Genomic DNA, 120730 nt, shown 5'->3' on the forward strand with positions numbered 1-120730 from the left:
AGTCTACTGTTGGCCAAATGAGTTGCTGTATGCACAAACCAGAATCCCGACCAACACAAATTGGTTAAGAACGGTTTTTACTTTAATTTCTATTTAAAGATAACCAAATGAGGTACCAACTAATTCTGTCAATTACAATATAGGCCGCAATAAAAAAAGCCCAATAACACATAACATAAAAAAACTATCCCACATCCTTACCCAAATCTATTCTTATCTAGTTTCACTTTCACATACAGTAAAATTCAAAAAATAATTGCACACCCTCTCTCCTTCCTCGTCCACTCTCATTCCCATTGTCACTGTGGTTCATGCGGTTGCATTGCCGCTTCCCAATCAGTGCCAACAACTCTTTTGCCGCAGCAGCAGGACCGCATGTCATATTGCCGGTAACGACAACCACAACCCCACGAAGCTCCTGTGCAACCTGATTGTCCGCTCTCGATCTGGTGACAATCGTTATTCCAACGAAGCAACTACTTGTGTCTCCTCCCTGTCAAAGACGACATCAACAATCATGCCCACCCGCGTCTCCTCCTAGTAGTCTATTGTTGCGTCGCGCCAAACCACGCCCTACATCAGTCCTAACCCGGCCCCTCCCCCGTCAGTCGATTGACGTGAAAGGTCGACAAAGAACCCCTCACAACCGATTGCACTGAATACATTCAAAGGTAATAGTAGGATGTTTCTTTTGTTATAATTCATTTATTTCTTTTATTAAATTTGGGGTGTTTCTTTTCTTAAACATGAGATGTTTCTTTTGTAAAACTTGAAATGTTTTATAGAACTTGGGACATTTCTTTTGTTAAATTTTGAATGTTGCTTTTGTTCGATGCAGGTCAACCCGATGTGGCGCACAAAAAATAGTAGCAGAGAGCACAACAGCAACACAACAGAAGGTTGAAGACGAGGTACCAACAATGCGTTGAGTGAATACTTTACGTTGACAAACCAGTTACGCGATGATAGTCAGCGAAAAATTACGTTTCGCTAATCTTAATTTGGTGGCGCTAACCCTAATTATTTAAAATTCTAATTTTTAAAAATTCAAAATCTAATTTTTAATAAGTTGTTCAAATTGATTGATGGTATAGTTGGTCCTTATACTTTCTCTTTAAAAAAATCTTCATGAGACCAACATCTCTTGATAAAAATTGGGTTAAGACTCAATATAGTGAATAACAATGATAGGGTGCACATGATCTGGCCTGGCCTGGACCCGAATAGTTTGGGGCTAATTTGGTATGATTTCATGTAACACCCTAACTACCAAAACTCACGCTTCCGGCTGCGTGACTTTGAAAGTTCGGACATTACGACAACACTTATACTATTTAGTACTAAAATATGAGCCTGTTTAAAACTTTAAACCGCAATACCACTCAAAAAATACTTTTGTTCGACAACGTACATCCATAAATACCATACAACTTACAAAAACTCATAAAGAGTACATCCATGTATATATATATATATATATATATATATATATATATATATATATATATATATATATATATATATATATATAAAATATTACAAGTATTAGCCAATACAATTTTTATTTCTCTTACAGAATATATCAAGATAAAGGCGATGGTACAATAAATAATAACTAAAACAATATAGAGCATCTCAACAACAATTAAATAAACTCTGCGTGACTTCTGCGCCCATATCCTGAAAGGGAAAAAATGTAGGGGTGAGAACATCATCCTCGAAAGGGTTCTCAGTAGAGGATTTTTGGAAATTACTGCAATAGGATACGTGAAGATAAACCGTACCAGTGATTAATAACCGTATTATGCCTCTTTTAAAAAATTAACAGTTTTCGGTAAAAGTAAAGTTGGAAATATTTTCTAAAAGAGGAACCGTTCAATTCTCAAAAACATCAAAAGCCTTTAAAAATGTTTATCTATGCTGAATCAAAATAGCCTTTCATATTTTTCCAAACCAGAAACACAAAACCGAAAGCAACCATCGGTCCATCTCATTCAACCACGGCCCTAGGCCCAAATAATCCAATCACAACCAATCCACCACAATCTAACAGAGTTTCAGTTGCAAACACAAGTAGGAAGGTTCAAACACAAACAAACAGTTACAGCAAGTAGGACAATTAGCAGTTAATCACAAGTAATCACATAGGCAAACCAAGTACAATATGCACACCCAAAAAATGTCACATAGATGCATATGATGCATACCTGTTCCTAGTGGCTGATGATATCATCTGTCAGTTATAGAGCCAACCCGACAAGTCCTGGTAGCTAACCATTGGACTGTTCCTCTGTCGTGCATCCCCAACTCGAGTTATACTCATCATAAACTTGATCATAATCATGATCCTTATCCATCACCCTCACTGGTGAATATTTACGGTGGCGAGCTCATCCAGGGTTTTCATAGTGCCCGGCCACCCTTACGACATAGGGTCAACAAAGTCTCGAGTCTCCACCTGGAGCACGTGGTGGGTAGCCATTGCTTCCTTCCAGGGAACTCGTGTCTCAGATAGTGAAAGTGCAAATCACAAATATCAATAATTCAGCATATATGCATTCATTATCAGCCATGGATCAACATCCATCTCAGTCATCTGACTCACGGTTCAATCCAGAACCAACCAATATTCATATCATACACAGCCAGGAACAAATTTACTTACAAGTATGTGGGGGCAATTGCCCCCATTAAATTTTTATAAACAAATAATAAGTATACAGATAAGTATCAAATGCCCCCCTTAAAATAATAAGTTCCCCCCTATTTAATTTTTTTAAAAATATATGTGTAAAAAATTTAGGTTATTAACTAATAACACAATCATAAAAATTATTGAATTATATAAATTTAATTTTTTATATTAGAAAAATAAATATACTTGATTAAATAGTAATAATAATTTAATTAATTAATTATCCAAAATCAAATTTAGTTTCTCAAATAAAAATGAGACTGTTAGTATTTAATAATTTTTTAATTAATTTGAGATAATATATATTATATATCATTTAATTATTTTGACTATTTATTTAATTTAGTTTTGGTATTATGTATAATAATTATTTTCATCAAAAAAATTTTTACCATAAATATTATAGAGTGTCAATTGTGCAATTAAATGGAAAAAAATATTTGAATAATTACTTAATAGAAAAAAAGACATTATTTATATTTATATGAAAAAAATGTGATTGTTTGAGCTAAATTTTTATTTTTTTTAATTATTTTTGTGTTTTTTCTTTAATTTTATATATTTTTTTATAGATTCTTTAATTATTGAGCTATAATTTTTTTTGTATTATATAAAAAAGAATCAATAAAATGTGAGTTGATGGATATAGAGGATATTTGACGAAAAATACTTTTAAATTAACATATTTTTGATGTGTTAATTAAATTATTTAAAGTTTGACTAATATATTTTAAATTTTTAATATCTAAATATATTAATGTAAAATTTTTATTATTTTTATATATTATTTTTGCCCTGACTACTAAAATTTTCTGGATCCGTCACTATACATAGCCATTCCGGCTCACGGTTCAATCCAGAACCATCCAATATTCATAATCATACACAGCCATTCCGGCCCATAACAAAACAGCACTTCCACCATTCAACATCATCAAGTTCATAAAATCGGCATTTAAGCCATAAATCACTTTTTCTCAATTCATTTCACTTTGAAATCAAGTTTCAACTCTTTTCAGCCTTGGCTTTAAAGATCTCATTTCTCAAATCATCTCAAACTCATAAGCCACTTTTACTCAAGGTAAATTCCCCTTTTAAAAATAATGCCACTCTCGGCATCCTCTTTTCAAAATTTCAATAACCACGGAAAGTTAAAGATTCATTTTGAAACATTCAAAATCATCCATCCAACAATGGGATTTTATAACAAAGTTTCTCAGCAGAGTCCCAAGTCTTTAGGGGAGAATAACATAGCTCATTTCGCCAAATTCATTTAAAATCATTAAAACCTTGGCTTCCTGATTTGAGTAACAAAATAGAATCTAAGTCAATCCGAGTCATGTAATCAATTACTCTTTTCAAAGCCATATCCTTTACTTAAACAAAACCGGCTTCAATTCCATAATTAAATCTGAAGCATTTCAAACTCCAAAGAGAATCATTTTTGTTGTGTTAAACTAGAGTTCAAAGGATACTCTAAATCTTATTCAAAATAATGAGGTTCATCAATCGAAATCCAATTCCTTTTAAAATCACGAAAACTCTTCCAAGGGACAATCTTTATGTTTAACAGAGAAAAACATAAACCCGTTTTACCTTTTAAAACAGCCTCAAAGCAAAATTCTCTTTCAAATAACTTGTACCCAAAGACATACTATTCTTCTTGAAAAATAAGGAGAAATCATGATTCTCTTTTCAATAATCCTTTCAAAGCGTAGCTTCATCGCTTTCATAATTGTTCTAAGTAAAGATAATAAAACAAGCCCTAAATTCACAATCCTCCAAGTAAATAGGAAAGGCATTAAACTCAAAATTTTTCAAATAACATTTCAAATAAAGCCTTGGATTTTATAAAAATTTCGGCAGCATCTCTCCTAAAACTTGGACTTTGCCACCCGGTTTGGGTCCCAACTAAACCGTTTCTCAATCCCTTTCAGCAGTCCAGAATCCAAAAATCAATTCAAAATCACGCTAAATCCAACAGTCGCCTCAGTGACATATCTCAAGGAAACCATTTCAAAATCAAATCAATATCAACCGATTTAACTCATTTCCAAAGCTTTAAAAAAATGGCTCAGTAACAAATCATTTGTCCAAAACCAAGTCAATTAAAGAGAACCAGGCTGAATTCAAAAGTGCATTCGACTTTTCACATCATCAAAATAATTGACTCAATTCAAACCAATCCTCAACGGATTAAACTCAGATTTAAAATCTTTAAAGAATCAACTTCAAAACATTACATTTTATAAAGCCGCACAATAATTCAGCCAAACAAACATCCATAATCATTCGAGACAATCAAATAATACATAAAGCAGATACAATCATCAAATACACAATGTCTCACATCAGTATCCATATGTAATAATTCCAATACATAAAACATAGTTTTTGGAAAGCGTCCCTACCTCAAAAGGCAATTCCATAACCCAAACGCCTCATAAGTTCTTTTTGCCTCAACTCCAAATCACCGGCAATCAAAACCTCGGCTCCAACCCACTTTCGCAACAGTCTCAACAACTCTAATCGCAACATACAACAATCGAAACTCAATCTTATAGCAATTAACGCCACAAACCTCAGCGTATGATAACAGAACGGTAACTAAAGGGCTTTCAAATTGAAACGCTTACGAAACCAAAGAAAGAGTGACTGAACTGAAACAGCAATGGTCTCTAAACCAATTCGGCGGCAGCCCGGCAGCCACCTTAAGTGACAGTGGTGACCTGAATAACATGCAGTGACAATGAGGTTCCCAGGAACTCAACGGAAAGGAGAACCAGCTTAAAACCCTTACGGACAAAATTTTACGGCGGTCAGGCACGGCGGCGCGATTCCCTCCTTCGCCGACAGCGACACCTGCGGCGACAACCTCCCTATTTTCTCTCTCCCACATTGGTTCCTCTTCCCGGCAACCCTAACAACGACAGCGGCACTGGAATAGTGATCTTGGCATCCACTGAAACAAAGCAGAATCAGATCGGCAGTTCTAACTAACTCCGGTGACCTTCTAGTGGCAGCGCCGAAGGCATCTGCGGTGGGAAAATGGAGGCAGCAGCGATGGCCTCTCGGCAGCAGTGACCGGCGACTGGGTGGCACGACTCTTTCCCCCCATCGCGGTCTTCTCCCTCGTCTCAGATCTACTTTGCGATGGCGCAGAGACGATCGCGCGACTGAAACTGGGTGCGGCTCCACCAACCTCGCGTCTTCTCCCTCAGCGGCGTCCATGGCTCGCGCCTCCAACATGACAGGCAGATCGACAAGGAGGCCTGGCGGCGCTAGCTTTCCCCTGGCAATGACAAGGACACGTGGACTGCTGCGGCGGCGCGACGCGGTGAGGGCGATGGCGGCACGGTGAACTCTCTTTCGATCTCCACCCTTGGATGTGTGAGGGCGTTCCTTTCTCTCCCTCTGTTAGAGACGGCGGCGACGGTGGCAGTGGCACCCATTGCGCCGCCTCCCTCTTCTCCCCTCTTCCCTAATTCTGTCTTTTCTTTACTTTGCTTTCGTTTGTTTCTTTCTTTTCAGGGAAATGGGAAAGGAGACCGTGTGCTACTATTTTGGGGAGTAAGGATTTCGGCGGCTGCTGCTGGGTGTGGGAGAGAAGGAAACCGGATCGGGTAACGGGTCGTTGGGTTAGGTTTCATTTTCAAAAAAAATTAGGGTTAGGGGCATTACTGTAATTTCGCATAAAATTGGGAATAATATAGTAATTGAAACTCAATTAAATCCAACCCTAATTATATATAGAAAATACTATTTGTTCATCACTTTTGCAAATTATTTTCAATAAAATGTCCAAATCTAAAAATTAGAAATAATATAATTAATTTCTCTATTTTTTAAAATAGCAGTATTAATATTTAAAATATTAATTATTTAATCCAAATCATATAGAAATCCTTATTTTTTCACCATTACCAACTTTATAATTTGAATATAGAAAATAATTCAATTATTGTAAAATTGGATAATAATCTCAATTTATTTCAAATTCAATAATTCAAAACTTGCTTTAATTTTCTTTAATAGAGAAATTTTTGAAATTAAAACTACAGAAACACAAAATTTGAAATTAGCTAATGATAGCCCTTTTTCAAAGGTTTTGGATCTTACATTTCACCAGGTCTAGAACCGAGAAAGGGTCTCAAAAATAGATCCGGTCATTATTTAGGGTTGGATTCGGGTCAAGGTGAACCCAGCTTCACCTAATTCATGTGCACCCTAAGGGACTAAAAAAGGTATATTTGTTTTAAATTAATTCCAATATTATGTTATATTAATTATAAGTTTATTATTTTATTTTTAATCATATTAGTTGAATTATGAAATAGATAAAAGAAGTATGAAATTAGAATTTATGGACAAATTTAAGTTTAAATATGGTTATCAACTTCTCTGTGACAAGTATGTTTTTTTCTTCTTTATAAATAAGTGCATCATAATTTTTTGACATAAATTTATCAAGACTCGGACTTTACCCACTTGAGACACGATTTTAGTGTATCCCGAAAGTAGTGTGATTTCACTGGGTCTAGCGCCGGGTAAGGGTCTAATAAATAGATTCGGTCATTATTTACGGTCAAGTCCGGATTAAGATGAACCCGATTTCACCTGACCCCATGTGCACCCCTAACGATGAGAATAATATGATTATGAGAAAGTATAGGGGGCAACACACCCACCAGCTAACATAAATGATGGTAATCAATGGCTAAGTGAAGAGGGGTTGAATCTTAGCCTCCTTTTTTGTTGAATATTACTTTCTAACTTTTAAAGGAACTTCAGAAGATATTTTCACTTTTTGTCTCATAACAAGTTAAAAGATATTTTTGTTTTGTCTCGTAACAAGTTGAGAGACATTTTTCATTTTGTCTCCTGCAAATCAGAAACAGAGAAGAAGTAAAGAAGAGAGAATCACACTAAGAAGTATCCTGGTTCAGCTGCTAAGTACTATGCAGCCTACATCCAGTCTCCATCACAACAATGATTTAATTTCACTATCTTTTACAATATTACAAACACCAATTCTTTTCCTAGGATCTACCTAATGCTATCAGGGACAAACCCAGATTCTACACCCAATCTGAATTCGAGTAGGACTCAAAACCTAGCTTTCAACCGCAAAGTACTAACCCAACTTGTAAGGGATTCCCCATAGGATCATGAAACACAACATACAGATGTACAAAGAAACTCTGAGACATATATGGCTTTTTCTCTAATATTGATCACTGCCTTTTTTCTCTCACTGGCTTTTTCTTACAAACCTCACCATCTTTACCCTTTTCACCATGAGACTCAGACAGATAATACTAAGAAAAAGAAAACAAAATGAACATCATTGAAGGAGAAGAACTCAAGAAGCTCGGGTAGCTATGAGAACTCTATGCTTTACACTTTTCTCTCCTTGATCTCAACACTTGGCCGTTCACCCTTAATATAGAAGGGGAAGCTTCTAAGGTTGAAACCGGTTCAACCAAGCAACTTCTTCTCCAATCAAAAGCAGCTTCGGTTCAAACAAAGAGAAGAGAGAAAAAACCAAAAATCAACATGAATGTACCTCTCTCAACCCTTTTCATCAAGCTCCTTCAATCTGAACCATTGATCTTGTCTTTAGCTCTAAGAAAGGATTCAAACTCTTGATGATCTTCTGACCCAAGACAGCTTCTTGCTTTCCATTTCTGCTTCTTCCTATGCGTAGCTCGGTGGCTACCTTCTTTCTTTGATGAACAAAAATGGAAGTAAACTTTTGCAACTGAGATCTTCCTCTTTGACAGAGGCGGATTCTTTCTTTTCTTGGTATGGAGGATCTTGAAACTCTTCTTCAAAATCTTGCCTTCAATGGCAAAGATCTTACCATGCCTTACTTTAGATCTTCCTTCTGAGATGAACTTCTTTAGTATTTCTTCATCCTAGCCTTTTCTTCCATTAGGCTGCTGATGATTTCCTCTGATAACTTGCTTCTATCTTCTTTTCTGATTGACATGATATGACCGAAAGTAAGAGAGAGGAGAGAGAAGAGACAAAACTTTCAATGCAATATTAAACCCAATTTAATTTTGAGTTTCGATTACCTATGCATGCATTTAACGAAATTGAATTTTATCTTTTCAATTACCAAAGCATGAACTTAATTGAGTTAAAATTTGAAATCCATTAGTCCATAGAAGTAGGTAACCAAAGCATGCATGCTCCATTTCTCTCTTCTTCTAATTCGGACCACTAATATTGGACCAAGTTAAGAGTTTGCTTGGGCTTGTGATTCGGGCCAATTTGATTTTCTTTTATTTCAATGCACAGCCACTTATATTAATTTTGCACAAGACTTGATTAATAACAAGTGGGGCTCATATTGCCTTTTGACCCAATAGAAAACTCATTTGATTTCCTACACACTAACACACACATTAACCAAACAATTGGAGGCAAATAATAATTTAATAATTGTTTAATAATGTTTGATCATCAAATTTGATACAAGTTTTTCAAACTCAACAATAAACAACATCTAAAAAAATTAATTTTAAATTAATTATAAAAATCTTATTTTAAACTAATTTGAAATAATCAGGTTTTGAATTTGAATAATTAGGATTAGGCAACGTAATCTCCTCTAAACACACCTTCACACCACATTCGATTCCCTCTCATCGCGTCAAACCTTTGTCGCTCAGACCGCCGTCACCGCTGGTGGAAGTTCTCGCGCATCCTGCTCTCTCTATTGTCCAAGTTGCTATTGCAGAAAGAAGTCGTACGAGTGACGCAATCACACGATCCTTGTGGCGCCATTGTTGCTGTCTCGTGATCCCATCGGTCGCACCAGGAAGCACAGAATCCGCACCCCATGCCTCTCCATCCATCGCGATGCAGCCATTTGTGACGGACGATCAACCACTCCACGGTGACTCCTCCACTTGTGACGGGCAACCTCGTGGCTTCGTCCCATGACGCGTCACCGCTAAATGCCACTGCGAGTCTCCCATCGTCTACTCAGCACCAACGAAGTCGTCATCGCCAACCACCCTTCTTAGTTTTGGATGATTCTATTAACTAGTTTCAGATTTTTTTTCTAAATTTCGAATGATTCTTTTTATTATTTTTGAATGATTTTTTCCTGTGTTTTGGACGTTTCTTCTTTTTTGGGATTTGGATGATTTTCTTAATAGTTTTAGATATTTTTTCTTAGTTTTTGGATATGTTCTTTATTCAATATTTTTTTGAATGTCTTGTTTTGTTAGGTTTTCTTGGTTTTGAATAATTCTTTTAATTGATTTTGAATTTTTTTTTTATTTCAGATAATTCGTTTATTAGTTTTGACTAATTTTTTTTCTTATGTTTTAAATGTTTCTTTTTTTGACGGTTTGAATGATTTTTTTAATTGTCTTAAATATTTTTTTAGTTTTTTATATTTTTTTCAATATTTTTTTAAATGTCTTGTTTCAGGTTTTGGAATTTTTAAAATTATTAGATATCTCTTTTTTATTAAGTTTTGAATTTTTTTTGGTTACGTTTCTCAAGTTTTAGAATTGTTAGAAATGGTTTTCGATTTTTTAAAATAAATTTTGAAATTTTAAATATAATTTTAGATTTTTTTTATTTTAGATGTTTATTTTCCGTCGCCAGTGAGAAACTGCCGTGATTAAAGACGATGCGCATCATGATGGAGTGATCCAGGTGGTTGGTGGGAATCTAGAGAGAGAGAGAGAGAGAGAGATTAGGATTGGTCAGTTAAATGTGAAAAGAGAAATTTAGATTTGTGTAGTAAATAATAAAAGATGAAAGATAAACTAGGATAAAAGAAATTAAATAAATTAAAATATTTTTTTATATTTAGTGAACTTTAGAATGCAACCCAATAAGATATATTGACTATATATCTCTGTTAATTATCTAAAGGAATTGTGTAATTATACATATAGTTAATTATATATTTAAATCCGGAGCCTAACTCCTTAAAAATCAACATTAAGTAATAAGACCTGTCAACGTACGGCTCCAACAATACGCGTGATTTGCATTAAAGATTTTTAAGTCCATTGCGCAACTACTTCACTGCAATTGGCAGAATTTGCATTTTTTCTTTGCAGGAGAAAGATTTATTAGTTGGGAAGATAGACACATTATTTAATTTGTAATTGGAGTCTTTTTTTTTTTTTTTATCAACCTTGTTTTTTTAGAAGAGCTTGATTCAGAAATAGTATAGTAAGAAAAAGAAAAACTGAATTCTTGCTTGCTCAATCACCCAATGTGTTTTTCCAAATTAAAATGCTCTTGCAAATGTATGCCCTGTGATATTGCAAACTAAAAATGCACTTTTGTTCTCTGATTTCCGTGTGATTAAAGAAGATTGTGAAAGTAAACCCTTTGATCCTTGACTTAATTGCACCTTCTTGGTTTAGCAGCAGACAAATACTCCTAAATAATAGTATTTAGAAAAATGTATACACAACTTCAAACCAATTGATTGATTGATCTGAAAGCTATTAATATTGAGACAACCACGGTGAACAGAAAATTCAATCACGTAGTACAGGGTGGGGCTCGACAATAATATAATCAACATGAATGCTGGGACATGCATGAATTTAATAAACAAGTAGATAGACACATAAGTTTATGGCTGATATAAATAATTAAGGGTTACTCTCACACTTATTGAATTGTAACGACATAAGCAAGCTCAATGAATTAGACAGTATTGACTAATAATATATTTTTAGATTGCACTACTAGTACTTCAAATATATAATTAAGTGGTTTCTGTGTTCATAATATTTTTAAAAGTTGGAACACTTAAGATGAATGGCAACAACACTGGTGGAGAAAGTAATCGTCAGTGATTACAGAGACACGAATATAACATGGCCAATCAAATTGTTGTGACATCAACTAGGTGTATGATAAAGTAATGTCTATCTTCCTATTAATTTGCACCTCTTTATTCGTCATCAAGGTATGAACATGGAACATAGTTGTTGCAAATGAATACATTCAACTTTTCATATATGTCGTTAGGCCTCCCCCGACTTTAATTTAGCTTACCAGAGCAATGATGCATGTTATTACTTGAAATTTTTTTTGTAACCACTTAGGTTTTATATATTTTGTTTGTTTATTACTAAAGAGTGAAAAAAAAGTTATAAGGAATTTCAATGGATAATATGTATGAAGACCTTCCACACAAGATATATTCAAGTAAAATTATTGTTACTAGCCGTTTAGAAGATGTAAGATATAAAATGTGTTAAATAAAGATATATGTGCAAATGACAAAAAAAAAAAGAAAAGAAAAAAGATATATGTGTAAGATACTAAGATAGTATATTTTCGAAAAATATAGTGAAATTCACCTATAGAAATGCAATGTCCAATGGGTCATCTGAACAGGGTTTCTTATTGATGATTAGTTTCATATTTTTGCAGTTGTAAAAAGTTGGTTTAATTATTCTACAAGTCTTTATAATTTTACCAAATTTTTAATTAAATCTCTATATTTTTTTTTAATTGGATTCCTATACCATATAATTTTTTCAATTTAATTTATACCGTAACAAAAATGTTTGAAATAAGAGAATATTCTGTAAAAAAAAAAAAACGAATATTCTCGTCACTAAGGTAAAAGAGCTAATTGAGGACACCTCTATATTTTAAAAATTTCAAAAAAACTCGTCATTTTATCCAACACTCACACAATCCTAACCCTAAGTTCGTCGTTGAGCTCCCGCCGATCTACCGCACGGTCCCATCTCACGTATCTCCTCCGTTCGGCATCCCTCGTGTGCTCGTCTTCCATCTTAAAATTTTTGTTTCTTTATAAAAGGAAAAAGGGACTTTATGTATTTAAAGGATTCTCGGCCCTATGCGGTGACCTGATGGAACCCTCAGAAAACCTAGTCGCATCAGAGTTGGCTATACTCCTCAAGAAGAAGTCGTTATTTATCAACCCAAAGCTGGTCTAGTACCTTAATCGTTCTCTCTTTCCAAAGCTCAATTTTTTTCCCTTTTACTAAACCCCATTATTCCGTTTCTAATTTTCTATGATAACTCGACTTATTTGAAACATTTTTTTATCGCCCTTAGAATCCGAAGCAATTTCACTTAATAAAGATTGGATCTTTATCAGCACGCTTCACTAGAAGTATGTTTTTGTTCTATTAACGATGGAAAATGTTTAACTTTCTAGCCTCTGGATAATGTTGCAGTTGAAGAAAGAGATGGCATCACACAGTGGACCTCAAGGTTATGATCCTACATTAGATGATTCAAAATCAAAGACGAAATCAGTAAAGAGGAACGAAAGGAAAAAGGAAAAGTGACTTCAGGCTACTCGTGAAAAAGAAAAGAAAAGCTAAATTATTCTTGATTTTAATCTTGATACATATACTCTATTACTTTATCATTGATAGAAAGGAAAAGTTTCATTTTTTATCATTTGATAGCTGCTAATTTAGGTGGTAATCACTACAAGAAAAACATTGAGTACCATCAAAATTACCGTCGAATTTAACGTCGCGTTATACTGGCGGATATACTATCAAATTTTCCAACAAAAAAGAAGAGAAATTCGTCGCCATAAAAGATTACCATTGGAAGAGATTTTTCGTTGCTAAAATCGAGGGTAATTGTTGGCACAAAAATATAACTCAAGGACGCCAATGTTTCCGTCGAATTTTTCGTCGGTATAGCGGTTTATTGAAACGCATCGTTTTGGTGAGCTACCATTGGAAAAATCCGACGATAAATCTGACGATAAGTGTGGGTTAAAATTCAAATCCGGAACCCTTCTCCCTCAGTTGTCTGAACTCTCTCTCTCTCTCTCTCTCTCTCTCTCTCTCTCTTATTTTTCTCTCTTCTCGTGCTCTCTCTGTCGCCGTCGAGAGGGCATCGTCGCCACCGCTGGGAGCTCGCCGGGACCCCATCGTCGTTGTTGCAACCGCCTAGAGTACCCACTGAAGCTGCCGAAGCCACCGTTGCACGTTGTCATCGATTGTACTATTGTTGCTATCCCCGCAGCATCTTTCATTGTGGTTGCCGTTCACGTCGCCGTCACTGCCGCCTCTATCACCACCATGTTAAAGAGACCCTACAACCACTATCATCGGATTTATTGTTAGTATGGTTATTTTATTTTTACATATTAATTTATGACTCTAGCATTTTGTTAGAGTTTAGTTTAAATCAGTGGTTAAATTCATTTAATGAAGTATGTGGTTAGGATTTGTTGTGTTAATTTAATGGATGTAAAAATGAAATAATGTTAGAGTAGATTAAATAAGGTAAGGTTAAGAGTGCTTGAATTGTTGCAAGATTTTAGTTGAGTTTAGTGGATAAGTTTCTTTTAATTGCATCATCGCTTATTTTTTGTCATGCCTCTTGTTAGTTTGGTGAAATTAGAATTAGATTTTAAATAATTGGAAGAATGAGTTTTACTTATTCTTTCAAATAAGTTTCTGATTTAGTTTCAACTTGTGAATTTAATACGTTGTCATTTTTAATAGGACGGTGCTATTTTCTCTGACATCAGTTGGAGTTTGCTTTTTTTGTTGTTTGTGCAGTAATATTCCAGCTTGATTTTCTATCTCTGAATATAATGAATTGTTTAATTTTTATGTTGGACTTACTTTTTCTAGGATAGAGTTTTAGGACGGAAATAGGAGAAGGTCACATAGTGGCGCCTTCTCGAAACCCTTGTTTATTGGAAAATTGTGGAGTTATAAGGAGTTACGCACTAGAACGGTTAGGATTTGATGTTTTATTGAATGCGTGTATGTTATAATTTATGCCTACAACAGTTTCCTATGTGAAAACTGTTATATTTATTTGATGGATGTCTCTGAATTAAGGAGAAGTTCTACCGAACTATCGTTTAAATTATTTAACACATGTTTCGTTTGTTAGAAAATGATAATTGTATTCGACGGGAGATTCTAATTACAGGGTACACTCTGTCGAATTTTCTAAAAAATTTAATAATTTGTGTTATTTGTTGAATTCTAGGTGTGTGTTTCAATATGATTCCAATTCATTGTCTGTGGATATACGAGAGGGATAACGGTGGCCGGGAGGTTTAAAATTTGAATTCTTTGAGGGGATTGACGGTTTGTCGCGCATGTCTTCAACATGGAACCGTTTAGGTCTGAAGGGGTATCTAGGTGTCCGTGTCAAAAGTGTCGGTTGACTAAATGGTTAGAACCTATAATGTAAATCTTTGCCTCTACCGTAATGGGTTCAAGGATGGATATTAGATGTGGACGGAACACGAAAAAGTGGAGGAGCAAGGAATTAACCGGTCTGCCTCTAATTTGAATAGGTTTGATTGTCAATCAACGAAGGTTCGAGTGATAAGAGACTTATATATGGATGAAATGACTTGGAAGGCTAACTAAGAGAGATACAATGAGATGGTGTATGATGCAACAGGTGTTACGGAATTGGAAGAGACTGAAGAAGAGCCTAACTCAAAGGCGAAAAGATTTTATCATCTATTAGAATCTGCTGCGAAATCTTTGTACGAGAAGTGCGTTCATTCGGAGTTGTCTGCATGTATTAGAATGATGAGTATTAAGTCGAAGTCAAATCATACCCAAGAGTCTTTTGATAAGTGGGCCATCCTTTGCAACAAACTGGTGCTTGTTGAATCCAATGGCATCCACCGAAACCACTACGAAGCAAAGAAGCTAGTTTCGAAATTAGGTCTAAATGCAGTGAAAATTGATTGTTGTTTGAATGGTTGTATAATGTACTACAAGAAATTACAATCGAGTGTTCAATTATTGGTTATGAGTTTCACGGGGTGGGTTGATAAAGAAGCAAGAAATTTAAATGACAATAAAGTAAATCAACACCTAAAGATAACAATTAATAAAAAGAGGCATTCATGACAAGGATTGAGAATCAAGGCTTTCTATCCTAGTTATTAATTATAATACAATAGTTACCAAGTCCTAATCCTATTTTATTATCTCCAACATTGGGAGAAAGTCAAAGAAGCCTAATTAATCCCAATCCATAAGTAATGTTAATGGATACAAGACCAACTAATCATTCTAGATTACCAACATAAATTGGGTATTAATAACTCAAGATCACCTAATTTTTCTTTCTAAGCTAAGAATGCTCAAAATCTACTCTAAACCTAACCTAAGCATTTTATCAAATACTTATTGTGCATAAAAATAAAAGCATAATAAATTGCATGAATAATAAAATCTACTACTACCAAATGCAAGAAAATAACAACAATGACTCAAACAACAACAAGAAACATAAAAAGACATCAATTATATTAAAGGAAATAAAAATTAACAAGAGTTCATAAAACTAAAAGTGACATAAAAAAGGGAAATTAACAAGAAGAACTAAGAGAACAAAGATGTAATAACAAGAAATTGTAAGGAAAACTAATTGAAAACAAGAAATTAAATCTAAATTAAAGGGAGTTTAACCTAAATCTACCCTAATTCTAGAGAGAAGAGGGAGCTTCTCTCTTAAGAAAACTACCTAAAGCATGTTTCTAACCTACACTAATTGCTCCCCGTTGTTTCCTCTTGAATTTTGCCTCAAATACTTCAGAATTGAGTTGGATTTGGGCATCAGTGAGCTCAGAAATCGCCCCCAGCGTATTACCTTTAAGTTGGTCACGTGTCGCTTGTCACGCGTATGCATCACCTGGCAACTCTCCTCATCACGCGCACGTGTCAGTCACGCGTATGCGTTGCCTTGACGGATTTCTTCTTCAGGCGTACGCGTTGCCTTGAATCTTCCAAATCCTTATTTTCCATGAATTCTCCATCTTGCATGCTTTCCTCTTCACTTTCTTTATCCATTCCTTGCCCTTTTAATCCTGAAATTACTAACAAACATATCAAGGCATCGAGTGGAATCAAAAGTGAATTAAATTTGACTAATTAAAGGCCTAAAAAGTATATTTTTAACCATTAAGTACAATTAGGAGAAATTCATGAAACCATGCTATTTTAGTGAATAAATGGGAGAAAATTTGACAAAATCTACCAAATTCAATACAAAATAAACCATAAAATTGTGGTTTATCAGTGGGCTAAACCAAAGGTGGTGTTCGAAGAAGCAGAGACAAAATATTTGTAAGTGGATTAGAGGATTAAGGTTTTCTGATGGCTACGCCTCTAACTTGAGCAAGTGTGCAAACGTGTCATAGGGTAGGCTTTCTGGGTTAAAGAATTATGATTGTCACGTCTTCATAGAGTCTTTGCTTTTTGTCGCGTTTAGAAAACTTCCAACCAACATCTGGAAAACCATCACAGAAATAAGTGAGTTCTTTAAGGACTTATGTGCTACGAAACTTAGCATTAATGATCTCGCAGTCATGGACAATAACATTCCCATCATACTTTGTAAGCTAGAGAGGATATTTCCTCCATCCTTTTTTGACAATATGGAACACTTAGCATTCCACCTACTGTACGAAGCAATACTATGTGGGCCGATCCAATTTTGGTGGATATACCCATTTGAGAGGATGATTAGTTCATTCAAGCGCACTGTGAAGAAGAAAGCTCGGATTGAGAGCAGCATCTGCGAAACATTCTTAACTAAGAAAACATCAGCATTTTGCTCATTCTATTTTTAGTCTCATATTGAATCACGTAGAATAAGGGTTGCAAGGAACGAAGAGAGAGGAGAATCCTCGTCAAGTGAAAAAACATACCTAATCTTTTTGCCAAAAGGAGCTGCAATAGGTGCGGGTGGTGGCTACTGGTTAGAGCAGAAGGAAATCGATGTCGCACATCTGTATATGTTGCTTAACTGTGACCAAATTTCATCTTAACTCATGTGATTTTTTTAAGTCTTTGTAAATATTGCAATCAGTAAGATAATAACTTCTTTATCTTATGGTGAATCATATAGGTTATTCTAAGAGGCAAATCTTGATACCTCATTGAACAATTTTTTATGTTAGTTTAGAGAATACATCAGCATACAGCTAACTGACAGAATAGATTCGAAACTAGTTACACATAGTTAGGGCCCAATGAATAATGACACTAGCTACCTGATATACAATGTTAATGTTAATGGATATTGGTTCCATACCTTACAATGGTCGATTGGAAAGAAAATAGATTACCCCAGAGTTCGGGTTCGTGGGGATTCAAGTGGAGGTCATTCTGATTGGTTTGATGTGCTGCACAACATAATTGAATTAGAGTATTTCTGTCGCACTACGTATAAGGTGTGTGTATTTAAATGTGAATAGTATGATCCAAGTTGGCAACAAGGAACACGAAAGCACAAGGACTATGATATTACTGAAGCTAATATAACCATAAAATATTGGCATTACGATCCTTTTATTCTACTTCAAAATGCATGACAAGTATACTATTTGCCTTATCCGAATTCATGCAAGTCTAGTTAGGTGGTTGTAGTTAAGACTAAATCAAGAGGCCGCAGCTAGTCTGATAATAGGACGAGGGTCAAGAACCTTACTAGATTGACAACCCTACTCCTTCAAAATTGGTGGTTGATACCGGTGATCTAATCACCCTCAGGTTCTCTGTTATGGATGATGACATCATTGATCTTGGAGTAGATGCCGACGCACTTCCACTAGAGGACGACGATCTTCAAGAAGAAGATGAGGCTGATGGTGACGAAGAAGAGGAAGACGAGTTTGATAATAAATCAGAAAACTACCTCGGAAAAGGAGGATGGTGAACGAGAGAAAGAAGATGATGAATCTGAATAGGTTTAATGTAAACATAGTTCTGTGATATGTATTTCTTTAAGAAACTTTGCAAAGAATGTAATACAATTAGCATTGTTTTAGATATTTCAATTCCAAGTCACTCCATATTTTTAATTTATATTTTTAATATTTCACATTAGGTTTAAAGTACTATTTCAATTATTAATTATCAGGGATACATTATAAACGGAGGGAAAAAGATTATTAAAATAAAAAAAGACTACTGTCGGAGCCCAACCATTTTTTTAAAAATAATTAAAAACATTTTTGTTGGCATTACCACCAAATTAATCTGGCGATAAATTGGCGGGGAGACGTACGACATGGCACCAATTTTACCGTCGAAAAATTTTTCTGGTAACATTTAACATATTTCGATTTGTACTAACTATATTTTGTCACTAAATCTGATAGAAATTACCATCGGACGCAAGAAATTTGCCAGTATTATGTTACTGGAAAAGTTTATACCATCTGATTGATTGTGACGATAACTTAATTACCGTCAATTTTTTCTCGTTTTTCCAATAAAAAAATCTGACGGTACTTAGCGTTTTTGTTGTAGTGAATGGTTTGAATGTGTGATGAATTTTGTGCATATTTGTATTCTTTTTCACAAATAACTGATAAGTTCCATTGCTATCGGTGTTCAGGATGTGATGAATTTTCTGCTAAAACTTACATACAATTATTTCATGTTATGCCCTGTTGGTTTTAGTTAGTGTTTTGATTTTGTTTATTGAGGTTGTGATGGATTTTTCTTTTGAAACTACATTTGTGATTATACATATGTGAATTATGCATATATCATATTTTCATGTAGGTGATATTCAGGTTGTGATGAAATTTCTTATGAAGTTTCATATTAGTGATGTCGAGAGCATTGTGATAAATTTAGTTCTTTTCTGTTTGGAAATTGCAGATACCTAATAGAGTGTATTGTTGAAACATCCATTGGCTTGTATTTGATAACGGCCTCTAAACAAAAAGTATGAAAATTTTTTCTTAGAATAGAATTCTTATGTGTGTGTCTCAGAGAAAATAGAAGAGAAAAAATAAGAAAGGGAGAAATCTCAGTTCATATGAATCTATTATAAGTGAAATGCAATGGTATATAAGTAAATTTACAATTTACTAATATTTTTTAGACATTTAACGTTAATTGGGACTAAATTAAAAAAATTATATGGTAAAAGAATCTAATTAAAAAAAATATATAAGAACCTAATCAAAAATTTGGTAAAATCGGACATTAGAACCTATAAAATAATTAAACCTAAAAGATTTTACAATTTTTTTTGGACGGGTATATTTTTTTTTAAGTTCAGTGAACCGTGGCTAAAATTATACCCATATAATCTCTATTTTATGGGCATCAGGGCCCATCCATATACATAGACCCAAAAAGGGAAAAAAGGTCCTGACCCAAAACAAAACAAAAAAACTAAGATAGAAGGGGCATAAAATGAAAATTCACACGTTGACAAAATTTAAAAAAAAAATCACACAAAATATAAACAGGAAAAAAAAAACTGGCTGATACGTTAAACAGGGGGGAGGGGGTTTATAGGAAGAGCAAGAGGGTCTGAGAGGTGCCGCCGTATACCCTCTGCGACGCACTCACCATGGAAAACGACGACGTTGATATGCTCGGCGCCGAACACACCGAAGCTGTATGCAATGCTTTCCATCCTTTCCTCTTCCTTTAATTTTTCATTCGTATTTATTTTGCGCATTTAGTTTCCTCATGCCTTTTTCTCCAATTCCCCCTTTCCACGCTGCTGCTGTTCAATTCCATAAACCCTAATTGCTTCGCGCTTCAATGCGGATTGCAATGGTTGCAGGACTTGGACGACATGAAGAGGCGCTTGAAGGAGATGGAAGATGAAGCTGCTGCTTTGAAGGAGATGCAAGCCAAGGTCGAGAAGGAGATGGGATCTATGCAAGGTTCTTCCTTTTTCCCACTCCTTTTTTAATGTTTATTTTTTTTTGTTTGCAGTTTTGGTGCTTTTCTATATGGCGTAAATTGCACCTTTTTCTGGCGGAAAATTTATGGGGTTTCGTGATACTGTATTTTGTTTTCCGGGAAATGATCTGCATTTGGCTTGAGCTAGGTTGAATGGGCTATGCTGTGCTCAATGCCGACTGAAATTAGCACTAGTTGTTTTGTTTTGGCGGGGACTAACTTCTCCAGTTAATGATTTCTTAGTTAGTAAACTAGCTAATTAGGATTTGGCTTGTTGCTTGGTATTGCATTGTGTAATCCATACATTTCTTGACTGTGACTGAAAAGTTTCAGTTAGAGGTTGGGAAAGGATTTTCTAAGCTGGTTATGAATGAGGAGATATTTTCTTACATTCCACTTAGATAATTTTCTGTTATGATTTTTGCCAGTTGTTTAAATAAAATGAAATTTGAATGAGGTTTGGTTAATGATTGACTTACTTGATTGGGGAAAATGTCAAAGGGGTTCTTCAGTGCCTCATCGCTTAAAGCTTTTAAACATTCCAATATGGAGAAGGATATGTTATGATGCTGATTTTCCCCTCTTGTCTCTATCATCCTCTCCTAGCAATTGCATGTGGTGCTTATTAATGTGCAAGAGTTTCTATTACGATTTTTTCCCCCCTTGAACGTATTGTCTTTGTTATTGATTCTTACCTCCAAATAGATCCTGCTACTGCTGGTGCAAGTCAGAGCAATAGAGAGGAAGTAGATGCTCGGTCAGTCTTTGTAGGCAATGTGAGCAGTCTCTTCCCCTGTTTACATCAAAAGCTTTCTTTCCTGCTTACTTGTCTCATTCTCGTGATAAATAATATGGTTAAGTATGTTAATGAAATTAAATGTTTTTATCCTTTTTTATAAAGTGAATGTGAAATGTATGTAAAAAGCCAGACGATATATGTCAATTAGGAACTTATGATATTAGCATCGGCATAATGTTCTTGTTGCACTGCACTACTATCTTTATGGCCAAGGCCAAATAACTTGAAATTTAATTTGCAGGGCAAGTGAAAATTCATGGTGAAGTCTGATGTGCATTATGTGTGGTTTATTTTCTAGATGAAATTATCACTACAAAGTTGGTATTAGTAATCGCATGCAAACATTAAAAGGCCATCTTATGGAGTTTTTGAATTAAAGCTATACTATCATATAATCTATATGATTTTGTATGTTCCACAGGTGGACTATTCATGTACTCCCGAAGAAGTGCAGCAACATTTTCAATCATGTGGAACAGTAAACCGTGTCACCATTCGCACTGATAAGTTTGGCCAACCCAAGGGTTATGCATATGTAGAGTTTCTTGAAGTTGAGGCTGTTCAAGAGGCTCTTCTGCTGAATGAATCTGAACTACATGGGCGCCAATTGAAGGTTAAATTAAGAGGCTTTATGACATTTGTTCGGTCTTCAAAAGCATCTTGCTTTCTTTTATGTAATCATAATATATATTGACTTTGTACCAGGTGACTGCAAAGAGGACCAACATACCAGGGATGAAGCAGTATCGACCCCGCCGTTCCAATCCTTACATGGGGTTTCGAGGCAGAGCTCCATTTGCTCCTCCATTTGCCTTTTCCCCATATGGATACGGGTATGTTGTACTGAGTTCTATCTTTTTTGTTCCATTCTCTTCTTGATGTAACAATAGTCTTATTGCACCTTTTTCCTTCAATTACAGAAAGGTTCCAAGGTTCAGGATGGCAATGCGCTACAGCCCCTATTATTAAATGCGCAGCTATACAGATATGGATCCTTGATTGACAAATGAATGGACATATTGATCATCTGCTCCCTCGTATGGCATCATGGCCTATGCTTTGGGCATAAGTATGAGGGAACTATCTGCCCCACCTAGACTGATGTGGTTGGTTCTGAGCACAGCAAACATTGTAAACTTTTAATGTTTCTTTCGCGGCCTTTGGTATTTGAATATCTGGTATATCCAAATGTTCTTTGTAAAAGTATCCATCGTTCAAGTGGTTAATATATGGGTTTCTGTGTTACTTATTACATCTATACTTTCATCTTTGCACCGTTTTGCTTCTTTTTTTTTCTCTTTTTTGTCAGGTTGGGATATACAGCTCTTCACTCTAGACATTATATCACAATATTTGGCTAAGTCTCAAATCCGGATACACCTATTTTTTTTTTTTGTTTACCCAAACGGTATCCCCCAACCCGACAGGTTAAGGACTAATCCGTCGCGGATCTGAGCTCCATTTAAGGGTCTGTCGCTGGCCAATGGATTGCTGCATGCACAAGGCAGGATTCGAACTCCTGACACTTGCTTAAGCGGACGAGTAAGCTGACCACTCGACCAACCCAAGTTGGCTAAATCCGGATACACCTATTACAAGGCAAAGAGTTTCACCCCTAAACCAAAGCCTTGTGTGCACCGTTTTGGGTTTTTTTTCGGTCTTGGCCACCGTTTTGGTTTAAGTAAGCCTCAATTCTCATGTGATAGCCGGGCTTAGTTTAAAAGAACCAATTATGATTGTCCAATAAGGTGACAACCACTTCATGGAAAAATCAAATTTGTGTACGTACAATCTTGAACAATAGGTCACCTCAGAAATGACACCTTGTCAGTGAAGTATTATTCGGTAAAAAAAATTTACTAAAGATGACATAACCACTGATGAACAGGAGTAAGTGTGAAGTATGCACGTTCAAGTTTCTAATCAATAAATGTTAAGTGTATGAATCTAGAAGTGGATGCTGCATTAGATTATTTGCTTTGTTTGAATGGGAAACAGAAAGAGACATGAGATGTAGCTCCATCCTCCCATCAGACGCAGAGTTGTCTGCCAGATTTGAAGATTAGGTGAAGAAAGCCCTTGCCATCATCAAATAAATTACAATCAACTTTCTGTATTAGGGTAACAGTGACAATAAGGTTTTCATTCTTTCTCAAACAGTAAAGGAATGGCGAAAGCCATCTCTATCGCACCCTGAATAGTACACAACGGGGGAGGGTACATTACATCATCCAAAGAAAGAGCAAAGCTTATCCGATGCATGATTGCAGAGAAAGGGGACCCCACCAAACCGATCAGAAAGAACAAAGACATGCATTTTCTATGACATACATGAGAATTAGATTCACTTCACCTCGTCCCTTGTCAATATCATCATCACTGCTCCCTCCCAGTCCCCATGATGATCTCCCACGGCCCCAACAGTCCAACACCACTCCGTTTTCCCTCTGTTCTACAAACCAACAAAATCACCGCCACAAAACTAGCTTTAATACAGCAGAAAAATATTATTTATTTAGTACAAGTTATAACTTGTAACAGTACTAACATATTTTTCATTTATTATACAATTTTAGAAAGAGAGTAATATCAGCAATAATATGCCTCGTTTCTTCTTTATGCTAGGTCTAAAACTTATTTCCTCGTTTTCCATATTTATAACATTAATATTTAATATTCATTCATCCGCTTTAGTATATAGGAACAGAATTTACACGTCATACTAAACGACAAAAGCAGCTAAAAGCCAACACACTTCCATCCCCCACTTCTCCTTACAAACTTAATATTTCCATATCTACAAAGCCATTAGCGCACACCAGATTGTGCCACGTAAGCCCGAGTCCATACAGCAAACTTCGGTGCACCTCCCCTCACACGAGCGTCCTGCACTTTGAAGTCTGAGGGTCCCACATCGCCGGCAACAGGTACCTCCTCCCGCTCAGCCCGTACGCATTGAAGCTCGCACCGCTCGCCTTGTCCACCAACACCTGACCCGGGTAACCCGGATATGACCCGCTCCCGAACGCCCCCGTGCACGCCGTCACAGCCTCCAACGGCGCCGTCGCCGGACCCTGGAAGTATCCGTTGTTAAACGGGTTTGTCACAGTTCCGGCGAGCAAAGTGGCAAGGTTAATGATCATCCCGTCGATGCCAACGTCGCCGTTAGGCGCCACTAGCGGCGGGGTCTGTGGACCGTAGATCGGCTGGTGGAACGGCCACGCGCATTGACCAGGACACTGAGTCTCGGAGTTCCCGACCCAAACGTAAGCGGTTCGTGGCTTCCCGTTTACGGGTCGGGTCGAACCGTGAGTTCCGCACCTCATACAGAATCCCTCGACGGCAACGTCCTTGGCGGTGAGAACCACCGTGATGGCGGAGAGTTCGTTACTCTGAGCGTTGAACTTGGAAGCCAAGGCCATTAGGTCCTTATTCTTGAGACTCTTCCCGAGTGTGTATGCAGAGTGTAGGAACTGCTTCCCTACGACGAGCGCAGAGGATCCACCTTTGTAGTTCTCGGTGGTCTTCCACCACGATGCGGCGGAGGGAAGCTTGGCACTCGGTGAGCTAAGCGAGTTTATGAAATCGACGATTATGGAGCGTTGGATTGGAGTGAAGGAACCGTACCAGACGAGATTAACGGTGATGCGTCCCTTGAGGAGCTGGCCATTGTGGTACTGGAGAACCAGCGGCTGCTGCTCCACCAGCGCCGCTGAAGTTAGCGCGGGAAGAAGCAGCACTGCAATCACAGAGAACAAAATGGCAAAATTGTAATTACGAGTCATGTTGAGGGTCAGTGTTTTAAGGAAAGGGATCAGAACGAAACGAGAGAAGATTGTATAGTGTGAGAGAGTTTGGATTGGATGAAGGACACCAGTACGTTTGAGTGATATTTATATGCCGAGGCTGAGAAGACAGCTGTAATGGAAGAGGTGTCACCATCTAGCCTGGACACGTGGTCGCTTTTCATTCGGTATACTGTCTGCCAGCCTGTAAGGGGTGAGAATCCGTGTGACGTGGCGGTCCACGGTGACGACGACGTCGATGTTGGCGTTCGGGGACTCGGTTCTCTCTTGAAGGGGTATTTTTATTTTATTTTTGGGGATTTTACTGATTTACCCTCACTCTTATGATGGGTATTTGAAATTGTGGGTGGCCTCAATCCCCAGAATGCTATAATACCATGCTTTTCAGCGCAGGTTTCAACCGAGTCGCGTGGGTCCCTGTGGGAAATTCCACGCGCGATATTAACCTTCGGATGGGAATCCAACGGTGCGACTAAACCATATAATTGGAACTCGCTCAGAATAGTTGGGGCCCGCAAGGGAGAGTCTGAGAGATTGACGTCAGATGCAGAGTTCGAGGGAGTGTTTCAACGAATTTATCATAGCCGCGCATGCCCATGGGACTTTATTTTTATATTTCTTTACTTATATAGTGTAGGGTTTTCTGATTTTTCAATATAAAATCTGTAGGGTCCACATGGCTCTGGATTTTCGAAACTATGCCCGTGAGGTTTGGTGGGGGTTGGGTCCAAGGAGGAAGCAGGTTCGATGACTCATGAATCTATGGAGGTCCGCTTAATGTAGCTCCAAAACAGGTGTTGGGCTTGCCAAGCCCAGGTGGGCTTAGCCTCTCAAAAAGTGTGTCTAACCTTTTCCCTCCCTTGAGTTTAGCTATAGCCTTTTTCTTTTCTTCAATATCACATTACTTTTACTTTTTTATTTTTTGAAAACTATAAAATAGTAAGTAAATAGTACTACTACTACTATACTATGCTTTTCACCTAGCAACGTTATGAAGTTTGAAATTTTCAAAGAACATGTTGGGACGATGTCGGCTCTAGGAATTTTCCCATGCTTATCACAAGCAGCTTAAATGGGGCCTTGAAAGTTTTGAGGTGGCATGTTGTGATAATTCGAATTCAAGCAAAGATGCAAATATTCCACTAATTTTCAAATCCTTTACACGTTATAGCAAAATTAAATTTTTAACAAAAATTTTTAATTAATTATTGTTTTATTTATATTTGACTTAAATTTAAATCAATATTAACTGATTTTTTTTTAATTAAAATGCTAGTCCGTTAGTTTTTAAAATTATAAATTATGAAAGATGAAGCTGCATTATTGGCGACCATAACTATATGTACAGCATCAATGCGTTCCACGCCTTTATATTTGTGGTTGAAGAATTTAAGTCGGTTTTTGAGTTAGATTTTTTATACATTCATAATAAGCCAAATTCAATTAAAGCTAGCAAACATGCAAAAAGTTAACGAGGTCAATAAAAATCAAAAAGAGAAAAAGAAGATGATTCGCGATTATTGTACTACTATAATACCGTACCCTTTGATTTGGCCTTTTTAATTTTGTGAAAAAGAGACACAACAAGTTTGGCACGGATCAGATGAGAGAAGAGTAGGGAAAAGGAAAAGAAACATAACACTGGAATTTGGAGCGGATAAAAAGGAGGATGCAAGTTGGAAGGACAGAAGGTGAAGTAGAAGGCAATGCATCACGTGCGAAATTGGGATTTGCAAAACAAACTAAGATAGTATTTCTTAATTTTGATGTTAAAGAAAAAAAAAATAGTATTTGTTAACGAGTAATGTTAAAGAATCAAATGAAGAAATTTTGTCTTAGAAAAATTGTGAAAATTCAGGGAAAGTTGATTTTATGTGGAGTTAATAGTTGAAAATTGTTAGATAAAAATTTAATCAAATCAGTCAAATCATCTAAAAACTCTCAGATATCAACTTCACATAAAACTAACTGCACTTGAATTTCTATCTAAAAAAAATATTCTAAAAATACCTAATTAATAATTACAAATCACAATTATTTTTCCCTAGTAATAATTTGAACAGAGTTTGAACAGAGTGTTCATTATCATTGCTAGCAAAATCAAAACTTTTAATTTTATAATAAAAGTAAATTTAAAAAAAAAAAGGTGAAAAGGAGAGGGTGCAGGCATAGGTGGCGTCGGTAGCAGACATGGACAAAGGGTTTGGGAAAGTGTGGTTGGGACATAGCATACTGTTTCAGCAATGAACCAATTAAATGACATTACTACCCTCTAATGGATAACTCTAACTTCGTCAATGTACTTAATTAGTACTAAATACTAATACGCACGCACATAATTAAGCATGCCTCTGATCTGGACCGGTTCATTTAATCAAAGTGCATGAATGGTACAGTTACCATGTCCAAGTCCTATTTAAAGTTGTGACGTTGATATCAATCAACCTAGCTACTAATTAAAAGTCCTCTTAATTAATTTATGCATGGTAGGTTTGTACTTCATTCTAAAACAAGAACAAAATTATTGTACATGCATGGTAATGTTTTCTTACCCATCTATATTAATGCAAAGCTGTATAGTACTGAAGAAACAGAGATTAATAAGTGATAAGATGTCCAAATTGAGAAGAATGATAACATCTTTCCATGTAAAAATATATATATATTTTTTTTTATGGAACACAATCTATGAAAATCAGAGAATCTTGAAATCACTCCTTTTTGTAGTTTTGCATATTATAATAAAGTATAATGACTAATTAGCTGGCATCGTATATAAATACTCTAAGCTACGTTGATGTCAGAGAACATGCAATTTAATTAAAAGAAAATGAGATGTGTATTAGGCATATGTAGTAATTTATATATATGAGTAGGTCTGACCTAGAAATAATTTTCACATGCATACGTAGTAATTAAAATTTTAGTGCAGATAAGATGTGTATGATTTTGAAGAGACCAAAAGCAATTATAAAAGTTAGGTCCTCCTTATATACAGTACGTGTAGACTACTATTCAAATGATCATAATACATAGCTAGCTTAGGTCGACCATGCATGATGCATGCATCTTTTGTGAGACCAATCAATTATATTCCTTGCATTATATTGTGACATAGTCTACTTCAATTCCGACTGATCGGACAACGCATGCATACTATTGCTATTGCTGTGTGTTCAGGTGGATCATTTTCAGCCATGCAACGCAAGGAAAATGGATGTGAATATATATTATTGCATTGTTAGAGGTCTAGCATATTATATTTTACATTATAGTATTCTATAGGAGTGTCTAGGAGCTATTTTGCCTAGTTTCTGTGCGGTAAGCCTAAAGAGATGTATAATATGTAAGGTTCTGAGAATCAAATCGATTATCAAATCATTTTAATTATTAGTTTATTGCTTCAATTGGTGATTTAATCAGAAAAATTATTTTAGAATAGAATAACAAATAAATTATAAATAAACATCTTAAAGTATAATTATAATTTAATATAAATTTTAAAATATTTTCGAAATTTAAAACGCTACATAAAATATCTTGTGACTAATTAGAACTGGGAGAATTAGGATTAGCAGCATCATTCGAAATAGGATAACTAACAGGCAAATTATTTTTCATAGATGCATTATTATTAACAATTGCTTTTGATTAATACTATTATCCACAACTGAAATTAATAAATCATTCAATAAATTAAAAATAGCAGCGGCATTCAACAACAAACATATAAAAGATGACATTAAATTAATCATTAACACCACCATATCTAAACTCAACAATCACCATTCAGTAATTACAAAACACCAAAAATAGCAGTACATTATAAAATACTAAAACAGCAACATCAGTACATTATCGAACAGCAATATCAATACATTAGCAATACCATTCAGCAAGACAGTGATGACACTCAATTAAACACTGAATTAAATTTTAGAAATTAAACAAAGTATTAGCAAGTCAAAAATTCAAAAGTTCAAAACACCACTAAATTAAACAGAGAATTAGCAAGGCAGAAAAAGAAGAACATTAATAACATTATTTGCGCAAAAATATCAGAAATTAAAAGGAAGAAAAAGAACCAAGCATCCAGAGCCATCAGTACCCAGGACAAAATTAAAAAGAAGAATCAAAGCACGATTACTCACCTTCGACAGAGATACGGACAGCAACTGGCGAGAGATGAGACGACGATGACAGGGGAGACGATGGCAAACGGCAAGCTGCCCCAACCTCCAAGCCACGAACAAAAAAGCCAGTAAACGACGTGCCGAATTACCTGGGTTCCGGACCTGGGGAAGAGGAAGAAGCTGAGGCGCCCATAATGGAGAACCTGGGAACGACGGAGGTAAGAAACCTGACGAAAAAAGCGGTTAGAGTTTTGCTTCAAATGGGGTTCACGAATAATGGGGGAAGGAGGGTTCACGAATGGGTGAATGGCTTCAGCCAGGGACGGATATAAGGGGGGCGAATGGCGGCCTCGGCCCCCCCCCCCAAACTTTTTTTAAGAGTAATAAGTTATTGTGTATAATTTAATTTTTTTAAAAAAAATATTTAGTATTTAGTCTGGTATAAATAAAAATTCAGTCTAATTTAAATATTAATAATTTTTAATATCTAAAAAGTAAGTAACAATATTAAAGAAATTTGAAAAAGATATTATTACTAATATTTTTTAATTAAATAAAAAATTTCAAATATCATAAAGTGAATTCTTTTTCTTCTTATAGCCGTCTTTTTTTATTCATTTGGTATTAATTTTCTCTGTTTCAACTGCTACAATTAAGAGATCTTTTTCAACTATGAATATTGTAAAAAATAACTTAGAAACAAAATAAAAGATGAATTTCTTGATAATTTTCTTTTAATTATATTGAAAAGAAAATTACTGAAAAATTTTACACAAATTCTATTATCGGTGAATTTTATAATATGAAGAATCGACCATTTCGTTAGTAAAAAGTATACACATATTTCTTTTTACTTTAAAATATATTCTTTGTCAATATATTTTTGTAATACATCTTATATTATATATATTTTTTTTACATAATTTTTAATATTATATGTGTTATTGGCCTCCCCATAATATCATTTCTGGATCCGTCCCTGGCTTCAGCTTGCACATTTGGTTTTTCTTTTTAAACACAAAACGGTGTCATTTTTATAAAACCGGTCGGGAAGCGGTTTTCAAACGGTTATCTGATCAGCAGTTATTGGTATTTGGCAGCGAACTAGACTATATTCATGTCAGTTCTCAGTTAAACCAGTTCGACCAGCTGGTCCGGTTTAATTTTTCAGAACCATGATAATTCGTCCGTCCAAGGTTGAATTATTTTTTGTTTTGATGGGACGAAATATACGTCAACAAAACAATATTTTTAAGAGAATATGTTTTAGTATTTTTATTGGAACAGCAGTCTATTTTTAAAACATATGTTAAATAACTTTTGAGTAACAGAGATTTTTTATAAATAAATAATTTAATTATTTTATTTATCAAAAATATATAATTTGTAGTTTATTTATTAATTTACTTTACATTTATTTATCTTGTTTATTTTGTAAACAAAAAAATTATGAATATATATAGAATTTTAAAAAAATTGCACATATCTCGTTTACAATATAAACAAAATATATTTATAATTATTTTATTTAGACTCTAAATGAGTTATGTGTATTATTATTAATAGTAATTTTTTAATAATAATATACATATCTTGTTTATAATGTAATATGAATATATTTCATTTATACGATAAAAAAAATAAATTAATGTATTATAAATTAATAAATACAACATAAATTACATATTTTAATAAATAAAATAATTAAATTATTTATTTATAAAAAAATTCTGAATAATTGACAACGAGATTTTTTATATACTATTTGCACCGTTTGTATCAGAGCACCACTTGTATCAGAGCACCGCGTGTGTCTTCAATTGTTCACTAGCACTACTTGTATCAGAACACCACTTGTAGCAGAGTACCGTAGTACCGTTTGTATCAGAGCACCACTTGTATCAGAGAACCGTAGCACCGTTTGTATCAGAGCACCACTTGTATCAGAGAGCATCGTAGCACCGTTTGTATCAGAGCACCACTTGTATCAGAGCACCGAATGTGTCTTCAAATAGAACACCGTAGCACTGTTTGTATCAGAGCACCACTTGTATCAGAGCACGAGTATGTCTTCAATTGTTCACTATTTCACAGATGTGTACTGCACCGCTTGTTGTTCACGATTTCACGTTCTGTATCGTGTAAGCAACTAAGCAAACATCTAACCCGTGTCTATTGGTGTTGTTCTCTTATCTTTGGCACCACGGACTTAGAACTTTACTCGTTGTTTTGTCAGTTTCACGTTAAATTAGACGAATTTAGAATTATTTTTATTCTAATAAATAAAAAATATTATTTTTAAAAATAAATTATTTTAACTTTAATTTTTAGATTTTTATTATAAATTTAAAAAATTATCATTTTTCTAAAAAAATTCGACTTATTCCTATGTACTCTTGTATTCTTATGTACTCTCAAACAACAATAATAATGGTTGCCATTATTAATCTTTCAACCTTTATTCTTAGCTAATCTGATATTTATGAAGATGCCTAGTGTAGTTTGGGAATATAACAAATTCATATTATACAAAAAAAACAAAATTGCATCTTAAAAATTAAAATTAAAATATATTTTTATAAAATAATATTTTTTTATTTAATCAACTTTTAGTTATTTTTTTCAAGTTTACTTTAGAAAAAATGACGCTTTTCTATTCTGCAAATGCTTAAATGAATTTTTATTTTTAAAAATATTTTTCAATAAAAATTAAATAACATTTATTTTAGTTTATTTAATGAAAATATTTTTAATAATTATTATTATAATTATATATATATTAGAAATAATAATATAAAATATGTATTTATGATTAATATAATAAATTAATTTATTTTTAATATTTTAATTTGTTACAAAATATTTAATTTAAATTTGTGTATATTTTATGATTAATAATAAAATATTAAAAATAAATGAACTTATTACTTTAACTATAAATATATTATTATTATTATTATTATTATTTATTATTATTATTTTTTTAAATTTTTTTAGTTTGATATTGTACACTTTTATAATTATAGTTGTTGTGTATTATATTTATTATTATCTTTTTATAATATAATTTATTAATTTCATTAGATAAAATAAATTAAACAAAAAATTAACCATAATAATAATAATAATAATAATAATAATAATAATAATAATAACATACTAAAAAAAGTACAAAGAGTACTAGAAAAAAACATTATATAAAAATCATACCAAAAAGATATAAAAAATTAAATATATTTAAAAATAGAGGCGGTAGCTTTGAGGTTGGCTAGTCTTGAAAATCTGTAACTTCAAAAATATACCGTGTAAGAGAGGATTATTATTGGCTTGCTAAGAGAAGCTTTTTTTGGAGAATTTAGATTCTCTAAATTTTAATTTGTACTTTAGTGGATAAAGTGTGATCTTCTATCTTTGAATAATTTTTTTTGTCTCACATATAAAATAAATGATGAGAAATCACATTTTACTTTTCAAAGTGAAATTCAAACTTTAGAGAATTGAGATCTTTTTTTGGAATGATAGTATAGATTGGAGCTGAATTTGGAAAATGCTTATAGCTGAAAAGGTTAAAGTTCTCATTTGGCTCTCCCTCCATGAAGCCTTGCCAACTGAGACTTTTAGGATAAAGAAAAATCTTATCAATTCTGACAATTTTGCCCGAGGTGTCATTAGGAGGCTGAAACCATCTCTCATTATTATTTCTTTGGTTGTCCTTTTTATCGAAAGAAGTGTGGTCCATCCTTAATCTTTTCCTTTTGATTTCTAGGCCCTCTATGTCTTTCAAAGATTAGTGCCGTAAGGTTATGGTTGGTAAGGATTGTACGGCTGCAGCGGGTATATGGTGGATATGGAGGAGTAGATGTCATATAGTATTTAATTTCGATGAGCATTAGTCTGCCAACAAAATTGTGCTTCTTGCACACCAAATTGTCTAAGATCATATGAATGACGCACATTATTACAACAACATATCCCCTATCTTGCGTTTTTGCTGGGCTCCTCCTCCCCCTAACGGCATTATGATTAATTGTGATGCTAGTGTTCATTTCGATAAGGATATTGCCGGCTTGGTTGTATTCTTAGGGATTCGGTTGGTTCTTGGATCAAGGGATGTTCTGGTCTTCTTCTCCCTTGGAGAATTTTCTGTACATAGATTACAACATACTATGAACAAAATTATTAGCGATAATCAAAGTGCGTTTATAAAGGGTCAGCTTATTATCGATAATATATTGATTGCTTCCGAATTTATACACTTCTTGAAGAATAAGAGGTTTGGGGATGAAGAACTAGCATGAAAGTAAATATGAGCAAAGCTTATAATCGGGTTGAATGAAAATTCATTTGGACTATTATAGAGAAATTGGGTTTTTTAAGAAGGTGGACGGAGTGGATGAAGGAATGTGTAACGACTGTTTCCTACTCTGTTACTGTGAAATGACAACCTCATGGTTATTTTAAGCCATGTAGGGGATTGCAACAAGGCGACCCCCTTTTTCTCTATCTATTTCTATTATGTGTAGAAGGACTCTCCCATCTGCTCCACATAGGAGAATAGAGGAATGAAATTGTTGGAATATTTTTGAACTACAGATGTCCTTACATGACTCATCTATTTTTTGCAGATGACTCAATTATATTGAGTAAGGCAACACCCCAAGTATGTGCTAACATAGCCCAAATTCTACAATTTTATAGTGAGGCGAGTAGACAAGTGGTTAATCTACAAAAGTCATCCTTATTTTTCATCAAAAATACTATTCCGGTTCTGAAACCCGAGATACTTTATTTGATATTCTCAACATTCCAAATATTGGAAACCAACATAAATATTCAGGTCTGCCCTCAGTGATACAGAGATCGAAGAAGGCAACCTTCAATTATATCAAGGATCGAGTGACGAAGAAATTACAACATTGAAAAAAATCCCTCTTATCAGCTAACAGTAGAGAAACATTGATTAAAGTCGTAGCCACTGCCATTCCGATATATACATTCGGGTGTTTCAAGCTGCCTGAGACTCTTATAGAGGACATACAGCATATGATAATGAGATTCTGGTGGGACAAAAGGAGAATAAAAGAAGACAACACTGGATTGGTTGGGATATAATGTGTAGACCTCAAACTTAGGAAAAATTAAATTTCAAGAATTTAAAAGCCTTTAATCTAGTTATGCTTGGAAAATAAGGCTAAAGAATCATCTCTCATCCTCACTCTCTATTAAGCAAAGTGCTAAAAAGCAGATACTTTAGATACTCTTCCTTTCTAAGGACAGAGATAGACTACAATCCTTCATGGGATAGCATAGTATTTTGGAAGGACGAAAAATTCTCAAAGAAAGTTGTCTATGGATGAAAGGACGAGGTGACAACATCAGGTTCTTTGAAGATAGATGGTTAAAACAGGTTGATTATAGCTCAATTCAAAGCAATACTATTTTCAACAACCAAATTGAATGAGTTTCACAGCTAATAGACCACAATAAATAATGGAGAAGAGATATTATAGAAGCAACATTTTAGCTAAACATTGCATAGATTATTCTACAAACTCTAATAAGCAGAGGAGAAGATTCACTAACCTGGCCAGCAGAGCGAACTGGACAATATTCTGTTCAATCTGGTTACATCTATGCCTTCAGAATGCTCCATGATCCACCGGAATTGCTACTAGAAATTTATCAACAGAAACAAATGTAGAGAGCTCTTTGAAAGATCCAATGCCTTCCCAAAGCTAAAAATTTCCTCTGGCGTGCTCTTCACAATGGTCTTTCAGTGCAGTAAAATTTGAGCTGCCGATTCCCAAAAGCTCTGCCACAATGTCTTAGATACTCAAATTCTTCTGAATCGGTGACCTATTGCTTGACCTCGTGCTCTCAATCAAGATAAGTATGGTGTTTGGCAGGGACCTAACCATTAGAAATAGCAGGGAATGACGATATATTCTGAAAATGATGGGTGCATGTGAGTGGAAGGATGATGGGAGAAGAGGGAGGAAATAGAAAAATAGCAAAGGCAGCCTTCACCCTTTAACAAATTTGGAAAGTGCATAATATGAAGATTTTCAAAGACAAGAGTTTCTCTCCTTTTAAAATTTTTTGGTTTAATTACTCTGTTGGTCCCTATAGTTTAGCGAATTTTTTAATTAGGTCCCTACACTTTTTTTTCCTTTCAATTGGGTCCCTACCCCCAATTTTTTTTTTCAATTAGGTCCCTACCGTGACCAAACTGTTAAATTTAACGGAATATTCCGTTCCTAAGTTAAAGATTCCCTAACTTTATGTGAAATCCCTAATGCTCTTTCACTCATATTTTTCTGAAATACCATTTTACCCTCTTGGAAACTGTTCGGTCTCTTCTCCCAAACTTAGAGAAGAAACTCGTGTGCATGCCTTGCTTCCCAACTCGCTCAGCTGCAGAGATTAATCCCACCGGAATATTGCGGGAGGGTTTGGCATCTCCGATATCACTGCCGTCGTCGTAGGCGTTGCTTCTTCCTCTAGGTAAGACAACGCTCAACGTTTCACTGATTGAAGGGTTTTTGTTCTTTTCTCATGTGAAAGTTTGTCATTCTGTTTATTAGAGCTTCCTTGTGTTTCTCAAAGTGTTTGAAGAGGGATTTATGGCATTTTTTTTGGTATGCAGTTATGGGTGATTTGGATTTCAGTATCGAAATCCACCATGGTGGCAAATTTATTAACAGTGGACAACGATTAGAGTATTTAGGAGGAATGGTTGTGGAGGATTTATATTTTGAGGTTGATGAATGGTCATTGCAAGAGATTGTCAGTCAGCTAAAGCAACTAGGGTATAAGGGTTTCGCTAGGGTCTGGTACAAGGAACCTGGGATGGATTTGAAGTCAGGTCTTAGAGAGTTGAAGTCCGATGGGGATGCGATGAGAATGGCTAGGTCACTGGTGTCAAATTCCTGCAAACATTGCGAGGTATATGTTGTCGATGGAGCCAGAGAAAGTAATGGGATTCATATCACTTCAACTGATGCTGATTATGTGCCAGAGGAAGGTGAGGACAGTGCTAATGATGATGGGTTGCTAGAGGTTGAAGTGGATGCTGAGTCAGAGCCTTCTACTGAAGAAGAGGTATTTGATGATAGTGCTGATGATGGTGACCATGATGATCAGTTTGGGTTTGAGGTGGAGGATAATGATCCACCATCAAATGCATTTGGGGGATTTACTGGCCCACTAAATGATGAGAGAACTGCAGCAGCTGGAACAGCTGAAGGTGATGAAGGTTTAAGGGAGGGTGATGAGCAAGTTGGGGGCTTATCTGATGGATATGAGACTGATGACATAGATAGTTATGAGGGGGACTCTGATGATATGATAAAAAAGAGGAGGTTCCCTAAGTACAATGAGGCAGAGATGAACAGAGAGTATGAATTTCAGGTGGGGCTGGAATTTAAATCACTTAGTCAATTCAAAGAGGCTGTTAAGGAGCATGCTCTATTGAATGGTAGGGACATTAGGTTTCGAAAAAATGATAAGGTGAGGTGTAGAGTTGTTTGCAAAGGAAGAAAGGAAAAGTGCAAGTGGGTTTGTTTTGCGAGTAAGTTGGGGGTTCTGACTGTTTCCGAATCAACACGTTGAATGGAAAGCATACATGTGGAAGGAACTATAGCGGAAGACTTGCATCAAGTAGTTAGATCTCAAAGAAGATTGCGAACAACATCAGTAGAGGGGAAGAGATGAAGCTTGCGACAGTTATTCAGACTATACAAGACAAATACATGGCCAATATCAGTGTTGGTAAGGCTTACTGGGCAAGGAGGAAGGCAAGAGAAGAGGTACATGGGCGGGCAATCCAACAGTATGCTAAACTAAGGGATTACTGTGCAGAGATACTTAGGGCAAATCCAGGATCTAGTATGACCATATTGGTTGATAGGCCTTCTCTTACGCACCAGCCCCGATTTATGAAAATGTACATGTGCCTTGATGCAGTCAAGAAAGGCTTCTTGGCGGGGTGTAGACCTATTATTGGCGTGGATGGATGTCACTTGAAGGGCGACCATGGACAGCAGCTGCTAGTTGCTGTTGGCAGAGATCCAAATGACAATTACTTTCCCATTGCCGTAGCTGCGGTAGAGGCAGAGACTAAAGACAGTTGGGGGTGGTTCTTAGAGATGCTGTTAAATGACATTGGTGAATCAAGAAAATGGATTTTTATGAGTGACCAACAAAAGGTATCACTTTAATTTTTTGCAACTAATTTTATTTAAATATAAGAATGCCATGTTTATGATGATATATGCAACTGATATGAGTTTGTGAATATAAGTTTGTGAATATAAGTCTGCCATGTTTATGATGATATATGAAATTTGTAGAGTTTGATCTAACATAATTACTATGATCTCCCTTTTTTTTCTGTTAGCTTTTTCTACGCATTATTTATAATTGAATAGTAAGTTGTATTCTTAATCTATAAATACAGTATATATATTACTCTATATTCTCTATTCATTAAGTCATATATGCATTAACACATATAATTTGATTATTAATTAGTTCAATATAGCGAATCAACGAATGTAATTAGTTTGAATGAAATCAATTAGTTGTCAATTTCAGGTTAAAAAGTTGGGAAATAATAATCTTATTCTATTTCTTTAAGATTTTTTTACATTATATGATTTTATAAATTAAGAAAAAGAGTGAGATTATTAAAATGAGTAACATTATCTATTTTTTTAAAAAGACACCAGGATCAGACTGAATATCTTATTATGTAATATGTATAAAGTTTTAAAAATCAACTGATATGTTATATGCAACTGATATGAGTTTGTGAATATAAGGATGTGAATCTAAATCTGCCATGTTTATGATGATATATGCAACTGGAGGCTTGTGAATATTAATCTGATATGTATATAATCATATATGCACTTGATAAGTTTGTAGATGTAAATATGAAATTTATATGATCATATATGCAATGCCTAAGATTGTGAACATAAGCTTGACATGTTAGTGATGCTATGTTTAGATGCAATGGCTAAGCTTTTGAACATTAATGTTGAATATTTGATATGTTAGTGAACATTTACCTGACTATATTGTGTATATTGTGTTCTGGACTGAATCAATAAAACAGGGGCTGATGCAAATTTTTCAAGAGGCATTGCCAACACTGGAGCATAGGCTTTGTCTGAGACATTTATATGCCAACTGTAAGAAAGCATATGGGGGTGGTACTATACTAAGGGACCTAATTTTGTCTATTGCCAAAGCTACCTATGTGGAAGAATGGGAAAGAAGGATGAATCAACTAGAGGAGCTCAACAGAGACTGTTATGAGAAGTTGTTTGCTCTAGATCCAAAATTGTGGACAAAGAGTCACTTTACATTTCTGGCCAAGAGTGACATGCTGATGAACAACATCTCCGAGGCATTCAATGGAAGAATCCTAGAGGCAAGAGACAAGCCAATTCTGACAATGTTTGAATGGATTAGGTGCTATTTGATGACAAGGTTTGCAGAGAAAAAGAAGAAGGCAGAGAGGTATGAGGGTACACTTTTGCCAAAACCCAAGAAACGACTAGATATCATCGCGGTTAGAGCTATGGAGTGGCAAGCTAAATGGGCAGGAGACCTGAAGTATGAAGTCCACCATAAGAACAGGATGATCATGGAAAGGTTTGTGGTCGATTTGATGGCTGGAAGGTGTAGTTGTAGGTTCTGGGGTTTGTGTGGTATGCCGTGTCCCCATGCTTGCTGTGCTATCTTTGAAAAGGGTGACAACCCGGAAGATTATTGTAGTAACTATTACAGCAAGGCAGCATACCTTGCTACATATGGGCAGTCAATATCACCAATCAATGGAGAAAATTTGTGGCCAAAGATACAATGCGATACCATCATCCCTCCAATTTTCAGAGTTAAACCAGGAAGGCCAAGGATGGTTAGGATAAGGGAACCCGATGAAAACAGATCACAGACAAAGTATAGAAAATCTGGAACTTCTGTTACCTGCAGTAATTGTGGCCAATACGGACACAATAAGAGACTCTGTCCAAACCCTATAGTGACAGGTATTGTTTGCCAACTTATTTTGTTCAATTGTTGATGAACTATTATTAACTGCTATTTCATCTTGTAGCTCCTGAAGGCACACAAGGATCTGATGCTACAACTGGAACTGGAGGAGTTGACTCTGCTGCTAATGAACCTGCTGCTGATGATGAAACAAATGGATCTGCAGCTGCTGCAACTGCTAGATCTAGGATGGTTAAAGGGAGAGGCAGAGGAAGAGCAGCAACAAGGATGGTTAACGGCAGAGGAAGATCACCAGGAGGGATGGCCAGAGGAAGGGGTAGAGGGAGGGCTGCACCCATGACTGCAATAGCACCAAGGCCTTCAAACACCCCTGCACCCACATCCCAGCCACCACACACCCCTGCACCCCCATCCCAGCCACCACACACCCCTGTCCCACCCTCACAGCCTACAAACACCCATGCACCACCATCGCAGCCTACCACCTTACCCACACCCGCATCACTGCCCACCACTTTGCCTACACCTGCATCACTGTCCACTGCACCAGCATCTCAACCTTTGCCCAAGACCAAAATCTTTGGTGTCAGAAGAAGTGGAAGACTGAAGATTGGAGTTAGAAAGCCAACAAATCAGCCGCCTGAACATGTTGACCTTACACTTGATTGAGGCTGAATAGAGTTTAGGGTTTCTTTTTGATATCTCTTGTGTTATGTAGGATTTGTGTTCACCTGTGACTCTGGTTTCTTTATTGTTTGGACCACTGTTGTTATGTGTTGTGGACCACTTTTGTTATGTTGGTAGAAAACTGTTTTGAGTGGGTGTCACATTTATTTTGTTGCTATCTAGGTGTCCTACATTATATAATGTACAAAACAATGGTATCTAACTATCTATTATAATTCAATGCATCTTTTGTTTTACCTACTTTTTTCTCAGTATCATACTTGTATGCATATTAAATAGCAAATGAACACCTTTCATTTACAAAAATTAAACATTTCATATAACTTCATTGAACCCATGCTAAACAGTACACTATTGTCTTATATAGACTATTACATTATCATAACAACCATACTTTCTACATCTTTACATATAACACTGCAACAATCAAAACACCTAATATCAAGCCCAGCATAACTAGCATCTTGTATTGCTTTTTCATACTATCTTCCATCTTAGCAAATTGCTCCTCCACTGAACTCAGCTCAGCACATAACCTTCCTACCCAGGCATCTACTTCTCCAACCTCTGCAATTAATCTTTCTAGATCCACACTTAATCTGTCTATCTTCCTTTCTTGTGCCTCCAATTCTCTAACCCTTCCAAGTACTTGTTGTGAACTGTTCACTGCATCTTCTCCAGATATCTTTTTTTCTTTCCCATCAACCCACTCAAAAAACTTGCATCTCCTATTAGGGCAAGAAATGAATCTTCTGTTTGAATTTTTTGATGTACTTGAACTACGAAGAATCAGAGTGTCTCCACAAAAGCACCGGACCCTCCTTTCCTTTTGCTTCAACCATCCGCTCTTCTCATCTTCTTCATCATCAATCCACTCGAAGAACTTGCATTTTGGCATTCTCCCACAACCAACATACCTTCTTCCATGGCTTGCTACTGCCGAAGAAGACATCACAGCAACTGCCTCACCACAAAAACAAAGATGTCTCTTCTTGACGAGGGTTCTGGAACTACAGACTCCTGAAGATAACTGACTCTGATCTATAAGTATTGACATAGTAAGGGTAAGGGTTGCAAAGAGAGGAGCAGAAGTTTGAGGAAGAGGCGAGAAGAAGAGAGTTAGAACTCAGATCCTCAGATCCCTACTGAGTATCCTTCATTTGTAAGGGATAAGTGAGGGTTATAATGGTCAAATCACTCAATCTTAACGTTTTTTGTAACGTTTACCGTCAATAGGGACCTAATTGAAAAATTCGCTAAACTATAGCTAATAAGATGGAAAAAAATTTGCTACAAAAATGTTACATTAATGAAATAACTATTGAATTTTTAGTCTCGATTTTTTAAAATAAGTAATGTGAAAGTGTCTCGTTTTATTTTTTTATTATTATAATTATTATGCTGTCTAAATTTGGACTACCTCTATTTGTTACTTAATTCTTTCAATTAATATTATATTTTATCTTTGAAAAAAAATACACTCATAATAGTTAATTTCTTAGCTTTTTTCTTCTATTATAGCCGAAATTCTATGCAACTAAATAATCCACATGTTAATTACTTATTTGTATTTTGATTTATAGGTACATTTGGGTTGGGTTATAACTAATGGACTAGTTTCATTTTACATTCAATTCGATTCATACATGGTTGGTTGCGTTCTGGCGTGCAATATATATAAGGGAAAGTATGAGATATGTATTGTTCCTCAATTTTGTATATGGCCTATGGTATAGTATGCATTAATGAAAGGGGTCAAGGATGGATAACCATACGTTCGTGCAATTTTATGATTATTGTACATGCCAATCATTGGAATTTGGAAGGTACAAGAGTGCATTAAATAAAAAATGAAACCCACCAAAACATCGCATTAAAATGAATAAGTGCAGTGTAGTATGTATAGAATGGGTACCCCTACAGCTGTCTTACAAAAGAGTGCATTATTATTTAGGTTTAAAATTCTTGGTTGCCATAGCAATAGCATTAATGAATTAATTCTCGTATATATCTTTTGCCATGCGTGTGTGATAGATTCATATACGTGACTGGTGTCCAATTAGAAATAGGAGGGGACCATGCAATATATGCATGCATGGATATGGCATCAATTCTAATCTCAAAAAAGGATGGACATACACACAAATGAAGTCACCTACCCAAGAAGATATCACAATGCGTCCAATTCTTAAATTAATTTTCAGAATAAGACCAAGTTGTTTGTTTGGAATATGGGTGGTGGTTGATAGTAGTACGGCCAATTAAACAACGTCAAAGAAGCTTATCTTGTTCATGCTTTTCAGGGGATTTCTCCTACTTTTTTTCCGTATTGCCCTCTTCTCCAACAGTGCAAATAAACAATCCCTAATTTTATTTAATTTAGGACTTGGTTGTGAAGAAGGTGCAACAAGCATACATGTTATTCCATTCTCTCCCTAGGTAAGGTTGTTCTTAGATGGATGAGGATTTATGAAATTGATAGAGAGCCACATATTGCTAATTAATTTAGTCAGTTCCTTCTTCCAACTTGTCGGTTTAATTTATCATCTATGTAACTTATTTTACACATGCAAAACAGAAGAAAGCCGGTGTCATACATTCTTGTCAAAATTCATCAACCACACTGACTTTTACTGTGCTTTCTCTAATGATCTACAAATTGGTGAGAACTTAGGTGCAGTCGACTTCACGTGAAGTTGATAACTGAGAGCTGTTAGATGATTTGATTGATTTGACTATATTTTTATCTAACGGCTCTCGGCTATTAACTTTACATAAAATCGACTGTATCTGAGTTTCTATCCTACAAATTATGAGAGGTCAAGTTTACTAATATAGAAAAAGTATAGGTAGATAATAAAAATATTAAATAATGTGAACAATAGATAATTAATGATTTGTTTACTTAGTGGTTCATAACTTTCAGTTGTTAGAGATTGGAAAGTATGTGTTCCTAATAATCACTAATTAATGAGAATTAATTAATATAGAATGCACTGTAAAAATATTTATTGATTTCTTGTTAACTAGATTTTTATTGATTTTTTAAACTGGAATATTGAATTAAATATACTTAGATTTCTATAGTTATATACTTATAGGTGTGTAGTTATTATTATGGGTGAAGTATATTTTTTGTTTTTGTAATTTGACAAAAATTTTAAAAATATTTTTAAATTTTATTTTGTCTCAAAAGTTTTTTATTTATATCGAATATATCTCTAACGGTTAATTTTTTAAAAAAATTAAGACAAATTTAACAACAATTTTATGAGAACAACCTCCAATACAAACAAATCAAACATAATTTTTATGCATTATTATTAGATTAATTTTTAAATTTTTTAAAAATTTAACCATCAAATATATATTTAATACAAATAAAAAATTTAAAAATATTTTTAAAACCTTTATTAAATTTTAAAAATAAAAAGTATACTTTACCCTCTTACTATTATTCTCTTTAAAAGTAATATTAACTAACGCAGTGGTGTCGTTTATATATAATTGAGTAACCTTTTTCAGCTAAAAGTAGGGTCAAGCTTAGTAAGCCAATATTGAAACTACAACTAATCACTTATCAACTTGCTTCCTTCTAAATTCCAAGTCCATTGTGTATTATTGATTGTTTTATTTTAACTTACGACTTCATAAATAAAACAGGAAGCAACTTTATTTGACTTAGTCATACTCTTTTGTCGCGGAGCCAGCCTCCAATATGGTGCAGTCACTCTTGTTTTTATCAAAAGCAGATACTTAAAATATAAAAATATAAAATATATATTTAAAATTATTTAATTAATAATATATTCATTTATAAATGTATAATAATTAATTTTTAGTATATCTGTAATTCATTTTTTTATTTTGATTAGATTAATCTAGAGAGAAACGACCGGTTTTCCAAAATCAAAATATCCCCGAGTTTGTGATTTTTAAAGGATTCCTTCCAAGAACCAGCTTGCAATCTTGCATTGTTGGCCTTAATCAACAAAAAGAAAATGTGAACATATAAAAGTTGTGTATATAATAATATGGGTTGAAAACTTGAAATAATAATGCAAATCAATTATTTAGGACCCATTTGACTTCCGATTTGTCTTCTTCTTGCCATTAATTATTTCTAGAAATAAGGGGACTAATTCAATTTTTTGGAAAGTGTGCAAAATAATAATAATAATAAATCTTTATGTGAAGTGATTTTATTGTCTTGATTTAAAAGTAATTAATTTTTTTTTTTTTTACTTTACCAACATTTTTACATTAGAAAAGCTTATCCAAAATAAAATAAGGGATCAAAGTTACGCTCATCTATTTCCCCAAGAGACTGGAGAAATAAAATCCAAAGCCATCCGTATGAAATCTCAGTTGAATGCTTCTGATGATTGATGAACCTAAATCAATCACGGCCTTACTATTTAATTAACTTCTTTTTCTAATATGTTGTTAGAATATGCGAGAAAAATATAAAATTGGTGAGAATGTTTAAGAATAGCATAAAACTACTAGAAAAATATAAATATTTGAAGAAAAGCAAAAGATATGAAATATATTATTATGCTCAATAATTTAATAAATAAAATAAGCCTCAGATTGATACATGGATGCTCCTGAACAAAACTATTATTTATTTCAAAGTTAGGAATACAATAATAGCAAATGGAATGAATGATTGAATGAAACCATAAGCATCACCAACGCTGAAAGTTGAAATCAGCTTAAATCTCGAAATTGCAGCACAGGCATAACTAGGCCAACTATATATGAGGTGGGCAAGCAGCAAAAAAACCTATCTCATTCTTCAATTTTTTATTTTTACTTTTTAATTTTTTGCTTCATGCATATTTATCTGATATTTCTACTATATATTAGTCCAAATTAAATTAATAAAATATATAGCCATGTCTAGGATGCAAAAGGATGATTAATATAAAATGGGCTGGTTTTGTTACTTATACAGACATGATGAAACTAATATGGCGATTATTATGATTATTGGCTCACCAAATGCAAACACACCAACATTAGTTGTTGATGCACACGGGTGTGAGTTCTAATTTGAATTTATTATTATTAGAATAATTAGAGCCTTATCTTTAAGGTTTGCAAATTGGTTGCCGAAACTCTACACTTACTAAACATCTTGCTCCCTGTTTAAAAAAAGTTTGAACCTATTGCGTTTCGTGCGCTACAACTATAGTTCCACAATAATAAATAATTAATTTGCACGGGTTGGTTGCCCCTTTAACACTTATTACTTTCTGTTGTGACTAAAAAGGAAATGTGTATATTTGTATTTTGTAATGGTAAAACATCATATATAACAAAATTATATTATTTTTAGTTTTGTACTTTTACTGTCTGTAATTGGTATCAAAATTGTTTCTTGTAATTTAGGTTGGGAGTGTAGATGAAATAGAAATAATATGCTAATTTATACTTTTTATTTTCATATGTTAATTTAGACGTTTTTTTTGTATTCTTTTATATGAATTGGCGTGTGAGTATTAGAAAAATATGCTATGTATTATTTTTTATTTCTGAGAAATAAAGGTATATACTCATATTTTATTTCTCAATTTTTTAAAGTTGAACTACAAATTATTTACCATAATTACCAATAAATTATGAATAGTATAAAAAACTAATTTTTAATCAATCAATATTAGCTAATTTTTTTTATTATTATAAAATTATTTTTTTAACTCTCATTGGGGAGGAATTGAGGATCATAAACCTCAAACCTAGGTGTGGGCAATTAGGAGGCAATTCCTTTGCCAATCAAACCAGGCCTCCTATCCACTAAGCCTGAACATGATTATGATCATGTGTGTTATTGGTCCATCAAGTTTCATTTGCTTTAAATAAGCCCATGTCATTGCATTGCAAAACTAGCAAGGGTTTGGATGTTTGGTGTTGGTGGCCTGGTACTGATGCAATGCAATTCCAAATATATGATCCCAACTCAATGCAAGCCTAAACACATATTAACATTTGGGCTTTCAAGCCTTTATCTTCTCTTTAATCTTGGTGATTGCCAAGAACATGACCCTATAGAAAACAATTATCCCAAACATGATAGCAAGATCAACCCACTTATTGTGTCCCATTTCCACTTGCCATATATTTCTCAGTATCTCTTTATCACCAAGATAGGTGCCTCTGTCTCCACCTTGATCTCTAGCCAACGTTAATCCAAGAAACTCATTCTTGAACAGTCCTTGGAATGCATACTTATGAAAAGAAACAAAGTACATGGGATATTTCCAAAATGGTTTTGGAAGATCATTTGGCAGCCTATAGAACCCAGCAGTTAGGATCATCACTCCCACAATTCCACCACAGATTGTGATTCCCATGTTGGGGTTGGAGAAAACACTTGAAACAACCATCATGAGGCTTTCAACCCACATCACACATGCAAATAACACAAAAGAGAAATACATGAAGCGTTCAAGGCCTCTGTGGAGTCCAGAGAGGTAGTAGGCTATTACTCCCGGAATCAGTGACATTAATGCTATATGGAACAGGAGATAGTGTTTGGCCGATCACAAATGCAGAAACACCATAATGGCCATTCAATCTCTCACGCTGGTATACCTAAAAGAAACAGTCACCAATATTGTAGATAGGGTGTTATATATATATATATATATATATATATATATAGACATATAGTGTTTACATTATTGACAGGATGTTTGTGTTATGCTTACATTAATTGATTGAATTGAATTCTCTAGTATAACAGGTTCAATTTACATATTCTATCTAAAACATCCACCAATACATCCTAAACTAGGAATTAAACCAATTTTAAACTACATTGTTTGAGAGCAATTCTTTACCTTCATTTGCTCCACAAATGGGGGGAATCCACCAAGAAGGGTTATGAAAGTTAGGACTGATGCAACAAAAGAGACCAGAGATCCTCTAGCCTGCAATATACATGCATAATAAAAATAACTATTCATATATGCTGTGATGCTTCAAATGCCATGATTGCTTTGTTTTTGGTTTGTCTCCGTGTTCGTTACCTGAATTGATGCATCACTTGAAGTGACATCTAAGAAGATAGTGCCCAGACTTACAGCTGCTATGGTAAAGATTGCTATGCGTAACCAGTAATTGCTTACATCACGAAATAAGTGTAGCGAAGATCTTCTCAAAAGAATGTTGCACTGAGTTATAAACGAAGCTTGTCTTCTTTTCCTCTCCACAAAACCATATTCCTGAATTCATCAAAAAGTTAGTCCTTCATGTACATCGCTGCTCTTTGATCAAAGAATGTGTTAACTGCATACTTTTTCACATATTGTTGCTACTTCCTTCCGAACTTGCTTATTAATTTTACATGATGAATAAAACTTCACAAGGATCTTAACGGTATCTTCATTCTTCATTCCTATGTGGAAACAGTCTTCTTCGACCTAGAAAGAGTAAGATATATAAATTTGCAGTTGCCACAAATAATGCGCTCTAGTTAAGCATTGAAATCTTTAATTACTTTCTCACCATTTTGAAATCCTTGTTTATGATCCTCAAGAAATGGTCAGCAGGGTTGTGGAGAGGTGGACAAGGAAAGCCACGTGAAGCAAAAAACTATATTCAACCAAAATAGGGAATTTCTTTACATTAACAAAGACTAAAAAAAAAAAAACAAGATTTTCCTGATTGTCCTTTACAACATTATTCACCAAAATGCCTTGTCTCTACTTATGAAGTTACAACGATTTAGTTATTTACATTTTGCAATATAACTCTTGGAAAGTTACAATAATTTACACTGTAAGTTATAAATGTGGAGAGCATTGTGCTGCTATACATTTTTGAGAACTAAACAACGAACCTTTGTAGCTGCAGAAGTTGGGCCAAAATATACAGTCTCACCGCAAGAGAGAAGGCAAAGGTCTTGAAAGAGTTGAAAAAGCTGACTACTAGGTTGATGAATGGATGCAACAATGGTTCTTTTGATGCCATCTCTTGCCTTTAGACTTGCAATTCTAGTCATGACATAGTAGGAAGCAGCACTATCAAGTCCACTAGTTGGTTCATCAAGAAGGAGAAGACTTGGGCTGGTGAGAATCTGAATGCAAATGCTGAGTCTCCTCTTTTGTCCTTCACTGAGGCCTTTCGACAAACACCCTCCAATCATTGTGTTGGTGGCATCTTGCAGACCCATTTGGGTGATTGTAGAGATTGCTCTCTCTTCCTTCTCTCTCTTCGACATTGAGTTTGGAAATTGAAGCTGTGCTGAGTAGTTCACTGCTTCTCCAACTGTCAGTGTTGCTAATACGGCATCATCATGTGTTACGTATGCCTCATTTCAAAATATAAACAATTAGTTAATTAAGTAATTAATAGAATTGAAATTAAAGAGATTAAACTAGATTGAACCAAATTGGACCGCATTCTAGTGAATAAAATAAAACCCAACTAACTTGGGCTATAATATTGAACGTTGTTGGTGTGTTTTACTCACCGATGTTCCATAAGCGAGTGCTTCTTTCCGACCATTAATCAGAATCTTCCCTGTTTGCTTTGTGTTTGAACCCAATCTTCCTATGGTGTAAAAAATGTTGAGAATGCAATTGGTGTACTGATTTAGTTAAATTAGACCTCAAATTTTATAATTGTAATTCATATTAATTTTTTAGTTAATCTCCATTAATAATGTACTGATTTAGTATAACTACAAAAATTTGATTGTTGCTCTTAGAGTTACAATTTTCAAATTGAACTTGTCGGCTTTGTGAGGATGTTAGAAAGTCAATCAAACTTATAAGAGATCTAGTAGGTCTTAGTCATATGAAATCTAGACAAAAAATTTAAATCTTAACAAATTAACATACAGAATCAACAAGCTATTTATAGAAATCAATTCAGAAATTAACATGAGTTACTATTGAAAAAAGTAAAGACTCAGGAAACTGAAGTTTTTAGAGATAGAGTTCAAACATTAATAATATTTTTTTTAAAAAAACATTTTTATTTAACTTTTTAAATTTTAAATTTATTCTTCGATCTCTATATTTATCTTAAAAAAACATAATACTAAGACATAACTAAATTCAATATATTTTATATCAAATAATACAGAGAATAAATTTAGTCTCTATCTCTAAATTTTCATCTCCTAGTATTTTAGTCTTTCAGTCTCAGCCTTACTTCCAAACATAAATTTAAATACTAATATTGGTTATAAAAATTCTATCAGCTAATATATATATATAATTTGAATATATAGAATAAAAAAGTTATTTAGGTAATTAGGTGGAGCCCTAAGAAAAGGAATTACCAGCTAAGGCATCAAGAAGGGTGGACTTGCCGCAGCCAGAAGGACCCATAATAGCCAAGAGTTGGGCTGGCTTGGCATAGCCAGTTAGGCCCTTCAATATTGGTTTCCGACCATATGCATATTTCTTTCCACTTGGAACACTCACATGCAAATCCTTCCATGTCAAAAATATACCCTCCTCCTCAATGGTATTATTATTAGATTCAACAGCAATAGAACTAGGCTCATAATAGTCAGGGAAGGTCATGCTCACTTATAATATGCTCTTTCATTATTCTACGCTATTTATCATACACACACAATGCTCTGCTCATTTGGCTTCTTCTCCAAACTTGCTATATCCTATGAAAACCTCTTAGTGCTACGGAACAATCAAAGCACATATATATCATTATTTAACTTTAATATTGATCTTTTTAATCCTCGGAATCTTTTATCTTATATCATCAAGGACAAGCAGCACTAATGAGGGTAAACCAACCTTTGACTACAGAAAATGTTATGGATTTGATTTTATATATATATCATAATAAAAATTAGAGTTTAAAAAAGCAATTCTATAATAAAAAATTTGACTAAAATTAATTAACTAAAAATTAATTTTCTGTACTTATTCTTAACAACATTATCAAAATTAAAATAATACTTTATAGAACAAAAAATTTTAAATATAAATACGGAATATAGGGTTAGTACGATTTTGTAAGTCGAAAATATAAAGGATAATTACGGTGCGGACGAGTGAGCTGACCACCCAAGTTGGTTAGGATTAATGTTTTGTTAATGATGATAATTATGGTGTTGGCCTTTTTTGTTCATGCACAATTTGCTCCTTTGACATACACATTTTTTACTTGGACCATTATTTTTGTGGATGCTAGTTGTGGATATAATTCAAATTTTTTGTTTTGCCAAAATAACAAAAAAAAAAACTCATGTTCTTTATTACCAAAAAGAAAAATACTTTTTATTATTTTGTAGAATTTTGACATAGCAATGCTTAATTTATGAAAGATGTTTTAATTTTAAATTTGATTTCTGAAGAATGAAGATGTTTAAAAAATCTAATAGTCCTATAATCATGTTATGTTTAAATAATAACAATAAATGCAGTTCATGATAAATATAATAATATTAATAATTTAACCTATAATAAAAGTTTAGGTTGATTTAGACATAGTTTAGTAAACTTTTTATTTTTTAAAAATAATAATATCTATATTTGATAACTCATATTAAAAATAGGTTTCAATAAGTACAAGTAATAACAATTACGTTTAGTAAAATAGTTTTTAAAATTTAAAAATATTATAATAAATATAAATATAAGAGTTAAATTTGTGAATATTTTAGATTTATTAAAATGCAAGAATAAAAATGTAATAATTTAAAAGCCTTTAATTGAATAAATGAGTTGTTTTTTGTAGCAAAGAAAAAAATTAATATGTTAGGATTTAGAATATAGATTTTAAATTTTAGAATTTATAATTTAGGATATAAGATTTATGCCAAAACTTATGTAAATAAAGATTTGGGAAAAAGACAAATAGGTCCCTGACTTTTCAAATTTTTGACAAATACATCCTTGACAAAATTTAAATACAAAAAAGTCCCTGACTTTAATAAACGGAGGACAATTTAGTCCTTCCGTCTATTTGCTTCTCATACACCTAACGGAATTGGCTGACGTGGCTGAAATGGTGTCCAGGTGTCCGTTACGGTGCCACGTTGGAAGGGGAAAAAAGTTCGAAGGACAAATAAGTCCTTGACGTCATTTTACAAATAAAGTTCGAAGGACAAATAGGTCTTTGAGAATTTTTTTTCAAAATTAATAAACTCATTTCCTAAATTCTCTCATCTATCTCTCTCCATTTTTATATTTCTCTCTACTATTTTTACTCTATATATAATTATATTTTATATTAGTAATTTGACAAATCAAAATATGTCATTCCATATTTTTTTACAATCAAAATATTTTAAATGTAAAATTATACACATTAAATTATTTTAAATTTTAGATAACGAATGTTAAAATTAATTACTAATAAAAAATTAGACTTTTTCATATAAAAATAATAATTAAAAATCTTATTATTTAATTTTTTATCTGCAGATATCTTAGTCTTCTTAGTCAGAAACTTTTGTCAACTTACGACTTTTTTGTAAAAGTAATTTGATTTTATAAATCTTTTGTGTCATGCATAATTTATACTGTTAGAACAAAGTGAACTATAATTTTAAAAAAATATTCTCGTAATGTTATTATGCATAAAAATACTAGTTCTAATATAATACACAAATGCACTAATGCTAACTTAATACATGAATGATGCACAAATGAACTAATGCTAACTTGATGCATAAATGAACTGATGCTAACTAATGCCACTGGTATGATGAAAACTGAACTAATGCAATTTAACAAATTCTAATATAATACACAAATGCACTAAAACTAAACTAATGCAATTTAAGAAAAAGAGTAGAAACATAACAAGCCCAATTTCTACAATTTTAATACAAATAATTTAAATTGTAGAATAAAACAAGTTAACTAAATTTCAAAATACAAGCATAATTTTATCAGAAATTATTTTTAATATGGAAAGAAAATTGGTGTTTTGGTTGAATATTGACATTTGAAGTGTATTACAGTATTGTGGAAATTATTCAACACGCCCCCACGTGTTGGCTAAGATGCTGCCACGTGTTCGACACGCCCCCACGTGTTGGCCAGAATGACGCCATGTGTTGCACCACGCCCCCACGTGTTGACTTCCCACAAAAAAATTCACCCATCTATAATTACACCACATTCTCCCATTTTCAACAAAAACACCAATATTTTTTCCATACAAAAAAAAAATTAGCCTAATTTTATAAACTAAATTCTCATAATAGAAGCATAATAGAAGTATAATGAAAAAAAATTCTCAAGGACCTATTTGTCCTTCAAACTTTATTTGTAAAATGACGTCAAGGACTTATTTGTCCTTCGAACTTTTTTCCCTTCCAACGTAGCACCGTAACGAACACCTGTACATCGTTTCAGCCACGTCAGCCAGTTCCGTTAGGTGTATGAGAGTCAAATAGACGGAAGAACTAAATTGTCCTCTGTTTGTTAAAGTCAGGGACTTTTTTGTATTTAAATTTTGTCAGGGATGTATTTGTCAAAAGTTTGAAAAGTCAGGGACCTATCTGTCTTTTTCCCTAAAGATTTTTAGTAAAAAACGAGGGCTAAGTTATTATTTATTGAATGCGCTTTTATTCGATTGAAACTATATTTAATCCCAAAATTTACGTAAGAGGTCAGTTCCTGACCAAAATAAGATGTTATAAGTCTCAAAATACACTCATCTCTCTCTAAAAGTTGTATCTTATACCAAAATTCATGTAAATAAGAATTTTTGGTCAAAACGAGGACTAAAATATCATTTATCATGTGCCCCTCATTCCATTAAAACTATATTTAACTTCAAATTTTGGTACCTAAATGTGTTGAATTAGATTTTTAGTAATTTTCTAAAAGAAAGCATGGAAGACTATCTTGCTGTCAGAAATTTTTGTGGTTGACTGTGATAAATTGGTTTAGTAATAACGATTTTATAATAGAAAAAAATATTACACCAATATTTTAATCATTTAACTGGATTTATTATTTCAATAACGAACAACTATACAATTTACTCTTCACAATTTCTTCTTTTTTATTATTTTTTTCTCTTCAACATCCAACTTCTTTTTAAGATCTTAATTAATTGATTTTAAAACCCTAAACATCCATAAAAACTTCTTTTCTATTATTTTAATAGCATAAGACTATAAATTTAAAAAACTTAAAAATGGTGTCATAAAATATAAAATTTTAATAGGTAATAAATTGACTATATTGTATTAACTTTAAAAATGAATATGATACTAATAAATAAAATTGTCATAAATAAATTTTAACAAAGTCAAATCTTTATAATTATTGCTATCAATGAGAAATTATTCTACTTTAAAGATAAATATTATTTTTTTCATAGTATTTTCTATCTCGGTAAGTTGATATTAATTCACCATTAATTAAAGCTCCATTCATTAAGAGTATGTCATTAGTCAATCAGATACTACATACACAACACGAGATTCAAATTCCTAATATTCACTTAAATGAACAAACTCAACTAATTTAAATTAATTAAGACAAATACTAATTATTTTTAATTTTAAAAATTATTTAAACTTTGATTTTAATTATAATTTTATAAAATATTTATAGTCATAATTATTATATATATTTTTGTTTAATTTTTTAATAAAAAATTTATATATTTTTATGTATGCTGCACAAAAAAACACACTAATACATCATAAAAATAAACTTATTTGCATAAAACCAAAAAAATCCAATGATCACACTTTTTCAAAAATAAACAATTATATTGCTTATACCAAAAAAAAGAAACACTAGATCTCAAAAATAAGGATGCCATCATCTTAATTACTCGGACAACATAGAATATAAATTTTTCATGCTAAAAGAAGGATAATTTACATATATCCCCAAAAGTCCGACAATTTAATCAACATCATTAATCATACGTTAATTTAATATATTTAATTTAAATTTGTGTCAGCACAACTTGTATTTTTTGCGCTCCCAGTTTTAAACCTGCAACAATGCCTGTGTAGACAAAATAAAACGCGTTGTAAAAAAAATTATTTCAAGTCTTTTTTTTTGTCTTGGGCTAAGCCCAAAAACCCTACCCAAACCCCGACCCACCCGAATTTCACGTCTTTTCATCACATGCCTAAGAAAAAAGCCTTTAGCATGGTAGGATTAGCCCAAACTTTAACGCGACCCATGAGCCCATGACCAAAAAGTAACATTTTAACCCAATAAACAATGAAATATTTTAATTCAATGTTGTACTCTTGGTTGAGGCTCGTGTTGTTTGCCACTTTTTTTTTTTTGTCAGAAATTCAGAATGTCTACCTCTTAAAGAGTCACACTAAATTCTAACCTTAATAGTTGAAAAAGAATTTCTAGTGTAATAGGTGGGAGTGAATTATGTATGAAAAAAATAATGTTATACTCTGGTTTTTTCGTTAAAAGCATAGTTATTAAAATTGGATTGGACCGATCAATTCGATAGAAAAATCAGTAAATTAGTAATCTGATCGATTCAATTCGTATTTAAGATTGGATATGCAGTTGATTCGGTCAATGGTGGTCAAATTCGTTGATTCTGCTACTGTTGAAGGTTTGAAGCGGATATGTGGAACTCCTCGGTGGTTCGGCGACACACGAGTACATGGTGGACCCGCGCAGATCAACAACAATCCTAAATACGAACTGATCGGTTTTTAATGGATTTGACCATCGTTGACCGGATCAATTGCAAATCCAGTCCTAAACACTAACCGAATTAGGAAATTAAAAGTAGCGTGTTTTTCACTTTTTTGTGACTATGTGTTGATTCCTATGATGCACGGATACGGGACATGCCGACACAGAGACACGCATATATATAAAATATAAAATATTTTTTAGATAAATCGTAATGATATTTTGATATTTTATTGATATTAAAATATAAATTAAATTTTTTAATTATTTTTAATGTCTTATTTTAATTATATCAAGTATTTAAAATATTTGTTTGTTTTAATAAATAATAATATATACTATATCTAAATTTATTTTAAGAATATATGTTAAGAATAACACTAGATACGCTGACACGTGATGATATTTAGATGTATTCAGGCGTGTCCGAAAAATAATTTTTTATTTTTTATTAAGACTCGATTGGATACAATATCGAACAAGTATCAATGAGTGTCGTGTCCGAAATGTGTCCGACACACAGACATGACAATTCAGCGAAGTGTCTATACTTTTTATAAACATTCACATTCCTTAGTAAGGAAAAAACTCTTGTTTTTTGCTTTTTATTTTTTATTTTGGAAGGGTTCAGGGCTGTGATCTGTCTTATAAGTCATAACTTCTATTTGAAGAAGAATTGAACTGACACATATCATGCAAATAAAATAGCAGCCCTAATTTTGAGTGAATATAACAGCAACAACATCAACAAGAAAAACTTAAACAACTACAACTAAGAAACTTGATCTTGGCCCTTTTTCATACAAAATGAGTTATTGGCCTTTCAATTGCAAAAGCAAGCTGCTGTAGTTATTGTAAGAGGAACCATCAATTGATGTGGCTGCTTCAGCCTTGTGCTTCCACTCCATGGCCTTGTCCCTCATTTCTTTCCCTCTTTGCCCCTCCATGAGTTCCCTCACAAGCCCCTCAACCTGCTCTCTCTTAACATCACACTCAATCTCCATCCCAATCCCCCATTTCTTGCATGCATAGAAGCTGTTTGTTTGTTGTTCTGCAAAGAAAGGCCAACATGCCATTGGAACTCCCTCACATATGCTCTCCAATGTTGAGTTCCACCCACAATGTGTTAGAAATCCGCCAATTGATGCATGACACAGAACTTTCTCTTGTTGGCACCACCCCAATACCAATCCCCTCTCACATCTTTCAATCACATTCACATATTCATCACTTAATTTCCCATCACCATTATTATTATTATTATTATCATGCACAAGATTAGGCCTTATGACCCACAAGAAATGGTACTTGCTATTAACCAAACCCCAAGCAAATTCACTTAGTTGCTTTGGTGTCATAATCACTAAGCTACCAAAGTTCACATACACAACAGAACCTCTGTCTCTTTTATCCAACCATTTCAAGCATTTGCTGTCTTCCTTCCACAGATTCAGATCAACTGACTCCAATTGAGTATTTGAGTTTGAGAGCTGTTTGTATAGCATTGATAATGGACCAATGGAGTAGACATTGGAGTATTTGGCTCTGATGGCATCCAAAACCTCTGATTCCAAGTCTTCAAAGGTGTTAAGGATAACCCCTTTGGCATGCATAGCAGTGTTCACTTTTACTATGTTGTAATTGAACATTACATCAGAAGGATTAGTAGTCCTAAGAAATGTGGGAAGGTCTTTTAGTCTTGCTCCTTTCATTGCTGGAATCCAATCAACTTCAGTATCAAGATATCCATCAAGCAGATTCTTCTCATCTGAAAAGAATATTCTATTAAAAAATTGTATGATACAAATAAAAACTTGTCAAAATATAATACAAGAGAGTACCTTTCAATGGGAAATAACCTCTTTTCCGAATCTCTTCAAAGTTAATGTATCCCAGCATGCCACAGGCACTAGGAGTGAAAAACACAAAGTGAGGGATGTGGAACTCTTGAGCAACTTTCAAAGTGAACCACATAGCACCATCAGAAACTATGCAAGTAACAGGAGGCACATCATCATGGTTTGGAGAAACAAGGCTTGCAATGAGTTTTCTGAAAGAAAACAAGCCTTCAACAGGAATTGTTGTGCACAGTTGTGGGAGGTCAAGTATCCCTCTTTGGTTTCCCTCAGGCAAACCATCAGATATGGTGTCAAACCTGAAATTTTGGAGACCCTTTAGAGAGGTTAGGCCTCTTGATTTGAGCAAGCGGTCAAAGTTGAATTGTGTGTGGACAAAGGTGACATAGAAGCCACTGAGGTGAAGGAGTTTTGCTAGCTTTAGCATTGGGTTTATGTGGCCTTGTGCTGGAATAGGAACACAAACCACATGAGGCCTAATTGCTGCATCCATTTCCACTCAAAGTTGAGTTATGACTTCAATTTGAGTGGATCATACAACATGATAAGTGTTGCTTTCTTGTGCTTCATTTTTATAGGAGAGTACTTTTTCTTTTTATTTACATCCTCTAAAATTTGAATTTCATTTTAGAGAATAAAGTGTGATCTCTCACTATTTATTTCATATGTAGAACCAAGAATAAATATAAAAGAAAAATTATTCAATGGTAGAAAGATAACCCTTTACTCTTTAAAGTGAAATTCAAACTTTAGAGGATCCAAATTCCTTTTTTTTTTCTTCTTCAAAATTTAATGATAATGTCAAAACCGGGTCATAGGATTTACAAATGCAGCACAAATAATTCTGATTTTATATACTTCAATAGCCGCCATTGAAATGGATTTAAAGAATAAACTTTTAAAATGGTCTTCGAAAAATTTTGTAATGAACCGATAAATTAATTATTATTGTTACAATCTCGTCCAATTTGTATATTGTTTTGTGTCATGGTTTGTCTTTATTTTCACTTTTCATTTAGATCATGTAGGGGTAAGCTAAGGTTGATGGTTTGTTTCTGGAATATTCATTACGGCAGTTTTTGTCCATTCTTAATCTTTACAATAAACAATTATTATTAATTTTGATAAATATTGGATTTTTACAGTAATTCATTATTTTCAAGTTCATATTTGCTTAAATTCTTTTATTCTTTATATGAATTTATTATGTATTTTTTATTTTTTTCATATATTATAAAAATTAATATATGAATATAAATGATTTACGTCTAGATTTTAAATGTAATAAGATAATAATTATCCGATTTAAAAAACAAGTTAATTTTATAACAAAGCTTATTATGCATGGCTAATTAAGATTTATATATAAAAACAAAAACAAAAGATTAATCCTATATGGAGCTCATAAAAAATCTATATTGTACTACCTTTTATTAAATATATGAATTTAATTTTGATGTATTATTAATATAAAATAGTTTTATAAGTATATTTAATTATATAATATTACATTAATAAAAATAATTACTTTTTATTATATTAATGACATAAATGATCATTTAAAAAGATAAATGTAATTACATAATTCTATAAAATATTTTATACTATCAACATATCAAAATTAAATTCTAAATATATTAGTCTTTAATAGAATAAAATAATGTTTGATGCTAAATATTTATAAATTGGATAATGTTAGGTAACCAATAATTTTTTTGAATAACATTAACAACCACCAATCAAATCAAAATATATTACATCTCCAAATTATTCACCTAAATCTTAATATTAGAATAACCATCCACATACCTAGTAAAATAAACATCTAATATATCCATTGTTCACATTTTTATTATCTACCTATACTTTTTTTATAAATTACAAGTTAACCTTTATTCTTTGAAAATATTATTTGAACAGAAAAAATTAAATTATTTGAGATTTTAAAAAGTAGTCAATTAATTTGTCAATTTTATTTATTTAAAGGCATATATATTCAATGACAATTACTTTTAAAATTATTGTAAGGGTTTAGGATTTAATAATTTAATTCAATGCTGCTAGGAACTAATTAATAACATTAATTGTCATTAATTAGCGGTTATTTAATTTTTTTTAAAAGATACAAAATTAATGATAATTAATTGCTTCTTATTCTAATTTACCTTTTATCATTTATTACGCAAACATTAATTCCTCTTTTCAAAAAAAAATTTCGAAACTCCAAAAATAAAAAATACCAAAACATAAGATAAAGAATCATCCAAATTCTAAAAAAACATACAAAACATAGGAAAAAGAATCATCCAAAACTAATAAAAAGAATCATCCGAAATGTAGAAAAAACATAAAAAATTAGTTAAAAAAATCATCCAAAACTAAATAGGAGGAGAAGAAGAAGAGCCACAGGGTGGCCGGCGACGACATCTTGGACGGCGTTGCATGGACAGTAGGGGGGACTCACGGTGGCGTGTTGGACGGCAGATGAGGTGGCGGAGAAAGATACTAGGTCGACCAGTGATGGTTTATCAAACAAACAGACAATTGGTTTATCAAAGTTTGCGTGGTTCGTCTATGAAAAACATTAACACCCACAATTGAAGAAGAGTTTCTTTATTTAGAAATGATTATATTAGATGAAAAGGTATAAAACAAGCATATTTATTGTATTTTTAAATTGAACATTTTCCAACACCATTTTGAATTTGCAATACTTGAGACATTGTCTGACATAGTGGATTAAAGAAAAATATTAACAGATATTTTCACTTTATACTATTTTAATTATTCTTATTAAAAATAACTTATTTAATAAAAAATTATACACATTTTTTCTTTTTATTGTAGATGTCATTGGAAAACTGCATACACGTCAAGAGATTAAAGAGAAAGAAAATCATACAAATTCAACACATATTCAGAAGAAGAATATACTTACAAAGATGAAACAAACTACACAATAAAAAGTGCATACAACTCAACAATTCATAAAGAATATGCCTTCACAATAATCTAAGACAAAAAAAAAGGACGACTAGCGCCACATAAGGAGACTAAATTCATCGACCAAAACAAATACAAAAATCAAGCCACCAAATAAAAATGTCATTTTATACAACTCTAACATTCAAATCTTTGGTACTATAAATTATTTTAAACAAAACACTTTTTAAATTTAACTTTAGTTTACACATATTTAATTTAATTCTATAAAACATAAACTTTTTAATATTTATTATATACTATCATTAATTTATCGCCTGTGCATATTGCACGAATCACATTGTAGTTAACATAATATCATTACATACAACTGATACTTTCCGTGATGGGTCTAGTTAAGGTTTTATACCAAAATAACAATGCACCAACATCAATTCATTCCAAATCGGATCTAAAAAATTTTAACAATGTAGTAAAATATACATAATATAATAATTTTTGTAATTATGTTATATTATTATAAAATATAATTAGTCTTTGAATTATTTAATTAACAAATTAAAATAATAAAATAATAATTTAAAGCTTTTTTAGTTCCAAAAATATAAATTGAAATTTTTTTATTATTTTTAACTTTTTTTTATACAAAATCGTTCCTAAAATTTAAAATCAAATTTTAAAATCGTCATTTTTACTTAAATCTTAAAATTTTGGACCAAATTACCTATAATAAAAAAATTATAAAATAAAAAAATAAGAGAATGAGAGTATTTTTGGTCCTGCGAATGGGGAAGAAAAAAAGAAGGGGAAAGGGAAGAAGAAGAGGAAGCTGTCCACGATCCATCTCTATCTCCGCTTTTATCGCAAAAATTTTAAAACCAAGTCAAACTTTAGGGACAATTTTAAAACCAAATTAAATCTTATGGACCATTTTGTATGAAAAAAATATTGGGAACGAACAAAATTTTCGGCATATACATTAGGGATCAAAATCGTATTTAACCCTAATTTAAAATAACAACAAATAATTTAAAATTTATTCTCTCGAATTTTATATTTTCAAAAATTAAATAATTTTTTTATTGTCAATACAATTAAATATCTCTTTTCATATATGTTACTAAATATTTATTTAAAAATTTATCTCCCATATAATTATGAAGCAAATTTTTTATGATGTTTATAGTAGAGATAGTTCTTTCACCTGATGCAGTTACTACGAGCAAAATTAAAACTAACTTAAAAAAATACTAATAAATAAACAATATTTTTTCAAATCTCAACTAGTTTTTGAAAAATAAACACCAATTCTTTTTAAATTTAAAAATTGATCATCAAAATACACATTTAATATGAAGTCTTAAGTAAAAAGTTAAATAAAAAAAATTAATAGATAAAATAGAACATTAGTCAAAAGTTAGGGACTTTAAAAGTTGGGATAATTAGAGTAATTGTAAAGCTATAATTTATTTTAATTTCTAATTTTTTATGTTTTTATTAATTTTTTTTTAATTTGGGATTAATTAACACAATAAATTTATATATTAGTAGAGTTAAATTTAATAAAATAATTTTTATAATAATTTAATATAATGGGGTCAATATTAATAATATAATGGGAAAAAAACTTCTTTACTAAGAATTATTCAAAAAAAATTAAAATTCCACTAGGGACATTTGTGCCCACTCCCTTGTGAATGAATCCGTCCTGATTCCAAATCACCACTCATTTATTTCAAGATTTTTAGCAGAAAGAAATATAGGTAGTGACGGCTTCAGAATTTAAGTGATATGGGCCAGATATAAATATAAGAATTAAAATAATTTATAAAAATTGTTAAAAAGAAAGTAGTAGTTGAGACAACAATTTAATAGTTTTTTTTTTTATATATTTCATTTGAGGTTAGAATTATATATATTTGACACTCAATTCATCCCCCTTAGTAGTTTTGTTCATTGGGCTTGCATGAGAACCACAAATTAAGCATCAGTCCATTGATAATTGGACAACTCAAAACCAATCAACCCATCATTTTTGTAACAAAAATTAAGATAAGAGGATTGTTAAGTAAAGAAGTAAGATATTTGTTAATTTTCATGTATGGGTTTTTTAATGATATTTTTACATAAATATGTTAAAAATGATAGTGACATCATTAAAATTTAAAATAGAAATAACGTATCCATTTTGTAATATATACTTACGGTGAAAATTCAGATGAAGTCAACTTCACGTGAAGTTGATATCTGAGAGCCGTTAGATAAAAATTTAGTCAAATCAGTCAAATCATCTAACGGTTTTCAGGTATCAATTTCACGTGAAGTCAGTTTCTACGTATACGTATTCATGAGTTAAGAAAATCATACTTATACAAAACAATAAAATTTTGGTTCTTAGATTTGTTGTATAATAATTTTGTCTATTTGATTGGAAAACTACTTGCATATTGCATATCATGCATGCCCCTTCTACAAAGAGAGTTGAGTTGCATGCCTAGAAAAACTCAAAACAAACCATAATAACTGTGAAAGCAGCTCGTGATTCTGTAATGTGTTGGAAAGTGAAAAATGAGTACCCGTGAAAAGTGAACAGCGAACAGTTTTGACATGCAACTCACTCATCATAAAGAGTGGCTTCATGCCTTCATCAATCATTGGTGTTAATTTCCAACTCATGATAGAGATAAACACTACCACAGTCACTGCTTTGTAACGTTAAACAAAGCCTGTCATATTTTGTTTTGGCTTCAAACTTTGGTTGTCTTAATGAAAAGACTAATTGAGGGAAGGAATCTACTAGAGAGATGCCAGCTTTTCATATTTTGAGAGGATGCAAAACGTGATTTTATAAAATTTGCTGTAATTTAGTCTCAGTTTTTTTAATGTTTGCCATTTTCAGCTCAAAAGATTTTTATTTTTCCTCCCCCTCAATCATAGTTAGGCACTTTATATTCTTGAATCCAATAAATCAGGCCAAGTTGGAAGCCAGACTGTAATAAATTTTAATTTTTTTTTAGGAGAAAGAGAAATTGTAGGTTTGTAACCCATTTTGAGAAGCAAAAGAAATTAAAGTCAAGAGCATCTGGTTCCAATATGCCTGCTTTAGTTGTGAGAATAAGGAATAGAAAGAAGCATATATATTTATATCTTTACCAAGATGCTAATCAGATACGCCATTCAGTACAACACATATTTCTAGTTTCTCACTGTCTTAACTCTTAAATTAAAGTGGTTGATCAATAATTATTATTCACTGGTGTGGGGTTCCCCTTATAACACAGAATTGACTAACCTTCAAATGGGACCCTGTCAAAAGTTAGCATTTGGATTCTACATTTTGTGTGTCTTTCTTTAATCATCAAAACACGCTATTTGGGTGCCACACTTTCTAGTTTTTGAATAGACAATGCAATGGACCACAATTTTCAGGCATTGGAAAAGTGTACTTCACGTTAATGTAAATGAAATGCATGCAAAAAGGTGATAGATATATTGTAGCCTAATCTGAAATTGCGTTTACCGTTCATTCTATTTAGAGCTATAGATTTCTTAATCCAACACTCTGCATTCATCATGTATATATATGTTGGTGATTCCTGCATAATTGGCATATAGCAGAAACTAATTATAATTATAAGTACTGCAAAAAATGGAAGCTTCACTTAAGAACAAAAGATACAAAAAGATTATTGTTTCATCCCCCACAAACACTACTATTCAACGTTGCTATGCTTGCAAAAATGTTTGTAATAGTTCTCAGCCTAGTGCAGAAGCAAGGTTCTTTTGCAGATGGTGTAAATCTGAGTGTGTAAGTGTAGTTACTTCAAGAACAACTCCATACCTATGTTCTACATGCCACAATGTTAGTATTCCAACTCTGGGACAAGAGAAATCCAGGGAAGTGTGTGGAATATGCAGCCAAGTGAAGAAAATTGGAACAAAATTTTTCAAACATGGTTATCCGGATAATCGAAACAAAATTGGAACTTTACTAAGCAGAGAAGCACCATCTTCAATGGCTTTATCTTCCTCCTCATCATCCTTCCCAGGCAGACATAGCAAGCGTGCGGTTCTCTGTGGAGTTTCTTACACAAAAATGAAATTCAAACTCAAGGGAACTGTTAATGATGCTAACAACATGAGGGAGTTGCTGATTAAGAATTTCAAGTTTCCAAATGAGTGCATAAGAGTCCTCACAGGTATCTCACAAACTTTTATCTGGCTACTATAACTAGCATGTAAAAATTATTCTCTGCTTTCAGTTCATTTCCATGTCACATATTCCTTTTCAACTTTAGAATACTAAGAGTTGCACCAATGCTAAGGGATTGAGATGGTGATTAATTCAACCAACAATAGTGACTTCTTATGCACTGCAAATGTTACCATGTCTTTTAGACCATGTTATTGAAATTGAATGAACTAAAATGAAATGCAGAACAAGAGAAGAATGCTGATTTAATACCAACAAAACATAACATCATGGAGTCCTTAAGGTGGCTTGTGAAGGACTGCCAGGCAGGAGACTCCTTGGTCTTTTACTTCTCGGGGCACGGCCTGCAACAACCGGATTTCAAAGAAGATGAGATTGATGGATTTGATGAAGCTCTCTGTCCGGTTGATTTTATCAAAGAAGGAATGATCATTGACAATGATATAAATTCTACCATTGTTTGGCCTCTCAAGAGTGGTGTCACACTCCATGCCATTGTTGATGCCTGTCACAGTGGAACCATTCTTGATCTTCTCTATGTTTATAATCTTGAAAGGTAACTACTACATTTTGCGGTTTCTCTTATTTCAATTTTTGATCTATTGTATGTTTATAATCATGATTCATAAAAATTTAAGCACAAGTTTAAATTTCTTCGTTTGGAATCGAGACTCTTCTACTGCATTTACTTATTTTTTAAAATCTTTTTTCTTCCATTCCATCATTCTTTAAGTCTCACAGATTTGATCCTGTAGAATCTAACCTATTTTCTCATTGAGCGAAAGGTATGAAATAAATCAGATTGATTTTTCGATCAAAAGTATTGTGTGAAATCTTCGATTTTTTCTTTCCTCTTTTTCTATCCCTATCTGTAAGTATAACTTTTGAATCAATAGAGAACATTTTCTTTTATATCTGTATGAATAGATATTATTACATTCCAATTCCTTTCCGATACCTCCCAAACAAAATTGACTAAAGGAATGGGTCATAATTATTATGGAGAACCCGCATAGCCAAACGATCTTTTATATATTTTTTTTCACTAGTTATTCTAGGTACTATTGCCTGTAACGTAGGTTTAGCAGTTTTAGAATCATCAATAATTGGAAAACTCATGGATCCATTTTTAACTCCTTTGAAAATATTACTGGAATGATATTTTTTTCCTGTATTTTAAATACTTCGTATAGTACCCAATAAATTATTGGGCGTTCTTTTAATGGTTTCGGTACCCACAGGATTATTAACAGTATCTTTTTTAGAGAATGTTAATAAACTCTAAACCCATTTTATGGTCCTTGTTTAGTAACTAGCAAATATATTAAGATAGAAAATACAAAAATGCTAAGATAATTAAAAATAATTATTGCATTTGAGCATTTCAATCTCATCATAGCCCTTGTAAAAGTTTCTGTTGCATGCTTGAAGGAACATTTGGGAGGATAACAAGCCACCATCAAAGGAACCTATCAGAAAACATACAAGTGGGGGAGTGGCAATTTGTCTCAGTGCATGTGAAGATAGCCAATCAGCTAATGATAGCACAGTAAGCAATATTATATTGTGGTAATGCTAAGAAGATAAAAAAAATAGCTCAAATTTATCTTATGCAGCATTTATTAATTCTAGCAACAATTAATGAATGTTAAATAAGTTAAATTCTGGCGGTTTTTGACTAATTTTTTTTTTGTTACCAAACATTTAAGATACTCGTTCACACTCTTGTGGATTTTGCCAACCTACATAGGTCTTCGGTGGAAAGGGAATGAATGGTGTTCTTACGTATCTTCTCACAAAGGCAATAAGGGAACACCCTCAAATAACTTATGGGGCATTACTAGACAAGTTACAGATTGAAATTAAAAAGATTAATAGAAGTAGATGCCGTAGCAGCATCTTGCAACGTATCTTCCATCGTAAAATTGTACAGGTTTGATTTCAACTAATATTTAACCCTTTAGTTTCTTAACAGTTTATGATATAGTTTTCGTGATGAGACTAAATATACTTTGCAGGATCCCCTTCTCTCATCATCAGAGAAATTTGATGTTTCTACAAAAATATTCGCATTGTGAGCATGTAAGAGGATCTGAATTGCTTGTTTATTGCATATTCTTTGATTAATGTGGATCAGCATCTGTATCTAATTTGAAGCTTTGCACCAACAACTATGGTGTAGTGTAAAGTCCAAGTTTTTATTATGTTCGGTTCTAATAAATGATTGAAACGTTATGAATGAATGAATATTTTCGCTTTTCTAAGTATAGCTTAGTTAATTAATAGTGTCGTGTAACCAATTTGGGTTGATCAAGTGGTCAGTTCATTTGTTCCTTAAATAAGTGACTGTTCAAATTCAGCTTTGGCATACAGCAACCTATTGTACAGCAACAACAGACCTTTAAATGGAGCTCAAATTCATATCGGATTAATCTTTGACCTGTTAGTTATTGAATACTGTGGGCAACCAAAAAAAAGGTTTAGTAATGTTGTGTACCTCTTCTTTCAAATCTGATTGAAGAAGCAGTTGGTTGCCACCAGCGAGAAGATGGAGGGCTTGGCGGTGGATCGGAGGAGTCTCCGTCGTACCCATTTCGCGCCAAATTTAGGTGTGTATAACGGTACACAAGCATTAAATAAGAACAAAAAAAAGGAAAAACAAAAATTCTTGGTTATTTTTCTTTTAAACATTTTAATAATTAAAAGGTTAAACACACTGTGATTTCAAGTGTTCAACCTTGAAAAGTGTTTGGTTAAAACACAAACTATACGTATACTATTTGTCTAAAAATTGGATGTGTCAAAATTTTATTTATAGAAAAATTATAGATATAAATAATATATTCAAAAGTGATCAATTTTACATAAAATATTTTTAATAAAATCGTAATATAGTTACGCATTATTTTTAAAATATTATTTTTAATTAACTAAATTATTAAAAATTTAAAATAATAAAACAATTTTTTAAAGACACGATTAGAATTAGATTTTTTAAAACAATTTTTTAAAGACACGATAAGAAAAGGTCGAAACATTTAATTATTTTGATGGACCACAAGTCAACTGCATCTCATCATTAAGCGGCAAATTTTAACCCTCCACTTTTCTATATTTTATATGAATAGTTGATATTTAAAAATATGAATTTTGTTAACATATGTTATAAGAAAATATTTTACGGACAAATTTTAATAATACTAGAGAAAAATGTTTTACTAATTATTGAAACGATTTTTTTTATTTTCAATATATTAAGAGAAAAGCTCTGCATACAAGTCATTAGGGCTTGTATACTTTACAAGTTAACTAACGAATAAACTCCAAAAATGCGATGCAAGGTCTACGTTCTTCTTCTTCTTCTTCCTCTTCTTCTTTTCTTTCGTTTATTGCCTTCTCTTTCTCCTCCTTCTTCTTCTTACTGCACGTTCTTCTTCATCTTTCTGTTCTTCTTCTTCATTTACGTACTTTTCTTTCTATTTTCTTTCTTCGTTATTCTCGATTTTCATTTTTTTTACATTAAGTTCTGAAATCGATTTTGAAGAAGAAGAAGCAGCAGAAGATGAGGAGGAGAAAGAGAAGGAGTTCTGAAATATGCATAAGGTGTACTTCAACGAATTTTGGGTGTATTTCTTAAATTCTTTGGGTGTATTTCTGTAATCGTTGGGGTGTATTTCTGTAATCGTTTGGGTGTATTTCTGAAGTTCCATTATCTTCAAATTTGGCAAGAAAATTGTTTTCATAAAGGAAGAAGAAGAGTCGTTCATAATGCATGGTGAGTAGCGCGCTTTGGAAACAGGACTCTTGAATGTGGAAATGTATAATGCGTTAATTAAGTGTAATACGTGTGTTTTATTAGACTTGTAAGACTTGTAAGTCAAAAAGACTTGTATGTGTAGCAGACTTCATATATTAAATACACAAAAAAGATAACTAAATTCTAAAATTATAACCAGGTTAATCATATCTTTCTAAAGAGCGCACTTTTCGCTTTAGGTAAAGTGAAAAGTTAATTCCTGTGAGAATTTATTACGACCTAACTAATGTTGGACCACTTAATTAGTTGGTTAATCCATTAGAGATTGTTAGGAATATAAATAAGAATATTGGATCATTGTATTGCGTACGAAAAAAAATTAATGAATTGGTGAATTCTTTAAAATTCTTTGGAAATTGAAAACTCCTCGCAAACAGAATTGCAACAGAATTATTGCGTTTGTTTGGGAAGAGTTTAACATGATTATTTTTTTTAACAAAAGAACTGAATATTATCCCAAAACAAATAAGTCCACCTTTCACTGAAATGTGACGAGAACGTTTCTAATGTCCAATATTAGGTCTCAGGTCTTCACTGAAATCAGCATGCTTTGCACATTTGGAACCTGGGATTTTAGACCCTCGACAAATTGGTTATCTAATCACAAAAATGTTTAGTGATGTCCCTTCGGGGACAACCGATAAAATTGGAACGATACAAAGAATATTAGCATGGCCCCTACGCAAGGACGACGCGCGAGAAAAAAATGTTTGGTGAGGGATTAGGACAGGACATGTGATACAATAAGAACAAAGTGCTCTGTACCCGCCATAAGGCAAACTTGTACACACACTAATCTGGCATTATTGGCATTCACCAAATAAGAGTTCTAACAAAGATATACACAAACATGTAGAAACCAAAAATGCAGCACCTCATCATCATCAACAGAGGCTCATCTTTCTTTAACTCCTCCTAGAAAAAGGAGACAATCAATCACAATTTATACAAATTCTGAAATTCTCTCGATCATCTAGGTAGAAACAACACCAATGATCAAGCCATCGATTTTCTGACTCTTCTCTCACCCTTACTAGCATCCTTGTTCTGTGGTTCAAGAACTTGCGCATGCTTGAAATCTGCATTTCATCACAAAAATGGCAAAGGAAAATGGAACAGCATTATTAAGAATATAAACAAAGTTTGGACTATCTTCAAAAATATTTAAGTAAATAAATTAATACTCACCTTCAAGGGCCTCCTTATAGCGTAGTAGTGATTCTCTAGCAGCTCCACGTCTTAGATACGCCTTCACATTCTGCAGGAAACATAAAATGAGCCACACTTGACAAAACGGATACTTTTTATAGATGTATAAATATTAAGATTGTTAATACAGAGCCCAACAGAAGTGCATTAACAAGAAAAAGAATACAAGCAATTTCATAATCTCAAAGATCCCAGGAAACTATCGGAATATGGAAATGAACATTATGATCATTATCAAGAAAAAGAATACAAGCAATGAAATCAGGTCCATTTTAAACTTCTCTGGCAATTGCAAAAGACAGATGTGCATTAGGTAACAGGATGTTATCGGCAGTTCTCAACATATTAGAGGGTACCGTAACACTTCAAATAGATTATCAAAGTTTAGAAACCAATTACAAATCAGATATTAGAAGACAAGATTTGTAAAAAATTCCACTGTTACATGCTTATCTTCTCACCTTCTTATCAATCAAAATTGCATTATTGCAGTCTTCTTCTGCTTGCTGAAAACTGCATAATTTCATGGGAAACCGTTTAAATAGAGAAATGGACAAAATACCAATTAACAAATAGGAGAAACCTCATACCATGCTAACTTTAAGTAAGCAGCCGCTCGGTTACAGTAGTAAGTTGCATTCATGCCATTCAGTTTGATAGCCTCAGTGTAGTAATTGAGTGCCTTATTCCACTGACTTCCTTTAAAGGCTGCATTTCCCTGAAGAATATGCCTTTTATCAGCTTATATCATATTATCCACCTTGCACATATAATGCAAGCTGCTGCTCTTAAAAAGTAGCAAGATAGAACAAACCTTCTCCTTTAGAAGCTCAGAAGTTTCAATGTTGCCATTGGTATCTGGTAATGGCAAAGAATAGGAGGCAACACTAACTTGCTCTTGAAGAGTTGAATACATATCCAAGACCGTATCAAGCAGAAATTTATCAGCCCCATGGAATGAGATGAATGAAACAGAAACACAACCACCATTATGAGAACCTAATGGAACTGTAACCTGCAACAAACAGTATAAAAGTTAGCAAGCAGCTCAAGCAAGGTTTCAGAACAAACGAAACCGAGAAAAGGAACAAGATCACCTCTAGCACCTAAAGATAGTAAATTACCTGACAACATCCAGACACGCTAGCAATGCTCGACAATGCAAAAGTTCTGTCATGAAACTCAGAAGACAACCCTTTCTTTGTATTAAGCTTTAATGGACCGTCTGCTACAGAAGGAATAACGAGTATTCCATCATCCTGAGGGACGACTAACCAAAATCAGAATGTGTTTAATTGGATGGGATGGAAAGTAGACTTGCCAAAATCTTTTGGTCATTTCATTGTAAAAATCAGAGATCTAAGTAATTTTGGCATAAATAATGAAATCCCATGACAAGTCATGCCACTTATTCAAAATATTAAATAATAAGAACAGCTTACTACATTATTTTATTTTTTGTCTCCTATGATAGAATTAAGATTAACATCACTAAAATCTTCAATATTGATAACACTAACTAGAGAGCACAATGGATATAAATAAAGAATAACTACAGATGTTATAGTACCTTGAGTAGACTTTGAAATGCAGCTCGCATCTCAGTCCGGACTTTATACAAGGTTTTTATATTATCATGAGTAGTATTAATAGCAGCAATAACACATTCGAAAACATCACGGCCTAATTTGGGTTTGATGGATTTGACCCAATCTTCATGATTGGTTTTAAATTCGTATCTGAAATCAGATGAAAAAACACATTTCTAGAATAAATACATGCCATAATATTATTTGTTTCTTATAGACAGAATACAAAACAATATAAGCATATAAATAAATAAGACATGATTTACACACCACAAAACATTCTGCAGTTAAGAAAGAAGTAACCATTCGTTGCAAAGGATGGTCCTTTGAAACTTAAGTTAAAAAATGTTTGAGAAAAATATCCCAGGCAAAGGCTTAACAAACAAAAATTTTTTTCTAATATCAAAATGAAGAATAGATAACCATATGGTACAACATTGTCTACTACAATAAACCAAATCATAAAGCATATAATAGAATACCCTTGTAATGAAAGCATAACTGAAGAAAGAGCTTTCAATATAGATGCTCCATTTTCTTGGTCTGTTGATGCTGGATGAAGCTTTAGGCTGGGCACTTTAGAAGCAATGTACGGACAAAGATTCATATGCTTTGGAACTTGATCTGCAAAACCAAAATGATCAAACACTGTAATTTATAACAGACACTTTCTTTTGGGAGACTGGTTTCACCAATTAGCCATCACAGGTAAAGAAACTTACACCCAGACATATTCTCAATAGCTTTACCAACAACATATACTGTTTTCTGTGTAGGGATTTTAGATAACTGAAAGAGATCATCAGCAAATATAATGCTTCTTGACCTTTTGGTCTCTGCAGAATTCAACTTAAGTAAAACATGTCCAACACGATGCAGGACAGACGGATCACGGGCAAACCATCCTGTAATGCAGTTATGCAATAAAGTAATCAACAAACCGAAGAAAAATGATTAACCTTTTTTGGAAAAAAAAAAGGTTCCAAAAATGCTGATTCACCTCACTATGTAGTAATTTCTTATTAAGCTAATCATATATTCAACTGGGATGGAAGATCAAGACCTAGAGCATATATATTCAAATTTCAACTATAGAAGTTTACTACCAGCCATATTCTTTTTTAATGATAGTACTCATGTAAATTTATTTAGTATTAAAAACAGGCACCTAATTGCTCCAGTTTCTTTTCACAAAGTTAGTCACAAGGAAACGATGACGCAGAATCTTATTATTTAAATATATAACCAACTAAAAGCATCGCAATAATTGCATACAATTATGCACTTACCCACAGTGTCTAAGCTCTGTGCATTTGGAAGAACTCCAACAGTAGAAACAGTACCATGAGATGACCGGAAACCAAAAATACCACAGAATGATGCTGGAATTCTCACACATCCTGTAGTATCAGTACCTACAAAGATCCACTATTCTTTATTTCTTCTATGTTTACATATAGAGATAAGAAATAATCAAATAAAATCAAGCAAGTAGTTTTGAAGCTCAGAATTTATTATTATCACAAGTGTCAAAGGTAATAAACAAACCAGTAGATTAGCAGTCTAGCAATTCAAGCAATTCAAGGTCCACTAATCACAAAAGCTTACCAATGGCAAAGTCAACAAGCTCAGTAGCAACTGCTACCGCTGAACCACTAGAAGACCCTCCCGGGATACAAGATGGCATTTGAGGATTCGTCGGAGTTCCATAATGGTTGTTCTCACCAGAAATCCTGACATAAAGAGTGTCTTAAGTAAAATCACATTTGAGCAGAACAAGTTTTTTCAGTTAGTACACAAAACTAAAGAACTTCTAACCGAGTCCCTACCCAATAGACAATTCATCCATAACGGTTTTGCCAACACAAGTAGCACCATTTTTTAACAGTGCAGTAACCACAACCGCAGTCTTTTCTGCCTCCTCATGTGTCCTCTTCCAGTCAGGATTCCCAAACCCCGTCACATAGCCCTTCACATCAAACCTTCGAACCAGAATAAATCTAATTAGACCCGATAAAAGTATCAATTCTATATCTCTAAGCAAACCTATTCCTTCAACCTAGACAAAGAAAACCAAAAAAGGTCCACTCCTTTATACAAACCATTAGAAAACCTGAACCAAAGCCAACATAAACATGAGCTGAAACAAGCATGGCCTTCATAACAAATCAAATGTTATATACAGATACAGCAAACTGTAGCTATCAGGTAATTTTTCACATGAAAGGGGAACTAAAATAATATAAAGAAACACTCAAATTGAAGCAAAGCTAAAAACTATGATGTTTAGAGACGAACATGTCGCTGATGGCAAAAGTTAGAGAAGAAAGCATCTGTTTGGCAGCAGGAGGTGGAGGCTGAGGAAATGGTAGAAGCTCGAAACGCTCAACAAAAGCACCGAAGTCTTGTTTGTGTGTGTTCCGGCGCCGTCTTCTCCGGCGTGTCTCTGCCAGAACAACGATCCCGGCAACTCCCACTCCGACGACCAACCAGAGCTTGGGGTTGGAAGCATGCTCCTTGATCAGCTCCAACGATTTGGACATGATCGAAGATCAATCAATCAAGAGAGAGAGACTAATTCAGAAGCAGTGTCAACGAATTTGTGTGCGTGTTTGAGAGAGAGAGGGGTTTTGGAAGGGTTTTAGCGAAGCGAGAAAGGAGTGAAGAGAGGTTTGGTGGCGGGTGATACTGAATTAGCATATAGCATCGCGTAGCGTATTATTCTTGACACAGAAAAAAAAGGTTAAGAATTTTCCTGAACGGCCATGATTTGCAAATGCAATCAAACTATTACATTATCATTTCTTCTTCTTTTTTTTGGACAAACATTTTTAATTTTATTTCTTTAATTTGAAAGATTTATCCTTTATGATAAAAATAAAACTTTTACGTAAACAAAAATACACTTTTTAATTTGAATATGGGAGTAGCAGTGGTGTTAAACTCGGATATGGGAATACAGGTGCTTTACGGTTATGTGGTGTTAATGGAACAACTCGGAGGGTCCGAGTTGCTTGTAAATATTCCATTTCATGAAAAAAATTGACAACAACAAACAATTCGAAGGGTCCGTTTTCTAGTTTCTGAAATTCATATTTGTCTAACCACAAGTCAAATCATACGATTTCTTAAGTAAAATTTTAAAATCAAACAACTCGCATGGTCCGATTTATGTACTCTGAGTTTTTTCACTTTTTTAACATAAATCGGACCCTCAGATTTGTGTACTCTAAATTTTTTTCTACTTTTTAAACACAAATCGGATCCTCCGATTTGTGTACTCCCATAATTTGAAAAAATTACCATGTTAAAGTATATTACTCATCTTACTTCCATATTAAAATTTTTTAGCCACAAAAATAATTTAGTAAAATAATTAAATCTACAATAAGACTTATTTTTGTAGACGACGATTAAATTGATAATTAATATAATCAATCTCGCTACGTTACCAACGATATTTCTACCTACTTCTGTCAACTTTTATTTATAACTGTGTTTAATGGATGTGTCTAATAAAAATGTCTTTTTTATCACTGTATCTAATAAAAGTATTTTTATAAATATATTTTCTGGATGTGTCTCTTTATATATATGTTTAAAATATAATAATTAATTATTATTGGCAATAAGTTGACATATAATATATTGGTATCCTATATTTTTTTAATATAATTAATTTTGTAGTATATACGTAATATAATTATATTTTTTACTTATTTGTTTGTTTAAATTAGTGTATTTTATGTTTTTTTTGACACAAATAATCTTAAAATATTAACAAAAAATACAAGTTATTTTTTTATTATTTTTATTAATTTTTTTAAATTTTTTTATTATATTTTTTTAAAAATTTTTATATAAAAAAATAAATTAAACTTTCATAATCTATTCTAATTTATCACCAAATAAAATACAAAAACACTAAATTAATAGGAACTTTCTTGCATAACCCTCCCAATAAAGTTGAAGCTGTTAAGACTAAGATAATTCTTCTTTTGTCACTACGAATAAAACCAAGTAATCATAATCTTTCATTCATAATTAACATTTATAGCCTGTAGAAAGGGGATAAAAAGGGAATTGAAACAAATCTCAAACATTGGTATACTCACTTGAATTGCAGCTGAAGCAACTCAAGCTAGTGTCATTTGAAGTATATCATAAAACAAATGTCGAGGGTATAACTATGCTCATCTTCACACTGCTACTCCAGGTCATAAAGCATATTACAAAAGAAAAATTATGGTATGGAATCTACACAGCCAAGAAATCAAGAAATACTAAAAGGCACCACCTAAAATCCAATAACTTCAATTTTACATATCAAGAAGGGAAGGAGCAAAAGCTATTCTCCACAAAATACCAAAATGATATATATAAGTAGGTATGGAACTGCACCCCCATATTATGTACCCAAAACCCAAGTAGGTTTTTTTTTCCTTATTTCATCCCTTGAAACGAACTACAATGCATGAAATGTCATCTTTACTGTCTCTGTTCAATGCCTCGGTGGCTAGTTGTTTGGCTGCCCTTTGTGGATCCTTTATCCTTTTTGCAATATCTACAGCCTCTTGGTTTCCCATTACCTGGATTTAATGAAAAATTTTAAGTACAAACATAATTACTTGTGTTGTGGAAGGCCAATTTTCTTCCCATCACTTATCTTTATCCAATTCATTTTCATTCTGTATCATTTCAAAACCTCATCAAATTCGTCCAGATTGTGCAGCCAAAATTAAACATGCTCCAATCAGATGCCAAAGATCGGGTTCCTTTTCCGTGCAAGGTGCACTTTAGAAAGTAAAGTGCAATATTTGAATAAAAAGTGAGAAACCAAAATATGGATTACTACATGTAGCATGGTTGAATGTTTAAATGTTACACTCTATGCTCTAAAGTGCATCCTGCATGGCAAAGAGCCGGATACCACCACCATTGGTATTTCTATTGGAGTTAATGTGGAAGAAATTTGTTGAATTTTGGAAAGAAATGGAATGAGAATGAATGTATGATTGTGGGGAAAATAAAATAAAAAACCAAATGACAAATTTATGTGATTTTAGAAGTGCATTTTTGCCTTTTAAGAAATAAGGGAAACAAAAAGAGATTAATAGAAAACCTTCCATAGACCATCACTAGCAAGTATCAAAAGCTCAATATTTGGGTTAATATCGGCATACTGGATGTCAGGATCCGATCGCAGATGTGTTTTGAGGTTTCTGTCTCCAAATGCTCGCGAAACTGCAAGCTGCCCATTCACCCTTGCAACATCTCCTGATATGATCCACACACAAATAAATTACAACAAAAATGAATAAGACTCAAACATAAAGTAGTGACACTATTAGGATGCGAGTGTGCATTGCCAAATATTTGGTCTCTCCTCAACATGTAAACCTTGGAACAAAATTGAATTATCAAAATGAGAGGCATGTTGCACTGGCAGCACAATATGTCATAACACACTGGCATAGAAGCCAAGTTTAGAATTCCATTTGCTACATCACTTGTCAATACAATTCTAGATCACTATGACAGATGTTTTAGCATCCCCTATGCAATTCTTGAAATTGGATGGTCAAACTAAATAAAATAGGATGCACAATCCCTTCCATCAACATTCAGATTACTTAGAGTATTGGCCTCAAAATATGTCAAACACATGTCAGATACATAATTGAGAAGATATTTCTAATTCCAAAAGACAGCAACTTATTGTTTCATTCAATTCATCCTTTCCATTTCTAATGAATGCATTGCATACAGTGAAATCAGAAATACTCCCCATATCACTCATTCATATCATAATTTTAATTTGAGAAGGCACAAGACATGAGTTACAATCTCCCCCACAAGAATATTGTAATACAAAAAAATGCAACTGAGATATCATAGAAAACACAAAAATCAGCACTGAATATCAGTAGCAACAAAGCATAGAAATCAGGGTTAGTTGAAGAACCTGGCATGTTTGAGACAAAGCCACCTCTGTTCTCAATGCTGCCCCGCTCAGTATTAGGTTCATGGTCAGTAGTCATCTGTACAGCCACCCCTCCCCTTGACAGAACTGCTCGTGAATCTCCAACATTGGCTACCCATAATTTCTGACTATTTATAAGAATTGCAGTCACAGCAGTTGACCCTCCTCGTCCCAAATCAGGACTGTGAGAAAGAATTGCTTGATCTGTTGTCTCATAAGCTTTAGAAATAGACATGAACGGATCTTCCCAAAAGTCCTTCTGGATAATCAATCATAAATAAAATTATGGGAAAAGGAATACGAAGAATCCACACAATATTCTTTTGACAGGAAAGGTATACTACTGGTTGCATCAAGACAGTCAACCAAAGTGGATTATCTTTTTACATGGTTGATATCTGTTGCCAAAAGAGTATGGAAGTTGGCCAGTTGGGAATAGAAATAAAATTTTCAACTTATAATACTTCATTCGACATAAAATAGAAAGTGATAACACAACAACGACGACGTTATATCTTCTGTTTGATCAAACAACTTACTTCATCCAAGATATTTGAAAAAAGATGCTTTTGTAAATATGCTGGTACGCTATCTCCCAAGTGTCCATCATATATAGCAAAAAGTCCCAGCTCTTGCCCCTTGAACTGGACAAATTTCGCTACATGATAGTCCTCCATCGGGTGGTTTGCTTTCCCTTTAACAAGGCTATAGCCATACTTGGTTGTAGACTGATGGCTCTTGCCCTTTCCAGAGTTACTTGAAGAATGCCCTCCAACCACCTAAAGATATGAAAGTTCAAATACAGTTAACAGAAGTGTTTACAGGTCTTTTTTAACATATTTCAAGTTTCAACAATATGTATATTAAAGAAAACAAAAATTTTACATCCATGATTACAACCGGGAGCACGAGTATAGATATGTCAAGCCACAACCATATTTAAATGGAGAAAAACAATCCATAGTCCCCACTCAAAGTTGGACCAAACCCCACTTAGCTTCAAAAGGTGATTGATTGCTTAGAGCATTTTATCTTGCATATCATTAGACGCAAATGCCAGTTCCATCTTTACAGTGAGGGATAACAACATTTCTGAATCAGTTCTCTCATTTTATGGATTATTCAGTTCAAGAAACCAACCATATTCTCTCTCATGATGCACTAGCTTTTCATGATCGATATTTTCGGACAGCAAGTTCATAAACTCTGACATGACCTGGCCTATCTGGTATGCCCGAATCTTGGAATGGTACAACATCTCCTCTCTTACTAGGATTTTCTGTACTAAACAAGAAATACCAAACCAACAGCAGGTGCTCAAATGTAACTATTATCTATGTCTTTGTATTTCCAAGTAGCTTTTGGTGAATATATAATAACGTGTAGCTATTACCTATGCCTTCAAGTTCCCTTGTTGCCTTGTACACAAATTGTGGCAAAAGATTAACTACCATAAAACATAGCTGGGCCTTTCTTGTGTTTGTTCAGGAAAATTTTCTTTTGAGAGCTTTCAAATTTCAATAACACAAAATACATGAAGCATTCTTCCGTTTCATCCACGCACACCTTAAAATCTATGATTTACATCCCTTTTCCATAAATTTGTACAATAAATCCATGATACTTAAAAGCCGGCAACTTGTCCATATAAAGCCACTACTCAGACTCCATCTAACAGCTTATGTATTGAAAAGAATTGGTTCTTGGTAGCCATAATCACAAACAATCAACAATAATCTATATGATCCAATTCTTTCACCAAATAAGCTCAGGAAGACAAAAATCAAGGAAGTTCCAAGTCCATTCCCTATACCACCAGAACTTAATCTTCAAATAGATAAATGATACATGATATATAACCAGATCATATGCCTCCTAGGCTCTTCCATATCCTACCAAATCCCTTAAAACTTTAAGCAATAATATAAGCATAGAGATTAATTATTCTTAAGATTAAAAGAAATTAAAGTAGAAAAGTAAAATTATGATAAGAAAGCGAGAAGAATTGCTTACCCCTCTAACAGAGCTGAAGCAACAGAGACTATCCATATAATTCAGCCCCACCTCACCTTTTCCTTCTATTATTCAACATCTAATTCTTCTGCCAGTCTTCAAACCACACAAATATACAAACAGCACAGAAAACCAAAGTCAAACAAACTCCACAACTCTGAATAAACAGGAATTAGCATCACAAGTCACAACCACCCCACCCGGATCATTCAAAACATTTTTTTTAAAGGCGGGATTTTAATTTGCAACAGCAACACCAAGATAATCAACCGGTAATCCAAAAATTCACTTCACTTACCGAAAAAAATCTAAACTTTGTGCAACAAAAATAAGTTGAAAGATCTGAGGAGCAAGTGGGTCGTCTCTAATTCTACCGTCAACTTTGAGGGGGAGAGAGACAAAGAGAAACAAAGCCAAGAACTAAAATAATAAGAAAAGGGGGATGATGGGAGTTAGAATAGGGTAAGAGAGAGAGAGAGAGACGATGGTTTTAAGAAAGAGTGAGAAAGTAACCGTCTGGAATTTGGTATGTGTGAAGAGAAAGAAGAAGTGTTCGGTGTTTGCAAGCAGCAAATAGGGGAAGTGGGGATAATACATACGTAGGTTGCCCTTATTGACTTTTTTTCTCTTCTCTCTGTGCGTGTTGATTTGTTTTTTTATTGCTGACACTGTTTGTTTGATTATTACAGCTGATTTTGAGGTTTCACTCAATTCTTTTCCGTAAAACTGAAACCTTGTCATTGCTTTTGGTTGGGTTTCTCACCCCCCCGGCCGTGTGGATCTTACCGTGGGCTCCACTCAAAAGTCGGCCGATTTTCTCTTATCAAATTAACTTCAATTTATTATTCAAAAAATTCAAGTCGATTTCAAGTTGATAATTGAAAATTTTTAAATATAAATTTAATTAAATTATTTAATAATTTTTATTTATCAATTTTATCTAAAATCAACTGCATTTGAATTTTTTTTTAATCAGTTTAATATTAATGCATCCACCAACATAATAATTTAATTTTATTTATTTATATATATTAATAATATATTAAAAATAAATTCTTTAATTATTTATTTTTTTGGCATATAAAAGTTTTTATTTAAAATTTGTTAGGTACAAAATTATTTAAATTGACTAATATAATTAAATAATTGTATAAAATTTTTAATATATCAAATTAAATTTTTATTTTATATAGAAATACTATACTATAAAAGAGCTAGTGTACAACTTTTTTTTACAAAAATACTTTTTATTATATATATAATCATAAAAAAATTGGTATTTTTAAGAGATAAAGTCAAGTCCTCTTAATTAAGTTATATACAACTTGTCATCTCAATTAATTTTATTTTTATATTTTTATAATATTTAATAAATAAAAATAAATTAATAAATATATTAATGTCTATTGATATACTAATATAAAATAAAATAATTAGATTCTAAAACATTTTGTGATGAACTTAGGGTTTTACAGTAAAAATCATTAAATAAGTATCTAAAAAAATTAATGATAAATTTATAAAAAAATGAGAATAAAGTATTAAGTATGTCTAGAAGAATTTAGGTCTTGAAAGAGTTAAAGAATTAAGTGTGTTTCATCATTTTTATCAATCTTTTATAAATTTAGTGATGCAAAGATTTATAGATTTTTGAAAAATTATACCGCTGAACACATTTCGCCATTTTTTTGTCATATTCAATTAGTAATTTATAAATTCGCTAATATAATTTTTCAGAGACTCATTTTTTTTTTCCAAACACCTATATGTCAATGTAAAATTTTCTCAAATACGTATCTAATACTTTTTTTCTTAAAAATATATTACAAACATTTTTAAGAACTTGTTATTCCACTTTTTAATAGTGTCAAACATATTTTTAATCTTTTTCCTTTATTTATTTATTTATTTATTACTTTTACACTTCTCAAAATGAAAAATAAAATATGCTTTTTGTCGGATGAAAGTAGAAAATTAATAACCTATCATAAAGGTTAGAAATTCTTCTTAAAACTGCTTAATCTTAACTATTTTTTAATTAGGTAAATTTTATGATGTTTATAATAGTATTTAATTTTTATTTAATTTATTTTTTGTGATAAATTTTAAATATTTAAAATTTTATTTGTTTTTATATTTTTAAAATTAAATATTAATTTTTAATATTTTTATAAATTAAACACTATTTTTTAAATATTATAGTAATTATTTTGTAATTAAATATAAAATAGGATTTTAATTATTGATGATGATAGATTGGAAAAAAGAAAAACGCGTTAACAAGTCAAAGCTGAGGTTGCATATAGTTGATATTTTCTCACATGGGTCATTGAACCCTCCTGCTAGTACCACGTACGTGGTGGCATAAAAATCCGTTTGGTTAAAGGTACGAAGAGGCGATGACACTGAAATAGAAATATAAACCCATAAAATTATATTTGGTAAATAAAATATAAATAAAAATATTTATTAAAAATATTAAATTAATATATTTTATATTTATTATAATAAAAATATAAATTTTTTTATTAATTTTATTATTATATTTTAAAATTTTTTATTTAATTTAATAATATAAAAATATTATTTTTTGTATTTTTATTATTTATATTTTATACTTAATGTCTTATCTTCTTATAACTAAAGGTAACATAAGTGATTAACAACAAATAAACACCACATGTTTAAAACCTCTTTCCGTTTTGGGTTAGAGAAAATATCTGGAGGGAAGAGGAGTACAGTTGCGGGGTTTAATTTTTGGCGCTTTTATTTTTAATATGATTATTAGATGAATGTAATACAGTAAAATAAACGTTACAACGTGTTATGCATAGATATAAAAAGAGTAACGATTTTTATTGAAATTGGTATTAACATTTTTAAAGAAATCGTAAATGACGCTTTTAGGAAGAGAGAGAAAATAAAAAAGAAAAACAAGAATCGATCTTTGATCAATAGCTAAAATTTATTGAAAAAATAGCATTATCAATTTTATTTATTAAATATTTCAAATAAATCATGGCTCTTATTTTTTTAAAAAGAATTTTATTATTTTTTATAAATCGATAGTCTTACTTTATATAATCTTTTTGTCGTTTACTCAAATCGTCACTTACAATTTATTCTAAATCTATCCAATTTCATATCGATGCATTATACCAAATTTGTATCATATCTCCATATTATGTGAAAAGTTTGACTATAATAAAAAAAAAATAGCCTATTTTTGGATGCAATTATTCAATGCAACTGACAATTTCTTAGAAGCTCCATAGTCCATACCATCTTCCTGCACTTGTTTCAGTTCTTGATGGCATGGAACTTCCATCGTACGTCATTTTCTTTCATTTTCCCGGGAAAATAAAAAATAGAAGCTCTACCTCTCTCCTCAACTGATGACTGTTCACAACAGGAAATTGAATGGAATTTTTCAAGGATCTGCATTGGTGTTTTGCAATCGTTTTCAATCCCTTTTTAGGCTTCAAATTGTAGCTATTGTTAATTTTCTTTTGAATCTCGATGTTCAAACACTAATATTTCTCTCTTAGCATAACTGTTTTTTGCAAACCCTATGAACCTATTTAGCTGTGGTAAAATTGTTCGTTCTTGTAGATTATATTTAATTTTTTAGTTTAAGACGAGGATTGTATCAAAAGGATTCAATGATCATTGGTTTGATTTATGGTAATGTTAGGTGCAACTGGTGCGCATTCAAATGAGAGTACCTGAATATGGATGGACAACACAGAAGGTTTTCCACTTAATGAATTTTATTGTCAATGGATGTAAGAATTGTGAATTTCTTTTGTTAAGAGAGCTATATTAGCGTTGTATTCATATTTTATGTTTGCTGATTAATGAACCTTTGTTACATTTGCAGTGAGGGCTGTTATATTTGGTTCATACGAAACTATTTTTGCAATTAAACCCAAGGTAATTTCATTTTCAGAATTAGAAATACTGACATTTGTGCATTAATTCCCTTTCACTTCCTGGTTTGGTAAGTTAGAGAAAATAGCACGTATAGTGGTTTTTGCAAAGAATGAATTTGGCAAGTGAAAAATTGGGAAATGTGTTACGGAATTAATTGGATCAATTTAGGACTTGTTTTCTTTAAATGGGAGAAAAATATGTTAGTACAATTGATGACTCTTAGAGGGTGTGTGTATGATCATTGATAAGATCCCTCGTGACAGGTACATAGACACTGAAACAAGATAGAAAAGTTATTTCTCTAGCCTTGACTTATTGTTCCCAGTTTCTGGATGGACAAAGAATTCAGTAGATTTTGTCTCACAGAGACATCTTACTTCTTTGTGTCTCTGATACTTCAAAAGTTTGTGACTTTGTATCTCCTATTTTTTATGTATTTCTGTCCCTACACGTTGACCATATGGGGGTTAAATCTATAGCACTTTTGGTACCCTTTATTATGAGAGATTATATTTTCTACTGTAATTTATGACAAGGAAAAAGAAAAAGTAGTTCAAGTAACTGCACAGATACAATATAATATCAGAAATTTTATTGTATCCTTTGTTTTTTTTTCATTTTGTTTCTGCCTACCTTGTTTCCTCTCTGTTCTGACCTTTTATCATATTGTTATTATCGTAGTCACTGGAGAGGGTGCTAATGGAGATTCCTAGTCTTCTGTTTTTCTCTACTTATACGTTGCTTGTCCTGTTCTGGGCTGAGATATACCACCAGGTATAATTACTTACTTCTGGAAGTACTAAATAACTAAAATAACAGTCATTTTATTAATTCTCTGTATATTATATTCTGTTCATGATACCCAAATGTATTTTAGGCAAGAAGTGAACCAGCGCAAAAACTTAGGCCTGCTTATTTTGTTATCAATGGGTTTATTTACTTCATACAGGCAAGCACTGAATTTATAGCCTTGTCCTTCAACTTTAGTCCTGAAAAACAGAAAGTGTTCTTAAATTTAGTTCAAAGAGATTGAGAGTGCTTTTATCTTCTGACCTGATAATTATAGATCTGCTTTTGGATTTTCATGAGCGTAAGCAGCGCTGACACTGGCGCAGAGATTGCTAAACTCTTCCTTGCAGGTTATTTACTTCTAAGTTCTATCAACTTTGTTTTGGTTGATGTTCTATTTAGCATGCAAAACTGGGGGGTGGGGGGAATGTTTTTGATATGTTAAAACATCTATACGGCTTGGAGTATAAGTGCCTAGAAACATCTTATGCGTAGTTGTTTAGAATTGTGAATTTCATTCTAATGCTGTGTTGCAGTTGTTTCATTTTGCGCTGCTCTTGGATTCTTGTTGTATGGTGGAAGGTAAGCTTTTCTCTTTGCAATAGCACCATTCTTCTTATGTCATTCAACACTAAGCTGCTTGCAATGGTTTAGGCTGTTTTTCCTGCTGAGGCGCTTCCCAATTGAATCCAGAGGTCGTCAAAAGAAGCTTTACGAGGTTCGTATCTAAACTTTGAGTTCCTCTAAGCTATTCAACCTTAGAAGAAAAATATACACTTGCAATATCAAATACAGCCATGCAGCAAGTCTCACTGGGGGAAATTTCAGCAAACTCTGGTAAAAGTTTTCGGTGCCTAACTTCTCGCTTTTGCAGGTTGGCTCAGTGACAACTATTTGCTGTACATGTTTCTTGATAAGATGTACTATGGTTAGTTCCTTTCATTTTAAAAGCTATACTATGCGCTCTGTTCTCTTTAATCAATCACCGTTGGTTTTTTGTTACATCATTGGATCAATATATCTAGATGTGAGCTTGGACAAATGTTTTTGGATACTGATGATGCATTGTTCTGATGATGTTCAAAAACTGACACCCCGACAAATAAATGGAAATGATGCAAGTATATTGTTGAATGATTTTTGGTTTTACAACATGGTCTTAGTTGTCACCTTCATTGTAGCTTGCAGTATCTGCATTTGACGAGGAAGCAGATCTGGATGTGTTGGATCATCCCATTCTTAACCTCATCTATTATTTGGTAGGTTTCAACATGATCTTAGCTTAGATTATCTTTCTTATAGAGGGGATCGAATCTTATTACATCATGTGACAAATTAAAAAGGCTTTCTGAACCTTCCATGTAGTAATGTAGTACTTTCTAATGGTTATCCATTTTTTGTTGATTAATGTGCGTGCAGTTGGTGGAGATTGTTCCATCAGGGTTGGTGCTTTTCATACTGCGGAAGCTGCCCCCAAGAAGAGTTTCTGATCAGTATCATCCAATCAGATGAGACTTTAAGCAGCACCAACCGGTCTCTTTCCCTTTTCTCACAAGTAGATCTTTTCTCTTGTGTTTCAGATCGTCCATAAAAGTAATAGAACTGTTATGTATATTCCTAATTTGATTTTATTGAATTAACACCAATTATTCTCTAATCTGTTTCAGTTCAGACCATTTTTCTAAAAGGAAAATATATACATAAAATTGGAACTTTTTCAATGAAAAAATTCACCTATGTTTACCCTAAACAAACACAATTTGTAAGGAAAAATATAGCCACGAGAGAGGAAAAGCAAAATTTGAATGACACGTCTGCTAACAATTGTTTTCTGTTTATAGATAAACCAAACAAATAAGCTTCGAACAGAGAAAAGGTCTTGACTAAAATTTCGATTCCAGCATTTATAGCATAGCTGACAGATACAAATAGCCCCTATTGACCGAGATTATGGCCAATTTTGATAAAAGAAAAGAAAATAATATCCGAAAATTATAGTGAAAGACTGCAAGCTGAACCCAATTATTTTTCTTAGATTTCAATTCTGTTATTGTAGGAATTTATAAGTTCACTATTACAATTTTTAGAAATTATTGGATAATTTTTTTCCAAGGGTCTATTGAAAATTTATAAATTCATTTAAAGGTAATTCTATCGCATTGTTATAAGACCGGTTATGCTTTATTGTATGGAGTGTTGGGGGGCCAAAGGGGGAGCATAAACATAAGCTAAGTGTGGCAGAGATGAAGATGTTGAGATGTATGAGTGGTCATACGCGATTAGATAAAATAAGGAACGAAGATATAAGAGAGAGAGTTGGAGTAGCACCCATTGTGAAAAAGATAGTTGAATCGCGTTTCAGGTGGTTTGGACATATGAGAAGAAAACCGACAGAATACCTAGTTAGGAGGGTGGATGAGATGGAAGATGGTTAAGGGGTGAAAGACAGAGGAAGACCTAAAAAGACCATCCATGAGGTGGTCAAACGAGATTTACATGTAAACGGTTTTTTTGTAGACATAATACATGACAGAACACAATGACGTCGTTTGATTCATCTAGCCGATCCCACCTAGTGAGATAAGGCTTTGTTGTTGTTGTATTATTATTATTATTATTATTATTATTATTATTATTATTAAAGTAAAAGTAGAAATTTGTTGTGTTTGGATGTTGAAACGGGATTTTCATATATAAATGTACCTTTTTATTGAAACAAAAATAATTAAGTTTTTTGAACATGATAGATACAGAAGTAATTAAAAAAAATGAACTAAGGCCTTACTTTGGCAGTAAATTCTTTATTAGGGAGCTGCTCATCTACATAACCAATAATAAAATAATTTCTTTTATTAATTTATATTCTTACTAATTAAAAAGTTAATAGCATTAATAGTTTAAAATAATATTCAATTTTTTAATATAAATTCCTTTTAATAAGTTACAAATATTTAATATATTTTAAATATTTAACTATATAATATAATATAATAGTTTAAACTCAAGAAATTTGTTTATGAACATGTATTAAGCCAACAAGATCAAGATCAGCAATGAAGTATAATTTTTAAACTACCTTTGTGTTTGTATAAGTCCCCGCCCAACTATAATTAGGATTTCCTTGCGTATAAAAAGTAAAAACCACCATATATAAAAGTCAAACCATATCTAAATTACAGTATATGACCTGTGACAACTATCAAACCTGAATGTATTCTAGCTTTTACAATCTATTTTGAATTCAGCCATGGGTCCAACAAGGATTTTGATACAGAACACGACAGCCAAGGACCCAAGCAGAGTTCTGATTAGAACTATATACAGCAAGAGATGTTAGAGCTGTTCCAATGCCAAATAAAACCAACTGGCCATGTATGTATTTACACTGGGAAGTGCAGTAGTAGTAGTAACCACTGCAGAGGATCAATCATATGCTATAGGCAAGAAGTTCTCATCGTCCAAAAGCATATCAATATCAATCAAATCCGCCACCCCATCAACAGTGTCTTCCGAATTGGTATATTCCTGCTAGATAGTAAAAGAACCTATGATTAAGCTAGATATTCAGAGTTTCGTGTCATTAATCCATATATTAGAAAATATAATACCTTGGTTTGACGAAAGTCCTCTACTACATTCAGCACCCGCCGGTATTGAGCACGTGCCTCCGGGTACTGGACCATGGATTTCACCCTTGAAAGGGCTTTTTGGAACCTTTCTTCACTTTGCTTCCTTCCTTCTTTGAGAACATCATAGTCATCCTCTTGTGAAGGATTGCTTGGTGGGTTGGGGACCATGTTAAGGGTATCTGGTCGGAATCCACGTAAGCCTCTGCCCTTACGTCTCCAGCGTAATATGACCTTCTCAAGGATTCCAACAGACCAGATTAATTTGTATTGCTTCCTTACCTGGTGACCTCTTACGTGGGCCTTAACAACATGGAATTCAAGTCAGTGACAGGATGTCTCAAATGTACAGAGGCACAAAATAAAAAAGAAAAAAGAAAAAATCAACTTGTGAACAATCCAGAAAGGACACCCGGGAAAGAAATAACGCATAAAATGACTGGAAGGATGCGACTAATACAAATCTTTTTCAAATCCCTGAATTTTCCTTACAGGATAGAGGTTGGAAACAATATAAATGCCGATGTTAGAAGTAATCCCCATGAAAAGATGTGTAGCAGTATTTTTAACAGGCAAAAGAAATAGTATTCCCAAGTGAGTTCTCATCAAATGAACTCCATTGAAAATTATAAAGGTTGCACTTCCAATATCCCAAATAACAGAAAGAGAAATAGGATAGTTCGAATTGAATCCAACACCTAAATGCACCCAAAAAAAAAAAAAGAAAAAGAAACCAACATCTAGAATATCCAGTGTACTCAAGAGAATATATGAAAAGACAAATCAAGAATGAGAGCAGAACAATTAACCTGGATTTTGACAACTCTTTGGCGAATGATCAGGAATTCTTTTCTCTTCTTCCAACCACGAAATTTTTTCTGAATTTGTATTGCAGCAGCATTCACTAAACCCTCTCCTTGTCCAGATTTGCAAGCCCTAGAAGCTATAAAGGAAAGAACCTGTTGATCTGACAATCCAAACTCATCATCGTCTTCACACTGAGCTAACTGCTTCCTCTGAAATGACTGCATCCTAAATACTTGATGTATGCGATCGGCGGCTTGTGTAGCATTACGGACAGCAGAAAGAGAATCCTTAAGGCAGAGAGTATCCGATACATCACCATAAAGTAGAGGTGTTGCACTTCGCTCCGAAGCTGTCTGCACTGCTTTCCCACCTAAAGTTTTATTCCTACCATCTTCACTTGGATCATCCATTGTAAGTGACGCAAGGTGGCTAGTTAATAATGACTCTCCAAGAAAACCAGAGATTCCTTTATGTCCATTGCTAGAAGCAAGATCAGCAGCTGTTCTACCAGAAGGAAATGCTGGACTTGGATCTGTCAATGCTCCAGCTGCTGCACCCATGGAGACAAGGACAGCAACTGTTCGCTCTCTGAGCACCGGACAAAAAATTACATAAAGATGTGTTATGCTGAATGAACATATATTTTGCAATACTTTTGAGAAGTACTACTATGGAGTTTTTACTAATACTGACAGCATAACAGTATATAGAGATTAGAAAGATCAATTGACCACAGCAGTTGCAGTAAAAAAAAAAAAAAAACGTGAATGAACTTGTGATGTTTAGCATAAAAGATGTTTAAATATGAAGGGGAAAATTATGGCCAATCAAGCAGTTTCCAGAACTCTATCAAAAAGGAATAATCAAGGTATTAAAAGAAACGTTTACGCAAAGTAGTAGTTGCAACATATGCACAATCAACTCAAATCAACAAAGAAAACAATGTTGATCCCTTACCTGCCACAGGATGCAGCCCAATGTAAAGCTGTCCATCCATTCACATCACGGAAGTTGATATTAACCCCAGCAGTTATAACTGGAGTTATTGCCCAATCATAACCAAGAGCAGCAACTAAATGTAACACACCCTGACCATCCTTGTCTAATACATTTGGCCCTTTACCACCTTCAGTTACCTTGTGAAGAAGCCATGAGTAGAGCTTCTCTTTAATCTTCCTGTGAAACACATGCTCCTCCAATTTGTGTTGTGATACACTCAACCCTGCAGTTGCCTCTTCCTTATGTGAATATTCCTCTTCCTCTTTAAGTGAGATGAGCTTAAAAATTAAGTTTCTTGTCTCCATATAACCCTCAAAATCTTGATTAGTAGATAGCACTGATTTCGAAGAAAGTAACTCATCAAGTCGCAAATGAAGCATCATTTCAGTTGAACTGTAGAAAAAATCTGCAAAATCTACATTCCTAGCAAATCCCTCTCTGAACTCAAATTCCCTCACTTCACTACAAGCAAACCTATTGGAACAGGTCACATAGAAAGGTACACGTCCAACCTGATGAGGTGGAGCTTGACAGCACATAATTCCATTGGCTAAAATCTCAGCAGGAACCTCCACTTCACCAAACATACAGGACCAGTGACAGGCTTCCACCTCCAGTTGACTCTTCAAAAATGCTCCAATAATCAACACCTGTGTGATAACAAATAGGATAGGATGTAATCAAACTACAGGTGCCTTATTTACACTTATATTTAAGCAAAGAACAAGGAAAAGGAGTAAATATAACCAGTAGTTTCTTGGCAGGAAAGAGTAAAACCATTCTTCACATATAATAAAGTACTATAGCAGACAGCAAATTAACATATACATCATAGAATACAAGAAAGGAGTAACAGAGGAGGAGATATGGCACGGAAAACATCCAAAAACAAAAGCACGTAAGACAGGGTCAGTTGATATCACATGCAAATAAAAAATGTGTTGGAAAAAAATTCAAAAAAAGATTTTTAAAAAATCAATCAAATCTTCATTTATCATATTTTTAGCACAGAACACACAAGAAATATATTATTAGAGCCAACAATAATTGGCTAAAAAAGTAGTTATATATCTCTGACTAAATCTCAAATCAATGTCACCTTTGTGGTCTCTTTCTTATTGAAAGAATTAACTGACATGATAAGTTGATAACTAACAAGTACCTCAATCTCGGAATCTGCATAAGCCCATTTAGGTGAAAAATCACTTATGCTGAACAGCTGATCTTGGGATAAGGACAGGTTCAATGATGTATCATCTATTACATGCCCACACTCATCTGTGCTCCATGAAATACCAGGGGAAGACTGCAGATGCAGATCATCCACCTCTCCAAGTTCTTTAGTAATCCACCTTGAGAAGCTATCAACCTTCTTCAGGTTCTCCTCTCCATCAAGTAATGCATGCTTTGCATTCAAGGAATAGCCAGTACTATCCTCCCGAGGAAGTTCATATTCACTGTCGGATCTTGGTGCATGCTGAGATTGTGCATCTGTAGACTGCTTTGGGAACTTCTGTTGCACAGGTTGCTCTTTTAGCTCTCCATTAGAAGTGAACAAGTCAGGGCAAATCTCTGGAATTGCATTATCAGTTTCACTCCCAAATAAAGCCATGCTATAATCAGATTCAAATTCCAAACCCAACGATTCGGTTAGGCTCCATCTTGGCAAAGGTCCAGTATTCTCATCAAAAGTAATCTGATAAACAATTAAAGTAGCATATGCACGTGTTATACATTGCTGACAAAATCTAAACTACTCATCTATGTCCTGAGAACTGCAATTTAACACAAGCAGCAATGCAATTTTATCAGAAGATTGCATGTAAGGAGGAGTGAGTACCTGCCAATTTGACTGGGTAGACTGAGAACCCCTTGAGTCCTCATTGAGGCCACTTTTAGATCCGTAGAGATTCTCAGGAACAGCTTTTTCTTGTTCAAGGGTGCTTCCCATTGAACCGGATGAAATGGAAGAACAAGGTGTATACAATCCAACAGATTGCTCTGTGATAGTGTCCCTTAATGGCATGACATGTGATTTTTGGTCCTCAATGTAAGCAGTAATACCTAATCTAGATGTATCCCCTTGGACATGTGGAATGTAGTCTGTTACAGAAATTGTTGATTGTCCATGATCACCTGAAATATTTTATGAATACACAATAGAGATTCCCAAAAAAGCTTACAAGTCGAGACTTTGACTTTCTTATTAACATTAGGCGCGGAACTTAAGTTAGAAGATAATCATGCAAAACAAATTGAAGAAAGGAAGACAAGTTAACCTGAAATGGGAAGCATAAAATATGATCTATTTGAACAAGTATCAATGCTATCCATTGCCTGACCACTCCCCAAAGAGTTGCCAAACGAGTGCATTCCAGAACTTGCTTGACGAATATCCTCTGGTATGAAATTTGATCAAAGCTTTTAAATGGTAAACAATGAGCCATGGACCAAACTCCAATGCAGAAAAAAAATGTAACAGTACATCAAGATATTTAAAGCCTTGATTACCAGAATCAGCATCTTCACATAATGACGTCAAAGTGCTAGTCGGACTCATGGAATCTGTACTTCGAGAAGGCATGCTGTTATAACTTGTGGGGAAGCCAGATAACACAGAACTGCCCTTCTGGGATTCTGACATAGCCTCATCTGTATCAATATTTCTACCGATATTGGTCTTGTTAACCTAAAAAAAAAGGAAATTAAAATAATAAAGGACCCACAAAATATCAATTAATCCAAAAATTGAGTCAATACCAGCTTTACAAAATTAAGAAATAATATTACGTCAATAAAATATTATTTTTAAGACTCTTTGGTAAAGATATATTAGCAAAAAAATTATCTACTCCTAAAACTGACGCAGGTTAAAAAGGGGGTGGGGTGCAGGGGAACTTATAACAAAACAAAACAAAATTACCAACAGCAATAACAACAGCATCTCTCTCAGCCACACACACAAATAAGGAGGAGGGAGAAGTACAAGAAGAAGAAAATACCTTAACATCCAAATAGTGGACAAATACTATATGCATCATATCCCTGCAAGCAAACAAATTAATCATAACATTGTACCTGATTTTAAAGAAAAATAATATTTACTTAAGCAGAACTATATTGAAATCTGAAAACTAAAAGAATTTCTAAGAAACAGAAACAGAAATTAAATGTGCAAGTGTATATTACTATATTCACTATCAACAAATCTTTTCAAGATTAATTACAAATGCAACAATGTAATACTTAGAAAGAAAACCGAGCCAGCAACTGCCATGGAAAATATTGATGTACTTTAGTTTCAACATATCAATTCTAGTAAAATATTTTATAATAAATAAATAATTCATACTCACTGTTCAAGCATCCAATAGCTACGCCTCTGAAAATTTTCATTTTCTTCTCCGTGGGCATAGTAGCAGTGTAACACATCAACACTTCCCACCTAAATTTGTAAGCAAATAAATAAATTCCCTCTTACAAAAACTTTATCAATCACAAACTCGAAACAAAAGTATGTTTACTAACCTTCAACTTTTCATGAGCTTCCTTCACAGTCTTTCCATCCTTTTTCTTTCTCCAATTATGTCCATCCTTTCTGAAGTATCTCAAAACCTTCCGATCAAAAAGAAAAAGCGAACCACCTGCAATCACCACACATGTGTTAAGTACATGTGATGAGAATTTAGCAATAAATTTATGAGCAACACATTTTAGAACCATACTTGGTGGCCTGTTTGGTGGTTCTGATGTGATATGAAACATACGATAGTTACGAAGAATTTCACATATTTCTGCAGGGCGCAACCACCGATGCTGTGCTTCAAACTGCAGTTGCTGAAGATCTGCAAATTGATAAATGATATAATATGACATTCAGCTAAGTATCTTTTTGAATACTAGATTAATGACATACAAGGGCAACGATTAACCAGAGAGGTTACATGCATTAGTAAGAAAATATTTAGGTTCTATTTTTATTTTCATTCCTTTTAAGAAAAAAACTGTCTCGCATGTATAAGAAATCTAACATTCAATATTCATGCTATAAAACACCTGTACGAGACATGATGTGGACTGGTGCTACTAATTTAAAATTCCAATATGTGCTTCATATCCTATATTTCGCAACAAATGTATCATTGCCACTTTGAGTTAAAAATGGTAATCTGCATGGATTTATTATTGATGCATTCGTATTAGGGGATAGGAACTGATAACAGATGAAGCACTATAGCCTACAATTTGGGTGAAAGTGCTGAAAGTTGACATCTCAACTACAAAATCCATTTCAACACTAAAAAAGAAAAATAATGAAAGAAGGAGCAAGCCTGCTGGAAATTAATCATCAAGAAAACTAATAAAAAGCAATAAAGCGGAAATTTTCTCCGAAATATTCAAAGGGGAGTTTATATCTTGCCATGTAAAACTTCTGTGAACCACATAAATTGCTGTGCATTTGTTTGTTCTTTATTCTACTTTTCATTTGTTTTCTTGATTCTATATTGGCACAAATATTCCAACCTAACAATGCCCTCAGCAGCAGTGCTCTATACAATTTTTTCTTTTTTAATCAACACGACCCAGCCAGCTAGAAAATCAGATGCTCAATGTAGCAGAATTTCTTAGACAACATAGATTTTTTCCCCAAAAGAGACACAGAACTACAGAAGCCTGTCTGCCAATTAGCATAGACTATCCCAATTCTTCCACAAAAATAATAGCTTTCTTCGGCGGATACTCAATGAAACCTACCTCTGCTACTGCCAGACATAGTGGCACAAATGGCATCAATGACGCCTGTTCTCTTCTTTCTTCAATTTTCAAGATACTAAACCCAACTGAACTAACACATTCAAGAAACAAAAAGACACCAACTTCTACAGAAAGCTACAGTGACGGACAATGGTAAAACAACAAACCAAAATAGCCGAAACTTCATGAAGCTGCATAAAGCGGCAGGAAAATGAACAGAAATTACAGGATTCAACAATTCCACAAATCGTAAAATAGATATCAATATAAGATATAATTTAAAAACAACAAAAAAAACCAATCATGCTATCAATCAATGACGAGAAATCTGACCTAATCGAGGACCAAGTCCAAAAGAGGAAGAACGCTCCGCCATGTCGAAGTGTCAAGAATCAGCTAGAGACCCACGCGGTGAGAGAAATAAGAACGAGAGTGTATCTTTGAATGAATTTCAGCGAAAGAAAGAGATTTTCTTCTTAGTGTCCGTCTGTCTGCGCTTTTTTGCTCTTTCCAGTCAGCTTCTTCTGCACCTTGCTTTCTCTCTCACTGACGTAGAAAAATTTATAACCCAAAATACGCACGTGTTTTTTTTTTTTTTTCTCAGAAATGATAAGTATTCTTGTGTAATAAAAATATTAATAAAATATTATGAATTTACTGCTATTTTAAATTTAAATTTTAAAATATTAATAAAATAAAATTGTAAATACTAAAATGAAAAATTAATATTCAATTGATAAAAATAAATAATACAAAATAATAGTATTTTTTCAAGATATAAAAAATCCTTTTTTTTATTCACAGAAACATATATGTAGTAATTGAAATTATTTAAATAATTTAATATATTTAATTAAACTGTTTAATGAAAAGATTTTTTTGATAATTATTTAATGAATAAAGTATATTTTTTGTCTCTGAAATTTAACAAAAATTTTAAAAATATTCTTAAGTTTTATTTTGTTTTAATTTTATTTTAGAAATTTTTAATTTATATTAAAATATTTTTGAGGTTAAATTTTCAAAAAATTTAAGACCAATCTAATAATAATGTATAAAAATTATGATTAATTTACTTATATTAAAAATTATTTTTATAAAATTATTATTAAAAAATTATAAAATAAAATTAAAACAAAATAAAATTTAAAAATGTTTTTAAGATTTTTATCAAATTTTTAAAAAAATATATTTTATTTTTGTTTAATGAAAAGTTTTGTAAAAGAATGGATGAGTATATTATTTTAAAGAATATCTGTCGCCAATAATTCTAAGAGCCGTGTCGGGTAGATGGATACGGGATACCCAATTGGTACCCTTAAGCGCATATTTTCGGATCCTGCGCCCGAGGGTTTCTGACAAGAGAATATATGCTACAAAAAAAAAAAAATTCTTTCACTTTTAATAATGCGGTGTTAAACTTATTCTTAAAAGAGGGTGGGTTGATTAGATGAGTAAAACATGAGTGAGATTCACAATTTCTTCTAATGATTAGATGCGCAGGGACAGAGCTACATAGGGTAATCGGGGGCACCTGCCAACGCTTTCATTTCAATTTTTTTTTTAAATATACATATATAATATATCTCTATTTTAAATTTTAAATAATTTTATTATAAATAAATTAAATTTAATTATTTAAAATTTTAAATTTATTTTATCTTTATATCATTCTGACTATTAGTTAACTTAATTAAATTTATTTTTTTCATAAAATTTCAGTCGTTACCATTTTTTTATTCTCTTAAATCTTCTTTTCAGTTTCGTATTTTCAACTTTTTTTCTATTCTTTTTTCAGTGGTTATCTTCTCTTCATCAAAAAGTAAATTTTAAATTCTTTATTTTATTCTCTTAAATCTTCTCTTCAGTTTCGTATTTTCAACTTTATTTCAACTCTACAATTTGGCTGTTCAAGATGGGTTGGAGGTCGGTTGTTGTTGGACTGGTTCGACTTCAAAGGTTTATAATGCTCGTAGTGGTTATTTGTGACTCAGTAAGAAGATGTTTAATTGGGAGGATAGGGGGAATTGGCTTTGACTTTGGCGTCAACATGTTTCAGAAAAGCACAAATTCTTGGCCTGGCTTTGTCTTCAAGAGGCTCTTCCTACTGCTGCATTTCGTTTTAGGAGTGGTATTTCGTTCACAGATAGTTGTCCACGATATTTTTCAGGTCAGAAATCTGTTTTACATTGCATTTTGGATTGTCCAAAAACCCAGCTAGTTTGGCAAGTTTTGGGATCTCCGGTCAACCACTGGATTTGATGAATTAGTTCATACATAATAGCAAATAGCACCCCCTTTAGATTCTTTTCTAGTCTTTGGTGGATTTGGCGTTCGATGAACTATGAGATCTTACATCCACACGAGCCTTGGCCTACAAACAAGGTTACTGGTATGACTTTGTCCTTGGAAAAGGTGTTCTTGAATATTTTTGAGTTGCAACGAGTGTCTATCCCCTTCACCATTAGTGGCTCTTGGATTCCCTCGTCGGTTGGTACCTTTAAGATTAATTGTGATACTAGTTATCCTGACAATGGTACTCGAGTTGGTTTTGTCTGTGTTAGCAGAGATTGGAAGAGAGTCATAGTATTTTGCAAGCAGAGTTGTTTGCTACTTGGAGAGGCTTTCTTTTAGCCTGAGACTCGAAACAAAGAGATATTATATGCGAGACAGGTTATGTGGAAGCCTTTATTATTGTAAATAATTTACAAAATTGCTCTGATTTTATTGATCATTCAATGTTAAAAATCTGAGATATCATGTCTTGAAAATAGTGTACTGATCTTCGATTGATTTTAAGAGATGTAAACACAGTAGCAAATATCATGTCAAAGACTGCAAATTATTTTCTATTTATATAATAATAATAATAATAATAATAATAATAATAATAATAATAATAATAATAATAATAATAATAATAATACATTAATTAAGTAACTATTTTATTCTATTCTAATATTTATACTTCTAACATAACAAACAATCTCAACTCTCAAGTAACTATTCTATTCTATTTTAATAACACACAATATTAAATCATTAATCCTCTATTAAATATCTATATTATACTCATAATAAAAATAATTAATTCAATAATTTTTATATATCTTCAATATTATACTCATAATAATTATTTTATTATCGTAGCTAGATCTTAATAAAAATCATTACTACAATAAATTTATTACTAACAAATAATACTAATTAGTTTATTTATTATCAAACGTGTAATCTTAATAAAAATTATTATTACAATAAATTTATTAATAACAATTAATATTAATTATTTTATTACCATACCTACACATTTTAATAAAAATTATTACTACAATCTATTAATAACAATAATTAATTTATTATCATACATCCATAACCTTAAAAAGAATTATTACTACACTAATCTCTAACATTATTACTATAATTTATTACTACTAATCTCTAAAATAATCACTATTATTTTAATTAAATTAAAATATTTAAAAATTATTACTACACTAATATCTAATATTATCACCATAATAAACTACTAATCTCTAACATTATCACTATTATTTTTAATTAAATTAAAATATTTAAAAATTATTATTACACTAATTTCTAACATTATCACTATAATAAATCACTAATCTCTAACATTATCACTATTATTTTAATTAAATCAAAATATTTAAAATAAAAGCTTACATAATTAGGATGATGAAGATAATTAGTAATGTGTAATTTCGGATGATTGACGCCTTTTATTCTCTTTTTTCTTGACATTGTTAAAAGTTAGTGGTCTAATTTTTTTTTTCTTCAAAGGTCCAATTTCATATCAATGGAAAATAAAAGTGCAGGTGGGATTAGAGAGTCAAGGAGAGTTGGAACTTAGAACGAAAGTGAATGAAGAGAATGTGGTATTTAGATGAGAATGTAGAACTTAGAACGAAAGTGAATGAAGAGAATGTGGTATTTAGATAAGAATGTATACAAGCAGGAAGGACTCGAGTGCATGCATGTTTGACGAGTGGCTAAAAACACAAATCGAACCGTTCAATTTGTGTACCTACCAAATTTTGAATCTAACCGTTCGATTCAAAATTTCTTGATCAAAGCCGTCACATTCTTGTGAAACTCCCTACATTTCCATAACCTGATTATACTCCATGTTTTTCCAATATCAAAATTGAAAAACTCTATAGGTACCAACAAGTTTGGTCCTTAAAACAAAAACTATTTGATTAAGTAAAAATTGTTGTGCCCAAGCGCAGTCAGCGCAGACCAACTTTTGTAGATGGTGGCAGTCATAGTACATGAAACCAATCAGTGCCGGGGCCAATAATCCAATCCAACGGATAAAAAATGTAGCAGCCAGATAGAAATAATTGTAAAAGCACATGGTCACGATCCCTCTGACCTTCCTCGGACTTTTCCTCCCTCATTCATGGAATAATGAAACTATTCTCTCAGCAAAATGGCAAATTCAAAATTGAACACAAACATCGCTAAACAAATATCTGCAACTTGTCAATAACACTGCAGTATAAATTGCGCCAACTCCCACCTAATCTGCTCACACACATCAAGATTCTAGTTAATTCAACATGAAGTACGTCGTTTTAGCAAGGTCAACGGCACGAGCTCTATTCACCGGTGGCCGGATCTACCACCGCCAATTCTCCACGGTGACGATCGCCAGACAACTGGAGAAGGAGGCCACACACCACCATGGTGGCAGCGCCTTCGGCGAAAGCGGAAGCTTCTGGTGGCGGAAGATGTCCTCCCTGCCTGAGATAAAGGATCAGCATCACTCAGAAGAGAAGAAAAAAGAGGACACCACCACCACCAACAACAACGAGAACGGTGTTGTTTCGAGTTACTGGGGGATCACGAGGCCTAAGGTTCAGAGGGAAGATGGTACCGAATGGCCTTGGAACTGTTTCATGGTAAGCATCTTGCAACAGGACACTCATCAGTTATGTATTTTTTTTTTTTGGAAGATCTGGTACAGTTAACTTAACCTGAAGTTATAGTTGATAGTCGTTAAATAATTTGACAGATTTGACTATTAATTTCATAAGAAGTTAAGTTAACTGTACCTGATTTTTTGCCTCGTAGTTTGTCCTGTGAATCTGTGATAACTGATGTATGCCACTTTCAGCCATGGGACACTTATCGCGCAGATGTGTCCATAGATGTGAAGAAACATTACGTGCCAAAGACGTTTTCGGACAAGGTTGCCTTCAGGAGTGTCAAATTTCTCAGGGTTCTCTCAGATTTGTACTTCAAGGTCTGTCCTACAAATGATTTGATGATTCTTTGGTAGATAGAATTTAAAGAGATGTATATGATTGTAATTTCAGGAGCGGTATGGATGCCATGCCATGATGCTAGAAACAATTGCAGCTGTGCCAGGAATGGTGGGAGGGATGTTGTTACACCTCAAGTCACTAAGGAAGTTCCAACACAGTGGCGGTTGGATCAAGGCACTGCTTGAGGAAGCAGAGAACGAGAGGATGCACCTCATGACCATGGTTGAGCTTGTGAAACCAAGCTGGCACGAGAGGCTTCTTGTTATTACTGCTCAGGGAGTTTTCTTCAATGCCTTCTTTGTGTTCTACCTTCTCTCACCAAAGACCGCACACAGGTTTGTTGGTTATTTGGAAGAAGAAGCTGTCATCTCGTATACACAGCACTTGGATGCAATTGTAAGTGGCAAGGTTGAGAATGTCCCTGCTCCTGCCATTGCCATTGATTATTGGAGGCTTCCAAAGGATGCAACTCTCAAGGATGTTATTACTGTCATTCGCGCTGATGAGGCTCACCATAGAGACGTCAATCACTTCGCTTCTGTAAGTCTCAATCAACAACTAACTCTCTATCTTACACTTCCATCAAACATGCTTTGATTTCTTTCCACTTCTCCTTTATGCAGGATATTCACCATCAAGGAAAGGAATTGAAGGAGGCTCCAGCTCCTATTGGTTATCACTGAGTCATTATTTTTGCTTTATAAACCATTTCTGTATCCAAAGGTTAAATAAAATGTATCCCCATTGTGCATTTTCGGACCAAATAATTCATTAATTAATTCTTAATTATAACATAGGAGTCATAATTGATTGAGTGGCTCATTGATAGGGTTATTTTGAAAGGGAAAAATATAGGGTACCAACATACTATCCGCCAACTTCTGCCAACTCTTATTTATATTTGTGTTTTATGGAAGTGTGTTCATAGATGTGTCTAATAATTAATATATTTTAAATACATATATAAAGAGACACATCCAGAAAATATAGCTACAAAGACACTTCTATTAAACACAGTTATAAAAAAGACATTTTTATTAGACACATCTACGAACACACAATTATAAATAAGAGTTGGTAGAAGTTGGCAGATATGCTGTTGGTAACGTAGCGGAACCGTTTTGAAAGAGCAATGCTATGGGCCAGCAACTTGTGTGATTAGTAGCCATCAAATAGCCATCAATGATGATTTAATGGCGTGAGATTGATGTGAGATTGGTTCCAATGACTCACCTTTCTCTACTGGTTACATGTTGGCCAAAATTCAATAAAATTGCTGGCCCTAGACTTTTTCATTTTGAAATGTGCAAATCAAGTCTGCTTGAATTGATTTAGTTACAATCGTAATCGATCACATTTTGAACAAATGATTTGTTATATCGTATCAGAGTTTTTATGAACTACAAAAAAGGTTTAAAATTTGATCTTTGTTACTTTAAAGAAAAAATTTTTAACATGAGATAAATACAAAAAACTAATGCGAAATTCGATTTTACATAAAACAAAATTGACCTAACTTAGGCCTATTTGCATCTGATTTAACAATGAAATTGAAATTGAATACTTGTTCATGTTATTTTATCTTAAGCACTGAAGCTATTCTTGATGAAGCATGTTGAATAGTAAATAAAAATATCCAATATCATGTTGAAGACAGGGCAACAGTATATAGTGTATACGGTATACGGCCTCTCTTTCCCTCCCTCATTCACAGAAATCGGTACAACGAAACTTCTTAGCAAATAATCTGTTAGTTTGATATATTGGTTTTAAGAAAAACTTGGTGGACAAGGTTAAAGGAAGGATATTATAAAATTAACAAACCAGTCAAAAGTTGAAATGCTAGCTTCTACTTTCTAATATTTAACTGCCAATAACAATCACACAACTATGTTTTTTCTTTGATGATGTCTAGTTCTAGAATCCTCTGATTGTTCACTTTTATATTTGTTTACTTATAGGATTAGTTTGCTGATGATTTCATGACAATATTTTATCTAGTCTGGAAGCTTCATAATCATAATTTTCCAACAATAAATTAATATATAATCCCATCATCTTGCGGAAATGGCAAATTTCAAAGTGAACAGACATCTGCATAATGATGCATTCATGCATATATAAAATGGAAGAGTCTCAGCCACTTTGGTCACACACATTGAGATTGAAGCTCTCTCAACATGAAGTATATAACTCTAACAAGGTTCGCGGCACGAGCTCTGTCTAATAGTGGCCGGAACTACCAGCGCCGCTGCTTCTCCTCCTCCACCATTCCTGAGATAAAGGATCAGCAGCACTCGGAGGAGAAGAAGAGTGAAGTCAACAACAACAATAACACCAACAACAATGGTGTGGTTTCAAGTTACTGGGGGATCACAAGGCCAAAGGTTAAAAGGGAGGATGGTACTGAGTGGCCTTGGAACTGTTTCATGGTAAGAAACTAAGAATCTTGCAACAGAACACAATGTATATGTAATGTCTATTATTATAGTTTGATGAGCGAGGATGTTTGTAAATGATGTCTCTTTCAGCCATGGGACACTTACCACTCAGATGTGTCCATTGACGTGACCAAGCACCATGTGCCAAAATCCTTTGCAGACAAGTTTGCATACAGGAGTGTCAAGTTTCTTAGGTTTTTCTCAGATTTGTACTTCAAGGTGTGTGTGATTATTCCACATGAATTTGAATATGCTGTTGAAATAATAAAATAATTAAGAGTCTCTTATTTATACTCTTAAAAAGACTAAGCTCCTAACAAATATAATTGCAGGAGCGGTACGGGTGCCATGCCATGATGCTAGAAACAATTGCAGGTGTCCCTGGAATGGTAGGAGGGATGTTGCTGCACCTCAAGTCTCTGAGGAAGTTTGAACACAGTGGAGGTTGGATTAAAGCACTGCTTGAGGAGGCAGAGAACGAGAGGATGCACCTGATGACCATGGTGGAGCTTGTGAAACCCAGCTGGCACGAGAGGCTTCTTGTTATTACTGCTCAGGGAGTTTTCTTCAATGCTTTCTTTGTGTTCTACCTCATCTCACCAAAAGCAGCGCATAGGTTTGTTGGGTACTTGGAAGAAGAGGCTCTGATCTCTTACACACAACACTTGAAGGCAATTGAGACTGGCAAAGTCCAGAATGTCCCTGCTCCTGCTATTGCAATTGACTATTGGAGGCTTCCAAAGGATGCAACTCTCAAGGATGTTATTACTGTCATTCGCGCTGATGAGGCTCACCATAGAGACGTCAATCACTTTGCTTCTGTGCGTTTCGTGAAAACTCGCATGCAGTTGTCTTTATGTAAAATTGATAGTCGAGAACCGTTAGATAACAATTTAGTTAAATCTGTCAAATTATCTAACTGTTATCAACTATCAACTTCACAACAAGATAACTATACGTGAGTTTTCAGCTCGTCTCATATTTTAATTTGTTTCCATATATTTACTTGCATTTTGGTTTTATATATTATATTCTTCCTTATGCAGGATATTCATCATCAAGGAAAGCAATTGAAGCAGGCTCCAGCACCTATTGGCTATCATTGACTCATTATTTTTGTATTCTTGGATTAGAAAAATAAAAACTAGCTTTTGTTTTCTTTACCATTTTTGTAAGTCAAGATTCAATAAAATGTATTCCCATTTTCAGTGTGCATTTTGAGACCTAAAATAAAGTTTAGAGAAAACAAAAATAAAAAATCAAAACCTCCTTCCTTTCTCCTATTAGGGGCCCTCTCAGTTCTCCTTCTACTCATTCTTTTTTCTCAACTAATTACTACAACGAAAAGTGCTAAGGATTATGCATATAACACAATGTAAAATGCTAAAGATGCAAATAAAAAATTCATATATTTTTCATAATGCAACTAAGCACATCTAAAGTTATCTATACCTACTAAAATATCTAACTATGCACTCTGAAAGTCACCACCAAAATTAGATAAAAAAGAAAAATAAAATGTCTATTCTATTCTTAAACTACTAATCATGCTCTGGTATGCAAAATAGTTGGGACAAAGTGGAACTACAAAGAGAAGGGATATTATAGTCTAAGAAAATGAGGGTTTACGAAAGAAAATAAAATGAGAAGGGAATTAGAGAGTTCAAACTCTTAAGAAAGAAAAATAAATCAAAATCAAATTCAATTTTATTAGAATTTATTGCCATGTGGGATTTGAATGTTGGTTGACTAGTAATTGAAAAAAAGGATATTTGTGTTACTTAGGTAGCGTTGGAAGAAGAACTGAGACTGTGAGATAGAAATTCGAAGATAGAGACAGTTTCTGTATTGTGTTTGATATAAGATGTATAGAACTGAGTTATGTCTTAATATTTTATTTGGTTTAAAATAAAAATAGAGACTGAAATATATAAAATGACTAAATTACCCTAACTATATTTTGTTCAAGCTCTTTCTTTCTTTGTTGCAGATAGTCCAGCTGGCTGCAAAGATTAATTTCATGGATGAAAAATCACCGAAAAGGTTCTTGTTAACTATCAAACTACCTTCTAATGTATCTAACTTTGAAAGACCTGCAGTTGATGACTCAAGTTTCATACTTGCATTAATGTAGTCACAACTCCACTGATCAAAATCTGTTGAAAGTGGTAGTAACAAAGATTTTAAGCTGATTTCCATATATTTTGATTGAATAGGTTAGATGTTTATGACAATCGTGATTTGGTAAAAAGTGCTGCATTATTTTACCAATAGTTTCTTATTTTATGGCAAAAGATGTACAAAAACAGGCATCAGATTGAAATGTCTTATAAGTGGAAAATATTTGGCTGTGACTTGTTGCAATGAATTGTTCTGAATGTTGTTCTTTGTTTTATCACCTCTGACAGTTATATGAGTTTTGTTAATAATGGCATTTAGAAGTAGAAGATCTACAAGTGGTTCCAATGGCACCAACAGTTCTAATGTAATTGGAGAACGCTTTTGCTATTGTGGTTTGAGAATGGCTTTACAAGTCTCAAATAAGTGTCACCTAATATATACTTGGACAGAAAGTCTTAAATCAACCTAAGTTCCAAAAGACTACCAAAGACCACATAATAAGTTTCACAATATACCACAACAGGAGACAATCTGCACTAATTCTATTATTATCTTAGAATGGATCGCACTAATGCACTCTTCTGAGAATCTGTCAAACTCCAGAAGCTCTTCTCCAAATTTGAGTTATCAGAAAACTTCAACACAACCTGCACAACCTCATCATCACTGAATCCAAGTTGTTCAAGCTTCTCACCAATCTTAAACCTCTCATTCACACCTGAAATAGCATCAGCAAGAATTTGGACATGCTTCTCTTGGGCAGCAATAGAAAACCGCACACATTCAACCATCCTCTCTAGAATGTCATTTTGCTTCCTCTTCTTTCCTGAATGCCTTGCGCTAGCTGCACCAGCCTCAGAGTGTGAAGCTGCTCCTTGCTCTCCATCAAAGCTTGTATTTGCTGACACCTCAAATTCGTCCAATCCAGGAATCTGATCTTCCTCTTCTTCATGAACTTGTTCCTGTGTGTTGAAACCATTTATTGCATCTACACCTGTGGCTCTATCCTTTCCGAATGTACCCTCTAGAATTCCTGGACTCTGATCTTCCCCTTCTTCGTGAACTTGTTCCTGTGTGTTGAAACCACTTGCTGCACTTACACCCGTGGCTCTATCCTTTCCGAATATACCCTCTAGTCGGTGGAACAAAGGGAATGGCTTCCCAACAGTGTAGAACTTGGTCGGGTGTGCCTGCGATAAAATAAACATAAGTTAGTCTACATACTCTAAAGTCACAATTCAATTAAATTTAGGTAAATTTACACACGACCTTCGTCCACGCATCAAGAACATCTTTACTGTCTACTTCCACACACTGTTTTTTAGAATTCCACCCAAATCCACTGCAAGCCAACATCTCAGAGGCATATTGATACTTCTCCTTCAATCGCTTATGCTTATTTTTGCAATGTTTGGCGGTTATGGTACAAGTTGGGAAGGCCTCCAGCATCTTTAAAGCTAGTTTTTTAAAAGTTCCTGGTTTGAATTGTCCAGAATCGGTTTTCAGACCATCAACAACGAACTCCTTCATGAAACCCACAAATGCTTTGGTTTCTTCATCACTCCACATGCGCTTGTTCATTCTTACCTAAGAAGAAGTGAAACAGGAATAAGTTATACAATCCAATTAAGTCTTATAAATACCAAGTAAGTTTCAATGACCATGTTACAAAGAACAAGTCTTAGAATGGAAAACAAGAATACAAGCTGTTTTCATGATATTAAAAATGAAATTCACATTTGGGCACATATTTCTTATCAAGCTGGTTTCATGATATTAGAATGTTAACCGAAGCTATTCTCGTTCTCATAATTTTGGTTAATTAGCATCTGATTATCAAAGGCATGTTTGCAAGTTGAAAACATTTAACAACACAATCATGCTTTTAAAATAAAATACTATGAAACATCAATCATGAAAGAAACTAATATAGTATGTGGAGCAGACATTTTTGATGAATTAGTACTGCAGCAGCAAGCACATCAAAAGACAAAAGATTGTCCTGTATCAAGAGAGAAATAAATTTGAATCATCACTGCATTTTAATTTTCTCATCATCACTGCATGTCACTTTTTAGTAACAAATTCATCACAACTTAAAATTATAACAAATCCAGAATGAGTAACACACTGAAATATAGAATTAATCACAAAATTGAATACAAAGAAGACAATCTTATTGCAAATACAACTTCTGCGTAAATGCGAGTAATTAATCATGCAAGTAGTTAATTGCACTGATAGTAAAAATTCATACACCCAGAGAAGACAAGTTCTGTAGTTACAAATTCATACAACTGCAAACAAACAAAAAAACCAAGAGAAGACAAGCTGCAAAAGGGGACACATATAGAACCCATTACAACAACACAAAAGCGAACAGAGAAGAGAGGATTGAAGAGGAGACCACACACTGAAAAACGACGCGAAAACAGCGGCTACGAAGACGAAGGTTCAACGGCAACTAACCTTATTCGCTGTAGGTTCGACGACAATGAGGTTGTGGTGATCCTGGCGGCAGCGACAAAGCAGGGGCTTCCGCTAGGTTCTTCGATGGTGGTACAGAATCCTGTGTTGGACAAGGGAAGAGATGAAACGAAGAAGTTAGCACAAAGGACAAGCTTGAAATAATTAGTTTGCATTGAGGGTATTTTTGAAAAAAATTATTAATTAAATTTCAGTCTCTACCTCTAAAAATTTCTCTTTTTTTTTTTTAAATATTGAAAGAACTGAAATTTTATATTTTGATAGGCTAACAAACATAATACTAAGATTGAAAATTAGTTATTGAGATAAAATATATATTAAAAATAAGAAACAATATATCTATTTGTATATAAATATATGGTAATTACTGATTAGTTTTGAATATACACATGATATTTAATTTTATATGAAATTAAGACAATTAAAAGCATAATAAGATAATTAATAATTGAATGTTAAATCATCTTGAATATTGAATCAGTGATGGCAGAATAACTATTCACTATTTAGGATTTTTGGATCACAAAGTGATCATAATTTATTAAATTATTTCAACTAAGTAATAGAGTACTTCTATAAATTAAAACACTTCGAAAGTAAGCAGAGGGAGTTGAATAATTTGAGAGAGTAATTTGAATATAAATAAGAGCAATGCTAGGAGGACAGCAACTTTTGTGATTGTTAGCAATCAACTAACCATCAATGATGATTTGATGGTGTGAGATTGGTATGAGATTTCATCTAATGGCTCACCTTTCTCTGCTGGTTATATGCTGGCCAAAATTCAATGAAATTACTGGCCCCCTAGATTTTCCCTATAAATAATTATCCGCTGATTTTTATTTACCCTTCATCTAACAAAATTATATAAAGGTGTTACCAAAAGTTCACCAACATATACGAAAAGTAAGGTTTTTTATACGCGTGGAGTATTATATTTACATTTTTTATTTTTTTAAAATATCTAATTCGGTTTGTAAAAGATTTGTAGTGAAGCACTCAAATTTCTAGCAAAATTTATTTACTAAATCGATTTTTAATATTTGAAAGAACGGACAAACAATTTGTGTTAAATGTATACATAAAATGTATGTTTCATTGGTCACATCTACCCTTTTATCAACAGAAATTTGTTTCTGCTAAAAGAAATTAACCCGTATCACATTTTCTTCATTTTTTTTGGTAGAAGGAAAGGATCTAGGGTTCAAAGCAAACTACAAAACAGAACTAAATATCAAGTTAGGGGGCATTGAAACCCCTTTGGCATCATCATTCAGGAAGACTTTGAGTTCCTCCAAGGGTTGATCGACAAAAAATTGAAAAAAAACCTTCATCCTCTTTTGCAGAACCAAAAACACCCATGCTTCACAACAACTTACATGAAAACAAAGCCCTAAAAGCCTATTTCATGAAATGAATACCCAAACTCAAAATAGCGGAAAATATGTTACCTTTGATCGTGTCTCGGGTGAGAGTGGTTTCTCTATGATCACTTTTCTGCTGTGCGTGCTGAACGAACACTTGACCCAATCCTTGAATGTTCACCTTCAGCTTCAGAAACACAAATTGGATGAAAATGGAATCCAATATGACAATGTGTTCAGTTATCCACTTTCATTTTCACCTTTTTACTGGAAATGCCAACAGTTAAGAGAAAGCACGAACCCTGACTCTTATGGTTTTATTTTATATTTTTTTCAAAATATTTTTAAATAAAAATTTAACCCAATCGCCAGATATGTGAAAGAAAACGTGACAGACCCGGCCCAATTCCAAAACTCAATGCAGACTCGAGATATATTTTACTGAATTTAAATTTGTTATTTTTATCTACTTATAATATATTAAAATTGGGTGTTTCCCCTACTACTAAAAGTGACGTGTCGATCTCTTATGCTTCTGTTTTCTCTTCAAAACGAATAAAAAATTTTTCTATTCTAAATTATTTTATTGTAATTATATTATAATTAATACTAAATAAATAGTATATAATAATACTAATTTGGCAACATATCCTCATTATAATTATATCAAATCAACATTTAATGTACTATTAAACTACTTATCAATTATCAATTAAAAATATTTTTAATAATTTTAATGATAATAATAATATCAATAATAGTAATAATAATAATAAATATTTGTTACCCGATTCACGTATATCAAATAATTTTTTTAAATTATTTTATAAAAAATATCTTTAATATAATTAAATTATAATTAATATTTAATGAATAATATATAATTATACTAATTTAGAAACATATCTTTATTATAATTGTATCAAATCAAAATTTAATGCATTATTAAAAAATTACCTTAATAATTGATAATTTATATATTTATTTTTGTTTTACTAAAGTCTATATATAGTGTTTTTCTGTGGTACATAAATCTAAATTTGAGAGTCAATTCATAATTTTATATTTAGTGTTTTTTTTACTACTTCATAGAATAAGAATGTATTCTTCTTTTTTTTAAGTTGATCCTTTTAAGGTACAATTTATAATTTTTTATAATATTTTTTTATATACTCATTCTATTATATTATTCTTTTGATAATTTTTTATTTGTTGTTACTCTAAGTTATTCTTATCGTCTAATGTTCCAGTTCGATTCTCTTTTGCCACAATCATTTACAATGCATTACATCCATGAAATATCTCATGAGTTGTTTTCAATGATTCGGGTTCCAACTACATGGATGTACGCGTTCAAAGAAGAGGCAATAGTCTCTACTTTACCGAAGGATATAAGCGTTCAGTTTTGCTAAATTCATAACAAATTCAGATATGCAATTTCAACGATTGGTAATATATTTAAATTTTCTTAGTTTAAACTGTTCATTATTAGAATAATTTTTTAATATATTTTGATTTTTTTCATAAATTACCAGCTTTCTTTTGCATGCATGCAATGCCATTGAGGGGAATAAGAGTTAGTTTGGTTTCTCGGTGTGGCAATTCTATACCTTGCCGCATTGCATGGATAGCGGATGGTGAAACTTATCTAACAAGAGGATGGTCTGATTTTGCACAAATTCTAAATATTAAAACTTACGATGTTATTTCAGTTGGTTGTCGTTACAAGAATGATTCTATACTATACGTGACTAAGGACTAAAAGGTTCAATATTGTTTAGGTAATTTGGTTTTACTATTAGTATTTGATTAAATTATAATTATAGAATTTTAAATTATTGCCTCAATTTATATATTACGATTATTTTTTGTGGATGTGTTATTTTTAAATAATTTAATAAAATAAAGTAGTATCAGATATTATTAAGTTTATTTTTATCCTTTATTTCTTTATTTGTATTTTCATTATATTTGACAAAAAATGAACCTACACATATATTAAATCGTTGACCTAAAGACAAATTATTTGCCAATAAAAGCAGATTTTATTTATAATTAGAATAAAATTTATTTACCAATAATCGATGGATAAAATTAAAATTACACCCGTGTCATATAATTATAATTGATTAATTGGTATAAAATTAAATTATACCCGTGCCATGAGTAATAATCTAAATAATTATATCTTAACAAAATATAATTTGAAATAATTTATAAACAATTATCTTAACAAAAATAATTATTTAATAATTGATTTAAAAATCAATGCAAAAAATAATTATTAATAATAGTATTATTAACGGGTAAATAATATAATTTCAAATTATTATTTGAAATATAAATAATATATGAAAATCTATTGAGTAAATCAATGATTTTGCACCTTAATAATTTGGCAATTATTATTCAATTAACCAGTTAATTGAATTAGTAATAACAATTTTCAATTTCAAATTTTGTATATTAAGTAGTTATTAAAAACTGGGTAATAACGATTTACATAGGAAAATCATTGATAAATTCAATTAACCATATAGAAGATAATATACTAACAGTTTTAGTATATTATTTATGGCAAGCGAAATTATTTTCTCAGATTTTCTATTAAAATTGAAATTAGTAATAGTTTAAAATAAGTTTATTAATAAAATTACTAATAGTCACATTTTTATACACAAGATATATGTTTTCTATATATTATTTAAAAAATATAATGAAACATGAATAATGAATGAGTATGTTATTTCTTCGACTAGCTTATTAATGCAAAATCGAGTACCTTTTTTTATTCGATTGAGGTCATATTCTGTTTGATGAAAATTTTAATCACCTTAATTAAATCTTTTGCCTTAATTTATACAAGTACTAATATGTTACATATTATTTGGTATATCTAAGTAGTTATTTCTCATAATGGAGATGTAAAAAATCATATTAAGGTTTAATGCCAAATAATTAATGGATGAGTAATAGTAGATTATATTATTTTGAAAAAGTATTTTCATTATAATTATATCAAATCAATATTTAATTATGATAAAATATGTTAATTATAATTATATCATAGAATTATAATAATTACGATATTTATGTTATATACTTTAATCATTTATGTACGTAAATAATTAAAAATCAATCAAATTAAATTATCACGGTAAATAATATGTTGTATATTATTACGGAAAATAATCCGTAGATAAAATTAAAATTACACCCGTGTCATATAATTATAATTGACTAATTGGTATAAAATGAAATTATACCCGTGTCATGAGTAATAATCTAAATAATTATATCTTAACAAAATATAATTTGAAATAATTTATAAAAAATTATCTTAACAAAAATAATTATTTAATAATTGATTTAAAAATTAATGCAAAATATAATTTTTAATAATAGTATTATTAACTAGGTAAATAACTGGATGACTGCAGGGTTACCTGGACAAGAAAGAGTCAACTTAAGTTCGGACTCTGTGTGTGCTGAAGAGAGAAATATGGAATTTGAGTTAGATGCTTTCTCGCCGGAGATTTTAAATGGAATAAATTGTTCAGGTCTACCACCACACAAGTTGGTTCTGAAGGTTGGTGCTCCTGTTATGTTGCTGCGGAATATAGACCAAACTAATGGTTTGTGCAATGGAACGGGGATGTAAGTTAGAAGAATGGGAAATCATGTGATAGAATGCAAGACTTTAACTGGTAACAAAGCTGGAAGTATTGTTCTTATCCCAAGACTGAATCTAATTCCGAATAATGAAACATTGCCGGTCAGGTTTCAAATAAGACAATTCCCAATTATCATGTCATTTGCAATGACAATAAATAAGTCACAGGGACAAACTCTATCGAAAGTTGGAATTTACCTTCCAATGCCAGTTTTCACTTATAGTCAATTTTATGTTGCGTTATTAAGGGTAACGAGTAAAGATGGTCTGCGAGAGCTGTTGCAAGATCATAGACACTTGGAAGATAAATGCATGATGAATGTGGTATATAGAAAAGTTTTTGAGAGCCTATAATAAAAAGGTAATAACAAAATGTCTTACTAAATCTATTTATTTATTAAAATTTATTACTATCACTTAAAAAAATTTAGAAATTCTAGGAACTAATAGATGAATTCTTATTATACATTAATAGTTTGAAAATATTAAAATTATCATTAAAATTCGTATAATTTTATAATTACGTTAATCATATAATTTTATATACAAACATTGATACGGTGTTGTTTCATGTATATATTTTGCAGGTATCAAGGAATAGCATTGAATTGTTATTCAGTAGGTTTAAATTATTTATTATTTATTACAAAACCTTCTGCATTAGGATTCTCTATTAATTTGTTCTTCATTTTGAGCTGATTTTGATATTTTCTTACTTCACAGTAAACCAACATATAAAACTTTGTTGGTAGATTTAAGTATTACTAGATTATTTATGGTGATATTGAGTATATATGTCTGATTTATTGAAAAAGTAGATTAAATAACTATTTTATAGTTAATACAATTAATACTATATTAAGAAAAGAAAAATAACGCATACAAGTTATTTTTTTATTAATTAAATTATTATAATTAAAATGAAATTTAACATAACAACTTAAAATTATAATTTCAATCTTATCACGTGCATAGCACGGGTGATTAAACTTGTTCAATATTATTTTTGAGTTATATTTTCGGCTATTCAGTGTGAAATTATTTTTACAATAAAAATATATATTTTAAAGTAAAATTAATAATGTTATCAACGATAAATCGAAAAAATTTTAAAAGTGAAGGCAAAATAATATAGCAAAATAATAAAAAATATTAATATTAATATATTTAGATATTTAAATTTTGGAATATATTAATTAGTCAAATTTTTAATAAATAAATATAATTAACACATCTAAAAATATATTAATTTAAAAGTTTTTTATGTCTAAGTATTATGTTTGATTTAAGATAAATATAAAAATTAAGAGATAAATTTAAATTTTAAAAAATTACATGAGAATATTTTAATAAAAATGTAATTAAAATTTTAATTTATAGTATCAGAATTTTTAGTTCTTTCTGTCTCTATTTTTTAGAGGTAACGAAGGGATTGAAATTTTGTGTTTTAATTGAAATTTTTATTTCAATCTATGACTATTAAACACAATACTAAACCTCAATTTCTTAGTTTTAATTCTGGTCTTTAAAAATAAACACTATCTTAAAAATTTTGACTTGTTGTATTGAAAAAATAAATGCATTGCAAAATTTCTGTTCGAACCGATGAACATGTTATTAAAATTGGTAGTACTGATAAAAGCACTTGTAGAAAGTATTTGGATAGGAAGGATATCGAAGTTATTGAAGACGATGATCAAAAATAAAGACTAAATCATAAGAGGACACTTTCGAAAAAAAAAGATGGTTATTTTAGAGAAGAAGAAAAATCTATTAATTTAGTTGTCCATGTTGTTTGTATTGCTTTTTATATTTATAGTGTTTGAAAAATGAATTAAAGAAAATAGTTGCTCTATTATTTGTTATGTATTGAAACATGCTATTTAGATTATATATCATATGGGTGTTTACGGTGCGGTTTGGATCGGTTTTGAGTCTAAAACTCATTCGATTCGAACATTAATTTTACTTGTGGTGCGGTTTGGATTGGATGATGTTTTTAAAAAAATTCAATCCAATCCGATCCAATTTCAAGCGGTTTGAATTGGATTGGATTTGTGGTTTTGTAAATTAAAAAAATTAAATACATATAACAAGTCTTAACATCAACTTTTAAATAATTAACAATGACATAACAAATTTCAACAATATCTTAAAAAGCCAACGATATCATAACATAGAAATAAAATTATAGGTTAGTTAAAATAAATAATAAATAATATTTTGAACATAAACTATTTATTAAATAATAATAACACATGAATAATATAAAAATGTATAATAAATTAAACATGTTATAAGTATAATTATAAATATAATAATAAAATAATAATATTATAGCACATTGTGCGGTTTGGATTGGATTGGATCGGTTTTAAAAAGTAGATCCGAAATCCGATCCGATAAAGCGATTTGTAAAAAATAAAATCCAATCAGATCCAAATTAGTACGGTTTTAATCGGTTTCAGTTTGAATTGAATTGGATGAGCGGTTTAATTTGGATCGGTTTGAATTTGAACACCTCTAATATATCATGTCATTTGTAATTGACTTGTCTAAAATGCAATTTAAATTATAATGTCAATATGTTAGAAAAAAATAAAAAAGATAAATTCAAGTTACATACATAAACTTTTAAATTTGATGTTGAATAACTTGAAGAGGAATTAAAAAAAAAAATATTCCATTTTAAAATCACTTTTTTTACATGTGCATTTGTAATAGCTATGTTAGTACTATAAAAATTACATTACACATTTTTATTAGGTCTGACAGATTTATATGAACAGAAAAATAAATACAACTTTTAAAAGAATTAAAAATTTAAAAATATTTTTAAATAGTAAAAAAACTAAAGATTTATTTATTTTTTTCTTCTTTTATTTATTTATTTATTTATTTGTTGTTGTAGTTGTTGTTGTTTTTTGATAAACATAGAAACGTCTTTTAAAAGTTCCTAACATTATCAAATCAATCTCTTTATGAAAACTAGTGTGTTAAAACATTAACGTGCTAACAAATCTATTAGGGTTAAGTACGATTTTAGTTTGTAAGGTTTAGGTTAATTTTTTTTAACTTTTTTTATTGCATATCAAATATATCTAAGATTTAACTTAATTTTAAAATCGTCGTTCGAATCAAAATATCCTTCTCATTCTTCACACAAATACTCAGTTTTTATTCTTCTTTTTCTTCTTTTCTATCACAGCAGCATCTCTTTTTCTTTTTCTTCTTCTTCATCGCAACATTAGCAACAATAACAATAAAATCAAAAGCAGAAACAATGTAATAAAAACATAAAAAAACAAAAACAGAAATAGAAACAAAAACAAAAGAATCAACAACAATAAAATTAAAAGCAGAAGAATGAAATCAGAATCAGAATAAAAAATAGAAACATAAAAATAGAAATAGAAGAACAATAAAATCAGAATCAACAATAACAATAGAATCAGAATCAGAAACAATATGATTCACAAAATCAACAAATCAACAATGTAATTAACAAAAGAAATATAAATAGAAGAATCAACAATGTAATTAACAAAATCAACAAATCAGAAGCAGAACTGAAACCTTAGGGAGGAGCATCGACGAGGATGCGAAGCAGCGTTGAGTAAGGAGCAGCGGCGATTGGCGAGCAAGCGAGGAAGAGGAGCGGAAATGGCGACGCAACAGATGTCCTCCCTCGCCGATCTGCTGGCGTCAAGGTCGAACACTAGTGCAGGAGCAGAAACAGCAACACGGCGTGCGATGTCCGTCCTCCTTTGCCGGCATCGTCGCCACCTTCCTCTTCCCCCTTCTTCTTCTTTCCTTCCTTATGGTTCTCTTTCTCTCTTTGGTCTGTTCTTTTTCTTTTTTTTATTTTATGATTTTTTTGTTAGGAGTAATTTTGTTTCAAATTTAAGGATTTAAGTAAAAAAGGACGTTTTTAAAATTAAGTTAAACTTTAGGGACGGTTTTGTATGAAAAAAATGTTAGAGACAAAAAATTTTTTGCTTATACCTTAAGGATCAAAATTGTATTTAATTCTAAATTTATTTTTTATAAATTAAATATCCATCACGGTAAAAAATTTGATGTTAGTCAAGATAATAAACATGTTATTGTACTTACATGAGCTCAATGACCCAAGAAACCTAATATGAAATAGGGTAAAGTATTAAATTGGTCCCTTATGTTTAGATATAATTTTGTTTTGGTCTTTAAGGTTTAAAGTGTCATATTTAAATCCAAAAAAGTTTCATTTAGCTTCAATGTAGTCCTACCGTGAGGTCAAAATTAAATAATTAACGAAATATCTTACATGACAGCAGTATAAGAACAAGATAATCTAGAGAACAAGTACAAGTTCTAGATGCACAAAATCAACCGTAAATATATCAATACATTTATTTATCAGTCTTCTTACAATTTAAATGAAATATTTTTTTATAGAATTAAGGAGAATGATAAATAAATGTATTAATGCATCAATGGTGATTTTATGTCTTTAGAGTTTGTACTTATTCTCTAAATTATCGATTTTGTTCTTGTATTACTGTCATGTAAAACATTATGTTAATTATTTAACTTTAACTTTACGGTGGGACTAAATTAAAGTTAAATAAAACTTTTTTGTATTTAAATAAGACATTTTAAACGTTAAAGACTAAAACATGATTACGTTCAAATGTAGCTATAATATTATACCCTATCAAATAAAATATTCCTAGTAAAACTCCGACTAGAAGTAGCCAACCGTAAGCTAATTCAATATGGTTTAGGATAATTGAATTTGAATCTTTTAAATTTTGAATTTTTATTTTAAAGAATAAAATGTGATTTTTTAGTTTTGAATGATTTTTTATATATTTTTTTGTTCCACTTATAAAATAAATAATAAAAGATCACATTTTAGCTTAAAAATAAAATTTAAAATTTAGAAGAACTAAATTTAAAATAACGAGTGCACTCGCATTTGAATGATCGGATACGATCCTTAAATCCGATCTTAAATTCGACTTCAGGAGCAAATTTAACGCTCCCAAAATAATCATCCACCATGAAAAACTATGAATAAGGCTGAAAATTATGATGCAGAATCTCTCAGCCACTCTACAAATAATTCTCTATTTTAGATAAACTCTCAATTTAATTCAAAATATCTATTAATATTGACATTAAAATACTCCAATCCTGATTTAGACACAAACTAAGAAATCCTTCAAAAGTTTGGACCATCATCAATCTCCACAAATTAAACCACTTTGGAGCAATTATATATAAAAAAAATAATTGTTCAACTCTTAAAGTTAATAAAGTGTCTTATTTTTTTATTAATTGTATATGATGAAGAATATTACAAAAAAAAAAAGAAAATTATACGCCAATTCTTTTCCATCCCTATTATATATGTAATTGATAATTGATCATTGATAATAGACAATCTAACAAGAAACAAATTCTTTTACGAAATAAAATTTTGAGGAATAATTTTAGTAAAAGTTTTTTTTAGACTAAGGTGTCCAACATTTATAAAAAAAAAAAAAACTCATTTGAACTAAATAATATTTTTCTTCCCAAATTGCACCTCCCTTTCACCCTTTGGGATATCAACGGTCAACGGTTGATAAAAGGACAAGGGCTATTTGCCTATTTGGCTATGCAGGCTCTACATAGTATACGCTGCACTGAATCTGATCCACTCTAACCGCCTTACTCGGTCAAACTAGATGCTCATTTTTCGTGACAGTTTCTTATCTAAAACTGCGCGCCTCTATTGCCAATCAAACTCCCTCCACCCCTTTCCCACCCATCATACCCGTCCAGGCGTCCATTACATCTCAACCGCCTAAATCCACGGTCCAAAACACTTCTAACCGCTCAGCCCTCATTCATCACACGAAACATGCACAGCATCGAAACTTTCTACTCCGGCGCTTCTATTTCCCTCCATACATAACCGCTAAGCTTCCTCCTCGTTAAACTGCAATTTAAAAAATTCGTGGCAATTCTGTTGAAGAAGTTTCAATAAGAGACGCGATTCTTCTCTCGAAACGATGAAGCATTCTGCATTCAGTTCTGTGGTTCTCCGAGCTCTGATCAACGGCAGGAATAACTGTAACCGTAGTGGCACGGCGGTTGCAACTGCGACGGTGATGCCGTTTATGGCGGCGGAAATGAGCCGCCACTGCGCGGGTGCTGGTGGCTTGAAAAGAGGATTCCCCTGCTGGAAGAGAATGATGGCTTCCGAGTCCCTGCGGTCGCCTGTTGAGGCAAATTCGACGGAAAAGAAGGAGGAGGAGAAGAAGAGTGAAGGCAATAGCCTTGTGGCCTCGAGTTATTGGGGGATTTCGAGGCAGAAGGTTACGAGAGAGGATGGGACGGAGTGGCCTTGGAACTGCTTCATGGTGAGGAACTGAGGATTCAGTTTCTGATTGTTTGATTCGGCAAATTATTTAATTATTTTGTACTCTACATATTTATGGCTTTTCATAGTTCTATAGCTGTGACGTATAAATGTTCATGCGAATTTCCGTGCATTGGTTAGTTCATTATGAAATTTACGATCAGTTAAGGTAAATCTTAGCATTACCACAAGATTTTGTTGCTCTTATGAAGTGGAGGGTTTTTGTTAATTGTTTTGTTATGCTGATAATGGTTGGAATTCTTTTAAAGAGCTTATATCAGTATATGGAACCACTAGTTTTTTGGGCTATGGTTATCTTTGAACGGATGTTAGCATGTTTTCCTTTTTGTCTATGCAGCCGTGGGAGACTTACCATTCAAACTTGTCAATTGATTTGACCAAGCATCATGTTCCAAAGAATTTTCTGGATAAAGTTGCTTATAGGACAGTGAAGCTCATCAGAATTCCGACTGATGTTTTTTTCAAGGTGTGTAGTATAAAATCTCCTATAGCGGGCATAATCCCCAACAAAATATAAAAGAAGCCAGTATATAATTTGTGTATAAAGGGGGATATATAAAGAGATACCACAATTTCATTAGAAAACTATCAAGATATTTTCCATGTGTATAAGTTGTCCTTCATCATAATCCATGGCGTGATATTTCCAGAGACAATATGGTTGCCGTGCAATGATGCTTGAAACAGTTGCAGCTGTTCCTGGAATGGTGGGAGGAATGTTGTTGCACCTGAGGTCACTCCGCAGGTTTCAGCACAGTGGGGGCTGGATCAAAGCATTGCTCGAGGAAGCAGAGAATGAGAGAATGCACTTAATGACCATGGTGGAACTTGTGAAGCCTAAATGGTATGAAAGAATACTTGTTCTTGTTGTCCAGGGAGTTTTCTTCAACGCGTTCTTTGCGCTTTACTTACTCTCCCCAAAGCTAGCTCATAGAGTTGTTGGGTATCTTGAGGAGGAGGCCATACATTCTTACACTGAGTTCTTGAGGGACCTAGAGAGTGGTGCAATTGAAAATGTTCCTGCTCCTGCCATTGCAATAGATTATTGGAGGCTTCCCAAGGACGCCAAATTGAAAGATGTTATAACCGTCATTCGGGCCGATGAAGCTCATCACCGAGATGTGAACCATTTTGCTTCTGTGAGTGTCATTCAAAACAATGTTTATCTTTTGGTTGTGCTGTAACATATCCTCTGAAATTGTTTATGCTTCTTTCATTTCATTTTCTCTCAGAAGTTAGATATGATTTTTTCCCCTTGCATTTAAGATATATGGATATATAGATAGTAGTATACATGAGGAGCAATAATCTAAAGACAACTAAAAATGACAATTCTTCCAATTTCCTCAGCCCTAACTACAGTTTCTATATAAAGAATTGTACAGACACATTCGTTAGTTTGCAGCTGAGAGTATACATTCCATCATTCATTTCAGCTACAAAATGCTGATTAACTTAATTTTCTACTGAAATATTGGTAAATTATATGAGGTTAGAGAATAAAAAATCTAACCACTTTGGTAGACTTGGTATCATGTGAAAGATGCATTTTCTTCTTGTGGTATGTTCTTATCCTTGATTTGTGGTCGGTAGGTTCATTGTTTGCTTTTCAAGGGAGGATTAATTAATTGACCATGTTTGGTATGACTGTATTCACATCTGCATATTCTGATTGCATTTGTACCTTGGAATTTATACAATTATGTTCTTCTCCTGTAGGATATCCACTTTCAGGGAAAAGAACTGAGGGATGCACCAGCTCCTATTGGCTATCATTAGCTCTATACATTGCTGTTGCGACAAATTCAACCATGAGGCTAAGTTACCCCTTTGGTGTTCATCTAGATAGCTACAAGTACCAATATTTTGTTTGATACAGGAATTCCGTGTTATACAGCTATTATACTAATGAATATGATGATCCTATAGTCCAACTCATCTGAAGACAAATATGTTTATAAGGAAAACAATACTTCGTTCAATATGATAGAGTTACAACAAAGTCAGAACACTTCTTCCACCTTTGGTATACAATATCATAATCATAGACGGAACGTTTTGATTGGTAAGTCGTAGTTCGAAGCTGAGGCATCATCTTCAAAACATATTTTAAAAATCTAAAGTTAGCAGCATCAGTTTACAGCTAAATGTTTGTTTCATTCGTCTTTTCACGTGTATGCTTACGGGTTACCTGTTAAACCTTCCCACTAGTTGTCCTCTAACAATTTCAAACAGAGGATACATGCTTTAAAGTATTAATCGTTGGTTTAGACCCAATATAGTATGCAGTGAGAGTATATGAACTCAAATGAAATTTTGTTCGTGTGACGCGACATGATGTTCCAAAATTAGTATTGCATAAAGACTCACCATTTCACATCTTATATCTTGCATTAGGGTGCCGTCAACCATTTTTGTTAATTCCTTAGATCGTTTCCTAATTATAGTAAATGGATGCTCTATTATATTCATTTCTGTGGGGGGTTTTATGCAGCAGCCAGCAGGTCATTGTAAAGGTTGTGGATGAATCTTTTTCTTCCTTTCTTTGCAGATGTCTAAATACATTCAAAATCTCTAACAATAAGTTTACAATTATTTTCCCCATAACTTAACCAAGCAAAATCGAAGACTATTCTATTAAAATTAAAGCATAAGTCATAACACTCCCGAATCCATGATTGCATGCTAAGAAAGAAAAAAAAAATGATGGTGCAGAGGGATGGCCACGCCATTCTCGTGCGAACCACCACCAACAATAATAGTACCTAATATTCAGAGAGAGAATGAGAGATGTTACATAAATTATTTTTGTATATATTTGTTTTAATTTTTTATATTAAAAGTAATTATAAAAATAAAATATTTAATAGAACAACACACACAAACCGTACAAACATCGTTGATACGATATTTAACAGGACTATCACCTGACCCCATATTTCTTTACCTTTTAGCCGATTAATCTCCCGTAGTGATTCTTGAACTGAAATGCCGAGTAAATGAATGAAACGTCGAACTAGTTCTAATTTGTCAAGCTAAATATAATACTGAATATACCTATGATGATATAGGTCAGAGTTAGTTTAGCATTTTATTTGCTGATTCAGTGCTGGAATTCAAAAACTAATATAGTGTCCAGAGGCCAGAACTAAATCAGTAAATCTTGAGACTAGTACAGTAAATTTGGGATTTGAGAGACCACAAAAAATCATAAATCTGAAGGACTATTAGGATTTAGTCCCTTTTAGCCACTTTCATACCTGTTCACTACTGTCTCATTTTTAGTATCAACAATCATACATAAACCCTAAATCGTAGTTAGTGTCGATGATTCATATTTGGCGTTTATGGGTTAATCATTGTTGTTTCGTTGCTGCACCACCAATATCCACTATTCCACTGTAAGCAAATTCCACGGATGCCTTAACTATTAAGCCTATAACTATCTCATATTTTTGAACCACCACCATAGTCAATTCCATGTATGGTACTAGCAGCCTAAAGAAAGAGCCAGCTTAGCTTAAAGTCTTAAACAAGCGTTAGTTTTTTTTTTTTTTTTTGAAAGAAAGAGCTCAACACAATAAAGTGAAATAACTAAACAAAACAAATAAACAAAAAACAAATGCTAATTAGTTCTATTCTCTTTTCCACTGATCATTCATCCCTCCTTCAAACTCATCCAACGATGATATTAAAATTATTGTTTGATAGCTGTATACTAAAGCTTTATGTAATCATCCATTCATTCTTTATTCTTTACATTGTACGAAGCTTTTGTTTCCATTTCTGCTCCCGTGTCGATGAAGGAGAAAAGAGGGAAAAAGGGGGACGAGAGGGATTAGTGAACTCTGAAACATAAAAACCATTAAGTTAATAACAGCACTTCAAAGAGAATGTGACAAACCGACAAAAGGGTTAGGTGAAGACT

At 32.7% G+C, this 120730-nt stretch overlaps 12 protein-coding genes, 2 long non-coding RNA genes, 1 other non-coding gene and 1 pseudogene across 23 annotated transcripts; 8 read left to right on the top strand and 8 right to left on the bottom strand.

Moving 5' to 3' along the window:
* The first annotated feature begins 11475 nt into the window (after positions 1–11475).
* On the top strand, positions 11476–13061 carry LOC140178082 (uncharacterized). The gene is made up of 2 exons (XR_011870271.1): positions 11476–11654; positions 12904–13061. It is a non-coding gene; the product is annotated as an uncharacterized lncRNA (long non-coding RNA).
* A 6876-nt stretch (positions 13062–19937) lies between these two features.
* Positions 19938–22445, top strand: LOC112792230 (polyadenylate-binding protein 2). Its single transcript, XM_025835389.2, has 6 exons — positions 19938–20101; positions 20273–20375; positions 21100–21170; positions 21615–21806; positions 21899–22026; positions 22114–22445. The coding sequence occupies exons 1-6, from the start codon at positions 20054–20056 to the stop codon at positions 22160–22162; spliced, it is 591 nt and encodes a 196-aa protein (XP_025691174.1). The 5' UTR covers positions 19938–20053; the 3' UTR covers positions 22163–22445.
* Positions 22446–23286: 841 nt separating this feature from the next.
* LOC112792231 (uncharacterized) lies at positions 23287–29491 on the bottom strand. The gene is made up of 2 exons (XR_003197375.2): positions 29151–29491; positions 23287–23645 (listed from the first exon to the last, which is right to left on the bottom strand). It is a non-coding gene; the product is annotated as an uncharacterized lncRNA (long non-coding RNA).
* On the bottom strand, positions 23848–24978 carry LOC112792229 (protein EXORDIUM-like 2). The gene has a single exon (XM_025835388.3). It carries the CDS (start codon positions 24976–24978, stop codon positions 24067–24069), a length of 912 nt encoding a protein of 303 aa, XP_025691173.1. The 3' UTR covers positions 23848–24066.
* Positions 29492–45811: 16320 nt separating the features above from the next.
* LOC112792228 (ABC transporter G family member 1-like) lies at positions 45812–48486 on the bottom strand (annotated as a pseudogene).
* A 6633-nt stretch (positions 48487–55119) lies between these two features.
* LOC112792232 (7-deoxyloganetin glucosyltransferase) lies at positions 55120–57033 on the bottom strand. Its single transcript, XM_025835390.3, has 2 exons — positions 56320–57033; positions 55120–56246 (listed from the first exon to the last, which is right to left on the bottom strand). Exons 1-2 carry the CDS (start codon positions 56825–56827, stop codon positions 55291–55293), a joined length of 1464 nt encoding a protein of 487 aa, XP_025691175.1. The 5' UTR covers positions 56828–57033; the 3' UTR covers positions 55120–55290.
* Positions 57034–62659: 5626 nt separating this feature from the next.
* On the top strand, positions 62660–65733 carry LOC112792233 (metacaspase-3). Its single transcript, XM_025835391.3, has 5 exons — positions 62660–63476; positions 63716–64046; positions 64922–65039; positions 65241–65423; positions 65509–65733. The coding sequence occupies exons 1-5, from the start codon at positions 62927–62929 to the stop codon at positions 65566–65568; spliced, it is 1242 nt and encodes a 413-aa protein (XP_025691176.1). The 5' UTR covers positions 62660–62926; the 3' UTR covers positions 65569–65733.
* A 2195-nt stretch (positions 65734–67928) lies between these two features.
* LOC112793705 (U6 spliceosomal RNA) lies at positions 67929–68030 on the top strand. Its single transcript, XR_003198406.1, has one exon. It is a non-coding gene; the product is annotated as a U6 spliceosomal RNA (small nuclear RNA).
* A 13-nt stretch (positions 68031–68043) lies between these two features.
* Positions 68044–72916, bottom strand: LOC112792234 (outer envelope protein 64, mitochondrial). The gene is made up of 13 exons (XM_025835392.3): positions 72404–72916; positions 71935–72087; positions 71714–71838; positions 71395–71520; positions 70828–71010; positions 70588–70729; positions 70087–70255; positions 69641–69775; positions 69331–69531; positions 69107–69234; positions 68978–69029; positions 68496–68565; positions 68044–68386 (listed from the first exon to the last, which is right to left on the bottom strand). Exons 1-13 carry the CDS (start codon positions 72646–72648, stop codon positions 68304–68306), a joined length of 1812 nt encoding a protein of 603 aa, XP_025691177.1. The 5' UTR covers positions 72649–72916; the 3' UTR covers positions 68044–68303.
* A 1272-nt stretch (positions 72917–74188) lies between these two features.
* Positions 74189–78821, bottom strand: LOC112792235 (probable protein phosphatase 2C 9). 2 transcript variants are annotated; one of them, XM_025835394.3, is made up of 6 exons: positions 78400–78821; positions 78102–78197; positions 76628–76867; positions 76071–76347; positions 75289–75382; positions 74189–74694 (listed from the first exon to the last, which is right to left on the bottom strand). In XM_025835394.3, the coding sequence occupies exons 2-6, from the start codon at positions 78135–78137 to the stop codon at positions 74691–74693; spliced, it is 651 nt and encodes a 216-aa protein (XP_025691179.1). In that variant the 5' UTR covers positions 78138–78197; positions 78400–78821; the 3' UTR covers positions 74189–74690. The 2 variants fall into 2 exon arrangements, with proteins under 2 accessions (XP_025691179.1, XP_025691178.1); XM_025835393.3 differs by having other exon boundaries at positions 75228–75382.
* Positions 78822–81322: 2501 nt separating this feature from the next.
* Positions 81323–84480, top strand: LOC112792236 (tobamovirus multiplication protein 1). 3 transcript variants are annotated; one of them, XM_025835396.2, is made up of 11 exons: positions 81323–81430; positions 81796–81886; positions 81982–82034; positions 82716–82808; positions 82912–82983; positions 83101–83173; positions 83360–83405; positions 83478–83541; positions 83698–83751; positions 84005–84082; positions 84243–84480. In XM_025835396.2, the coding sequence occupies exons 2-11, from the start codon at positions 81817–81819 to the stop codon at positions 84333–84335; spliced, it is 696 nt and encodes a 231-aa protein (XP_025691181.1). In that variant the 5' UTR covers positions 81323–81430; positions 81796–81816; the 3' UTR covers positions 84336–84480. The 3 variants fall into 3 exon arrangements, with proteins under 3 accessions (XP_025691181.1, XP_072069369.1, XP_072069370.1); XM_072213268.1 differs by lacking the exon at positions 81323–81430 and adding an exon at positions 81482–81547; XM_072213269.1 differs by lacking the exon at positions 81323–81430 and adding an exon at positions 81658–81691.
* Positions 84481–85951: 1471 nt separating this feature from the next.
* Positions 85952–93555, bottom strand: LOC112792237 (calmodulin-binding transcription activator 2). Of its 4 annotated transcripts, none has more exons than XM_025835397.3 (13): positions 93344–93555; positions 91981–92100; positions 91784–91899; positions 91612–91700; positions 91258–91300; positions 90767–90944; positions 90535–90654; positions 90096–90391; positions 89418–89951; positions 88214–88905; positions 87259–87844; positions 86432–86752; positions 85952–86348 (listed from the first exon to the last, which is right to left on the bottom strand). In XM_025835397.3, the coding sequence occupies exons 1-13, from the start codon at positions 93384–93386 to the stop codon at positions 86247–86249; spliced, it is 3240 nt and encodes a 1079-aa protein (XP_025691182.2). In that variant the 5' UTR covers positions 93387–93555; the 3' UTR covers positions 85952–86246. The 4 variants fall into 4 exon arrangements, with proteins under 4 accessions (XP_025691182.2, XP_025691183.1, XP_072069371.1 ...); XM_025835398.3 differs by having other exon boundaries at positions 85952–86351; positions 93344–93548; XM_072213270.1 differs by having other exon boundaries at positions 93011–93543.
* A 3689-nt stretch (positions 93556–97244) lies between these two features.
* Positions 97245–99055, top strand: LOC112792238 (alternative oxidase 3, mitochondrial). The gene is made up of 4 exons (XM_025835401.3): positions 97245–97938; positions 98154–98282; positions 98356–98844; positions 98928–99055. The coding sequence occupies exons 1-4, from the start codon at positions 97597–97599 to the stop codon at positions 98985–98987; spliced, it is 1020 nt and encodes a 339-aa protein (XP_025691186.1). The 5' UTR covers positions 97245–97596; the 3' UTR covers positions 98988–99055.
* Positions 99056–99713: 658 nt separating this feature from the next.
* On the top strand, positions 99714–101960 carry LOC112792241 (alternative oxidase 3, mitochondrial). 2 transcript variants are annotated; one of them, XM_025835405.3, is made up of 4 exons: positions 99714–100736; positions 100836–100964; positions 101078–101566; positions 101792–101960. In XM_025835405.3, exons 1-4 carry the CDS (start codon positions 100485–100487, stop codon positions 101849–101851), a joined length of 930 nt encoding a protein of 309 aa, XP_025691190.1. In that variant the 5' UTR covers positions 99714–100484; the 3' UTR covers positions 101852–101960. The 2 variants fall into 2 exon arrangements, with proteins under 2 accessions (XP_025691190.1, XP_072069372.1); XM_072213271.1 differs by having other exon boundaries at positions 101078–101960.
* Positions 101961–103223: 1263 nt separating this feature from the next.
* Positions 103224–107156, bottom strand: LOC112792239 (uncharacterized). 2 transcript variants are annotated; one of them, XM_025835404.3, is made up of 4 exons: positions 106805–107156; positions 105336–105435; positions 104136–104453; positions 103224–104056 (listed from the first exon to the last, which is right to left on the bottom strand). In XM_025835404.3, the coding sequence occupies exons 3-4, from the start codon at positions 104445–104447 to the stop codon at positions 103415–103417; spliced, it is 954 nt and encodes a 317-aa protein (XP_025691189.1). In that variant the 5' UTR covers positions 104448–104453; positions 105336–105435; positions 106805–107156; the 3' UTR covers positions 103224–103414. The 2 variants fall into 2 exon arrangements, with proteins under 2 accessions (XP_025691189.1, XP_025691188.1); XM_025835403.3 differs by having other exon boundaries at positions 104133–104453.
* An 8893-nt stretch (positions 107157–116049) lies between these two features.
* On the top strand, positions 116050–118804 carry LOC112792242 (ubiquinol oxidase 2, mitochondrial). The gene is made up of 4 exons (XM_025835406.3): positions 116050–116782; positions 117140–117268; positions 117453–117941; positions 118522–118804. Exons 1-4 carry the CDS (start codon positions 116432–116434, stop codon positions 118579–118581), a joined length of 1029 nt encoding a protein of 342 aa, XP_025691191.1. The 5' UTR covers positions 116050–116431; the 3' UTR covers positions 118582–118804.
* Positions 118805–120730: the final 1926 nt, after the last annotated feature.

This window comes from Arachis hypogaea, chromosome 13, assembly GCF_003086295.3.
Source record: "Arachis hypogaea cultivar Tifrunner chromosome 13, arahy.Tifrunner.gnm2.J5K5, whole genome shotgun sequence".
Classification (NCBI taxonomy): Eukaryota; Viridiplantae; Streptophyta; class Magnoliopsida; order Fabales; family Fabaceae; genus Arachis; species Arachis hypogaea.

Coding starts and splice junctions, on each gene's coding strand:
- LOC112792230 (XM_025835389.2), top strand. CDS start 20,054: ATGGAAAACGACGACGTTGATATGCTCGGCGCCGAACACACCGAAGCT. Junction 21,171..21,614: donor GGTCAGTCTTTGTAGGCAAT/GTGAGCAGTCTC, acceptor TATGTTCCACAG/GTGGACTATTCATGTACTCC. Junction 21,807..21,898: donor TACATGGGCGCCAATTGAAG/GTTAAATTAAGA, acceptor ACTTTGTACCAG/GTGACTGCAAAGAGGACCAA.
- LOC112792229 (XM_025835388.3), bottom strand. CDS start 24,978: ATGACTCGTAATTACAATTTTGCCATTTTGTTCTCTGTGATTGCAGTG.
- LOC112792232 (XM_025835390.3), bottom strand. CDS start 56,827: ATGGATGCAGCAATTAGGCCTCATGTGGTTTGTGTTCCTATTCCAGCA. Junction 56,247..56,319: donor AGGTTATTTCCCATTGAAAG/GTACTCTCTTGT, acceptor TATTCTTTTCAG/ATGAGAAGAATCTGCTTGAT.
- LOC112792233 (XM_025835391.3), top strand. CDS start 62,927: ATGGAAGCTTCACTTAAGAACAAAAGATACAAAAAGATTATTGTTTCA. Junction 63,477..63,715: donor GTGCATAAGAGTCCTCACAG/GTATCTCACAAA, acceptor AATGAAATGCAG/AACAAGAGAAGAATGCTGAT. Junction 64,047..64,921: donor TATGTTTATAATCTTGAAAG/GTAACTACTACA, acceptor GCATGCTTGAAG/GAACATTTGGGAGGATAACA.
- LOC112792234 (XM_025835392.3), bottom strand. CDS start 72,648: ATGTCCAAATCGTTGGAGCTGATCAAGGAGCATGCTTCCAACCCCAAG. Junction 71,839..71,934: donor ATGGATGAATTGTCTATTGG/GTAGGGACTCGG, acceptor TCTTTATGTCAG/GATTTCTGGTGAGAACAACC. Junction 69,030..69,106: donor GCTTACTTAAAGTTAGCATG/GTATGAGGTTTC, acceptor GAAATTATGCAG/TTTTCAGCAAGCAGAAGAAG.
- LOC112792235 (XM_025835393.3), bottom strand. CDS start 78,137: ATGGATAGTCTCTGTTGCTTCAGCTCTGTTAGAGGG. Junction 76,348..76,627: donor TTTCAAATATCTTGGATGAA/GTAAGTTGTTTG, acceptor TTGATTATCCAG/AAGGACTTTTGGGAAGATCC. Junction 74,695..75,227: donor CTAGTGATGGTCTATGGAAG/GTTTTCTATTAA, acceptor CATTAAATCCAG/GTAATGGGAAACCAAGAGGC.
- LOC112792236 (XM_072213268.1), top strand. CDS start 81,497: ATGACTGTTCACAACAGGAAATTGAATGGAATTTTTCAAGGATCTGCA. Junction 82,984..83,100: donor GGTTTATTTACTTCATACAG/GCAAGCACTGAA, acceptor TGATAATTATAG/ATCTGCTTTTGGATTTTCAT. Junction 83,752..84,004: donor TCTTGATAAGATGTACTATG/GTTAGTTCCTTT, acceptor CCTTCATTGTAG/CTTGCAGTATCTGCATTTGA.
- LOC112792237 (XM_025835398.3), bottom strand. CDS start 93,386: ATGGCGGAGCGTTCTTCCTCTTTTGGACTTGGTCCTCGATTAG. Junction 88,906..89,417: donor ATGCAGATTCCGAGATTGAG/GTACTTGTTAGT, acceptor GTTATCACACAG/GTGTTGATTATTGGAGCATT. Junction 86,352..86,431: donor AGGACTTTCGTCAAACCAAG/GTATTATATTTT, acceptor TTTACTATCTAG/CAGGAATATACCAATTCGGA.
- LOC112792238 (XM_025835401.3), top strand. CDS start 97,597: ATGAAGTACGTCGTTTTAGCAAGGTCAACGGCACGAGCTCTATTCACC. Junction 98,283..98,355: donor TCTCAGATTTGTACTTCAAG/GTCTGTCCTACA, acceptor TTGTAATTTCAG/GAGCGGTATGGATGCCATGC. Junction 98,845..98,927: donor ACGTCAATCACTTCGCTTCT/GTAAGTCTCAAT, acceptor TCCTTTATGCAG/GATATTCACCATCAAGGAAA.
- LOC112792241 (XM_072213271.1), top strand. CDS start 100,485: ATGAAGTATATAACTCTAACAAGGTTCGCGGCACGAGCTCTGTCTAAT. Junction 100,737..100,835: donor GGCCTTGGAACTGTTTCATG/GTAAGAAACTAA, acceptor TGTCTCTTTCAG/CCATGGGACACTTACCACTC. Junction 100,965..101,077: donor TCTCAGATTTGTACTTCAAG/GTGTGTGTGATT, acceptor ATATAATTGCAG/GAGCGGTACGGGTGCCATGC.
- LOC112792239 (XM_025835403.3), bottom strand. CDS start 104,447: ATGAACAAGCGCATGTGGAGTGATGAAGAAACCAAAGCATTTGTGGGT. Junction 104,057..104,132: donor TTGATGCGTGGACGAAGGTC/GTGTGTAAATTT, acceptor ATTTTATCGCAG/GCACACCCGACCAAGTTCTA.
- LOC112792242 (XM_025835406.3), top strand. CDS start 116,432: ATGAAGCATTCTGCATTCAGTTCTGTGGTTCTCCGAGCTCTGATCAAC. Junction 117,269..117,452: donor CGACTGATGTTTTTTTCAAG/GTGTGTAGTATA, acceptor TGATATTTCCAG/AGACAATATGGTTGCCGTGC. Junction 117,942..118,521: donor ATGTGAACCATTTTGCTTCT/GTGAGTGTCATT, acceptor CTTCTCCTGTAG/GATATCCACTTTCAGGGAAA.